The sequence below is a fragment of the Pongo abelii genome, chromosome 7 (genome assembly GCF_028885655.2).
Source record: "Pongo abelii isolate AG06213 chromosome 7, NHGRI_mPonAbe1-v2.0_pri, whole genome shotgun sequence".
Lineage (NCBI taxonomy): Eukaryota > Metazoa > Chordata > Mammalia > Primates > Hominidae > Pongo > Pongo abelii.
Genome location: NC_071992.2, coordinates 137,266,756 through 137,410,934, shown reverse-complemented (window position 1 = coordinate 137,410,934; position 144,179 = coordinate 137,266,756). Strand labels below are relative to the sequence as shown.

General features: G+C 37.7%; 2 long non-coding RNA genes across 4 annotated transcripts; both read left to right on the top strand.

Annotated features, from left to right (window-relative positions):
* The first annotated feature begins 36,680 nt into the window (after positions 1–36,680).
* On the top strand, positions 36,681–64,537 carry LOC129047523 (uncharacterized). Of its 2 annotated transcripts, none has more exons than XR_008509261.2 (3): positions 36,681–36,817; positions 48,650–48,821; positions 64,373–64,537. It is a non-coding gene; the product is annotated as an uncharacterized LOC129047523 (long non-coding RNA). The 2 variants fall into 2 exon arrangements; XR_008509260.2 differs by having other exon boundaries at positions 36,687–36,813.
* Positions 64,538–79,827: 15,290 nt separating this feature from the next.
* Positions 79,828–136,152, top strand: LOC129047524 (uncharacterized). Of its 2 annotated transcripts, none has more exons than XR_008509263.2 (3): positions 79,828–79,956; positions 86,471–86,554; positions 114,090–114,245. It is a non-coding gene; the product is annotated as an uncharacterized LOC129047524 (long non-coding RNA). The 2 variants fall into 2 exon arrangements; XR_008509262.2 differs by lacking the exon at positions 114,090–114,245 and adding an exon at positions 135,250–136,152 and having other exon boundaries at positions 79,830–79,956.
* The last annotated feature ends 8,027 nt before the right edge of the window (positions 136,153–144,179 follow it).

Here is a 144,179-nt window from a genome sequence, read left to right as displayed (position 1 = left end):
TGAAAACTGCCATAGGACAAGGATGCCCTCTCTCACCACTCCTATTCAACATAATATTGGAAGTTCTGACCAGGGCAATCAGGCAAGAGAAAGAAATAAAGTGTATTCAAATAGGAAGAGAGGAAGTCAAATTGTCTCTGTTTGCAGATTACATGATTGTATATTTAGAAAACCCCATAGTCTCAGCCCCAAAACTCCTTAAGCTGATAAGCAACGTTAGCAGTCTCAGGATACAAAATCAATGTGCAAAAATCACAAGCGTTCCTTTACATCAACAACACGCAAGCAGAAAGCCAAATTATGAGTGAACTCCCATTCAGAATTGCTGCAAAGAGGATAAAATACATAAGAATATAACTTGAAGGACCTTTTCAAGGAGAGCTACAAACCACTGCTCAAGGAAATAAAAGAGGACACAAACAAATGGAAAAAAAAATTCCATGCTCATGGACAGTGAGAATCAATATTGTGAAAATGGCCATACTGCCCAAAGTAATTTAGATTCAATGCTACTCCTATTAAGCTACCATTGACTCTCTGGGCAGAATTTGAAAAAACTACTTTAAATTTCATATGGAACCAAAAAGGAGCCCATATAGCCAAGACAATCCTAAGCAAAAAGAACAAAGCTGGAGGCATCATGCTACCTGTCTTCAAACTATACTACAAGGCTACAGTAATCAAAACAGAATGGAACTGGTACCAAAACAGATACATAGACCAATGGAACACAATAGAGATCTCAGAAATAACACCACACATCTACAACCATCTGATCTTTGACAGATCAGATGAAAACAAGCAATGGGGAAAGGATTCCCTATTTAATAAATGGTGCAGGGGAAACTGTCTAGCCATATGCAGAAAACAGAAAATGGACCCCCTTCCTTACACCTTATACAAAAATTAACTCAAGATGGATTAAACACTTAAATGTAAAACCCAAAACCATAAAAACTCTAGAAGAAAACCTAGGCAATACCATTCAGGACACAGGCATTGGCAAAGACTTCATGATCTGCCTTATACTTTAAAAGAATCCCTCTAGCTACTGTTTCAAGAACATATTTTAAGCAAGGAACTTCAAAACAAGATCAGTTAGGGTGTGATCAGAAGAAGTCCAGGCTAAATACTGTTTCTTACTCCTTTCTCACTCTTTCTTCGGACTTGTGGTAACAGGCAGGTTGAGTGGAAATATTCATTAGAAGTTACTGGAGTCTGTTTATATTTTGCAGAGAAAGCCAATTGGAAATTTTTATAAATCATTATGGTTTCTGAGAGAAACAGAAATTAAGGAACCCTCCAAGTGTTTTACTGAGATAGGAAAACTGGAGGAGTAGAGGAAGGAGATAGTTTAAATGTGAGGAATCCAACAAGCTGTGGATATGAATTGATGAACTAACTTCCTTTCCCTTGCCATTATGACTTGGCTATCAGCTGGTAGAATACAACCTCATCCGGCAATGTTATAGGAATTTAACTCTTTTATAAAACCTTTTATAAAGACTCTTTTATAAAACCTTTTATAAAGACTCTTTTATAAAACCAGGCCCAGCTCTGCCTTTCTAAAGCACACTGTCTTAAATATGTATTTTAATTTTTAAACATTATATTATCATGTAGGCCCTTAGAACATCAAGTACACAATGTTCCCCTAAAACAAAAACAGAAAAGGAATCATAGCACCCTTTTTTTTTTCATTGCTGTCTAATTCCCACCTGCGTGTAGGAGCTATAACAAGTAAAGTTGGGAGACCATTTTAAACGGGAATGGACCTCCCCACATCCAAGCCAAATCCAGATCTGTAAAGACAGAGCTTAGGGAAGTGATAGGGCCAAGTACTGAAGACAGATCTGAGCATCTTGCACTACCACTGATTTTATTTGTCTGCTACTTTGAAACAAGGAAGCTACCAAAGCTCTCTCTTGCCCAAAGTCACCAACCCATTTGCTTTGCCAGGTACCTGAAAAAGCATGTAAAAAGGGTTGCTGACTTTGGGCAAGAGTGAGCTTTGTAGCTTGCTACAAAGAAGAGCACAAGCAGTTAAAAAGTAAAATATTGCCAATGGTTTTGTGGGTGAGCTGGGGAGGGAGGGGGAGAGAAGGGGATTATACAGCATGATTTTTCACACCAACCCTGTCTTTAGTAGACAATTCCTTAAACCATGAGAAATTCTTCAGGGAAGCAGGGCTACTAGTACGAGGTCCTAGGTGGTAATCTTTTGCAACTCCCCCTGCAAAAAAATGGATAGAGAACAGGGAACTGCTTAGAAACATATGTTCTTCAGGGAGTCTTGCAAGTCCTGCTGTGAACTCTGAGCCAACCCAGCTGTAAGGGAGCAGAGGTCAAGACTTCACAGAAAGCCAGATGCTGAAGCTAGCACATATTGTTTCACCGACATATATATGTATGGATATGTGTGCTGAATAAATATATACATCAATGTGTGTATATACACTGGCAAATGCCCTTCCCACCTTCCCATCCTTTTAGGTAAACTGAAGGAGGAAAGGAAGATTTCCTGTAAAAACAATGTGTAACTCTGCTCATCTGGTTAATGTGTGTGTCTGGATTCAGTATAACCAAATGAAAAGAAGGAAGAGGGAGAAAGCTTTTGTGATAAAAAAGAAAAAAAAAACACCTTTACACAGAGTATTCAATCTAACTGAATTCAATTTCTGACTACTATTTCTTGGCACTATTGGATACTATGTGCAATGTAGAAATAATTAAAAGACCAGTTACTTTTATCCATTTATAAACAGCATGACCTTGAGAATGGTATTTAATCTCCTGGAGAAATAACTGAGTGGGAGCATTTTGCTATTCCATCCTTATTACAGTAGATACTTAACAGGGATGCTCACAATATGACATAATAGAAAGAGCAATGGGCTTGGATTGCAGGCTCAGCTCTGCCCCTAGTTGGCTGTGTTACTGTAACCAATTCATCTCACCTTTGTCTCTGCCCCCAAAACTATTGCTAGAAAAGAGATGGTTTCCTCTTCTAGGAAATAAAGTGGTTGGATTAGAAAAAGGGTCAGAAAATAAAAAGAACTGATTGGGTTCCAAGCATTCCACCAGGGCATGAGACACCTGTCTACAGGAGGCGAGGACTCCCATCTGTGGCCTACTGCTGCCATATGACAACAAAATCTGTTCTAATTTTTCAAGAAAGGGTGGCCATCTGTATTCTTATACGATACTAATTATTTTTCTTTGTTGAGACAGGTATATTAGTCTGTTCTCATGCTGCTAATAAAGACATACCAAAGATTGGGTAATTTATAAAGGAAAGAGGCTTAATGAACTCACAATTCCACATTGCTGGGGAGGCCTCACAATCATGGTGGAAGACAAAGAGCAAAGGGACTTCTTACATGGTAGCAGGCGAGAAGAGCTTGTGCAGGGGAAGTCCCATTTATAAAACCATTGGATCTGTTGAGACTTATTCACTAACATGAGAGCATCATGGAAAAGACCCACCCCACCCCAATTCAATTACCTCCTACCAGGTCCTTCCCACAACATGTGGGAATTATGGGAACTACAATTCAAGATGAGATTTGGGTGGGGACTCCGTCAAACCATATCAACAGGGTCTCATTCTATTACCCAGGCTGGAGTTTAGTGGCATGATCATGGCTCATTCCAGCCTCAATCTCCCAGGATCAAATGATCCTCCCACCTTGGTGTCCTGAGTGGTGTGCCTGCCACCACATCAAGCTATTTTTTCTATTTTTTGTGGAAATGAGGTCTCACCATCTTGCCCAGGCTAGTCTCAAACTCCTGGGCTCAAGTGATCCTCCTGCTTTGACCTCCCAAAGTGCTAAGATTACAGGCATGAGCTACCACACCCGGCCCTGAGCAATTCTTAAAATACCGTAAAGGACAAACAAAACCCTTCAGGGTGTCCAATCCTTGCCCACAGCCTGCCAGTTTGCAATCTCAGGACTGAATGACTCATAAAGTTTCTTTTATTTCAAACAATGTGTAAGATTTTCGCATAGATGTCTCAAGAGTACCCACATACCTCCTGCTGCTGAAATAAATTATGTTAGCAAATTGTGTCAGGGGGCCTTCCAAGGGTTACTCACTGCCTTGCCTAAAGCTCTTTTGAAGCTATGCTGCCTAGTTCCATGTCCAGAGGACTCTCTAAGCTGCCTTGTGGCATTCACAGCTCTACAGAAGTCAGCAACACTGCCTATAATTTACAAAAGAACATCTCCTGACCTGGTCATTGAATCTTCTCTCAAAGTCTGTGACTCCATATCCAGCTACAACTCTGGAGGCTACTTTTGCCTCCCTGGGAAAAACTCAGGAATCTTGAAATAACTCAGCAGCACTCAGATCCCAGAAGATCTAAACATTCTGTGTATCAGAATTTTTAAAATAACTCATTGGGAGGTCATTAGATTGCAGGTACTACAGCATCCTGAGTTTCTACATAAGTAAACCAAAACCCAACTCAGTAAGAATTGTGATAGCCTAGGAAAACAAAACTTAAGTTTAATCAATCAGAAACTGTCAATTAACCTCTTTGATGGTAATTACTGAGTGTCAAACTTGATTGGATTGAAGGATGCAAAGTTTGTTCCTGGGTGTGTCTGTGAGGGTGTTGCCAAAGGAGGTTAACACTTGAGTTAGTGGACTGCAGAAGGCAGACCCACCCTTAATCTGGGTGGGCACAATCTAATCAGCTTCCAGCATGGCCAGAATAAAAGCAGGCAGAAGAATGTGAAAACACTTGACTGGTTTAGCCTCCCAGCCTACATCTTTCTCCCATGCTGGATGCTTCCTGCCCTTGAACATTGGACTCCAAGTTCTTCAGCTTTTGGACTCAGACTGGCTTCCTTGCTCCTCAGCTTGCAGACAGCCCATTATGGGACCTTGTGATCAGGTGAGTCAACACTCCTTAATAAACTCCCCTTTGTATTTACATCTATCCTATTAGTTCTGCCCCACTGGAGAACCCTGACTAATATAACTTCTAACCAGAGATTTAAAACTACTGTTCTACCTTAACCAATCACATATTTTCTTTGTCTTGTTTCTGGGAATACCTTATAACAATGTTCCCCTCACACCTCTTCAGTGGAGCCCTGAACCACCTGAGGTCAAATTGGAACTGCCCAATTCGTGAATTGCTGTCTAGTCAAATAAACTCTTGAAAATTTTAATGTGGTTAAATTTATCTTTTACCATTATTTAAAAATAAAGAAACAGAATCTATCATTATAGAGCACCCCCCCATGTGCCAGGCCTGATGCTGCAAGCTTGCACATAACACAACAAAAGAAAACCACAAATAACATGTGTAAAACTAGGCAGGATATTGTCACAGAAGAGGATAGCTAGATGAGAAATAATTAGGTATACGTGAATGATAGATATTGCCAAGAGATTGTGCTCAAAGTTTTCCTTTGTTTTTAATCAATGCGTATGTAATGACCTGATAGTTTCATTTTGCCTGCTGCCCAGATAGAGCCAGTTTATCAAGACAGGGGATTGCAATACAGAAAGATGTTAAGTCACACAGAGCCAGCTGAACCAAAGACTGGAATTTTATTATTACTCAAATCAGCCTCCCTGAAAATTCAGAGGCTAGGGTTTTTCAAGTATAGTGTGGAAGGCTAGGGAATGGGTGCCGCTGATTAGTTGGGGATATAATCAAAGGGGTATGAAAATTGGCCTTTGGATGCTCTGAGTCTGCTTCTGGATAGGGTGATAGGACCAACTAGTGGGTCTGGGTGGAGCCATTGGTAGTCAGAAATGCAAAAACCTGAAAAGACATCTCAAAAGGCCTATCTTAAGTTCTACAATAGTGATGTTATCTGCAGGAGTAATTGGGGAAGTTGCAAATCTTGTGACCTCTGGCATAATGGCTGGTAATTGCGTCTACACCTTAGCAGAATTCAGGCTCCCTTCATTCTCCTAACCTGGTGTTCTTTCATTAGCTTTACAAAGGTGTTTTAGTTTGAGGGGAGGGCTATTATTTAAACTATAAGCTAAATTTCTCCCAAAGTTAGCTTGGAACAAGCCTAGGAATGATTAAGGTCAGTTTGGAGGTTAAAGGCAAGATGGGGTGGACTAGATGAGATCTCTTCCACTTCTATAATTCTCTCACTGTTATAATTTTTGCAAAGACAGTTTTACGTATTTTATTTAGTTTCCACCCATTACATACCATGCCCTGGACATACCACCTTTACACAGGTAAAGGCTAGAGAGACAGACATTGAAAAATAAATTATAAAAGATATTTAATTGACTACTAGATTGAAGGGGAAAAATAGTTTCATGGAACCATGTAATCTAGCTTGGGAGTGGGGTTTGGTTTAGGACATTCTTTATGGAGTGTAACAGAAACCTGATGTTGCAATAATCACATCAAGTCAGTTTAGCCACAAACCACTTGCACTTGATGTTTCACTTTAGAAATTTTCTTACCATTGACCTCCACCCTGAAACTTGGTTATCAATCTCCACTTGTTCTTCTTGGAGTCAGAAATGAGCCCAATCTATCTCTCCCATTGCAAGACACTTTTCTAGAAGTTCCTACATCTATGGCCATTACACCCTTTGAATAAAATCTGCCTTACCACCTTTAACAAGTGTCATAAATAATTTTTTTAACAAGTGAAAACCTTTCTGGAAATTTTATAATTGTGTTTAATCTTTAGCAGTTTATAGATTTCTCTAGTATACACTTAATTTTTGTAATGTTTTAAATTTAGGTTTGGGAGTACATGTGAAGGTTTGTTACATAGGTAAATTCATGTCATGGGGGTTTGTTATAGAGATAATTTTGTCATCCAGGTATTAAGACCAGTACCCAATAGTTATCTTTTCTGTTCCTCTCCTTTCTCCCAACCTCTACCTTCCATTAGACCCCGGTATTTGTTGTTTCCTTCTTTGCATTCATAAGTTCTCATTATTTAGCTTGCACTTATAAGAATATGCGGTATTTGGTTTTCTGTTCCTGCATAAGTTTGCTGAGGATAATAGCCTCCATCTCCATCCATGTTCCCGTAAAAGACATAATCTTCCTTTTTATGGCTGCATAGTATTCCATGGTGTATGTGTACCACATTTTCTTTATCCATTCTGTCATTCATGGACATTAGGTTGATTCCATGTCTTTGCTATTGTGAATAGTGTTGCAATGAACATACACATGCATGTGTCTTTATTGTAGAATGATTTATATTCCTTCAGATATATATCCAATAATGAGGTTGCTGGGTCAAATGGTAGTTCTGCTTTGAGTTCTTTAAGAAACTGCCAAACTGTTTCCCTAGTGGCTGAACTAATTTACATTCCCAACAGCAGTGTATAAATGTTCCCTTTTCTACACAACTTCGCCAGCATCTGTCATTTTTTGACTTTTTAATAATAGCCATTCTGACTGATGTGAGATGGTATCTCATTTTGGTTTTGATTTGCATTTCTCTAATGATCAGTGATATTGAGCTTTTTTTCATATGCTTGTTGGCTGCATGTATGTCTTCTTCTGAAAAGTGTTCACGTTCTTTGCCCACTTTTTAATGGTGTTCTTTGTTTTTCTCTTGTAAATTTGTTTAAGTTCTTAATAGATGCTGAATATTAGACCTTTGTCAGATGCAGAGTTTGCAAATATTTTCTCCCATTTGGCAGGTTGTCTGTTTACTCTGTTGATTGTTTCTTTTGCTGTGTAGAAGCTCTTAAATTTATTTTGCTTTAGTTGCAATTGCTTTTGGTGCCTTGTCATGAAGTCTTTGCCCATTCCCATGTCCAGGATGGTATTGCCTAGGTTGTCTTCCAGGGTTTTTATAGTTTGGGGTTTTACATTTAAGTCTTTAATTCATCTTGAGTTAATTTTTGTATATGGTATACACTGAATTTTCATGTGTGATGAGTAGGGTATAGCTTACCATTCCCAGGTTTTTTTTTTTTTTTTGCTTTTTTTTTTTTTTTGAGACAGAGTCTGGCTCTGTTGCCCAGGCTGGAGTGCGGTGGTGTGATCTCTGCTCACTGCAAGTTCCGCCTCCCGGGTTCATGCCATTCTCCTGACTCAGCCTCCGGAGTAGCTGGGACTACAGGCACCCGCCACCACGCTTAGCTAATTTTTTGTATTTTTAGTAGAGATGGGGTTTCACCGTGTTAGCCAGGATGGTCTCAATCTCCTGAGCTCATGATCTGCCTGCCTCGGCCTCCTGAAGTTCTGGTATCACAGGTGTGAACCACCGTGCCCAGTCCACTCCCAGTTTTTAAAATGTGAAAACCGAGGTTCAGATAATATAAAACATTTGCCCCAAAATCATGTAAGTAGCAAATGACAGAAATAAGAAAAAATTTTAACTTTCTATTTTTAAACCAATGTTTCTTTCCCCGTATTCCATTTTGTAGGTGGTAGAATTCTCAGTACAAGAGAATCTAGAGTTCTCATTTTCCCCAGGGGAAAGTGAATAAAATGAAGGAGTTCAAAAACCTTGAGCTAATGAAAAAGAAGGGTCTTCTATAATCTCAGCTCTCTAGAAGGGCATTAAGTCTCTAGAAGGGCATGCACAAACCAGAATTTTGTCTCTAGAAGGGCATTCACAAACCTGAATTTTATGACTATCTGTGTCTCAGAATTTATTAATGATGTTGCATTATGAAAGCATTCTGTGGTTACATGACTTGAGGAAGCTCTGGGTTTCAAGTTGATTTCTTTTAACTACAGGGAATTGAAATACATTATTAATCGCTCAGGGGGAGTATACTACAATTTCCAAAACTTATTTTCACAGATTGTGTGTTCTGAAAAAGGCAATTTAGTAAAATCAGCCTTACAACAAAAGGAAGACTCAAGGACAGGTTTGACTTTTAGGTCCTGGCCATGTGTGAGCCGGGTCTCCAGTGCGAAAGAGGATCTGAAGGAAGAAGTGGCAACTTGTTCCCCAGCTGAGATGCATTTGCTAGCTTTGGCAACTGTCCAGGACAAAGATGGATGCTCAAAAGTGATTTTTAAACTACAGAAAATTAGAATCAGTTCAATAAATCATTTGTTTAGCATCATAATAAGATTTAAATACAGAGCTAGCAATTTGTTATTTCAAACCGCAAGAACACAGTTGAGTGCCTGGAAGCATTCCCTGACATTCTAGTGACTTTTTAAATGAAATTCTAGCAAAATGGAAAAAAAGACATTTAATGATCAAGAGTTCAGGGAGAGGTTTTGATACATGAAACTGTTACATTTGCCAGTGTTAACAATTATCAAGTGGAGATAAGAAATATCAATTTTTTTTTCCAAAGCAAATTTTCATCAATTAAGTGACAAGAAAAAAATGCCAAAAATACATATTAATTTGCTTTTATATTTCCTCCAGACTAACCAGAACCAGATACAGAGACCAGAAGTATCAGTAGGAAGAATAGAACAAGAATCTGTTCATTCAACATTTTGTCCTGGCTTTTTCTGGATGCTGAGGATTCAGTGATAACAAAGAAAAATCTGTCTCCACTGGAACTTATATTATTGTGGAATACAAGAAATGAAAATTTTATGTTTTCAAGTAATTTGTTCATTCATCAAACATTAAGAAAATAAATGAATACATCCTTTGTGTCAAATAGTGTGCTAGATTTTGTGGATAAAATAGTATTTCCTTTCACCCAAACTCACTCCAGCCACATTCGTTGTCCACCTAGTAATAGAGCACTCCACTCAATCATATAATCAGACTAAATATCTTAGGATCCTTGACCATCTTCTGCTTCTCATAAACCATATTTAAACAATCAGCAAATCTTATTTTCATCAAAAAATATACATATTAAAAAATTCAACCATTTCTCACCCATATCCACTACTATCTGCATGGTCCAAGCCACCATCATTGTTCGTAACAGTTTCCTACTCAGCTTCTGTATTAGTCCATTTTCATGCAGCTGATAAAGACATGCCTGAGACTGGGCAACTCACAAAAGAAAAGAGGTTTATTGGACTTACATTTCCACATGGTTGGGGAGGCGTCACAATCATGGCAGAAGGTAAAAGGCATGTCTCACATGACGGCAGCAAGAGAGAGAATGAGAGCCAAGCAAAACGGGTGTCCCCTTATCAAACCATCAGATCTCGTGCGGCTTATTCACTATCATGAGAATAGTGTGGGGGAGATGACTTCCATAATTCAATTATCTCCCAATGAGTCCCTCCCACAACATGTGACAATTATGGGAGTACAATTTAAGGTGAGATTTGGGTCCAGACACAGAGCCAGACCATAACATTCCACTCCTGACCCCTTCCAAATCTCATGTCCTCACATTTCAAAACCAATCATGGCTTCCCAACAGTCCCCCAAAGTCTTAACTCATTTCAGCATTAACCCAAAAATCCACAGTCCAAAGTTTCATCTGACACAAGGCAAGTCCCTTCCACCTATGAGCCTATAAAACCAAAAGAAAGTTAATTACTTTGTGGATACAATGGGGGTACAGGCATTGGGCAAATATAGCCAATCCAGATGGGAGGAATTGGCTGAAACAAAGGGGCTACAGGCCCCAGGCAAGTCTGAAATCCAGCAGGGCAGTTAAATCTTAAAGTTCCAAAATGATTTCCTTTGACTCCATGTCTCATATCCAGGTCACGCTGATGTAAGATGTAGGTTCCCATGGTCTTGGGCAGCTCCACCCCTGTAGCTTTGCAAGGTGTAGCCTCCCTCCCAGCTGCTTTCACAGGCCGATGTTGAGTGTCTGCAACTTTTCCAGGTGAAAGGTGTAAGCCGTCAGTGGATCTACCATTCTGGGGTCTGGAGGATGGTGGCCTTCTGCGTTTCCATACATCTTCTGAAATATAGGAATAGGTTCCCAAATTCCAGTTCTTGACTTCTGTGCACTTGCAGGCTCAACACCACATGGAAGCTGTCAAGGCTTGAGGCTTGCACCCTCTGAGGCCACGGCCTGGGCTCCATGGCCCCTTTCAGCCACAATTGGAGTGGCTGGGACACAGGGCACCAAGTCTCTAGGCTGCATATAGCCCGGGGACCCTGGGCCCAGCCCAGGAAACCATTTCTCCTAGGCCTCTGGGCCTGTGATGGGAAGGGCTGCAGTGAAGACCTCTGACATGCCCTGGGGACATTTTCCCCATTGTCTTGGGGTTTAACATTCAGCTCCTTGTTACTTATGCAAATTTCTGCCACCAGCTTGAATTTTTCCTCAGACAATGGAATTTTCTTTTCCATTGCATTGTCAGGTTGCAAATTTTCCAAACTTTTATGCTCTGCTTCCTTTACAAAACTGAATGCCTTTAACAGCAACCAAGTCACCTCTTGAATGCTTTGCTGCTTAGAAATTTCTTCTGCCAGATACCCTAAATCATCTCTCTCAAATTCAAAGTTCCACAAAAAGAGACTGGCAAACTGCCACCAGTCTCTGCTAAAACATAACAAGAATCACCTTTGCTCCAGTTCCCAACAGGTTCCACATCTCCATCTGAGACCACCTCCGCCTGGACCTTATTGTCCATATCACTATCAGGCTTTGGGTCAAAGTCATTCAACCAGTCTCTAGGAAGTTCCAAACTTTTCTACATTTCCCTGTCTTCTTCTGAGCCTTCCAAACTGTTCCAACCTCTACCCAGTTCCAAAGTCACTTCCACATTTTCAGGTATCTTTTCAGCAACACACCACTCTACTGGTACCAATTTACTGGATTAGTCTGTTTTCATGTTTCTGGTAAAGACATACCTGAGACTGGGCAATTTACAAAAGAAAGAGGTTTATTGGACTTAGAGTTCCACATGGCTGGGGAGGCCTCACAATCATGGCAGAAGATGAAAGTCATGTCTCAGATGACAACAGCAAGAGAGAGAATGACAGCCAAGCAAAAACAGTTTCCCCTTATCAAACCACAGTATGGGGGAAACCACCCCCATGATTCAGTTATCTCCCACCAGGTCCCTCCCACAACGTGTGGGAATTATGGAAGTACAATTCAAGATGCGATTTGGGTGGGGACACAGAGCCAAACCATATCAGCTTCCAATCATTTTTTCCTGACACCTGTATTCAACAGGTTATCCAGAGCAAGTCAGAATATTATTTTTCTGTTTGAAATCTTCCTTTATTCTGCCTCTCTTAGTCTGTTTGAGATGCTATCACAGAATACCATACACTGGGTTACTTACAAAGAACAAAAATTGATTTCCCACAGTTCCAGAGGCTGGGAAATCAAGGGGTTGGCAAATTCAGTGTCTGATGGGGGCCTGCATCCTGGTTCACAGATGACTATCTTTTCACTGTCTCCTCATGTAATGGAAGGGACAAGGAAACTCTCTGGATTCCCTTTTATAGGAACACTAATCTCATATGAAATTTCTACCCTTATGAACTAATAACCTCCCAAAGGCCCCACTTCCTAATACCATCACACTGGAGGTAAGATTTTCAACATATGAATTTCAAGAGTATACATTCAGTCTACAGCACTGCCTTAATGCATTTGTAACAACCTGCCATGTTGTCTATGCTCATCTGTTTGTGTATTATTCATCTCCCTCCTCTTAAACATAAATTTTTTTAAAAGGAGTATGTTTATTTCTAATATCTAAATCATCATTTAGTCTACTATAGTACATTTTACAACATGATAAATATTCATAAGGTGTAAGCAACAGTGGTGTCATAGATGATAGATGAGGATTTGATCAATGTTCTTTGGGCTTAGAGTGTAGAAAGATCAGGGAAAGTTTTATGAAGGAATTGAAGCTTGCACGAAGGAATTGAAGCTTTCTCAAAGGAATTGAAGCTTGTTCAAAATCTACTGTGTTCTGAAGGGAGTACTTCTGCCCCCTCTGTACAATATCAACAATAGCCTCCTGACTGATAAGACATGTCTTTAGTACTTACCCCAAACAGTCTCTTCCTTAAGACATTTTTCGTGACTTTTTGTGTATTTAATAAAAATTGATTGAGTGTCTTTTGTTTGCAGGCCATAAGGAATGCAATCATGGATGAGATAAATGTGAAGACCACTGGAATGCAGTGAGGTAAGGGCAATCAGAGGCAAGTAAACAGGGCTATGAGCCTTTGAGTCTTCCAATTTATTTCTCCCTTTCTTCTTCTCAATTCTCTGTTTTGCTTAAAGTTGTATGTTTCTCCAATATGCTTATAGCTCCCATTTCCAGCAAAGTTAATTATTCTAACATGGGTGGGTTTTGAGTTTGAAATGTAGTTACTCTCATATACCCTAGCTCTGCTCAGTCCATTTCAGCTGCCTGTACTGAAGGCCACAAACAGACTCTATTCTCTACCTCTTGGATCCATTAGCAACAAGAAGTTGAAGCTGGAACCATTTTGCTTCACTAACCTGCTGTGTGGTGTGATGACCACCTTGACAATACCTGGCAATAATAACGGTGCAAGCAAATACTAGAGAGGCAAGGCAGATCATGTAAGTGAGAGAAGCGTGCTGACTAAAATGTAATAATGAGTAGTGGGGACTGGATGTGGTGAAGAGAACTTGCACTCAATGACTGTGGAGCCAGGAGTGACTGTCACAGAGGGAATGTAGATCAAGGGTAGGGAGGAAACCTCTTTTCCTTTTTCTTTAAATAGAGGGACACACTAGTCTCTCTCCATGCTCTCATCCACTCCTACCCAGAGATAAGTGAAGGATCGGGCCTCTCAAGTTAAGAGGAGGACCTGGACTTCATATGCCAGCCTTTTTCTTGCTTTTTCTCTCTGGCATTTACCTGTCTGCTCCTCTATGCGGTATGTGTTACAGAGTCAGGCCACATAGGAAGGCCTGCAGTTGTTTGATGTTGCCTGTGACTGGCTGAAGAAGCCTATTTCTGGGATTTGGTATTAAGAATCCCATTGTTTCTGCTCATTTAAGCCATGTCTTTTGTCTTAGACTTTGTCCATAGTAAATGAGATATTTTGATCTTCACCGGCCTTAATCTTTTTTTTCTCTAATTTTTTAGTCTATTTGTAAACTCAAGTGAGGAAAAGAGGGGTGCGATTTATTGGGCCCCACAAATCATATGACTGGTGTTGCTTGATTTTCTAATTTCTAAATAAAATACAAGTTCAGATTTTTATATTTAAAAATCTTCTGATTCCAAAATGTTGGCAAAATAACTCATGCATTTATTTTCTCTTTAAAAAATTTAATGAAGAACTTGCTTGGGAACATTGCTTGGGAACAATTAGGAACATTCCTTCAATAAACAGAACTTTTTCTAAACATTTTAAATTTATTTATTTTAATTGACAAGTAAAAATTGTGTGTATTAATTGGGTACAACATGTTGTTTTGAAATCTGGTACACTGTGGAATGATCAAATCGAGCTAATTAACATATGCATCACCTCACACACTTATATTTTTGTGTGAGAACAGTCAAAATCCACTCAGAATCCATAATTCATGTATTTTTAAAATCCTAGGTTCCAAATGAAATATATCTGTAAGCCAATTTTCACCAGAGGTCACCAGTTTGCAATTATGCTCTAAACCCTGTAGTTTAGGGCAAGTGTCAGTATCTAGGTTGCTGTCCCAGTCCCTTCTGATAAATCCAGTTCTCACTTGAAGTTGGAACCCCGCTTTTTTAATTTTAGTTTTTTAATTGATAAGTACAAATTGTATCTCTTTACCTGAGTTGACTAATCTGGATTCCTGATATCTTAACTATCCAACCATCCCTGTTCAGCACCTTGTCCTAGAGGTTAGCTCTCATTCTCTTCACCCTCCTTCTCCTCCCAACTGCAAATTATTTAATATCAATATTCCTCTCCATTCACAGATTATTTCTCTCTCCCAGGCTGCCTTCCACTGAGACCTTTACAATGCATGGTATTAACGTGAACACTATAAGATCTGAGCAAATTCGATTTCTTCTTTTCTCTCTTTCACACTTGGTGTGTGGCCATTAATACAAATTTTTCTCCTCTTTCTCTTATCAAAGAGGAATACCTGATATACTTATAATACCTGATATAAGGTATTATATGTTTCTTCTTTCCATTTTCATTGCCCTGTTATTTATTCTCCTTGCTTTCTTTCTAGTAACTAGCTCCACTGACAATCTCTTTCCCTAGGTCCTTATTCAGCCAGTCTGATAACAGCCTCCTGGGAAGAGCAAACTGAATCAATTTTTTTAAATAGCTGATTATTTGCCAAAGCTTGCACTAGTCAATAAGACAATGTCTCAATCTCTCCTGGGACCACACATTCAGTCTTCAACACAGCTTATTTGACTTCTTTCCAGCCATCTGTTTTACTTGGGCAAAGAGAGTCAGTTTTAATGTCTACATGTTTTCCCTTTTATATATATTTTTGGCACCTTTAGTTAATTCAGAGTTAGCTCCAGAAAGGAAACATTTACCATGTCTCAGCAGCTGTTTAGTCCTAGAGGAAAAAAATGAAGTCTTGTTCTTCTTTCCCATTGGCTTGTTCTTCCTTTTTCTGGCCATAACTTTTCCATCATCCTTGCACTCCAATTTGCCTGACACCTGGATGCACTGATTTTTGCTTTGGAATGAAAATAATAGCTTCTGAGTTCAATTCTTGTCAACTCATTTTTCAATGTGTATGAGTTCTGAATTCCATTATATCATCCAAGGCTCAGAGTTCAGAGGTGGACTCCACCAGTCATCAAACTACATCATCAAGATATACCCTCACTTTCCTCCTCTGTGAAATGAGAGTGCTGATCTATAATAGAGATCCTAAATTCAAATGTCGTTAGATACCCATAGATAAAGGAAAGGAGAAACTACTAGAGGCACTGTCTGATACAAGACAACTGGATATGACAGGGATTTAAAACTGAGAAGGCATGTCCTACTCAAAGTCATTTATTAGCTCAGCAAAATCTATCTGCAAGCTCCTTAACCAAAGACTGGCTTTAGCTGACAGTTTGTAAGCTGAGCAATAACTTAAGCCCTGCCATTCTAAAAACCTTAGTTTTCCCCAGCTACAGTTTTATCCTCTGAAAAATTTCCCCTTAACTGATCAATATTTAGAATAGAATATTACATATAATATGATGAAAAGTGAGATATAATTTTATAAATCACACCAGTCAGCCTTTTGCTCACAGATGGAGATATCACATTAGCAAAGAGCTGATTTATTAGTATGGGGCATTTACTTGAGTAGTAGGAAATATATGAATGCATTGCAGGAAAGTTGTAACAAAACTTTTGTGGCCTGAATAAATACAAATTCTTAGAATACTGTTTGCTTTTATAATGCTGGAATTCAGAGAAAGCTGGAGAAACATGCAGAGATGACAATGACTTCAAGGAAGATGACTATCAACATGTCTTTTCCTTGACCTTCACCATTATTAGATTATGTCTGATGGTTTGAAATGGACTTGGCTGGCAGAAAAGGCCAAAAGGAGCATAAGGAGTCTTAGCTGTTGGCCTGCTCTCAAACATGGGCCCAGGGGTTTTGAGAGCAGACCAATTACAACACAGTGTGTTGAGGTTGTAGCCACACTGACATGGTGGTATGCTTGAGAGACGGTGGCTAAGGAGGTAAGTATGAATAATTATAGAATAATCTATACTGTTAAAACCTAAACCTCAAGAATCCTATGGCCAGTGCAGGAATCTACATCAACAATGCTATCATAGATATTTTTAGAACTGTGCTACACAGTCTTCAACAGCAACACCTAGTGGCAACTACAGCAGTAGTAGACTGATCTCACCCTCCAATCTCTCATTACTTTGCATTTGAAGGACAACTAATCAAATACCATTTAAACTATATAAGTCCAGGTGTTCTTGGGAAATTGAAAGTAGAGAATGCCTCTAGAAGAGGAAAAGATGATTCTTGTGATAATGTGGGAATGTTGGCTCTTGAGCAAAAATTTTAAAACTGAAATAGGTTGGATCAGTTAGCTATTGTTAACAATAAGGCTGTGCAATGCATGGCATTTCAATAGCATTCAGCAATAAGCATTCTCACAGGTTAATGTGCTCACTGGAGTTCAGCTGATCTAGGCTGAGCACAGCTAGGCCACTTTGCTTCTCATTGCAGATCTGCAGGTGAGCTGAAACAGCTTTATTCTACATGCCTCACATCCTTCTTGGACTATCAGGCTAGCCATGGCATGTTCCTCGAACAGTGGTAGTAGAGGAGCCAGAGGGGAAATTCAAATGTACAAGTATATTTTAAGACCCTACTTGTGTTATGTTTTCTAACCTCCTATTAGCCATGAAGCCCTGTGGCTGAGCTCAAAGGGGTGAGGCAGGAAAGTGTATTCCTTCCATAGAGGAACAGAAAAACTTGTATGGCAAAAGCATAAAAACTCAAAGCCAATAACTGAATCTACAACAGATGTGAGCATATTTTATATCCTGAATTGAGGAAAAGGGCTTAACAGATAATTACAGATTTGGATGAGCTTCAAGGTTTTATACAATGCTTGTAAAATAAAACACATTGCTTTTTGCTATATTGATATGAGGTTTAAAAAAGTATAAAAGATCTGATGTGTGATGCGTATTTATGTTTATATACACATACATACTTAGAACAAATGTAAGTTGAATTCTATGGCTGAGGCTATAAAGGATCAGCAAAGATCCATGCTTCCCCTTTAATATACAGAGTTGTTACTAGGAAGTGGCTCCATATCCAGGAACTGGATTTTCCAGTCCTCCTTGCAGCTAGGTGGTGTCATGTGACTAGCTTCTGCCAGTGGAATAGAAATAGAAGACATGCGGTAGCTCAGGTCAGCGTAGGTGAGAAGTAGATACCATTTCTCTATCTCTTCTTCCCCATTTGCCAAGTAAATGCAGAAGACCCAATCTGACAACTTAGTCACAAGATGGAACAAGTGTAGGTCTCTCAATCTTGTGGAAGCCCATCAGAAACTCTGTTATATGAATAAGGAATGAACCTTTGTAACCAAATACACCATTTTCCTAAAAATTATTTTTACCCCTTCTCTTTTCCCCTGTGTGCTCACCTACCTCTTACTTAGCTCCTTAGAAATGCAATTGTAGCATGCACACGTATGTTTATTGCAGCATTATTCACAATAGCAAAGACTTGGAACCAACCCAAATGTCCAACAATGATAGACTGGATTAAGAAAATGTGGCACATATACACCATGGAATACTATGCAGCCATAAAAAATGATGAGTTCATGTCCTTTGTAGGGACATGGATGAAATTGGAAATCATCATTCTCAGTAAACTATCGCAAGAACAAAAAACCAAACACCGCATATTCTCACTCATAGGTGGGAACTGAACAATGAGAACACATGGACACAGGAAGGGGAACATCACACTTCGGGGACTGTTGTGGAGTGGGGGGAGGGGGGAGGGATAACATTGGGAGATATACCTAATGCTAGATGACGAGTTGGTGGGTGCAGCGCACCAGCATGGCACATGTATACATATGTAACTTACCTGCACATTGCGCACATGTACCATAGAGCCTAAAGTATAATACTAATACTACTAATAATAATAATAATAAAAGAAAAAAAAAAAAAAGAAATGCAATTGTAACCTTTACCTTCTCTCCACCAGGCACTCTCTGCACTGCTAGATCAACTAATTATCTGTTTGCTTAGAAGTTCCAGGGACCTAATCTTAAAACAAACCAGTCACCCTCCAGATTTCTCCCCCACCAAGAGATTGCCTCACTACAATAATAATTTTACAACCCAATTCTGCCAGCAGTGGTGCTGGCCAGGCCATCAGATGGCCCATTACTAAGATAAGCCATTAGAGCCAGTCACATAGACCCCACACCTCCTCACCCCTCCTGCATACCCTGTGTACCAAAATTTCTCTTCTTAAGCCCCTGCTTTCTGCCCAGAAATCTGAAGTGGTTCCTTTAGATGCAAAACTGGCCACTTCCCCAGTACTAAGCTCTGGAATAAAGTTGCTTTGTTCTTACCACTTCTCATCCTTGTCATTCAGCTTTACAAGCATCGAGCAGCTGAGCCTGTGCTCAGCAACACCTCCACTGTGTTTATTTTATGCCACTCAACTGGGGTAACAATTCCTTACAGCAACTTTAAAGTTATATGGAGAAGAGGCTGAAGCTCCTCTTCCCACTGTCAAGAATTTATAAAGAAGATAAAATAATCAAAGAGAACACTTACTGCATATTTATCATGTGCAAGGCTTTTAACTAAATATATCACACAGTTAAATGTTTCAGACCTGTGATATGGTTTAACGGGGTATAGCAATAGAGTAGAAAGAAGCTGATTGCTCCAACATCTGCTATGTTGAACTGTGCAAATAGTGGGTGAATAAAAAATAGTAAAAACTCTTTATTTTGATATGGTGAGATATCCACGGAGACTGTAGAACCATGTGAAAGAAGTCAGAAACAGCAAATTCAGGACACTTTACAATAGGATCTGTGAATAAACTTAAACAAAGAAGGTGTCTGGTGCTCCTAGGAGAGTGCAAGTGTAAACATATAAAAGTTCAGTAATTATTAGGATTGGGCTACTGGAATCTTAAGAAACTATCTTAGGGAACCCACTCTTACTCATTGTACCTAAACCCTAGACCACCCCAATGGGTAGAGTTGACCACATTATGGATAGAAGTTTGTAGATCATATGGTTGTTGAGGAAAACGTGAGGACTGGAGACCATATTTTCTAGAAAGCATGAGAGAATTAGAAGTTTCTATTAGTGGTGGTGATGGTGGTGGTGTTAATTGCCAGAGATGCTAGAAACTGCTAAAACTTTATGTATAGAAAGAAAAAAATCTTGAAGTATTATTTTTGTGCTTTTCTTTATTTCTCACATTTCTGGATGTGTCTGCAAGTCGACTTCAAGAATTAGCATTTCTATAGGAATGCAAAAAGGAAAAAGTAGCCTTTTATTTTTACTAGCCAAAATGGACACTTGCAATCAAAAGGCAAAGCACTGAGTCAAGAGAATGGAACTTTGAAATATAGGAAAGATATGTGTACTGTATATGTATAAGAAGTGGACACACAGGAGGACCAAGGAGGATCTCGTATAAATATTTTCCCAAGAAAACAATGTAAGAGAAATTCCTCATTTATTCTGTTGGTGGCAATTCTAAACTGAGACTGTCAGAGGGAGGGCTAAGGATAATTCACGATTTTTAACCAAATCACCAGCTATTTCTGGCATTCTAGTGTTAACAATTGCCTTTATGCTCATTCTCTCCAGAAGAAAACCACAGGAAATTTGTAAATTAATGGACTGTTCCTTTCTTAAACCAGGACCCAGAGGTTTGGTTGTCTTTAGTTCCCAGGACACAGATCCTTTCAGCATTCTCCTTTACAAATAGGCAGAAATCAGCCAGCCTCATAAAGAGGGATGACGCCATTCCAAAAACAATTTAATAGTGGGCATTCTCATTTCTCCTCTGTCATGCCTTTGGCTTGGAGAATTGTTTTGAAACTTCAACAAAATGAGGTCGACCATGTCAGGGGAGGATTCCTTCCTTAGTAGCAGTTCGAATTTTAAAGCAAACAGACCAATCCATTTTGTAAGAATTACGGAGAGGCTTGCTTAGAAGATAAATCAAGTTTGCCAAATGGTAAAATATAATAGATGATATCCCTTGCCAGAATTTTTTCTCTCACCCAATTGGCACAGGCCATATGGTCCTTTAACACATATGTAGCTTAGATATAGTAAGGAGTGGCAGCAACCAATTTTGTTATTTCTCTTCATTTCCTGAATTAGTTTCCTAAGGCTATTTTAGCATACTGGTACAAATTTAGTGGGTCAAAACACACACATTTATTATCTTAAATTCTGAAACTCAGGAGTTCTAAGTAGGCCTTTCTGTACCAGCAGGGCTGCATATTCTCTTTTTCTGGAGGAACTATAGAAGAATCCATTTTCTTGCTCTTCACAACTTTTAGAAGGTGCTTACATTCCTTGGCCCATGTCTTCCTTCCATCTTCAAAGCCAGAATTGGTCAGTTGAGTCTTACACCAAATCACCCTGACACTGACTCTTCTGCCTCTCTCACAAACATTTGAGGATGTTTGTGAGCACACTGGGCCCACCTAGATGATCCAGGATGGTCTCCCTATTTTAAGGTCATTTGATTAGTAACCTTAATTCCATCTGCAACCTGAATCCCTTTTTTCCATGTAATACACCATATTTATGAATTCCAGGGAATAGGTCATGAATATCTTTGGGAGGCCATTATTCTGTCTACCACATTCTTCTTGTCAAATGATGTGGTACAACTTGTTCTTCTCTTCCCTGGTTGAAATCTTAGTCAGGCCACATAGGTTTTTCCAGTTTCTTAATAATTTAAGTAATTTTAAAGTATATGCCCTATGAGTTTATTTTCAACATTCCTAACTGATATTCAATTTTAACCTTTCCTATCTCCCTAATTATGCCTGCCACAGGCCTAGAAACTTGGAGTGGGAAGGGAGATGGGTATATGACTGACTTCAATTTGCTTCTTTATTACCTTCTCCCCACGTCTATAGCTGCTACTTTATACCTAGCCAGGCTTATGGAGGAAAAGCACTGTATTACAGACTTGCAGAGTTGTCTTCAGGCGTTGATGCCCATTAATGTCAGATGCACAATTACTAGCTCTTTGTTTCATTGGTTGCTTGTGTAGTCTCCTTGAAGATCCTCTACTGGGAACCTCTTCCTGCAGTTCCCATGATACGATCAATGTGCCTCCTTAGGTAGCTTTTTATAACTCCTTTTACAAAACTGGGGTTCTAGAATTCTTCCCCTCCTGTTGGGGTCATATGGAACCTCCAGACATCAAATTGGACAGTTGACCTAGGCCAGCTCCCTTTCATGGTAGAAATACAGGTTGGTCCCAATGCTGCCCTTAAGAAAATCCAGTCATATCTTATGACATTGCGACTTGATACGTAATACAGAAGTTTACCAAACTCCAAGAGGGTTTTGTGAACCACTCTAAGTGGTCCCCTTGAAATTCTTTCATTGGCTTAAGGTAAGATAAAAGAACACTTCCTCCTTGATGAACATGGAACAAAAAGAAAGAAAACAGATGCAATGCTTTTCAGAATTGTCCCTTTTGCTTACTTCTATCAGTTTCTCAACATGCAGCCGAGAATGAGTGGGATAAGGGTGGGCAGAATGTTTTGCAATTCTTTTAGCATGCCATGAACAAGCAGTTGAGCATACGTACCCAACTTATGGGATTGCTCCTGGCACCCATTGAATTGGGATTTGGTACCTCAGTGGAAAGTGATAAATATCTATATCTGTATCATCATTATCTATATCTATTTTATAGCAAAATTATATTTATGTAAGTATAACAGGGCATATTAAAGAAATTGTTAGGACATTGGCATTGCTATAGTAGAGAGCCACACCCCAAGAATAACATTAATTATCATTAGAGATGGGGTCTTGCTATGTTGCCCAGGCTAGAGCACAGTGGCTATTCACAAGCATGATCATAATGCACAGCAGCCTCAAACTCCTGGGCTCAAGTGACTCTCCCACCTTAGCCTTCCAAGTAGCTATAGGTGTGTACCACCAAGCCTGGTCCCAAGAATATTTTTTGAGAACAGTGGGTTACATAAATCTTTTGTTCATAACCAGAGAAAGAGGAAGAATTTTGATACAGGGCCAGGAGAAGAGTGGAAGTGAGACAGAAAGATACTAAAAAGCAAAAGTATGAAATGGTTTCTGTCCCCTTTCTAGCCCCTGTACTACTATCCTGCCTCCCTAGTATTTAGGAGGGTGTGGGTAGAGAAGATATTATGTTGAGACACATTTTTTGGAGACTTTCAGCAAAAAACAATGTTCGTCTAGAGCCAAGTTGACAAATCTTGGCACAGAGTGGAAAAAAAGTCATCTTTGTCACCTCTACTTTGAACCTACCACCACTTTGGCATTTTATGGTCTAGTCACTCTGTAATTGGGAGATAGAACTCCAAGCATGGTCACTGTTATTCCCACATGGGCACAAAAGCAGTGGCAATGAGATAAGCAGCCCACAATAAATCTGAAAAAAAAAAGAGGATTTAGTAGATCCTGTATGCTGAATACATGCCAAGGAATAGATTCTACATGCTAAGGTAGGAAGCTTAGTGGTATAGACTAAGTTAAAATACTTTGGATTATTGATGTGAACATGACTTTATTTGTACCATAAAACTAGAAAGGGTAGGGACATTTTAGATACACAGTATCTTACAGTTTACAAAAGCTTATCACATTATTTCAAGTAACTAAAGAACAGGCAGATTGTTAAGCAAGTTGGATGAAAGACAAATTAAGAAGCTATTACACTTAGACATAAGATTGTACCACACATTTAATACACTGAATTAACCATGCAAGACTTTTACTTTTGTGCATTCAGCAGTTCTTCCTGAGGATTATGTTCATAGGACCCGCAACTTTGAAACAGAGAAAAAATTCACTGAGTGATTCAAGTATTTAAGAAATAAGAATCACTTATAACACGCACACACAAATCTCTAGTCACTGGACTGAATTTTCAGTTTGTGCCCAGATACGCAGCACTACACAGCAGAGATCTGTTCTGAATTATCGTGGGCAGGAGTCACGAGACTCAGATACACCTACGTCACCCACATATTGTTTTAGAGCCTTCCCTTTGATAATTGCATCGTCTAGAAACTGAATGGCTTGGTAGAGAACTGAGGAAGCAAAGTGAGTTTTTAAAGTCTATGAGGTGTTCTGAAGAATAAGGAGAAAGAACACAGGAAAAAGAAAGTGGAAAGATCAGATTATTTTCAGTACTAAATACACGTTTTCAATAGAATACCTGTCTATTAATGACTATTAAATATTCCTAAAACTATAACAGTTGGCCTGCTCTTTCTTTTGAATTTCCACTCTGCTACTGGATTTCCAGTCTGCTTGTCTCTTCCGCCTCTCTGACTGTATTCTCAGTGCTGTTCCATGACCCCTTTTATTTTCTGACCTCCTGGTTAAATGTAAAAAGTCCTCAAAGTTCTGTGCTCTGTCTTTTCCTCTTCCTTCCTAAGCAATAGTTCTAGTCAATGTCTCACACCAGTGATTTTGACCATTGGATGATCCATAAAGATCTCATGTCCAGGGCCAGGTGTGGTGGCTCACACCTGTAATCCTAGCACTTTGGGAGTCGGAAGCGGGTGGATCACGAGGTCAGGAGATCGAGACCGTCCTGGCTAACACAGTGAAACTCTGTCTGTACTAAAAATACAAAAAAAAAAAAAATTGGTCTCTTCAGAGATTCAACTTCTTCCTGATTTAGTCTTGGGAGGGTGTATGTGTCAAGGAATTTATCCATTTCTTCTAGATTTTCTAGTTTATTTGTGTAGAGGTGTTTATAGTATTCTCTGATGGTAGTTTGTATTTCTGTGGGATCAGTGGTTATATCCCCTTCATCATTTTTTATTGCGTCTATTTGATTCTTCTCCCTTTTCTTCTTTATTAGTCTTGCTAGGGGTCTATCAATTTTGTTGATCTTTTCAAAAAACCAGCTCCTGGATTCACTGATTTTTTGAAGGGTTTTTTTTGTGTCTCTATTTCCTTCAGTTCTGCTCTGATCTTAGTTATTTCTTGCCTTCTGCTAGCTTTTTAATGTGTCTGCTCTTGCTTTTCTAGTTCTTTTCATTGTGATGTTAGGGTGTCAATTTTAGGTCTTTCGTGCTTTCTCTTGTGGGCATTTAATGCTATAAATTCGCCTCTACACACTGCTTTAAATGTGTCCCAGAGACCCTGGTGTGTTGTGTCTTTGTTCTCATTGGTTTCAAAGAACATCTTTATTTCTGCCTTCATTTCGTTATGTACCCAGTAGTCATTCAGGAGCAGGTTGTTCAGTTTCCATGTAGTTGAGCGGTTTTGAGTGAGTTTCTAAATCCTGAGTTCTAGTTTGATTGCACTGTGGTCTGAGAGACAGTTTGTTATAATTTCTGTTCTTTTACATTTGCTGAGGAGTGCTTTACTTCAACTATGTGGTAAATTTTGGAATAGGTGTGGTGTGGTGCTGAGAAGAATGTATATTCTGTTGATTTGGGGTGGAGAGTTCTGTAGATGTCTATTAGGTCCGCTTGGTGCAGAGCTGAGTTCAATTCCTGGATATCCTTGTTAACTTTCTGTCTTGTTGATCTGTCTAATGTCAACAGTGGGGTGTTAAAGTCTCCCATTATTATTGTATGAGAGTCTAAGTCTCTTTTAGGTCTCTAAGGCCTTGCTTTATGAATCTGGGTGCTCCTGTATTGGGTGCATATATATTTAGGATAGTTAGCTCTTCTTATTGAATTGATCCCTTTACCATTATGTAATGGCCTTCTTTGTCTCTTTTGATCTTTGTTGGTTTAAAGTCTGTTTTATCAGAGACTAGGATTGCAACCCCTGCCTTTTTTTGTTTTCCATTTGCTTGGTAGATCTTCCTCCATCCCTTTACATTGAGCCTATGTGTGTCTCTGCATGTGAGATGGTTTTCCTGAATACAGCACACTGATGGGTCTCAGGAAGAAGTTGAATCTCTGAATAGACCAATAACAGGATCTGAAATTGAGGCAGCAATTAATAAGTTATCAACCAAAAAAAGTCCAGGACCAGACTGATTCATAGCCGAATTCTACCAGAGGTACAAGGAGGAGCTGGTACCATTCCTTCTGAAACTATTCCAATCAATAGAGAAAGAGGGAATCCTCCTTAACACATTTTATGAGGCTAGCATCATCCTGATACCAAAGCCTGGCAGAGAAAGAACAAAAAAAGAGAATTTTAGACCAATATCCTTGATGAACATCAATGCAAAAATCCTCAATAAAATACTGGCAAACCAAATCCAGCAGCACATCAAAAAGCTTATCCACCATGATCAAGTGGGCTTCATCCCTGGGATGCAAGGCTGGTTCAACATATGCAAATCAATAAATGTAATCCAGCATATAAACAGAACCAATGACAAAAACCACATGATTATCTCAATAGATGCAGAAAAGGCCTTTGACAAAATTCAATAACCTTCATGCTAAAAACTCTCAATAAATTGGGTATTGATGGGAAATATTTCAAAATAATAAGAGCTTCCCACAGCCAATATCATACTGAATGGGCAAACCCACAGCCAATATCTATGAAGTTATTGCAGAAGCAATAACTATGACAAACCCACAGCCAATATCATACTGAATGGGCAAAAACTGGAAGCATTCCCTTTGAAAACTGGCACAAGACAGGGATGCCCTCTCTCACCACTCCTATTCAACAGAGTGTTGGAAGTTCTGGCCAGGGCAATCAGGCAGGAGAAGGAAATAAAGGGTATTCAATTAGGAAAAGAGGACGTCAAATTGTCCCTGTTTGAAGATGACACGATTGTATATCTAGAAAACCCCACTGTCTCAGCCCAAAATCTCCTTAAGCTGATAAGCAACTTCAGCAAAGTCTCAGGATACAAAATCAATGTGCAAAAATCACAAGCATTCTTCTACACCAATAACAGACAAACAGAGAGCCAAATCATGAGTGAACTCCCATTCACAATTGCTTCAAAAAGAATAAAATACCCAGGAATCCAACTTACAAGGGATGCGAAGGACCTCTTCAAGGAGAACTACACACCACTGCTCAATGAAATAAAAGAGGATACAAACAAATGGAAGAACATTCCATGCTCATGGGTAGGAAGAATCAATATTGTGAAAATGGCCATACTACCCAAGGTAATTTATAGATTCAATGCCATCCCCATCAAGCTACCAATGACTTTCTTCACAGAATTGGAAAAAACTACTTTAAAGTTCATATGGAACCAAAAAAGAGCCCGCATTGCCAAGTCAATCCTAAGCCAAAAGAACAAAGCTGGAGGCATCACACTACCTGACTTCAAACTATACTACAAGGCTATAGTAACCAAAACAGCATGGTACTGGTACCAAAACAGAGATATAGACCAATGGAACAGAACAGAGCCCTCAGAAATAAAGCCACATATCTACAACTACCTGAACTTTGACAAACCTGACAAAAACAAGAAATGGAGAAAGGATTCCTTATTTATTAAATGGTGCTGGGAAAACTGGCTAGCCATATGTAGAAAGCTGAAACTGGATCCCTTCCTTACACCTTATACAAAAATTAATTCAAGATGGATTAAAGACTTAAATCTTAGACCTAAAACCATAAAAACCCTAGAGGAAAACCTAGGCAATACCATTCAAGACATAGGCATGGGGAAGGACTTCATGTCTAAAATACCAAAAGCAATGGCAACAAAAGCCAAAACTGACAAATGGGATCTAATTAAACTAAAGAGCTTCTGCACAGCAAAAGAAACTACTGTCAGAGTGAACAGGCAACCTACAGAATGGGAGAAAATTTTTGCAATCTACTCATCTGACAAAGGGCTAATATCCAGAATCTACAAAGAACTCAAACAAATTTACAAGAAAAAAACAAACAACCCTATCAACAAGTGGGCAAAGGATATGAACAGACACTTCTCAAAAGAAGACATTTATGCAGCCAAAAGACACATGAAAACAATGCTCATCATCACTAGCCATCAGAGAAATACAAATCAAAACCACAGTGAGATACCATCTCACACCAGTTAGAATGGCTATCATTAAAAAGTCAGGAAACAACAGGTGCTGGAGAGAATGTGGAGAAACAGGAACACTTTTACACTGTTGGTGGGACTGTAAACTAGTTCAACCCTTGTGGAAGTCAGTGTGGTGATTCCTCAGGGATCTAGAACTAGAAATACCATTTGACCCAGCAATCCCATTACTGGGTATATACCCAAAGGATTATAAATCATGCTGCTATAAAGACACATGCACACGTATGTTTATTGTGGCACTATTCACAATAGCAAAGACTTGGAACCAATCCAAATGTCCAACACTGATAGACTGGATTAAGAAAATGTGGCACATATACACCATGGAATACTATGCAGCCCTAAAAAAGGATGAGTTCATGTCCTTTGTAGTGACATGGATGAAGCTAGAAACCATCATTCTCAGCAAACTATCACAAGGACAAAAAACCAAACACCTTATGTTCTCACTTATAGGTGGAAATTGAACAATGAGAACACATGGACACAGGAAGGGGAACATCACACACTGGGGTTTGTTGTGGGGTGGGAAGAGCGGGGAGGGATAGCATTAGGAGGTATACCTAATGTTAAATGATGAGTTAATGGGTGCAGCACACCAACATGGCACATGTATGCATATGAAACAAACCTGCACGTTGTGCACATGTACCCTAAAACTTAAAGTATAATTTAAAAAAAAAATTAGCCAGGCATGGTGGTGGGCGCCTGTAGTCCCAGCTGCTTGGGAGGCTGAGGCAGGAGAATGGCGTGAACCCTGGAGGTGGAGCTTGCAGTGAGTCGAGATCGCGCCACTACACTCCAGCCTGGGCGACAGAGTAAGACTCTGTCTCAAAAAAAAAAAAAAAAAATCTCTTATCCTATCATGTGTTCGCAGTCTCCATCCTGATTCTATCATTTAGCCATTTTCACAAATCAGAAACCTCCAAACAGCTTTAGGTATTTCCTTTAACCCCTACATCCAGTTAATCAACTGATTGATCTCATCCCTGCATCATTTCCTGTAGCTGTTTTTATTTTTCTATCCTGCTGTCTTCCTCTGTTGTAACTTACCTTCTCCTCTTCTCACCACCTTCCTTTAGTAATTATCCACATCCCCTCTAGTCATCTTTCAAAAATACAGTTACGGTCAATATGAACTGCTAAGTTAAGACCTTACTGGTTTTCCATCTCTTCTAATAAAAAAGCCTAATTTATTCGATATAATCTTCAAGATCCACCACAGTTGAAATCTAAACTGCTTTATTAGTATTCTCATCAGTCCTTTTATTCGTTCTCCTTATTACTATTGGAGTATTGTGCACCTCCCACCCCAGCTTTATTCTCCTACTTATCCACCATCCCATGAACAAAAGAGATGCATAATACCTTACATCCTCTGAGCTCATGTTATTATCTTCATGTGGAATATCTTATTAGCACACAGACAATGAATAATAATGACAGCAATGGCTACATTTGTTGAGCAATTTACTATTCAGCTATTCTAAGAGCTTGTCATTTATTACATCATTCAATCTTCACTCTACTCTCTGAGCTAAGTAGTATGATATCCATTTTATAGATGAAAAAACTGAGGCACAGAGTAGCTAAAAGCAATTCACCCAAAGTCACAGGGTGATATACTATGAATGTGTGTCCCCACCCAAATCTCATATTGAAATGTAATCCCCAATGTTGGAGGTGGGCCTAGTAGGAGATGATTGGATCATAAGGGTGGATTTCTCATGAATGGTTTAGCATTATCTGCTTGGTACTGTCCTCCTGATAATGAGTGAGTTCTCATGAGATATGGTCATTTAAAAGTGTGTAGCACCTCCCCCATTCACTCTCTCTTGCTCCTGCTTTTGCTGTGTGACGTGTCTGCTCCCCCTTTGCCTTCCACCATGATTGTAAGCTTCCTGAAGCCCCCCCAGAAGCCATGCAGATGCCAGCATCATGCTTCCTGTATAGCCTGCAGAGCCATGAGCCAATTAAACCTCTTTTCTTTATAAATTACCGAGTTTCAGGTATTTCTTTATAGCAATGCAAAAACGGACTAAGGCACAGGGCTTACAAACTTTATTGAAATTCTAGTATAAGCAAGGCTTTCCATTTCATTTTGTCTGATTATTAAAGCAATATTATAAAGTATTATTATATAAATTTCACAGGAAATTGTGATTTACAGTGGTCTGACTCCAAAATCTTTGCTATTTCCAGAATAAAATGTTTCCTCTCATCTAAGGTGAAGACACAAGTTTTGTTGTCAGACTGAAATTTGGGGATCTCCCATTTGGCATAGCATTACTTTCTCCATGAAGCTTTTAGTAGGCCAGCCAAGTGATGATGCTGTGCTGGCTTGGGTTACACATTTTATGACCTGCCAGCTGGAACACAGTCAGCCAAGGGCAGGAAATTTGTGAGAGCAACTAAATTATGAATCTGCTTGTGACATCCAACTAGCATAGCTCTGATAACATCATTGGCTGAAATAAATGTTACATAATATCCAGTCTATGGACTACACACAGACTATTTCTAATCTTTACATAGTGTTTCCAGATATCCTTTGAAAATCCATACCTGAGACATTATTTGGAGCAACTGATTTTTGATTTTTAGGTTTTCCTATTTTCAAATATTTTTCTGAATAAAACGGTGTGCTTGATTACGAATAAGAACGTTATGGCCTTCATGCTGATGAGAAGCATTTTCTGCCCTAGTCATGTGGGATGCTGCTCTTGCCTCTCCTAATGCATCTGCAGAGGATATCACGCCATTCAAACATTGCACAACCATACTTTTTTTTTTTTCCAGGATGCTTGCTTTTGCTAGGTAACTAAAGAGGACATTTTGCAGCTCTGTGTCAAAGATCAAAACAAAAACAGCAAAATCACTGCTCAGATTCTTTTTTGGGTATAATTGAACAGCTTAAATTCACCAGCAATGTCCTGCCTTTTGGTTAGTGGCCAAAATTGAAATAACATATCTAGAAAAAAAAAAAAAATCCATTGTAAAAGTAGTCTGGGAGATTGTAGATCACTTGAAAGTTTTAGAAAAGTACCTCTTTCCAATGTTATTATTTGAAAATGATGTTATTGAGGGGCAGTGAGCAGTGTGCACTTCAGTTACACCCACAATAATCGCTGGCAGATGTATATAATTTCTAGTCAAAATTTCAAACCAGAGACATTTAGTTTGGTCCTATGGATAATGAGGAAGTTATGCAGCAACTGTACCTCTGGATACTGGTTTGAATGGTGAAAAGTGAAAAGTTCCATCAAATCACAACATAGACTGTAGCCACCACTATATCAGCCTTTGCCTTGAAGAAGTCCTATTTCTGGGTAATGGCACATCTATTTTTCAATCACCCAGGCTCACATCTTCTGCCACCTTTGAAGCCTTCTTCTGCCTGTGATAGACATTTAACATCTGTCTTAGTTCATCCAGGCTGATATAACAAACTACCATAGACTAGGTGGCTTATAAACAACAAACATTCAGATTTCAAAGTTCTGGAGATTAGGAAGTCCAAGATCAAGGTGCCAGCAAATCTGGTGTCTGGTGAAGACTCACTTCCTGATTTATAGCCAGTTGTCTTCTTGCTATGACCTCACATAGAAGAAGGGGTAAAGGATCTCTTTGGCACCTTTTTATAAGGGCACTAACCCCATTCATGAGGGTTTCACCCTCAAGACCTAATTATTTCCCAGAGGTTGCACCTCCAAATACCATCAAATTGAGAATTAAGTTTCAACACTTGAATTTTGGGAGGACATCTTCAGTGTATGGCATTATTCCCCTTTCCCCCCAACCCCCACCAAATTTATGTCGTTCTCACATGACGTCAACTCAAAAATCTAAATACAAAGTCTCATCTGAATATCACCTAGATTAGATGTGTGTGAGACTCCAGGTATGATTCATTTTGAGGCAATTGTTTTAACTTGTATTTTAAGCTCAATGGTATAAGTGCAGGTTTGTCATATAGGTAAACTTGTGTCATGGGGGTTTGTTGTACAGATTATTTCATCACCCAGGTATTAAGCCCAGTACCCATTAGTTATTCTTCCCGATCCTCTCCCTCCTCCCACCCTCCACCCTCTGATGTGCCCCAGTGTGTGTTGTTCCCCATTATGTGTCCATGTGTTCTCATCATTTAGCTCCCACTTATAAATGAGAACAGGCAGTATTTGGTTTTCTGTTCCCGTGTTAGTTTGGTACTGATAATGGCCTCCAGTTCCATCCATGTCCCTGCAAAGGACATTGTCTCATTCTTTTTTATGGATGCATAGTATTCCATGATGTATATGTACCACATTCTCTTTATCCAGTCTACCATTGATGGGGTTTCAGGTTGGTTCCATGTCTTTACTATTGTGAATAGTGCTGCAATGAACATACGTGTACATGTGTATTTATAATATTAATAGAATTGATTTATATTCCTTTGGGTATATACTCAGTAATGGGATTGCTATCCCAAACAAGTTATGTGCCTCCAAAATACAATGATGGGACAGTCACAGGACAGACATTCTCATTCTAACAGAGAGGAGGAAAGGAAGAAAGGAGTGACTCATCCCAAGTAAGTCCAAAATCTAACAAGGCAACAACATTAAACCTTAAACAACATTAAAAATTGAGAATAATCTTTTTTGACTCAATGCTCTGCCCTCCAATCCTACTGTGCCAGAAGTCCCTCTTTATAGACACACTGAGATGGTAATCCTGCCCCCACAGCTTTTCCAGATAGGAGTTAGGCCCTCAAGGGTCTGGCAACCCTGCCCCCATGGCTTTGTCCAGCCCACTCCCCACAGCTTGGGCAGATGACCCTGTAGCAGCTCTTTACCTGGAGCTTTGCCCGTGCAGCAGCTCTGGGCCTAGCTCCAGAGTCTATCCAGGGCAGGAGTCCCTGAGGCCAGAGCTTAGTTAGGAGGCAATGTCCTTTTATATCTAGGTGGAGTTAGCCATGCAGTTAAGCATCAGTATCAATCCCTGGGAGAAGAACACCAAGCACTAATGATCAATCCCAGGAGAGGACTCTTAACTCTTGACCAATGTTTGCTAAAGTTCTTAGATCTGGCAGAAGGTTTTATACAAATGCAGCTGCCAGAGATTTTGCACAGACCCAACTGGCAGAGTATAAATCCAGTGAGACAGAACATTTACACAGCCCATCAGGCAAAGCAACTTTATTACTCACAGATAGGCAATAAGAATCAATGGAATGCCTAGGATCCATGGTAAACTGGTTCCCCCAAGGCTCAGGAAAGCTTTCTAAGACAGATGAGATCTTGTCTGCAAGGGCCATGCTTTGCACTACAGATGAAAGACCCTGAAACCATTCTGTTCTGGGTTTTTATACCCTAGGGGCTACTTGGATTGCTGGGCTGAAGTGCTGCAGGAGGTCCTCTTCCAGAAGGGATGCAAAGATAGTCCAGGCTGTACTGAACTCTTTCTCCTTATCTCAGGATGTTGCATTCTCAGTATATTCTGCCCAAGAGTTGCAAGCAAGAAGGGGATTGGTTGGGCCAGCCAAGATCACCCAGGAACCTGTCTTCCTGCATATGACCCCCAGGCTCATGCACTTTACACACTTGCAGAGACTACACCCATCAGAGCCACAACCACTGTGGCCTGTGCCACATCCAGACTCACCAGAGCCACAACTGGGGTGGCTGAGGAGTACAGTGCTGGAGTGAAGGGAGCAAAACCTGCAATGTGATTGTCACTGGGAAGTGTGTCCCCCAAGTCCCAGAGGCACAGGGGTCCCTCCTTTACATTCTTCCCTTGTCTTGAACAATAACTTCTGGCCGCTGTTGAGATGACTAACTAATCTCTATCAGATGGTCATTTGTCCACACCCTGAGAGTTCTCTTCTGATCATGCTTTCTTGATTTTTCTATTATGCATAGGCTACAAATTTTCTAATCTTAAATTTCTGTTTCCATTTTGATTAACAATCCCATCTTTAAGCCATTTCCCCTCTTCTCACAGTTTTCTATAAGCAGTCAAGAGAATCCAGTAAAGACCTTCAACACTTTGCTCAGACATGTCCTCAGCAAAATACCCAATTTCTTCACTCACAAGTTCTACTTTCCATGAAACACTAGGACACAAACACAATTCAGCCAAGTTCTTTAGTACTTTATAACAAAGATGGCCTTTCCTTCATGATTCAAAAACATGTTCCTCATTTTTGTCTGAGATCTCTTAAGAGTGACCTTTATCAGCCATATTTCTACTAACATTCTGTTCAGGGTCACTTAGGGTTTTTTTTGTTTTGTTTTGTTTTGTTTGAGATAGAGTCTTGCTCTGTTGACAGGCTGGAGTGCAGTGGCATGATCTCGGCTCACTGCAACATCTGCCTCCTATGCTCAAGCGATTTTCCTGCTTCAGCTTCCTGACTAGCTGGGATTACAGGTGCCTGCCACCATGCCCAGTAAATTTTTGTATTTTTAGTAGAGACAGGGCTTCATCATGTTGGCCAGTCTGGTCTTGAACTCCTGACCTCAGGTGATCTGACCGCCTCAGCCTCCCAAAGTGCTGGGTTTACAGGCATGAGCCACCGCGCCTGGCCACTTAGTTGTTTTCTAAGAAGATTTAGGCTTTCTCCAAACCCCTCCTCCTCTCCTGAGTCCTCATCAGAATTGCCCTAAGAATCTATTCATGGCAATATAAGCTTTTTCTTTATGCACCTCAAACTCTCCAGCTTCCATCTTTACCCAGTGCCAAAGCAGTCCTGCATTTTTAGATACTTGTTATAGCAGCACTCCACTTTTCAGCACCAGTTTTTGCTTTAGCCTATCCAGGCTGCTACAACAAATTGCCATAGACTGGTTGCCTTAGGAACAATAAACATTTCTCAACAGTTCTTGAGGCAGGAAGTTCAGGATCAAGATGGAGGCGGATTTGCTATCTTATAAGGGCTTATTTCACATTTCACAGACAGACAGCTGTCTTCTCACTGTGTATTCACATTGCAGAAAGGGAAAAGGGCTTTAAACCCATTAATGAGGGCTTGGCCCTCATGACTTAATCACCTCTCAAAGTGATTGGTTCTCATGACAAATCACCTCTCGAATCCACCTCCTAACTACCACCACCTTGGAGGTTAAGATTTCAACATATGAATTGAAGAGTGGGCACAAATATTTAATCTAAGCACCTAATAAACCATAGTCAATCTCTTTTTCATTGTCAGCTTTGTCTCCTCCGTTGCTCTAGGATTAGGACTTCCTTATGTTTCTCAACAAGCTTTTCTTTTTCATTTGTGTTTTGCAGTTATTTAAAAGAAATTTGGATGATAAATCCTAATGTTCACCATTGAACAAATATCTTTAGTTATTTTCTATTTTTCCAGCTTTCTAACAGCCTTATAACAAATATAAAGGAAATATTTTAATGAGAAAAGTCTATCTCCACCTTACTATAAAAACGTCTCAACTTTTTGTTTTTTGAAGTCCCCTAACCAATTCTATTCTATACACATAACTAGCTGTACTCCTATATAAATCAGTTAACATTGGGAGGCCGAGGCGGGCGGATCACGAGGTCAGGAGATCTAGACCATCCTGGCTAACACAGTGAAACCCTGTCTCTACTAAAAAACAAATAACAACAACAACAACAAATTAGCCGGGTGTGGTGGCATGCACCTGTAGTCCCAGCTACTCTGGAGGCTGAGGCAGGGGAATGGCGTGAACCCGGGAGGCAGAGCTTGCAGTGAGCTGAGATTGCGCCACTGCACTCCAGCCTGGGCGACAGAGCGAGACTCCATCTCAAAAAATAAATAAATAAATAAAAATAAAAATAAATAAACAAATAAATATAAATCAGTTAACAAGATGAGATGAGATTTGGGTAGGGACAGAGAGCCAAACCATATCATTTAACTCTTTGGTTCATTTGGAAATTTCTTAGAGTATGTTCTGTGTTCATGTTCCATAAATACAGAGAATCACATGGAAGTTTTCAGTTTTCCTTAAACAAAAATTAGTAGAACCAACCCCTAGAGATATATGTTTAGTATGTCTAGGGTTAAATATATATGTACCTATAAAATTAATACAATTATGTAAGTATAATTAGCATAAACATTTTATGACTATAATACATATATTATCTAACTTTTAAAAGTTTCAAGTTGAGGAAGAGTAAATAAATAATAAAGCAGAGTATGTTTTGCTCATAACAAAACAATGTTTGACTCATTATTTTCTCCAAAATTGGCGGTCTGTAATTTCTTTCTTAATTCATGTATTATACAACACTCATCCCCCATTGTTTCAGTTATTGCTTTAAATACTAATATTTCCCATGTAAAAGTGAGTCATAGAGTCCAATGCGCCTGGCTAGGAGCATCGACTACAGGGCCTCTATGGGCAGGATTCGCTGAATAGGGGAGACAGAGCTACCTGTCTAGTATGATGATCGGGCTCTATGGAGGATAGTAATCTAGAGCTTAAGATGGGAAAACAACACTTTGGGAGGCCGAGGCGGGCGGATCACGAGGTCAGGAGATCGAGATCATCTTGGCTAACACGGAGAAACCCCGTCTCTACTAAAAACACAAAAAATTAGCTGGGCGCGGTGGTGGGCACCTGTAGTCCCTGCTATTCGGGAGGCTGAGGCAGGAGAACGGCGTGAACCCGGGAGGTGGAGCTTGCAGTGAGCCGAGATAGCACCACAGCAGTCGGACCTGGGCGAAAGAGCGAGACTCCGTCTCAAACAAACAAACAAAAAAAGATGGGAAAACAAGACCTTACTGCAAAAATGAAACCTGATGAAACCCCTATATTTGACCAGAGTACTCAAAGAAGTAGCCTGGAGTCAGAATACAGCTAGATTTTCTCCAGCCATTTCCCCAACGCGTCCTGGAGGAGACCTGTTTTGAGACCTGTTTGTACTGCTGACTTAAATAGAGGTGTGCGTGTGTGTGTGTTTTCAGATACGGGGTCAGCTGACAAGAGACTGGAGTTGTGAACCCTGAACAATTTATGAAATCTTTTGAGCATATAAAGAAATCTGGGGACTATCATGTTGCAGTTGTGGAAGATGCAACTCTAGGACAGATTGTTGCTATAGCAACTCCTAATAGAACACAAATTCATCCATTCATGTTCCAAGAGAGGAAGAATAGAAGATGTTATCATTAGTGATGAATGCAGAGAAAAGCAGCTTGGCAAGTTGTTATTACCAACCCTTACTTTGCTAAGCTAGAAACTGAACTGTTAGAAGATTTCCCTTGAATTTCTACCACAAAATGTTGGTTTGTATAAAAAGTTTGGATATATTGTATCTGAGGAAAAACGCGTGGGCTGGAGGTTTCTAAACTAAAAATCTTTTTTAGAAAATTGTTAAAGGAGCTAATGCTATAAGTCTATACTCTTCTTAGAGTTAAAATAATGTGTTGCTGCAGCCCAGTAACCTCCATAAGTACTGGACTGAAAAAAAAAAACATGGCAATACTATAAGTACAATGACATTTAGAAGATTATTTTGGGCTGGTGGGATGTATGTGAATTTAGATTACAAATGAATATTATAAAGGGAATGATTTTCAACCAAAGGAATATATTTTTAGCTTGAATCTTTTATTGAATGTATTTTTCTGAAGTTTGGCTTCATTTCTTGGTAGTCAAGATTATGGGTAACAAGGAGTCATATGTCTGCTGTCTGTGTTGCTCATTTTTGAAAAGTGTATGTTGAATAAGGCTGTTTCTTATCACATGCAAAAAATTAAATATTTTTGTTTCGAAGAAACATATCTCAATACACTTAGGGCTGTATCATTTACCACATATTAAGTGAGGATGGATAAATTAGTTATTACAACTAAACATAGCACAGTCCAACATGTGTTGATACTAATGCAGGCAAACTTGTTCAGGCTTTTAAAGAAGTGTAGAAGAAATGAAAATGCTTCATTTGACAAGATTCAAAGTAAAATAATTCAAAAGTTTTGCTAGAAGTTTGTATAGTTCTATGTAGATAAAAAGCACCATTTTTCTTATTTGTGAAATATAATTATTCATTTGTTAAAAATACTGAAGAGCAATTATATTGGGACATCTAAGGAACTTTTTAATGGTGAATCAGCAAATCTCAGCACATGTATTTCAACTCCAGTGTTTCTTTCATGGGCATCTGAAGTCTCTGTTCTGAGTAACAGTTTTGTCAAAAATGTAGTATTAATGAGTGGAATACAATATTTAAAAATGTATTGATATTGTTTGTAGGCTACACCCAAATCTCATGTTGAATTGTAATCCCCTGTATTGGAGGTGGGGTCTGTAGGGAGGTGATTGGATCTTGGGGCCAGATCCCTTGTGAATTACTAATCCCTCATGAATTATTAATTACACTCTCCATTCACCTTCAAGTATCCTGAGATACCTTTTGTCACTTTCTCTCTATACTCGGAATATCTGGCTGTAATCCAAACTTCTGCAATGTCCGAACATCTTTTGGGATATAGTTCAAGTGTTCTGGTCTTTTGCATGATGCTTTCTTCGAGGTCCTCAACCAGAAGTAATCCATACCCTTTTTCCAAAGAATTTTAATTTCACACATTTGATTCATACTTTTTTTTCCTTCTCAAGTTTGTGAGCAAATATCACTAGAAAGAAGACTCTTGAATAGGAACTCTTTTCTTTCTAGTGATATTTTTTTCATCTCTGTATTCTCCATCAGGCTTACAACAATGCTTTTATAAAAGCAGAGAGATGAAAATTATGCAATATAAAAATGGTGCTTTTTCTTTGTGTAACTAATAACTATAATTCTGTAGGAAATTGTAATTCATAGTAATTTTTGCAATTATTGTCCTAATACAATCTTACAACAAACCTGGAGGAAGGAATTAATAGCATGGACATTTGGTAGATGAAGAAATTGGAGGTCAGAGAGGCTGGTTGGTAGGCGACTTGGGTTTTAAACCAAAGCCAGACCCATAGGGTGAAGATGTTAGATTACTTCCTTCCACATTTCCTCTCACCCTACTCATTCCCCAACACAAAAACACTCATTCTATTCCACTCTCTGTCAGCTGCATTTATACTTGGTGGACACTTATTCTTCATCTTACAACTACAATCAAGCTTTCAACTTTATCCATGAAATTACTCTAAGTATTAAAACATCATAAAAACATTTATATTAATAAGTGTGAGATTACTATTAATAGCTAAGAGGCATCATATGCTAGGATTTTATTTCCTTTCTTATATACAATGTTATGATTCCTGGAGCACTCAAAAGAAATTTGTTTTACCATTAATGTCCAAAGGACTGTTTTCTTTATGCCCAACACTTACTTAAAAATTATGTTTGCTTTATATTTGAATCATGACGCTTTTTGAATCGCTCTTTGTTCATTCTGTTGATTTCTATTGTCTTTTAAGAACATTATTTGCATTTACCAAATCTTCAGCTTTCCATGTTTTAAAAGACTTCCTACTTTATTCAATCCCACATTTTTTTCTTAAAATATTTCACCCCTTTTCCCATAACATCATCTTTCTACATCAATCTGAGTTATTGTGTCTGACAGGAATTATCCTGAAACCTACATCTCTTTAATGCTAAATTAGACCTGCTGTAACACAGATCTGATATCTTCGAATTTTTGTTTATATTCCTGATTTTTTTTTCAGTCTATATTTAAGTAACTTCCTAAGACAAGAGTGAATGAAAAGTAAACTTCATGAATCATGAATGTCTTTATGCCACACTCACACTTGATTCATAATTCATGGATACAGAATTTCAAGATTGAAAATATTTTTTCTCATAAATCTGAAGAAATTTTTTCATCTACTTCCACATCTAGTATTGTTGATGAGGATCATAATATTAGCCTGATTAATGCTTCTTTGGTAGTGAATTTTTTATTTTAGTCTGCAAAATTTTAGAAGCTTTTCTTAATTTTTGTTGTTTAGATAAATAATCAGAATGTACACAGGGATGTGTGTCTTTTTTTAATTTGTGGTCTCTTAAGAGACTCATTGATTGCACTTTTTCCTATGCAGATTCTCAGTCAACAGTTTTTTTTTTTGAAGTCTAGTTACAGGCCACAGTATTATGGCATCTTTAGAGAATGCACTTTAATATCAGAGTCCAATGGCTTCTTAACATTTAGACAAAATTAGGAGGATATAATGCTGCTGCACTGGGACAACCTATTCTACCTCTCACAGTGACAGAGCATCTCCCTAGAGGAGCCAAGGGGGATACCAGCCAACTTCACATGGAGAATTTTCTCCTGAGTAGAAGCAAGACAGAGCTGAGCAATTGTCAGTTTTATCATCACAAAGTTATCAATAATATAATTACTCCATGTCCCCTGGGGCAGAGGAACAGGTAAAAGGAAGCTTTGAGTAACAGTAAATTTTTTTTTTCTTAGAAAAAAATATCACAAATAGGAAAGAAGTGTTCCTTACTAACAGACCTGAGGTGGGTTCTTGAATCTGAAGTGTGTTCTGTATTAACTATGGGAAACTTTTCTATAAATCTTTCATTTTTGTTTTCTTCATTTTTTTCTTTCTGTGCCTTTTATTTACAGTGTATTGACTAATAGGACTATTTCTATTTATTCTAATATTTTTATGTATCTTCCATGTCTATTTTTTGCTTCATACTTTGGAAATTTCATTGACTTTTTGCAATCCTCCTATTGAATGTTTTCAAACTGTCATAGTTTAAATCATTAAGATCTTTTTCTTATTCTGGTGGTTTGTTTTTTATGATGCACTATATTTTTAAACACATCTGAGCGTTAATTTCTACCAGCACTAGTATAGAACAGAACATACCTCACATGTCTAAAACATACCAAAATTATGACCATTCCACACAATTTAGTCTTCCTCTAGTGTTTGCTATCTTAATGAGAGGCTGTCAGATTGGCTTTCAATGCAGTTATCTCCATCTCATCTCTTCGACTGTCTCATTTTTAAGGGACACCTTTCCTAACTTCTGTAGCAAAGCTTACTACATCTTTGCACTTTTCACAACATCAATTTTTTATTTGTCTTCTTGATGATTTTATTGGTTGTCTCTGCCACTAGATGTAAAGGCAGAAACTGCACCTATTTTTGTTCACCATGTATAGTGCCTGTGACTTGACAGACAACACACAGTCATTAAATATCTGTGAATGAATAAAAGAATCTATGCATGCATACATAATTATGATATCTCATTGCTATGAAATCTTAGAGGCTAGGTTATGTCAAGGAAAGGTGCATTGCAATGAAACCTACTTATGATCTTGTTAATATTTTAGTTTAAATTATCCCTTCTAAGAATTTGTATGTGAGTTTTAAATGACTTAGAAGTGGTTACTTGTAAATATTTTTTATCTGTAATGAGATTGTGTTGGAAATTAGCTGTGTTAATTTTTTAAAAATATACTTTATTTTTAGAGCATTTTTAAGTTTACAAAATAAACTGAAAGGAAGGTACAGAGATTTTTCATATGCTCCTACCCCCATAATAGTCACAGCTTCCCCCATTACCAGCATCCCCTATTGCAGTAGTACATTTGTTGTAACTGATTAACTTACATTGACATATTACCAGTCAAAATCCATAGTTTACATTTAGGGTTCATTCTTGGTGCTGTACATTCTGTCGGTTTAGGAAATTCATAATTACATGAATTCACCATTTGAATGTCATACAGATCAATTTCACTGCTCTAAAATTCCTCTTTGCTATGCCTTTTGATTCCTCTCTCTCCACTAAGCCCTGGCAACCATTGATCTTTTTACCGTCTCCATAGTATTACCTTTTCCAGAATGTCATATAGTTGGAATTACACAGTATATTAGTCTTTTGGATTGGTTTCTTTCATTTAGTATAATATTCATTTAAGTTTTCACCATGTGTTTTCATGACTTGATAGCTATTTTTTTTTAATGCCGAGCAATATTCCATGATCAGGATGTACCACAGTTTATTCATTCACTTACCAAAGGACATGTTGGTTGCTTCCAAGTTTTGGTGATTATGAATAAAGCTGCTAGAAATATCTGTATGCAGGCTTTTGTGCGGACTTAGTCCTTATCTCCTTTGGGTAAATACCAATTATCACAATTTCTGAATCATATGGTATGAGTATGTTTAGCTTTGGAAGAAACCAAACTGTCTCCCAAAGTGGCTGTAGCATTTTGCATTTCCACCAGCCACGAATGTGTGTTGCTCTTGATTCACATCCTTGTCAGTATTTGGTGATGTCAGTGTTCTGGATTTTGGCCATTCTAATAGGTGTGTATTGGTATCTAATTATTGTTTTAATTTGAATTTCCATGATGACATATGAGGCAGAGCATCTTTCGTTTGCTCATTTTCATTCATATATCTTTTTTGGTGAGGTGTCTGTTAAAATCTTTGGGCATTTTTAAATCAGGTCATTTGTTTCTTATTTTTGTATTTTTAATTTTTATTGCTATGCCAACCTCTCTGTCTATATATTATCTCCTACCACTATTTAAGAAGCAGACTATATGCTGTTAAGAGGAAGAAACAATAACAGCTACTAAGTAAATATATATCTGAGGTGATGTTGAAAAGTGTTATGGAGTAAAACAAAATAGCACAAAGGACAGGTTTTGTTGTTGTGTTTAGTTAGTTTTTATATTGAGTGGTCAGGGAAGGCGTCTCTGTAAAGATATCATTTGTACAGAGATCAGAAGGAAGGGGGCAAGCCATGTAGCCATCTAGTTTTAAAGTATTTTGGACAGCTTTTAAAAAATAACTGCAAAGACCATAAAATAGAAACAAATTTGACATGGTAAGGGAACACTAATATCTTGCCTATGTGGCTGAAGCAAAATGATTAAGGAAAAAAATAATAGACGAGTTTAGGGCAGTGGCCAGGATTCATATCATGTGTGCCTTTGGTAAGGGTTTTGAGTTTTATTCCGAATGAAATGGGAAATCATTAAATATCATTTTATACACCAAGCATTATTAAGCCTCGAAGATGTAAAATTATATTTCTAAGGAGCTGACAATTCAATATTGGAGACAGGCATGTAGTTAAAACAGTATTATACATGATGAAATACTATGCAGAGGAAATTTTCAGGGAGCAACAATGAAGTCCATCTATCCCATCAGAGGATGTCATAACTTAGAAAGAAGTAGAGATGTGGAAACAATCTCATGCATCTATCTTTGTTCCTCAGAGTTCTGATTTTTAATGGGCTCCAATAATAGGTCTCAGAGTCTTCGGATTCTTGGGTCAATCTTGGGAGGATAGCCAGAGCTTATTTACAGAGACCTAGAAAGACTTAGAATAAATTGCTGCTACAGTGCTGGTAACCTGAGTCTTCATGTGTTCTCCTACTTACATCATCCCTATTCCCTGACCTTCTGCCATCTTGGAAAAATCTATTTGATTGAGCTTTTTCTACAGTTTTTCTGATTAGCATTTCACAATCCCTACTAACTCTAGTTGCTCCCTTTATTCAGAAGCAATTTTTCAATGGGGCCCTCTATCAATGTCCAATCAGAGAAATAGAAATCACTGAAGGTATTTCAGGCAGAAGGGGATTTAATACAGGGTATCATTTACAAAATATTAGAATGGCTGAAGAAACAAAAGAGGAAAGCTGATGTTACACAGAAGTCTGTAGCCACAGGAAGCCTCTATTTTCACTATAGATTCCAGGAGCTGGCATTCTCCATGACACTCTTAGAAATGCTGCTGCTGCTGCTGCTGTTGATTAGGAAACCATAAGGCCACATACCTGTCAATGCTGCTGCCAGTAATTGAAATGTCATCTACCTTCCTCAGGCCTTCTAATCCCATGTAAGTGCTTCCCACTCATCTAACATAAATGTAACTGGCAAGTAAGGTGATCAATTCATCCTCATTTGCCAAGGAATTTTCAAGTTTTAGCAGTGAAAATCTTACATTCCTGGAAACCCAGGCAAACTAGTCCTGTTGATATCTAATTGGCAAAGGAAATCGGGAAATGTAGTTTTCCAGTTTCCAGTCTCAGCAGTACAAAGGAGAGTAAAGAAAAGTTGCTCTGGGGCTGAGTACCAGCAACAGTTCTCCAACATACTTGCTTTAAAGAAAATACAGATGACTTACAACTGATATGCCACCCCTACTTAAATGTGAGCATACCCATTATTCAGAACTCCTGTAGTTACTATGATGATTGACCACTGACCATGAATAGGCCAGACTTTGAGTCTAGGATTTTTGTAAGATTACGATGATTATATAGCACATATTCAATAAAAGGTCAAAGTTACTATTTATAAATACACAGTAGTAATATGTTACTATTACTACTGCTACTACTAACAGTAACAATAGTAACTAATGAGCAAAAAGAGGTTGTAAAGAGAATAATGAAATTGAGGACAGGCATGGAAAAAGAATAACAAAAACAAATTCACTAGTTGACTTCTTTAGTTTCAAAGGGCAGAGCATATATTTTGTGACTATTCTCATTCCTCCCAAAACGTAGTTCCAGACATTTCTAATGCCTCCCAAAGGAGAAAGTAAACCCATTTTCCTGGTATAATTGTGGCTATGGGGCTTGGCTTATTTAAAGAGCCAAGAACTACCTCACTCCTATCCCTGCCCAATTGCTCTTGCTATAATAAAAAGTCAAGGAACACTCCACTGTCAAAACACACAATAAAGCAAAGACTAAATATCATTTTAAACATTAAAGAATGTCATGCAAGTTTTTGGCACCAAGAGGAATTCACTACACGTTCACGGGGAGCAGAATCTTTGCTTGGCTATGATTTTGCTTGCATGGCTTTCAGAAATTTCCATAAAATGCATTTAGATTTTATGCCATTATTTTGGATTATCAAGTAAATATTTAATAATAAGACTGGTAATAAAGCACCCTTCAGGCAGGATGGTGAAATCTAGAAATGGCTTCGCTAACACTGAAGAGCAGATAGCAACTCCAGACCTCTGTGTTTCTCACAAAATTGTGTAGAGAGGGCTTTCAGAGATCTGAGACTACAGCCCAAAGTTCATCCCCTAACAGAGCTTTCATCATGTGTTCTTGTTTACAGTCCTGTATTCTGGCTGCCAGACAGGGCACTCACAGCTTTCTAACCTGAATGTACAGACACTGCATGTTTATCCATCCTGGGGCTCTGACATCTGATGCCCAGCTGTGCTTAAGCCAGAAGAATGGACTCCAGAGGCATGGCTCCAGTGACTGCTCCCAGGGAAAAACTCCCAGGGAGGGACACAAATCCCTCACAGATGACAGAGGAGGGAGGCTCCAGAGAAAGGCAGCTGAGGCTGCAAGGAATTTCAGTAAGGAAAATTTTTACTGGGTGTGCATGTATGATTTGGGGGTTGTAGAAAGAGCTAAAGTGTTGCTAATGGACCATTTATTTCTCAGAGCAGAAAATGACAGAGTTGTGTATTTTTTTAATGACATGTTACATTTGCTCTCCCATGCCCTTATGTGGAATGTACATCTACATGTGCCCTCTTTGACTCTTTCACAGTAATGCTCTTTTTAACTCTCCTCATTCATGCATTCATTCATTTCATTCATTCATCTAGTTATTCATCCCCTTTTTGATATTAAATACTTGGACTGTGTCAGGCACTGTGCTAGGAACTAGGAACACAAGAAATAAAAGAAAGCATTTATTCAAGGAGATTTCTTCTCTCTTCCATGGTCAACAGCAAGCATGTAATTCAAATGCATTTTGAAAAGCACATATAGTGGTTCAATATATTAAAAGCCACTATGAGAAAACCTACATTTTTCCTGATATCCTGTCCAAGGGTAAGCATGTTCATTCTTAGACCCTCTGAGACTAATAGACGTGGCTTTTGATACGGTGGTGGAGTTGAGGGTGAAGAAAGGCACAAATGAGAGACAGTGGTCAGAAAAGAGAAACAGTTACTTCCCGTGGGCCAGATGTTTTACCAAAGACTCTGCTGATGAGTGAAACTTTGGCCCAGGCTTAACTTGTGGTCAACTAAATTATGATTACATCTACCATCACAACATTTGGGGACTTTTTTACAAGCCATGTCAAAAATGTTTACCTCTCTCTTGCACTTTCTCAACTGATTTAAACACACACACAAACACAAATGCTGAATTTTATGTATATATTTTTCCTCTTGAATTTTGTCCTATTGGTTAAATTCAATATCTAAATCTGGTGAAATCATTAGGAATGTTGCTTTTGTCATCTATTATTGTAACTACTCCACCCAGCTTTATGTCTTTTGAACATTTCACAATCATCCCTTCTTTCTCTTTTTCTCTGTGCAATCCATCTACCATATGGCAACCAGAGTGATCTTCCTAAAGTAAAACAACAACAACAACAAACCAATCTTCTTTTTTCCCCACCCACATACAGTTTTAACGTGGAAAATGCCCTAGTGTGGAATCAAGGCTTTCAAAATTTCCCCCTTATTTGCTTCTTCTTCAATTCTTGACACTAATTCTCCCTTACTTCCAAGTGGATTGAACTACTTAGAAGCTCTCAGAACTGAGCATACACCCGCTGTCTACCTACTTGCCCCAATCTTCCTTTTAGGATGCACTTTTCTTTTTAATCATCCTTAGAAATCACTATTCTTCTTTTAAGCATCTGCCATATTGCACCTTCACTGGGAAGCCTTTTTTGGAAACACCCACATCTGCATCCTTTCCTTCAGGCTAGTGTTTCATTCTCTGTGTTTTCATGGTAATTTACAGATACTCTAATATGCCACTTGTGACATCTGTTAAAACTCAGCTTGTCAACTCTATAATGCTCATACAGTCACCTAGGAATTCTGGTAAGATGCAGATTCTGATTCAGTTGTTCTGAGATGGTGAGATCTGAAAGTCTGGATTTCTAGTAAGTTCCTAGGTTATGCATGCTGATGCTACTATCACAGGCCACTTTGAGTAGGAAGAATATAATATGTTTCCTTTCTCAACTGTGAACTGCTTGAAATTAGAGCCTGTGACTTATTTATCTTTGAATCTTTAGGTCCCAACACACATATGCAGATGAAAAACATTTTAGATGAATTGATTTTGTGTTATTATCCAATAGTTATTTGTTGTTTTGTTTTGTTTTTGACATCAAACAGTTTTGAGATTCAGAAAATTTCTGCTTTGGAGTATCTTCTTTGTCTTTTTTTTCTTTTAACTTTTAAGTTTGGGGGTATATGTGAGGGGTTGTTACATAGATAAACACATGTCACAGGGATGTGTTGTATATGTTATTTCATCACCCAGGTATAGTTTTTTTAAAATGTTGACCAGAGCTATAAGAAACTAATCTTCATGTTGACATTTATATTGAACTACTTAGAAGCTCTCAGAACTCAGCATACACCTGCTGTCTACCTACTTGCCCCAATCTTCCTTTTAGGATGCACTTTTCTTTTTAATCATCCTTAGAAATCACTATTCTTCTTTTAAGCATCTGCCATATTGCACCTTCACTGGGAAGCCTTTTTTGGAAACACCCACATCTGCATCCTTTCCTTCAGGCTAGTGTTTCATTCTCTGTGTTTCCATGGTAATTTACAGATACTCTAATATGCCACTTGTGACATCTGTTAAAACTCAGCTTGTCAACTCTATAATGCTCATACAGTCACCTAGGAATTCTGGTCATTCGAAATGACTCAGCTTTTACATTTTTGACTCAGAAAGGCTGAAAACTAATTGCTGAAAGGGGAGCTCTATTTTATTTGTTTTATTTTGTTTTATTTTATTTTATTTTATTTTATTTTTGAGACGGAGTCTCACTCTGTCTCCCAGGAAAGGGGAGCTCTAGACAGCACCTTTTCTGATGTTTGCTGAGGTCTAGCAAAGGTTGCAAAAATAACTTGGCTACAAATACTAATATTTATGTTAGGATACTTGCATAACCCTTACGGAAACCACTTTCACATACATATTTCTTTCAATGTTCATTTACAATCACTGTGTAAGATAAAGAGTGTATATGTTAAGGACGCATAGATTTACCGGTTTTGATGCCTGACTCTGCAATTTACCAGCTGTGTGATCTTGGGAAATTTACATAAAATCTTTTAGCTTCTATTTACCATTTGTAAAATCGAGATAGTAATAGTTTTTCTGCCTCATAGGGTTTATTGAGAATAAATGTGTTAATATGCATGAGGTTCTTAGACCAGTGCTTGCATGTATTCAGTGTTACGTAAGTATGGGCCATTATTATTTACTTATTTACTCAAAATATTTGAGCCCCTGCTCTATGTCATACACTGTAGTCTATGCTGGAAATACAGTGATGCATAAGATAATACATCTCATCTCAAGGAGCACATTGCCTTGGAAAATCAGACAATAACAAAGTAAGCAAACAAATAAATAGTTAAAAATTGAAATATGTGCTGTATTGTAGCCAAACAGGGCCATATCACAGAGCAGAAAGGAGAGTGGAAAGCTAGTTAAATGAGGAAGTCAGGATCAGAAAATCCATCTCTACCAATGAGACTTTGAATTTAAGACCTGAAGGGGATTAAGCCAGTCAGGGATGAGCAGAAGTGAGAACATTCCAGGCAACAGAAACAGCCTTTGCAAAGATCTGAGGTAGGAAATATATGACCACAACCCTCTTCCATGGGATGAAATTGGAGCAAAGTGAGGTTAAGTGTTTTGCCCATTGTTAAATTCTAACCTCCATCAAAGTGGAGATCACAACCCAAATTCCTGATTAATATGGCTCTTATCATTATACCATGTTGTGGACCCACAACATGGAAGGAAAAACAAAGCAAGTGGCCAGCTATTTGTTCATGAGATCGGTTCAGCCACTTCCCAGTCTGAAAGGATTATACATTTAAACCAGCCTTGTCAATTATATGTAGAGATGGATAGAGGATGACAGGAAAGCCCGGGTCTTCTTCAAAAAGCTATCCAGAAAAAACCTGAAATATTCTTAATTCTCATGTAAACATGTTTCCATAGTGTATTAGCTGGTTTTCACTAGGTTATGCAAAAATAAATTACTCCAACATTAAAATTATAATGTTAAAAAATTTTTATTTCTTGCTTGCCTTGCATTTTGATGATGATTTTGTTGTTGCTCTGTTCATCCCACGGTGCAGCTGAAGGAATTAGACCCTATGGGACATTCTGGCCTATTAGCTAATGGAAAAAGAATGAAGGCATAACCATGCAATGGCTTCCTGCAAAGAAGAATTTCATAACACTTTCACTCATGCAAGGAAAAGTAGTTTGGCCAAAATCAATCTGATGGCCAAATGCAACACCAACAAGGTAGAAATTGGAGGGGATATATAATATTCTCCCAACAAGATGCAATAAATATATAGAACAATACTATGATCTACCACATGTACTAAACAGAGACATTCAAAATGTGTCTCATTTGAATTTAGAATACTTCAACTATTGAAATATTGAGATATGCGAAGTGCTTATTATCAGGGTTTTGAGAGGAATTTTATTCGACTTGATCTACGTATTTATTCACCAATTATTGACTGCTGCTATAGACAAGAATCTATATATTTCCTCTTTACTCTTAAATCTATACTTCTCTATATGAAAAATAAAAAACACTATTTGGAAGGGGGAACTAATGGGACTGAGGCAAAGGTTTGTTTGCAAACCATATGTAGAGAAAAGGAAAGAAATCATATTCTTAAAAAAAACATTTAATTATAATAAAATATAGAGATGGAGTCTTGCTTTGTTGCCCAGGTTGGTCTCCAACTAAGCTCAAGCAATCCTCCTACCTCAGCGTCCCAAAGTCCCTGAGCATGAACCACCACACCCAGGCAGGAATCCTATCCTTTGCCTTAGTTATAACATGTAAAAACATATGGTTAAATTTTAACTATTGTTTACACCAACATGGAGAGCCTTCTCTTTTTCTCTCTTTCTACTTTCTTCCAGAATCTCTGCTCAGTACCTGCACTGGTAACAGTATCCTAGTTTGAACATAAGAAAAACATAGGTGCTCATTAGCTATCTCACATAAGCCAAGTACTAAACATTATAAAGTATGCTACAAAATTGGAAATGGTGAAAGCAGCAGCTTTCCAAATGCACATGATTCAGAAGAGCTGAAAGGTTTTTAATAACCCTCCACAAATATATTTTTCAGTAAGATGTAAATTGAGGACACAAGGAAACTTACTTTTAAGTTGGTGTCTTAGAGACCCAAAGGATGATAGTATTGGGTGTGAATCTTATGCTATGGGACAAATCTGATGAAAAGAAAAAAGAATCTTTTAGTTTTGTCTTATTTTCTACTTTTCAATAATACACTGCAAAGAAAGGTAACTTTCCTGAGAATAACCCCTTTGCTAGACAGAGCTAGAGACTTTAACTTAATGCAATTAATCTATAATTCCTGAAGTCATATTCCCTGGTATATGCAGGACTGATATATTTAGCTGGCCACACTGATACGTTAACTATACTATACACCAGTAGTTGAAATTGTGAAATACTTCTATGTCTGTTAGTGAAAAGCTGTTCCCTGAACCTCCTCCCTGTTGATAAATGTTTTTGAAATTCACCCCTGTTGAAGCACTGGTGGTTATGATCAAGTTGGAACATTGGGGTAAGGAAAAGATCTGGGGTTCAAAGAGTAAAGTTTGAGCCTCAGCTCTGCCACTGATTTCGAGATTCAGTACTTAGCCTCTTACCTTCTCACTATTTTTCTTTATTAAAAAAATTGAAAATGGCAATAACAACTTTTTTGTCTACCTCATAGGACTGATTGACAATCAAATGAGTGCCAACCATAACAATAGATAACCTGTAGGAGGCTTATTATGCATCAGAAATTCTAAGTGCTTTACATCCTTACTTCCCGTCACCCCGTACTCAACACTATATGGGAGAAGTTATTACCACTCCTATTTTTCAGGTGAAGAAACTAAGATTGTGAAAGTGCACCTTACCAAGGTTATACAGATGGGATTTGGTAGAGCTAGGGCTCAATGCAAGATCACTCTGACTCCAGGGTTTATCTAATTAGTAAAACATTAGAAAGGGTATTAAAAATGCAAGATTTTCTCACACTTTTACTTTCAAGAACCAACATTTGGATGAAAGTAACTATGGTCATAGTCTTGATTGCCAGGTAATATTATCCCTTTAAAAAATCTGATCCTGGCCTCCCCCCAAAAATTCCAAAGTAAAAAATCCAATTTCTAGCTCCATAGACCACATGTCTTACGTCAGCCTTCCAAAACACATGTGATAGCTCTGTTAACAAGATCAGGACACACAAATGTTTTTGATCAGGTTTCCCAATATCTGTGCTCCTCTGATGACAAAACATGCTATAGTCATTTTCCAAGGCTTGGTAAGATTCTCTCTGGTCAAGTGTGCTGGAAGGAGGAGGGCTCATCTGGCAACATCTGTGCACTTAATGGAAAGAAAGCGGCCTTAAGCATTGAGCCCATATGTTTACTCAGCAGTTGGTTTGTCTCCCCATCTGGAAAAAGATTGAGGGCAAGCAGAGTCTCTGACCTTAAAATAGGGTAGTAGGCAATAAACCCATGCTGACCACAGACTCCCAATAACCATTTTGAAATAAACCAGGAAAAATGGCAGAGAATTCTGGGAAAAGCTTAGCTTAGACTAAAGCCTATCTTTGAGAAAAAAATTTCCCTATTATGGCTACTTTATGTAATAGTAATCTGTTCTTGAGTTTTGTACTTTTCTTCACATTCCATGGTGCATGCTACTCTAGAGTCTTCTTCCCCTATGAATGGGTACCTATGTTCTCATATTCTTTCCCTAACCTTGTATATAAACATATTCTTAAGAAAGGACTTTATTTATGTTATATGACCTCATTCAACCTATTTTACACTCTGTTACCTCATGCAGTTTCTAAAGGTAAGCATCGAATGTAAAGAATAAAGAAAAAACGGAGTACCTGAATATATAAAGCACCTTAAAATAACTGTGTTGTATTCAGTGCTTGAAATTCCCTTATTGTCCCTTCTGCTTCTCTCAAGGATGAACTACAACTATTGAATCATACATGATGCCTTCCCTGACCCCCACTGAAGCCTGCTCTTTTGTGCTCCCATAGTGCTAGGCATATTTTTCACATTGTTACTATTTGCTTAAATAGTAACATGGCCACAAATGAGGCCCATTCATCTGTGAGGTCCTGAAGGACAGGAATCAAGACTTTTGTTAAAATCTCTGAATGGCTGGTTATTATTAGTTCATGCCTCATACATAAAAAACACTTCATGAATATTTGGAGAGTGATTATGGGGTATGCACTGGAAGTAAGCACAAATGCTTATATGTCCTCCTTAGTTTAAAAAGTAGATTTGCCATTATTTAACAATTGTGATACTTCACATGAAAATCTATAGTTCTGATTTTTTGAGGAGGAAAATGAATGACCTGAAGACTTTGAAACTTTGGGTTTGATATGGTTTGACTGTGTCCCCACCCAAATCTCATCTTGAATTGTAACTCCCACAATTCCCACATGTCATGGGAGGAACCTGGTGGGAGGTGACTGAATTATAGGGATGCTGTTCTTGTGACAGTGAATGAACCTCAGTACATCTGATGGTTTTAAAATTGGGAGTTTCCCTGCACAACCTGTCTCTTTGCCTGCTGCCATCCACATAAGACGTGACTTGCTCCTTCTTGCCTTCCACCATGATTGTGAGGCCTCCCCAGCCACATGGCAATGTAAGTCCATTAAACCTCTTTTTCTTCCCAGTCTCAGGTATGTCCTTATCAGCAGCGTGAAAAAGGACTAATACAGTAAATTGGTACCAGTAGAGTGGGGTGCTGCTGAAAAGATAACCAAATATGTGGAAGCATCTTCAGAACTGGGTAACAGGCAGAGGTTGGAACAATTTGGAGGGCTCAGAAGAAGAAAGGAAAATGTGGGAAAGTTTGGGACTTTCTAGAGACTTGTTGAATGGCTTTGATCAAAATGATGAGAGTGATATGGAGCAATAAAATCCAGGCTGTGGTGGTCTCAGATGGAGATGAGGAAATTGTTGGGAACTGGAGCAAAGGTGATTCTTGTTATATTTTACCAAAGAGACTGGTGGCATTTTGCCCTTACCCTAGACATCTGTGGAACTTTGAACTTGAGAGAGATGATTTAGGGTGTCTGGCAGAAGACATTTCTAAGCAGCAAAGCATTCAAGAGGTGATTTGGGTGCTGTTAAAGGCATTCAGTTTTATAAAGGAAGCAGAGCATAAAAGTATAGAAAATGTGCAGCCTGACAATGCAATAGAAAAGAAAATTTCATTTTCTGAGGAGAAATTCAAGCTGACTGCAGAAATTTGCATAAGTAATGAGGAGCCAGCCAGATGTTAATCCCCAAGACAATGGGGAAAATGTCTCCAGGGCATGACAGAGGTCTTAATAGCAGCCCCTCCTATCACAAGCCCTGAGGCCGAGGAGGGAAAAATGGTTTAATGGGCCAGGCCCAGGGTCCCCATGCTGTGTGCAGCCTAGAGACTTGGTGCCCTGTGTCTCAGCTGCTCCAGCCATTGCTAAAAGGGGCCAAGGTGCAGCTCAGGCTGTGGCTTCAGAGGGTGGAAGCCCCAAGCCTTGGCAGCTTCCGTATGGTGTTGAGCCTGGCAGTGCACAGAATTCAAGAACTGGAGTTTGGGAACCTCCACCTAGATTTCAGAGGATGTAAGGAAAAGCCTGGATGCCCAGGCAGAAGTTTGCTGCAGGGGCAGGGCCCTCATGGAGAACCTCTGCTAGGGAAGTGCAGAAGGGAAATGTGGGGTCGGAGCTTCCACACAGAGTCCCTACTGGGGCACTGCCTAGTGGACCTGTGAGAAGAGGACTACAGTCTTCCAGACCCCAGAATGGTAGATCCACCAATAGCTTGTATTGTGTGCCTGGAAAAGCCACAGACACTTAACACCAGCCTGTGAAAACCTCCCTCCGGGAGGGAGGCTGTACCCTGCAGTACCACAGGGGTGCAGCTGCCCAAGACCATGGGCACCCCTCTTACATCAGCGTGACCCAAATACAAGACATAGAGTCAAAGGAAGTCATTTTGGAGCTTTAAGATTTGACTGCCCTGCTGGATTTTGAACTTACGTGGGGCCTGTTGCCCCTTTGTTTTGGCCAATTTCTCCCATTCGGAATGGCTGTATAATGCTTTTACCCCCATTGCATCTAGAAAGTAACTAACTTGCTTTTGATTTTACAGGCTAATAGGTGGAAGGGACTTGCCTTGTCTCAGATGGGATGTTGGACTGTGGACTTTTGAATTAACACTGAGATGAGTTAAGACTTTAGGGGACTGTTGGGAAGGCACGATTATATTTGAAATTTGAAGAGATGAGATTTGGGAGGGGCCGGGGTGGAATGATATGGTTTGGCTGTGTCCTCACCCAAGTCTCATCTTGATTTGTAACTCCCACAATTCCCACGTGTCGTGGGGCGAACCCAATGGGAGGTGATCAAATTATGGGGGCAGATTTTCCCTGTGCTGCTTTCATGATGGTGAATGAGTCTCACGAGATCTGATAGTTCTAAAAATGAGAGTTTCCCTGAACAAGCTCTCTCTTTGCCTGCCATCATCCATGTAAGATGTGACTTGCTCCTCCTTGCCTTCTGCCATGATTGTGAGGCCTCCCCAGCCATGTGGAACTGTAAGTCCATTAAACCTCTTTTCCTCCCCAGTCTCGGGTATGTCTTTATTGGCAACATGAAAAGGGACTAATACAGGGTTCAATAAGCTTCAGTAAACCCAACAAGCCTAATATCAACTGAAGCTTATATTATCTTCCCATCCTTTGAAGAAAATAATTTAGAATTTTTTTCTGATCTTGGAATACATATGTTGGTATGGTTTGGCTCTGTGTCTCCACCCAAATCTCATGTCAAATTGTAATCCCTATGTGTCAGAGGAGGGTTTTGGTGGGAGGATATTGGATCATGGGGGCAGATTCCCCCGTTGCTATTCTCATAGGGAGTGAGTTCTCACAAGATCTGATTGCTTAAAAGTGTGTTGCACCTTCCCCTTCTTTCTTTCTCTCTCTCCTGCTGGCCATGGTCAGATGTGCTTGCTTTCCTTGTGCCTTCTGCCATGATTGTAAGTTTCCTGAGGCCTTGTAGCCATGCTTTCTGTACAACGTGTGGAACTGTGAGTCAATTAAATCTCTTTTTTTCATAATTTCCCAGTCTCTGGTAGTTCTTTATAGCAGTGTAAAAATGGACTATATACAGAAAATTGGTACTGTGAGTGGAATACTGTTATAAAGATACCCAAAAATGTGGGAGTGCCTTTGGAACTGGGTAATGAGCAGAGTTTGGAACAGTTTGGAAGGCTCAGAAGAAGACAGGAAGTTGTGGCAAAGTTTGGAATTTCCTAGAAACTTGTTGAATAGTTGTGACCAAACACTGATGTTTGGTATGGACAATGAAGTCCAGGCTGAGGTGGTCTCAGATGGAGATGAGGAACTAATTGAGAAATGGAGTGAAGGTTAATCTTGCTATGCTTTGACAAAGAGACCAGTAGTATTTTGCCTCTGCCCTAGAACTGTGGAACTTCAAACTTGAGAGAGATGATTCAGGGTACCTGGCAGAAGATGGCAGCAAAGAATTCAAGATTTGGCCTGGCTATTTCTAAAAGTGTATGCTCATATACATGAAGAAAGAGATGGTCTGAAATTAGTATTTATATTTAAAAGGGAAGCAGAGCATGAAAGTTTAGAAAAGTTGCAGCCTGACCATGTGGTATAAAAGAAAAACCCATTTTCTGGGGAGGACTTCAAGCCAGCTACAGAAATTTGCATAAGTAATGAGGAACCAAGTGTTAATAGCCAAGACAATGGGAAAAAATGTCTCAGGGAATTACAGAGATCTTGGTGGCAACCCCTCCCATCACTGTATCAGAGGCCTAGAGGGAAAAATGGTTTAATGGGCTGGGCCCAGGGCCTCCCTGCTCTGTGCAGTTTAAGGACATGGCACCCTGCATCCCAGCTGCTCCAGCTCCAGCCATGGTTAAAAAGGGCCCAAGATACAGCTCAGGCCGTGGCTTTAGAGGGTGCAAGCCCCAAGCCTTGGCAGCTTCCACATGATGTTGGGCCTGCAGTACACAGAAGGCAAGAATTTAGGTTTGGGAACCTCTGCCTAGATTTCAGAGGATGAATGGAAAGGCCTGGATGTCCAAACTGAAGTCAGCTATGGGGGCAGAGCCCTCATGGTGAATCTCTACCAAGGAAGTGAGGAGGGGAAATGTGGGGTTGGAGCCCCTACACATGGTTCCTACTGGGGCACAGCCTAGTGTAGCTGCGAGAAGAGGGCCACCATCCTCCAGACCCCAGAATGGTAGATCCACCGACAGCCTACATGGTTACTGGAAAACTTCAGGCACTCAATGCCAGCCCATGAAGGCAACCACTGGGGCTGTACCCTGCAGAGCCACGGTGACAGGGCTTCCCAAGGCCTTAGGAGCCCACCCCATGCATCAGCATGCCCTGGGTGTGAGACATGGAGTCAAAGGAGATTATTTTGGAGCTTTAAGATTTAATGAGATCCCTGCCAGGTTTTGGACTTGCATGGGGCCTGTGGTCACTTTGTTTTGGCCAATTTCTCCCATCAGGAATGGGAACATTTACTCAATGCCTATACCCCCATTGTATATTGAAAGTAACTTACTCATTTTTTATTTTACAGGCTCATAGGCGGAAAGGACTTGCCTTGTCTCAAATGAGACTTCAGACTTGCTCTTTTGAGTTAATGCTGATATGAGTTAAGACTTTGGGGGACTGGTGGGAAGGCATGATTGGTTTCGAAATGTGAGAAGGACATGAGATTTGGGAGGGGCCTGGGGCAGAATGGCATGGTTTGGCTCTGTGTCCCCACCCAAATCTCATGTAAATTGTAATCCCCATGTGTCAGGGGAGGGGCCTGGTAGGAGGTGATTGGACCATGGGGGCGGATTTACCCCTTCTGTTGTCACGATAGTGAGTTAGCTCTCAGAAGATCTGATCGTTTAAAAGTGTGTGGCACCTCCCGCTTCTCTCTCTCTCTCTCTCCTGCTCCACCATGGTAAAGTATGCTTGCTTCCCCTTTGCCTTCTGCCATAATTGTAAGTTTCCTGAAGCCTCCTAGGCATGCTTCCTGTTAATCCTGCAAAGCTGTGAGTCAGTGGAACTTCTTTTCTTTATAAATTACCCAGTCTCAGGTAGTTGTTTATAGCAGTGTGAAAACAGACTAATACAGATGATATTCTAAGTACAACACAAAAACAAACCATATGAGCCAAAACCTCAAAACTCTTATATATAGAAACTGGCAAAATTTATAAAAAATAGCAAAAATTCTGATAGAAAAAAATATGTATACCTTTGCAAGATGCTAATTTCCCCCCAAACATGTAGGGTTTTCACAAGTAACAAGAATAACACCAATCACCTTCCCCCAGGTTAAAAAAATAAAAAGTTCTGCCCTATTAGGTGTGCCATGTACTCTATTAAACCCGGCCTACTTCATTTATTACTTTTAATGACTGACCTTTCAGGCATTTGATTTTTTCCACTTTTGAAGGAGCTTTATACTATACCAACTAAGCATGACTATATTACTCACAAATTCCTTTCCTGTATGTTTCAGAATTAGGGTTTGCCCATAGAGAAATTCATGTGAAACCAGGAAGGCTGAAATATGGCAGTTCTTGTGTGTACATTGGACAGGTGGACGTTGGGTCATGCACCGCTGCAGCTCACTGACAGGTCTGCTGACTCATCTTGTTGGCATGGGAAAGCAGCCGGAAGCACAGTGCTCCTGGCTGGACTAGTTGTAGAGCAGTTCCTCAGTGAAATATAGCAGCTCTTGAACTTAGTGGCTGGTTGTTGGTGAAAGACCAATATAGGTTCCAATCAGTCCTTATGGATTCCAGCTTAGGTTCTCAGGTCTCTTGTTAGCTCTCCCATACCTTGTATCCTTCTTCCTTCCCTGACTACTAGCCCTGATGACTTCAGGATGCAGCTCTTGAAGCAGAGGCAAAAGACATACTAATTCATAAAGTACTTAGCTAGCTCCCATGATTGCATAAAGCAAAATTCCTATAATAAGTCACAGTGGTTCTGCTTCTCTAATAGAGCCCTGAGAGTAAAACTGCCTTTGCAAAATTATGACAGAGAAATCTGACATAGTTGACTTCATCTTGCTTCTGACTTCCAAGTTGTCCTTGGTCATTCTTGGGCATAGGTCACGGGAACTTTGGGAGAAATTTAGTTTATGGTTTCACTTGAAAGCCAGGCTGATAATAGTAACTCCCTAAAACTAAACCCCTCCCTGCTCAGGGTTCAAAAACCACCTTTATAAGACTGATAAAAGGGTGTAAGAATAGGATTATGGGAGGAGCCTGAACTCTGCTAAAAGATAGGTATAGTTTCTATAATCTCTTACTGCTCAGGAGTCATGTGGCCAGAGGTCACAAGATTTCTGACTTTCCCAATTGCTTCAATGGATAACATCACATTATAGAACCTAAGATGGTTTTTTTGAGATATCTTTCAGACATATCCCATCCGGATGGTGACTCATAACTCAGGTGATCCTTTGGCCCTATTCAGATGTGAACTGTGCACATGAGGACCGTGTTCCACACCCCTATGATTTCATCTCCAACTAATCAGCAGAACCCATTCCCTTGCCCACCACATTGTCCAGAAAAACCCCAGCCTCCAAGCTTTTGGGAGATTGACTTGAATGATAATTCCGTTCTCCCACATGGACTGGCCTTGGGACAATTAAACTCTTTTTTTACTGCAATGCTGTGTCTCAGTGACTTGATTTAGTCTGTACAGCAGGGAGGAAGAATCCATTGGGTGAGTACAACACATCTACCACAATCCTAAATCAGCATTAATAATCATGATAGTTGGATCCCCACTTCATAATTCAAATATAGGATAATAATGATAATAGCAGGAAAAACTAACATTTATATATCATATTATAATTTACAAAGTAATTTTACATATATTATCTCATTAATGCTCAAAAGAAATCCTCCATGGTATTTTAAATAACTTCTTCTGACAGTTGATGAAATTGAGACTTCCAAAGTCAAAGTGATTTGCCAAAGATTAATAGCTAGACTGAACTAGCGCCAAGGTCAAACACTGAAGACAGTTGGCAAAACTGTACAATCCTGCATCCAGCTGAGAATTTTAGATCTCCTCTCTACCAGATGTTACCCTTGGAGATATATTTCTTATGGAATTGTTGTAAAAATTAAATGAAATAACACATGTAAGACACTTGGAAAGGTATCTTGATTATAGTAATGACTCAAAAAATTAACTATTATTATTATCTGTTGTAGTAATATTAATGGCAAAAGAAGAAGCTGATTCAAAATGTAAATTAGCAAATAAATATTTTAAATAGCTAAGACAAAAAGTAACAAAGAAGCGTCTACTTGCCATATCACTATGGACAAGTTGTTTAATTTCTATAATCCTTGTTTTTGTGATCCGTAAATGGGAATGACGCTATTACCCTATCACTTTTATCATCCTGGTTCTCAATTACTCCATTTCACACTTTCTTTTCCTTCTTTCTAATCCTGTTTAATAACCTTTCACATATAGTAATTACTGACATCCTTTTCATTCCTTCTGGAGCCCCAAATCATTGCTGTCTGAATCATCAACTAGTATTTCCCCGACAGATCTCAATTTTTCTATTTTCCTCTCACAAGATTGCCAGGGAAACTTTTTCTCTCCTTTTAAAAATATAGATTTAACATATTCACCTCCAACCCTTCAGAGTAACCAAAAATTTTTAGGTACCTCCATCCTATGCTGTATTCACCAAGGTGGCAATAACTTTTACTGATGCATCACACAGGACCACAAAGACAGAGCTTGCCTTGGAGAAGTAGGATGAGCATTCAGTAGCTGACTTTGACTAGTGCCTGTGGCTCTGCCCTTTATGCCATTTGCCCTTAATTTCTACAATGAGATTTTAGTACTTTTCCCTAGCAGTGTTACCTCCAGTACAATTGCTGTTGCTTTTAATTCTCATTACAATGCTGCTAACAAGTCACATGACAGAAAGAATACCTCATCTACCCCATGGTAGTTTAGCCTAGCCAGCTTCTTCCCAACTCAGCTCATGCCCCAGAACACACGCATGCTTCCAACCCTCCCAAAGATCAGGAGCTCCCAGAATCCCATTAGAGCTCCTTCCAGCCTTAGATTCCCCTGCTTTCCTTTGGCATTGGGCCATCTTTTATTTTGACATTTAGAATTTCTTTTCCTTTTTAAATGAGTTCCATTTTTGCTTTGTGCAGCGTAAAGCCTTCTGTTTCCAATAGATTTTCTTTTGTCAATCATCCACTTCAAAATATTCTTTTCAGCTTTCACTTTATTTCCTTTCATCTTCTCATTCATAAATCACAAAGGGTGTTTTATATTAGTTATTTTTAAAGTATAATCCAGTCCACTCTCTTTGTCAATGTAGAGCCGTATCTCCTCTGATCGCACTTTGCTTTATGATACTTCACACATCCTGCGTTTTCGGAGGTTCATGGCAACTTTGTGTCAAGCAAGACTATGAGTGCCATTATTTCAACAGCATGTGCTCACTTCATGTCTCTATGTCACCTTTGGATAATTCTTGAAATATTTCAAACTTTTTCAATATTATTTTATCTGTTAAGGTGATCTGTGATTAGTGATCTTTGTTGTTACTGTTATAATTGTTTTGGGATTTCACAAACTGCATCCACATAAAATGGCAAACTTAGTAAATGTTGTGTGTGTTCTAATGAGTCCATTAGCTGGCCATTTTCCTGCCTCTCTCCCACTCCTTGAGCCTTCCTATGCCCTGAGGCATAGCAATATTGAAATTAGGCCAATGATTAACCTTGCAATGACCTCTAAGTGTTCAAGTAAAAAAGAGTCACAAGTCTTTCACTTTAAATCAAAAGCTAGAAATGATTAAGCTTAGTAAGAAAAGCATGACAAAGGCCAAGAGAGGATGAAAACTAGGCCTCTTTTGCTAAACATGTAGCCAAGTTATAAATGCAAAGGCAAAGATTTTGAAGGGAATTAAAAGTGCTACACCAGTGAACACACGAACAAGAAAGAAAAACAGTCTTATTATTAATATGGAGAAAGTTTTCATGGTCAGAATAGAAGGTCAAACAGCCACAGCATTTCCTTAAGCCAAAGTCTAATCTAGAGCAAGGCTCTAACTCTTCAATTCTATGAAGGCTGAGAGAAGTGAAGAAGCTTTAGAAAAAAATGTTTGCAGCTAAGAGAGGCTGTTTCATGAGGTTTAAGGAAAGAAGTTGTCCCTATAACATAAAAGTGCAAGGTGAAGCAGCAAGTGCTGATGTAAAAACTGCAACAAACTGTCCAGAAAATTTAGCTAAGATCACTGATGAAGGTAGCTACCTTAAACAAGAGATTTTTCAATGTAGTTGAGACAGCCTTATATTGGAAGAAGATGCCTTGTAGAAATTTTATAGCTAGAGAGAAATCAATGCTTAGATCCAAAGCTTCAAAGGACAGGTGGACTCATACATTAGGAGCTAATGCAGCTGGCAACTTTAAGCTGAAGCCAGTGTTTATTTACCATTCCAAAAATCCCAGGGCCCTTAAGAAATTATGCTAAATCTACTCGGCTTGTGCTCTAAAAATGGAAAAAGAAAGCCTGTATGACAGCACGTCTGTTTACAGCATAGTTTACTGAATATTTTAAGCCTACTGTTGAGACCTACTGCTCAAAAAAGTATATTCCTTTCAAATATTAATGCTCATTAATCATGCATCTGTCACCCAATAGCTCTGATGGAGAAGTATAAGGAGATTAATGTTGTTTTTATGCCTGCTAATACATTATTTATTCTACAGCCCATGAATCATGGAGTAATTTTGACTTTCAAGTCTTATTATGTAAGACATATATTTCAAAAAGCTATATAACTGCCACAGACAGTAATTCCTCTGATGGATCTAGGCAAAATAAACTGAAAACCTTCTGGAAAGAATTCACTAGTCCAGATGTTATTAAGAACATTTGTAATTCATGAGAGAAGGTCAAAATAGAAACATTAACAGGAGTTTAGAAGTTGATTCCAACCCTCGTTGACTTTAAGTGGAGGAAATAACTGTAAATGTGGTAGAAAATAGCAAGAGAAACTAGAATTAGAAGTGGAGCCTGAAGAAATGACTGAATTGCTGTAATCCTATAATAAAACTTGAATTAATGAGGAGTTGCTTCTTACGCACGTGCAAAGAAAATGATTTCTTGAGATGGCATCTCCACCTTCTCCTGGTGAAGATGCTATGAACATTGTTGAAATGACAAGAAAGGATTTAGAACATTATATAAACATAATTTTTAATGTAGCAGCAGAGTTTGGGAGGATTGCCTCCAATTTTGAAAAACTTTCAACTATAGGTAAAATGCTACCAAACAGCATCACGTTACAGAAAAATCTTTCATAAAAGAGTCAATTGATGAAGCAGACTTCTTTTTTTTGTAAGAAATTGTCACAACCACTCCAGCCTTTAGCAGCCACCACCCAGAGCCATCAGCAGCCATCAACATTGAGGCAAGACCCTCCACCAGCAAAAAGATTATGACTTACTGAAGGCTCAGACGATTGTATTTTTTAGCAATAAATCTTTTTTAATTAAGGTATCTTTTTTTATACATAATGCTATTGCTCATTTGATACACCATAGTATAAACATAACTTTTATATGCACTGGAATACCATAAACATTGTGTGATTTGCTTTATTGCAATATTTGTTTTACTGTGGTGGTCTGTAACTGAAAAGATATGCCTGTATTTGCAGAATAGTCAGCAGCTAGCTTCACCCTTTCTTATGAGAAAGGCTTTTTTCGTAATGTAAATACATACAAGCACTTAAAGAGATATCTGAACTCTATTTAACACATTTGGGAAAATTTCAGATAGTGAGTTGATTTAAAAGTAGCAGAAACAGTTTACATGCTCAGATTAGATTAAATTATAATTATTTTTAGTTCCTTATCTCCTAGTAGATTCATTCCATCAATATGCATTTATTGAAAATTTAAGGCTGAAAGCAACAAAGACTTATCACTCCCATTAAAGGTCTTTAGCAGGTTGGCTGGAGATTTGCTCTTTATCATTCTCTTTGGAATTCAGGCCAACAGAGTAGTCAATACCATGGGTGTTTCTTTTCTCTATAGCAAAGAGAAGGAAAAAATGATGACTCATACTCTGGCTCTAAATTTCTCCTGAAAGAGATGACTCACACCTCTTCTGCTCACATTTCTTTGGTCAAGGCAAATCATGTGGCCATCCCACAAAAAAGGGGATGGATGTAATAAAGGAAATGCAATTTTATCACGTGCCAGCAGGAGAAGAAATGAAAAGCTTTCAAAGAACTGTAATGGATACCACAAAAAAAGTCTGAATGTTAAACTATTAGAATGCTTTGATTGTAAGTAGAAAAATACTAAACTCAAGCTGTCTGAAATAATAAGAAAATTCATTTTCACAGCGTAGGAAGTCTAATAGTAGGGTGGACTCCAGTGTGTATTTAGTGACTCAACATGTCATCCAGAACCCAGATTATTTTTATTTCTCTTATCTACCATCTTTAGAAGGTTGTCATTGCCCTCAGGCTAACTCTTCTCTTAGTCTCGAAATAGATTTAGCTCTTTCCAGATAATACATTAAGCAAGAAAATATGTAAATGAAGAATTCAAAAGGTTGATCTCTTTCTATGTCTCCTTAGGTATGAGAAAATCTTTTGTTAGACTCCAGATTTTCCCTCAAGTCTCACTGGCCATGGTTGGATCTTATGCCTGTTGCTGATCCAATACTTGCCAAGGATAGTAGAGTTGCTCTGACTGTCTTAGACCGATCATTTGATGAATGAATTTTGAGGAATGTGTCATCCTTTGAATTCTCTATGCTGGCCATACCATTTGGGACATACCAGGCATTTATAAATGCTTGTTACAGTCACACATAAATAAATTAGTGGGTGACAATGACATTTCATTCTGGACTGCCTTTCATGATCCTCTCTACAATTTTTATTTTTGATGTTATTCCCTTAGTTTATAAATAAGGGATTCAGAATTAGTTTTCCAGGAGTGTCATGACCAAGTGCTACAAAATGGGTGGGTGGCTTAAACAACAAAAAATTATTGTATCACAGTTCTGGAGGCCAGAAGTTCAAAATCAAGGTGTCATAAGGCTAGGTTTTTTTCTGAGGAATATGAGTAAATTATCTGTTCCAGATGTCTCTCCTTGGTTTGTAAATGGCCACCTTTACATTCAAGTTGTGTTCTCCCTGTGTGCATGCCTACATCCAAATTTCACCTTTTATGAAGACATCAGTCATATTGGTATAGAGCCTATCCTTATGGCCTTATCTTAATTAACTACATCTGTAATGATGCATTTCCAAATGAGGTCATATTCTATGGTACCAGAGATTAGGAATTCAACATATGAATTTAGAGTGGGGGAATTACAGTTCAATCCATAACAGGTGCTATAGCAAGTAGCCATAGGAAGCTGCCATTTATTTCTTTGGTATATGTTTCAAACATTTTCTCTTATGTTGTCTTGCAAAGAAATTTTATTTCTTAGTACCTATGTAAGCTCATATGCTACCCAAGAAACTGATATCTATATTTTTATCTTATTAACATTGTGGATCTTTTAACTGATTCCATGTATTTTTCTGCTGCAAAATATTTTTATATATTTCTCTAAAGAACATTATCCTTGATTCATTTTACTTCCACTTTTAAATGTTGATCTTGATATTTTTATTTTTACCTATTATCATTTTTAGAGAAATCATTTCAATATGAGTAGAATAAGAAGAAAGGAAGGAAGGGAGGAAAGAAAAAAGGAAGGAAGAAGAGAAAAAATACAGAGAAGGGAGGGAAAAAGGAAAAAAGAAGGAATAAAGATTAATAAACAAAATTTAGAACTTCTGGAATTATAAAAGTAACAGCATCTGGTAAGAAATCAGCATTAATTTTTCAAGTTTTTAGCAATATCCTAAAAATATCTACAATTTTTTTCATTTATCTGCAACAGAGAGATTGGGTTAAGATATAAATATTTAAGAAAGATTCAGTAAAAATACAATAAATTCTTGTTTCAGATTAATGGATATAAGTGAAATGAAATGGTGAGATTCTAATTAGGATGCATTCATGAAAGGAGATAGCTTTTTAAAATCTAATTTCCTGTAAGGCCTTTAAATAAGACCAAGTTTTAGCAAATAGAGACTGCTTGAAGACTTGCTTTAATGAGTGCAGAGGAATAATATTTAATTAAAACATCAAGCTAATTTGTAAGTGAAAGTTTCAAGAAATAGAACCATTTGTACTAACAAATAAGAACCACTAGCAGTTGTTCAACACATTCTGCATGCCAGCCAATGTATACTACACACTCTACTATACTTCATTAATCCTCAAAATGAGCATACGAAATGTGCTGCTAGTATTACCATTTTACAGATAAGGCTATGAGGCTCAAGTAGTTAAGTTTTGTCCCAAAGTCACTGAGCTAGTAAGGAATAGAGTAGGAATAGAACTACAATATACCTCACCCAAAGCCCATGCTCTTAAAATCACACTAAATAAAAGGTCACAATATTTTAAGTTTCTTTCCTAAATTACCACACATTTTGATTAAGTGCATCTTTTATAGTATCCTGTGGAGCTCACAACTGGGTAAACTACAGATGATTTAGAAACAGTAATCTTAGTGGAAAAAAATCATGCTATTTACTTTGTATTTTATAAGAAAAATATATAAAATATTACATATAATATTAAATGTACAAAATATTAAATATTAAATTCATGCAAAATTTTCAAATAAAATATTTTTAAATCATTAAATAAGAAATGAGTTTAACATAGTTTGATAGTAAGTTTATGCTTGATATCTTACTCTGTATTTGTTGACCTACTGCTGTGTAACAAATTACCCCAAAACTTAACTTCTTAAAGTAACACACATTTAATATCTCACAATTTCTGTAAGTCAGAAATCCAGCCTTGGCAAAGTGGCATATTTCTGGCTCAAGGTCTCTCACAAAGTTGCAGTCAAGCTGTCAAACAGGATTGCAGTCTCATCTGAAGTATCAGCTAGGGAAAGATCCATTTATAAGCTCTCACATATGTTTGTCGGCAGGATTTAAATCTTTGCAGATTGTTGAATGGAGGATCTCAGTCACTCCTGTTGGAATGGAGTTCCCTTCAGTTATTTGCAAGGTGGGCCTCTTCATAGAACAGCCCACGAAAAAGTAGTTGAATTTTCTTAGAGTGAATGAGCAGGAGAGTAGGAGAGGGTATGCAGGATGGAAACCACTCTTTTTAGAACCTAATCTCAAAAATGTCATCCCTACCTGTCTGCTGCATTCCATTCTTTAACAGTGAATCAATAAATCCAGCCCACACTTTAGGAGAGGAGAGTATATAAAGGTGTCAAAACTGAAAGACAAGGATCACTGAAGGCCATCTTAAAGGCTGCCTATTACAATGGTTCTATACAATTACTATTCATGATCAGAGAACCACTAGTATTAATCTTCTCAAATTCTGGATCATCTCCATTGAAAAAAACTTTCTTCACCAAAGTGGATAATGAAAAATTTAAAATCATGTTTACAGCTATTTAAAAATTTATAGTAGTTGTACTTAAAGATTCTAATTATTTTCTTTTATTGACAAATACAATGTTGAAATTTTTTGTGCTGCTACAAATGAACTTTAGCTTCAAATTTTTTCTCACATTAAACAATATGACAAATCTTTAATTTGCAAAATATGCATGGGTTGGGAAAGCAAGAAGAGAGATGGCTAAATGGGCACAGCAGCCATAAACAGACAGGAGGAGCCAATGTTTAAGAAGGTAAAGATTTGCGGCTGCCACCTGGAGCCGCATTCACAAGGAACTCCTCTCTGACTTCTCCACATCACACGTCAACCAGCCACATTGTGGCCTCTGCACTATAGTGTTTGGGTACCTAGGAAATACGCTGGAAATTCTCCAGTGGATCTGGGACCTCTTTTTCATAGTCATCAGTAGCCATTCTGCAACCTGCTGCTGGAATGCATCCAGGAGGTAAAGCTCATACTTGAGTATGTTCTGTACTACCACTGCTCACACTTTAATGGGCATGCAACTCACCCAGGCATCTTGCTGAAATGCAGATTCTGACTAAGTAAACTCAACACGGTGACAGAGATCCTGCATTTCTAACAAGCTCCCAAGTGATGCTGACACTCATGAGCAGCAAGCCTCTATATAACCTAGTTAAAGACTGAGAACCACACATTGCTCATCATGTTTGCTGCCACTGAGGATGATGCGGGAGTAATGCTAGACCCACTCCTGCAGACTACAATATGAAGGTAGAGTAGACAATGTAGTTGTCCTACCCTGAAACCTTTAGATCTCTTTTACTGATACTATATTCCCATTCCCCCCAGTTCTATGGGCTTTGCATTTAGGATAGGCATTCTGCAACTTTATTCAGAGGATTGCCGTTGGGCTACTGCCCTCACATACCCAGAACCAGTAGTGCTTGATCATCCCTGTCCCATGGGGGCAGCCTGTAGCCAAGACTGACTATTGTGGGAATAGGAGAGTTCAGCTTCCTCACTTCAAGGTGGGAGGAAATCTTCTGTGCCTTTATATTTATCTATTGCTCATCCTCATTTATGTTCCAGAGCTCCCTGCAGAACACAGCTTCAGATTGAGGCTGGGACTTCACTAGAAATTTCTGCCTACTTAGCATTGACCTCTTCTCTGTCCAGCTCCTTCCACTCTCTCACAGGAGTTTTTTCGAGTGCTTTTTTGTTAAATCACTTACACATGTATCCTTGTCTCAAGTTATACACTAGAGGAGGATACTTGCTGCTTGAGGCAACTGACTAGGCCAACCTAGGCCCTGCTTTCCTCCTGGAGGGCCAAGAAAATCAATATACCTGGCAAGCCTACGACTGGCATACTCGTTGGGAAGCTCTATGCTGGAGAACCAATTTTGTGTAAATATACTGCACAGCGAGAATTGTGGAACCCAAATAGTTTGCAGCCGTCCTATTTTCTTATCAACAAGGCAAGATATCCACCTGTTTGTGCATTTGTAAGCCTCATGTTATTGACAGAGATGTCACTGAACCATGTCCTCTTTTATAATTTTCAAGAAGAAAAACTGTATCAAAGATGTAAAATTATTATACTCTTCCAAGTCACTTTTGCCAGTGATTCCTAATTTTTTCAGCAATCAATTTTAGCTGGCCTGTGTCCGTCAGCCTTTGCAGTTTGGGCTACAGTGTGCAAACAAGAATGGTGAATTAAATTGAAGACATTAACAACTTATTTAAAGTAGTTGCATTTTACTTCAAGGACAAAAGATGAAGTCCTTAAGTTTGTTCATAGGCTTTTGGTATTTGAATTCTCTTTAAAGTGAAATATGAAAAAAATCTGTGCTGGAAAGGAAGCTACAAACAGTTTCATGAGGTTATGTAATGGAATAACGTCTCATTATTCTAATATGGGTTTGTCCCAACTAGTGGATAATTCAAAACAACTGCTACTTCTCTAATGCCTTGTTATTCTTTAATAAAACAGCTGATAATTCAAAGTTAGTTTGTTGAAACTCACATATTTTTGTCTTTTATTTCCTGCTCTTTGCTTCTCTGATTCATTGGGTTTCACCATAAAGTAAAAAATAGAGCTAAGAATTGTGATAAGTGAAAATCAGTAATACACTGACAATTGTAGCTTAAAGGGAACTACATTTAAATGTGCATTTATATTTCTTTATCTATTGCTCATCTTCATTTATGTTCTAGACTCCTTCAAGCAAACAGCTTTGGATCCACTCTGTTTCTGCTGCAGGTTTTAATAATAGTAAAGTTGGGTGTTTCTTTCTGCAGTTAATCAAAACTACTTCCCAACGAGACTGAGCATGGCTTTTCCACATTTAAACTGCAGCTGTTTTTCATATGACAGTGTTCCAGAAAGGATCTTCAGTCGGCTAGCCCCCTGAGAAGGTGGGCAGAGTAAGAGACATTTCTGTTGTCCATTATTGCCTACCATTTCTGTTCCTGGAACACTCAAAATAAAACGATAAGTAGTTTTGTCCTTACAAAAATTCTTTTCCTCCATCTTTTTTCTCTAAGTAGTTTAAACACTCAGAAACCAATTTTTTGGCTACCCATCTTTTTTGGCTATTCATTTCTCCCGAGGGAAAGGAATGCTAAGGAAGATTTTCTGTTATAGTTTGTCTTTTACCATAACAATGACAATGACAGAATCAAGCACCTCTTCCACTCAATAGGTGTTTGTCGGATGCCTATTGTAATTGCCTGACAGGTCCCTCCTGCCTACTGCACAAACAAAACAAATTCACAGAGAGTGTAGTATTATAGTAAAGAAAGAGTTTAATTAATGTGAGGGTGGCCATGTGGAAGATGGAGTTAGTACTCAAATCAGTCTTCCCAAAGGCTCAAAGGTTAGAGTTTTTTAGGGATAGTTTGGTGGGCAGGGGACTAGGGAATGGGTGCCACTGAATGGTTGGAGATGCAATCATGGGGATGTGGAAAATGGTCCTCATGTGCTGAGTTCACCTCTGGGTGGGGCCACAGGACTGATAGAGTCATGAGTCGCGACTCCAGGTGGGCTAGTCTGAAAAACATCTCAAAGGGCCAATCTTAGGTTCTACAATAATGATGTTATCTATAGGAACAACTGGTGAAGTTATAAATCTTATGACCTCCAGAACAATGGTTAGTTATCATTTAACTGTGCCTACATCTTAGCAGAATTCAGGCTCTTCTCATAATCCTAACATTTTGGCCTTTTATTAGCTTTAAAAAGGTGGTTACATTTTGGAAAGGGCTATTATCATCATTGCTTTAAGGTTATACCTTAAACTTAGTTACTCCCCCAAAGTTAGCATGACCTAAACCCAGAAATGACTGGAGACAGCTTGGAGATTATAAGATGGAGTCAACTATGTGAGATTTCTCTTACCGACATAATTTTGCAAAGGCAGCTTCACCATCATAGGTCTGTGGGCTAAAACAGAGGAAATAAGTTCAACACGGCTAAGTTCCTCCATTTAACAAGTTCATAATTTTGGGGTGGGGGATAATAGAAAAATCAGCCAGTGTTTTCAAAACAATGAGGTTAATTACTTCAAAGAAATACATGTGACGTGGGCACAGAGTTTAAGTAACTTGCCCAAGTGACATATTTTTTAAAGTGATAAATCAAGAACTTGAATCCAATAATATTACACACCCATTTCTATGGTTTTTCCAACATTATTTCACACTGCTTTTGTATTAAGCAATTAATCTCATGGTTTTGGAAATAATGGCTTATTTGACAAGTGGAAAAATTTGGGCTTATTCAACTCTGCCTTCTCTGTGTCCCAGTTTTCAAATCTGAGAAATAAGAATCAGGCCACAGTGCCTTGATTTTAAAGCAGCATTGATTTTAAAATACCATACTTAATAATAGGTTGTAAGGGGAAGAAAAAACACTACATTAAATGTACCCACAGCTGCAAAACACCATAATTTCTGAAATACTGAAGTATGAAAAAATGTGAACATAATTATATATAGTTATTAGAGGCTGTGAAGGGTAGAGGGGAAAGGAGAATAGAGAGAGGTTGGTTAACACATAAAAAATTAAAGCTAGATGAGATAAATAAGTTCTAGTGTTCTAAAGCACTATAGGGGTAAATATGGTTAACAAGAATTTGTTGTATATTTCAAAGCTAGAAGAGAGAATTCCAAATGTTCACAACACAAAAAAATGGTAAACATTTGAGGTGATGAATATGCTAATGATCATTACACACTGTATACATGTACTGAAATATTCTGTATTCCATAAATATGTACAATTGTAGCAATCAACTAATAATAGAAGGAAAAAATGGTGACTTATACAGTATGTGAATTTTATTTTAATAAAGCTATTTTACAATAAAAATATAAAATAAAAATGTGAATAAATATATAAAATATTAATATTAAAAATATCCTACACAATGCCTCAGGAGAGTCTTATTAGGATAACTGAGAATATTTAAAAAGTACCCTACTCATTACTTAGTATACAATAGATGTCTTATAAATGGTACCTCTTATTGCCATTACTATTACTTAATTAAGAATAAGATACTACTTAGATGGAAGGAAAAAGCTTCACTCTCTGACTCCTTAGAGAAAGTTTCTCAGTGGAGGCAATACTTAAGCTGGCTCTTCAAGAATGATTGTCCCAGTGGATAAGGAATGAAATTGCCTTTGAATCAAAGGGAATGAAATATGCAAAGACAGACTGGTGTGTTGGTTTCTAAGAGTCTAAAGTAGTTTGCCACAGCTAGAGTACAAGGCATGCATGCCACAGTGATGGCAGACACAGCTGGGACTATATGCACGGCCATGTCAGGAAGGGCTTTGAATGGACTTTGGATGGCACGACTTAAATTTGGATTCCCAAATGGACAATGACAGTTTGAGTTCTAAAACAACAATTTGGGTTTGCAAATGAAAAATTACAAAAATGAGAAATGGGCAAATGATACTTGATATTAAGCTTCCATACAATTTCCATTTTGTCGCCATTGAGAAAGAATAATAATTTCTTTGTTTCATTTTGCTAACAGAGACATATTAGAGCTATATGTTTCCAACACTTTTAACAATATGGCATTTCCAGAGTAAACTGATTTCTTGCCTTTCTAGTAGGCTTAATAAGTCATAGTGACCTCTCTCAGTCAGAACTCATCCATTGCTGTACAATGTGTAGAACAGGATATAACTTATTTCTGAGGACACTGTTGCTGAGCTAAAGATTGAATGACTTGCCCAAGATCTCATAGCTAGCAAGTGACAGACGTGAGACTCACATCCATGTCTTCGGACTTCAGATCAGAAGCCTATAAGACTTCTTTGGAAGGAACTCCTCTGGGTCTGTTGTAATAATAGAATTGGACTGGTCTATCTCATCTTTCCAAACATAGCTTTCCTCTGGACCTTTTCTCACACAGACTCTCATGCTTAGAATGCCCCTTACTCTCCTCCTTATGACTTTTTTCCCATTTATCCAAAGTCTGATCACCAGAAGAAATGCTTCAAGCCCTTACTCATCCGAGAAGCCTTCTTGGCTTCTTCCAGTCCATGCAGGACTTTCTCTGTGGCCCCTTCCTGTACTCTTTTGTAAAAAAAAAAAAAAAAACAAAACCCAAATACTTACAGTGTTAATCTTTGACTTTTCTTTTCCTTCACTTTCTTCCCAGTAATTTTCCTATGATTATTCAGAACCATCAATATTACCTTGAGTGAAAGTAGGATTTTAGAGCAAGAATGAAAAATGTAACACAGACCTTTCTTTGGTCATTTCCATGCCAAAAGACATTTGTATTTTTGTACTTCAAAATGGGCTTTTGAGACTCTTAATAAAAGACTGAAGAAAGTACCACATAAAATATAGACTATAAAAATAAAATCAGGAATGGAATGAAAAAGAAACCAGATAATCCATTCACCCAATGCCCACATCTGTACTCAGGGGATACTATTGGTAGACTACATGGAGCTGTCAGTGGGGGCAGACTCTTGGGATTGCCAAACATTATCAGTGGCCAGCACCAAGGTGGCACATGGAAGTTTTTGTTTATTCAAGCAAGTACCCCCATGTCATCCAAAAGGAGAAGTCAAATTAGAGTGGCTCCATTGTGGCAGGGTGTGGACTCTCTGTCAACTGCTGTCTTAGTTGCCAGTAAGTCATCAGAAGAAGGAAATCCACCAGGCCAGGGACATTCCTGTATGCCATCAGAACTGACCACGGTTCTCTGTTAATTGTCCAGGACAATGTGAATGTTGTCCCTTGGAGTTGCATGATGTTATGGAGTTGGTCCAGGAGAAAAGATTTCCCAATTTATCCAGCTAAATAAAAAGATTTTGCAACCTTCACTCCCAGATGATGATGTGAAGGGGATGTGAAATATGAAGTTTAGTTTTGGAAACTGGGGGCACAGGACAGTGGTGAAACCCAATTCCATTACCATGTATAATTCCACATATTATTAAAGTTTTCATGTATTGGTGTCTTCACCCTACAACTAAATTATAAAATATTTTTTGGCCGAGACTAGTCTTCTAAGACTAATTGTGTATCTCGAAGACCACTTATGGAAACTAGATGTTCAAAAACTTGATTAATTGATAAGAGGAAATCTTTTCCAAGTCATTTACAGTGTGAAATCTTAGATTTGGAACCCTTAACATTTAAAAATAGTTTTCTCCAAAACCTATATTTATTCATGAAGTGATTTAGGTCTTGGTAGATATTGCACACACAATTTTACATTACTGGAATTATTATAACAGATGCATTTTTGTCTTCAGCATTTGTCTCAAAGTTAGGGTGGTAGTAAATGGGAAAACCATGGGGCCAGGAGTCTTCAGGATAATACCTTTATGAAGTCTTTCTTGACCAACTAAACTCACAGGGGGGAAATGTCTTTCTTAATGTCTTCATTCTTCATTTTACTGTGCTGGTGTTTCTAACAGAACTGCAATTACATCAAAATATTTTCCTATTTATACATTTAACTCTCCCTCTAGATCAGTGGTTCTCAGTGAAGAGACATTTGGCAATGATGACACATTTTAGTTGCCACAACTAAGGTGGGGAGTGACATTGAATGTAGTGGGTGGAGGCCAGAGATGTTGCTAAACATCTTACTATAGAAAGGAGAGCCCCCAGCAACAAAGAATTATCTGCCTCAAAATGTCATAATTCCAAGTTTTATGCCCAGCTATAGAAGGTACATTTTCTTTTTTTTAGACACAGTCTCACTCTGTCACCCAGGCTGGAGAGCAGTGGCAAGGTCACGGCTCACTGTATCCCTGACATCCCAGGATCAAGCATTCCTCCTGACCAAGCCTCTTGAGTATAGATGGGACCACAGGCATGTGCCACCATGCCCCATTTATGTACCACCATGCCTGGCTTATTATTATTATTATTATTATTTTTTGGTAGAGACAGGGTCCCACTCTGTTGTTGCCCAAGCTAGCCTAAAACTCCTGGGCTGAAGTCATCCCCCATCTCAGCTTTCCGAAGTGCTGGGATTACAGACGTGAGCAACCATGCCAGGCCTAGAATGTACCTTCCTTGAAGGCAGAGATCATGGCTTACTTATCTTTAATCTTAAATGCCTGGCATACAGTAATTTATTAGTATTGTATTAATTAACTAATGCAATAAAGAAGCCATTAAGAGGACCTCCTTCAGGTTATCGCAAGGGCTGTTTCTTCATCTTGGGCCAGGTCCCTATCTCTTTTGTTTCTCTTTTGTAGACCCCAGAGTTTTATTTTTCTTCCACAGAAATGCAACAATAAATATGTATCAAGTGCCTATTTATGTGTACGACAGGAATAAAGCATGAAAACAAATATACTTGTTTTCATGGCTTTCTCAGTCCCTGCAGCATAAGTCATGCTTTCTCAATTCCTCTGTCCTATTAGCTCCAAATAAAACTACAACACTATTCATTATTTCTAGTTTTTCTAAAGTTATTAATTTAAAACATTTTATCTTTCTGCAAATTATGACAAAGAAGCAGGGGTTACAGACTAAAAAGTATACCTTTTTAGAAAAATTTAAGATGAAAGAACTCAAACACCCGTGGGGTCAGACGTGTTTTCAGAGAAGAGCCATTTCTCAGCTGTATGGAAGAAGGTTACTTTTAGCTTCTCATGTTACCCACTTTTGCATATGGGGAAAGTAGGTCATCATTTCCTTAAGGGTGAGAGAGCTTCCACAAGACAATGTACTAGAGTGACCATATTGGGGCACAAGATGATGGAGCAGAACTTGAGGATAAAAACCTAGTTGAGTCCACTCTATAAGGAACACACAAAGGGATATGATGCCACTTTATGGACAGTAGAAGGTTGTTCAAAAGCTATAGTTCACCCTGGAGCTGGCAGTCTGGCCCTGGTGCATATACTGGTGTAACTCTGACATGTATTGTCCCAGGCAGAGATGTTTCATTGACTTGAGTAGCACTCTGCAATAGAATGTTCTGCAATAATGGAAATGTTCTATAATACACCTTTTGTGGGAGAAAAATATGTTACCTGGCAAAACTTCATGAAGAGTTTAAGAATTAGAGCAAATAATCCAATCTACCCCAGGGTCCTAGATTGTGTGCCCAATACAGTAGCCACTAGCCATGAGTGGCTGTTGAGTACTTGGTATGGATAATGCAGAGGAACAGGATGCTTTTATTTTATTTTTATTAATTTAAATTTAAACAGACATTTATAACTAGTGACTCTGGTACTAGACAATGTGAGTCTAGAAAAATTTATATTCCAGATTAGACAGTTTTATAGAAATACAACGAGTGCCATATATGAAATTACGAGTTTCCTAGGTGCCACGGTAATAAGGTAAAAAGAACAAAGTAAAATTATTTTAAATAAAATATATGATTTAACCCAATATATGCAAAATAGAACAATTTAAAATTTAATTATATATAGTTATTAATGAGATAATTTCCATTATTTTATTAAACTAGGTCTTCAAAATTTGATGTATATTTACACTTAACAGCACATCTGAATTCAAATGCTAAATTTCCAATGGTTAATATGAAACAGTCTTACAAAAACAATAAAGTTTTGGGTTGAATAGAAAAGTATTTCACAGTGCTCCCATTTTTAAATTTAAATATGCATGAATTAAAATGAAATAACATTGAAATTTCATTTCTGGGGCACACTAATCCCATTGCGAGCACTCAATAGTTACATGTGGCTCCTGGTTATCCTATTGGACAGTGCAACTCTAGATAAATAGAAAACTAATAAAATTTAAATGAAATATAAAATGAGTTAATGATCCTGTAGTGAAACCAAGACAGTAAGTGTGATGAAAAGTTAATGCTACTCAGATTTAGATTCTGGGATTTCCTACCAGAACAAAAGTGGAAAATGAAACAACTTGCAGCAATGGAACTTTCCCATTTTTGATCACTTTTTCATTATCTAGCTTGTACTTATGAGGCTTCAATATATCCATCATGTTAATCTGGCCGGCACTTCTGCCACATTTTCTCTGCCCTGGCTAAGGAAAATCTCCCCATATAAATGCAGAGCTGCAGGGATTCAGCTTAGCTTGTGTTAGATCCTCACACTTCATTCTGCTTTACCACAGTATCCTCAGGACAACACTTTTCTGCTTCCAAAGAGCCATAATTATTCTGGCTCATATTACTAGCATCTCCTTCCTTCTGGGTTCAACTGTTGTATAAGCAGCTGCTAGGAGTACAAAAAGAGTACTATACACTCCAGACCTGTCTTCCGCCTTTCTCCAGGTCCTGGCTCAGAACAGTTATATGTGAGAAACTCTGCTTATTCAAAGAGAAACAGGACTGAAAATGATTTCCAGGCCCCTATATCCAATGTTCTTCTCATCCTACTCTCCTGAGTATTAATGAAGAACTGTTTGAAATGTTGTCAAAGGGGAAGACAGGATATTACCTCTAAAAGGGCATCTTATCCCTCAGAGTTTGAAAAAAAAAAAAAATCAAAGAGTTTCTTAGAACATGGAATCCACATTGTGCAGAGGACATCCATATCCAGATGTAAAGACGGTCCCAAAAGGACGTGGGAAGTTCTACTAGGGAACAATTTCCAATTGTTCTTTGGAATCTCGCTCTTTGAAAACGAGAGACTGGCCCCTAGACAATTCCTGTCAGTCAGCCAACTGGCACATTTTAAATTTCCTGTTCTATTTATGGACAGTCTAATATTGTCATATGTTACAAGGGCTTTCTGTAGGGTATTCTTTTTCTTAATGGACTTCAGGTGCAGAAAGTCGAATTCACCATTTTCTCCAGTTCATAATATGTTATCATCATTGGTTCAGGCAATTCCCAAGCTTAATTTTAAAAAAATTGTTTGTTCATTTATCCATCTGTTTATTTATGTATGTGTGTCTTCTTGAGGTGTTTTTCTTTTTTTTCTTTTTCTTTTTTTTTTTTTTTAAGAGATAAGGTGTCCCTCTGTCGCCCAGGCTGGAGTGCAGTAGCCGATCACAGCTCACTGCAGTCTTCAACTCTTGGGCTCAAACGATTCTCCCAGCCCAACCTCCTGAGTAGCTGGGACTACAAGCATGCACCATCACGCCTGGCTAATTTTTTTTTAATGTTTTGTAGACAGGGTCTCACTATGATGCCTAGACTGGTCTCAAACTCCTGCACTCAAGTGATCCTTCCATCTTGGCCTCCCAAACTTCTGGAATAAGATGCGTGAGCCTCTATGCCTGGTCTATGTATGTGTGTCCTTTATCCTTTTTTTTTAAACCTTGATTTCCCTCTTCTACACAGATAACTATTGTATGCTATTTAATATCTTTTTTTATGAATTACTACAAGATGTGTTCCTTTTGTGTGCATGTATTTTTAAACTATGTAATTTATGTAGCTCATTTTATTATATATTACTCTTTCCATTTCTTAGTGTTTCATTAAAGACTACATGTTGAAGACCCCTCCATGTCAATATGTATACAACAATCCACCATCCAGTTAAGGGACAGCCTTAACTGTCCTTAACTGTTAAGGACTGTTAGAGTCCTTAATCCCCATCACTACATAAAATTCTGCAATGGACTTCCTCATGCATGCTCTTTTATGTAACTGTGTGAGATTTTCTTTGGGATATTGACAGGGGCAGTCTTGGATATTTGACTCAGCCTTTTCACCATGTTTCTTACTCCAGAGATCAGAAAACCAGTCTTATAGCCTGCAAGCTGCTATGTATGTACATCCCAATTATATACTCAAGCACTAGGGAAAAAAGCAAAAGGCTGAGCTCATAGATGGACTGAACCTACTGTGAGATACAATACACCCGGTCCCAAATTCCATTTGGCTTCCCTCTACCCCCACTCAAATAGGAAGGAGATGAGAGCATTCTGGGTGGCCTGGTGGCAGTGTCACCTCATACCTTGTATTCATTAGCCCTCAAAAGTTGTCAGTATTGCCTTTCCCCCAGTGCAGAGTTACTCTGGTAAGTGATTCAGTTACTTTTGAGGAAGGATTAGTGGAATATTTATCTCAGACACTTGCAGTGACATTCCAGGCAGCTTCCTGGAAGAAATGGGCTCTAAGTTTGAGAACTGGTTGGACTGAGAAACTAGGTGAGAGATGCAATTTTTCATTTTAGTGGCTAACATCAGCCTTCTGCTTGTTTGCTTTTGATGTTTCCAGTTATAAAAGTCAGTCATTCATCCTTCCTCTTGTCTCTATGAATATCATTTCTTTAAATGAGTGCCATCATCTTTCTCATGGGAAGTGCTGATACCTGGCCTGTATACTCTCTCTGCCAAAGTCTCACCGTCTCTGTTTGCATGAGGGAGACCAGTCCCAAGGCAGTGTTTCCACGGCTAAATCTGATTGTGAGAGTGTATATTCTCGGCCCTCCCAGGAAATACACTCAGGTTTGGGGTTGTTACTCTCATTTTTTCAAAATTCCTAACCTCTGAGCCTCTTGATCCTACAGAGTACTGTCAAAGCAGCTTCACCATCTCCAACTAATTCTGTAGGTCTCCAACTAATTAATTGTAGGTCTAATTAACTCCAACTAATTAACTGTTTTTCCATGTTCAAGTTTTAAGAAGACAATCTAGAAAGTCTTAGGCCAAGGTCTAGGCATCCTTGCCAAGATGCTAGAGCAAAAGCAATGTGAGAGTGTCTCGAGGCCGACAAACTCCTACCTGGCTGGCCTTATATTCCACCCACTCTGTATTAGTTTCCTAGGGAGACTAACAAAGCACCACAAACTGGATGGCTTAAAACAATAGACATTTACTCTTTGGAGGTTCTGGAGGCTAGATGTCTGAATTCAAGACGTCAGCTGGGCCATGCTGTCTCTGAAGGCTCTAGGGTATGGTCCTTGCCTCTTCTTATCTTCTGGTGGTTGTCTGAGGACCCTGAGTCCTGTAGACCCATCACTCTAATCTACGTCTCCATAGTCACATCGCATTTCCCTTGTATGTCTCTGTGTCCCTGAGTCTTCACATAACTTTCTGATAAGGACAATAATCATCACATTTGGGGCCTACCCTAATCCACTACGACATCATCATAACTTAATTAATATCTGCAAAGTTCCTATTTCCAAATAAGGTCACATATAAAAGTACCAGGGTTTCAACTTGAAGCATTTTCCAACATGAACAAATTCGTCAACTCTCTGGATGTCAGCTGCATATCTTACAGTTTAACTCAATTATAACACTAGTAATATCCAGAATTAGCTCAGCCCCCACAAGTTAAGGGCTTAGTACTAAAAAGACTGCCCTATCTCAGATGCCAATTATACGTATGGGCCTTCCATACTTCTGACCAACCAGCTATAGGTCGAGGGTTCCCACAACTCCTTCTTCAGGTTTGAAAATTTGCTTGAATTGCTCACAGAATTCCAAGAAACACTTTACTTATGCTTACTGGCTTATTAAAAAGGATATAATTCAGAAACAGCCAGATGGAAGAGATGTACAGGTCAAGGTACTGGGCTGGGGGATGGGTGGCACAGAGCTTCCATACCCTCACTGGGTATACCAACCCTCCCAACACCACTATTGTTCACCAATCTAGAGATGCTCTGAATCCTGTCCTCTTCAGTTTTTATAGAGGTTTCATTATATAGGCATTATTGATTAAATCATTGTTTGTTGGTGATCGACTCAACCTTCTGTTTTCAGTCTTTCTCCTCTTCCTTAAAAGGTCAGGGGTGGAGCTAAAATTTCTAACCTTATCATATGATTAGTTCCCCCTGGCAACCAGCTCTCTATCTTTAGGGACTTTCCAAAAATCAGCTTATTAACATAAACTCAGGTGTGATTGAAAGGGGCTTGTTATGAATGGCACAAGATTCTCCTTTCACCTTTATCGCTTTTATCACTTAAGAAATTCCAAGAGTTTTAGGAGCTTTGCCAAGGAATGAGATGAACCAATATATGTTTATTATGAATAACAATATCCCATGATTTCAACATATATTTTGGGGGGACACAATTTAACCCACAACACACTGTACCCAACCCTGGTTTAAAAGCTATGTACTCCTTCATTTATTATATATTATATATCAAGGAATATTTATATATTCCTTTGTTTTATGCTGGTACCTAATTGCCATATCCAACTCTTTTAGTAATTATGCTATTTCCTTCCAGTGTAAGAACTATACTTTCCTGCTCAGGCTAGAGTGAAATCTAACTTTAGTTTGTGTCTGGAGACAAGAAGTTGAGACAGACGTGGAAATTGAGGACGAACATCATCTTGTGAGGCATTCGTGCAAGGTGAGATTTTGTTTTTGTTTTTATGAACAAGAGACTGTCTTAATAAGGAAGAACAGGTCACTTATTTTGTCCTAAAATATTCAGGAAAATCTGGAGTAAAAGATTCTTAAGTACATCTAACCAAATGTCATTGAGGAAAGAAACAAACAAAAACCAAACAAACAAAAATTTTTATCTGAGGAATACAAGTCCTTTTAAATTATAAGGTCAAGAGAGGTTTTAAATGAGACAGCAATCACATCCTACTCCTCCATTTTATCTCTTGAAATTGCTTGCTATTGCCATAAGTAGAAATAAATTAACTTAATAATGCCTCATTAACACAATAACATACCACACACTACAGCTTAGCAATGTATAGCCAATCAATAACTTATTTTAATGTGAATTCTTAATAAACGATACAAGAATTCCTCTTCTTTCCCTTTAAAAACCCACTTGTGGCTGGGTGCAGTGGCTCATGCATGTAATCCTAGCACTTTCAGAGGCCGAGGTGGGTGGATCACCTGAGGTCAGGAGTTCAAGACCAGCCTAGCCAACATGGTAAAACGCTATCTCTACTAAAAATACAAAAATTAGCTAGGTGTGGTGGCACAGGCCTGTAATCCCAGTTTCTTGGGAGGCTGAGGCAGGAGAATTGCTTGAACCTGGGAGGCAGAGGTTGCAGTGGGCCAAGATTGTGCCACTACACTCCAGCCTAGGCGACAGAGCAAGACTGTGTCTCAAAAAAACAAAACAAAAAAACACTTGTAACTGCTGCTACTCAGTGTTTATTTAGGAAAATTTATATTTATGTACACAGGTTGTAATCCTCAATTTTGATCCAAATAAACTCTCCACTTATATTAATTTTTCCTCAGCTTCTTTTCTTTAGGTTGACATACCCAGTCATTATTTCAGTGTCTCATACCTTCCCTAGTAGGGCCCTGAATTTTAGCACAGGAGACCTGTAAAGACTGTGTGAGAAATCTTTTGGTAATTCAGCTACCTTAACAGTTATAATTTTACCTATTGTTAATAAAATCTCTCAGCTGCAGGAGATGAGAGTCTTTTAAATGCTGTTGTGGAGGCCTTTGGGTTTTCACGTTCTAAAATAAGCAACTGAAAGAATGTCTGCGAAGTATAGTTTGTGTTTATTATTAAGTCTTCTGTTTGTTTATCTTCTATTTAGTTGTTCCATTTCTTATTAAGTATGGCTGGGCCTGTTAACTCATGCATGTAATCCCAGGACTTTGGGAGACCAAAGTGGGCAGATCCATTGAGCTCACAAGTTTGAGATCATCCTTGGCAACATGGTGAAACCCCATCTCTACAAAAAATACAAAAATTAGCCAGGCCTGTTGTGCATGCCTGTAGTCCCAGCTACTTGGGAGGCTAAGGTGGGAGGATGGCTTGAGTCCAGGAGGTGGAGGTTGCAGTGAGCAGAGATTGCATCACTGTACTCCATCCTGGGCAATAGAGCCAGACCTTGTCTCAAAAAAAAAATATATATATATATATACACACATATATATAAAAAATATATTTATATATATTATAAAGTATGATGGCAATGATTATTACTATTAAATTTTCTATTTTCTCCCTCAATTTTGTCAGTTTTTGCTTCAAATATTTTAGGATTCTGTTACTATATATATATTTATAATTAACTTTTTTGTTTTAAAGTCTATTTTTTCTGATATAACTACTCGAGCTTTCTTATAATTGGTGTTTGTGTAGTAGATTTGTGATCATCTAACAGGTTGTTCCTCCCTGCTTCACAAAGTCAATCCACTGAGACCATGGCATTGCAGTAGAGAAAGAGTTTAACTGATACAAGCCCGGCCCACATGGAAGAACTGAAATTATAACTCAAATCAGTGTCCCTAATGGCTCAGAGGGTAGGGTTTTTACGGGCAATTTGGTGAGCAGGGAACTAGGGAATGAGTATTGCTGATTGGTTGGGGATGCAATCACAGGAGGGTAGAAAATGGTCCTAATGCACTGAGTCTCCTTCTGGGTGGGCCACAGGATCCATTGAGTCATGAGTCACAAGTCCAGATGGGATAAGTCTGAAAAACATCTAAAAATAACGAGTATTAGGTTCCACAATAGTGATGTTATTTACAAGAGCAATTGAGAAGGTCACAAGTCTTGTGACCTCTGGCCACATAACCCCTGAACAGTAAGGAGTTATAGAAAACTATTCCTATACCTTAGCACAGTTCAGGTACCTTTCATAATCCCATTTTTGAGATCTTTCATTAGTTTATTTTAGTTTATTTTATTGAGACAGAGTTTCTCTCTTGTTGCCCAGGCTGGAGTGCAATGGCACAATCTCAGCTCACTGCAACCTCCGCCTCCTGCCTCAGCTTCTTGAGTAGCTGGTATTACAGGCATGCACCACCATGCCCAGCTAATTTTGTATTTTTAGTAGGTTGGGGTTTCACCATGTTGGTTGGCCTCCCAAAGTGCTGGGATTACAGGCGTGAGCCACCACACCCAGCCTCATTAGTCTTACAAAGGTAGTTTTCAATGCCTGAGCAGGGAGGGGGTTAGTTTTTGGGAGGGACTATTATCATCCTTGCTTCCAAGTCAAACTGTAAATTAAATTCCTCCCAAAGTTAGCTTGGGCTGTACCCAGGAAAAATCAAAGACAGCTTGGAGGTCAGAAGCAAGATGGAGTCAACTAAGTCAAACTTCTCTTACTATCGTAGTTTTGCAAAGGTGGTTTCAGATCCTTTCTATTCTTTTCTTTTCAACCATTTGTATCATCAAAACTTAAGCGTGGTCTCTGGTAGACAGCATATAGTTGGATCTTGTTTCTTCCATTCTGACAATTTCTGCCCTTTAATTGGATTGTTTAATCCATTTACATTTTTTAATTTTTTAAAAATTATTTTAGATTCAGGGAGTACATGTGCTTATTACTTAAGTATTATGTGTGTAACGGTGAGGGCTGGGCCTCTCATGTACCTATTACCCAAATATTGAATATTGTATCTACCCATTTACATTTACTGGTTTTAATATTGTTGATTTACATCTGCCAGTTTACTTTTTGTTTTCTAAATGGCTCCATGTCTTTTTGTTCCTCTAGTCTTCTTTTGCTGCTTTCTTTTTCATTTGTGAATATTTGCTAATGCTTTATTTTAACTCCTTTAGTGACTGTTTTTCACTATCCTTTTTGTTATTTTCTTAGTGGCTTCTCTAGAGGTTACCTTATACATTTTAACTAATAAGAATCTAGTTCATATTTATACTAATTCAATTCTCACAAGACACAAAAAATTTTCTTTTATATAACTTTATGCCTTCTTCTTCCTTTATTATACATATTTTATCTATATATGTTACCAATTCAGCAATAGATTATTATAATTACTAGCTTATATAATTTTATGTCTATCAAAGAAGCTAAGAAAGGACTTCAAATACATATTTATGAAGTTAGTAATATTTTTCTTCTTATTTATCATTTCTGGCTCTTTTTATTTGTTCTTTTGAGTTCAACTTACCATCTTAAGTCATTTTCTTTTTCAATACAGTTTTGATTCTACTTATCTCCTTTATGCTTTGTCAAATACATTACATTTCTATGCTATAGACCCAACAATACGCTTGTATACATTTGTTTCATACAATTGGTTTCAAAATTAGTCAAGAAAGAAGCAAAATATGCATTTATACTCTTTTATAATTACATAATTATTACCAGTACAGTTTGCTTGTCTATGTGGATTTTAATTTTCACCTGTGTTTATGTGCTTTTAGCCTGAAAAACTTCCCTTTGCATTTCTTGGAAAGCAAGCCCATTAGGAATGAATTTTCTCAATTTTTTTGCTTACCTGGGAATGTTTTATTTCACTTTCATTTTTGAAAGATAGTTTTGCTGGATACGAGATTTTTATTGACTATTTGTGTTCCTAGGATTTTGAATATGTAATCTCATGCTTTGTGGCCCCCATTGTTTCTGACTAGAAGTCAGCTGTTAATCTCATTTGGATTCCCTTATCCTTAAAGAGTAGTCTTTCCCTTAGTGCTTTCAGAATTTTCTCCTTTGATGTTCAACATTTTTACTACGATTCAGCTGGGCATTGATTTCTTTGGATTTATCCTACTTGGAGTTCACTGACCTTCTCGAATGCATAGATTTGTGTCTTTTATCAAATTTGGAAAGTTTTCAACTGTTAATCTCAAATAATTATCTCTGCCCCTTTCTCTCCTTTCCGTCTGGTACTACTATTATGAATATTTTGGTAGATGTAACATTGTCCCACAGTGTCTTCTAGTTTCTGATTTTTGGATTGGGTATTCTCTATCAGTCTGTCTCCAAGTTTGTTGACACCTTCTTCTGCTAGATCCCTCTAATGAATTTTCATTATTACAATTTTCAGCTTCATACTTTGCATTTGTTATGTTTTTATAACATATTTCTTTATTGATAACTTCCATTTGCTGAGACATTGTCTTCATACTTTACTTCCTTAATAAGTTTCCTTTATTTCCTTGAATATATTTATAATGACTACTTTGAAGTAATTTTATTATCAGTTAAATCTGATACCTGATCCCTCTCACAGCTAGTTTCTTTTGCTTGATATTTTTTCCTGTATGTGTGTCATGTGTTCTATTTCTTTGCCTATCTCATAACTTTGGTTGAAAATTGGATATTTTAGGTAGTATAGCTATTTTGGGTACTTGTTTTGATTGTTGTTTGCTTGCTTATTTTTTGAAATGGTTAGTCTTCATTAGTAACTTACATGTCATCCATGATGTGAAGTCTTTGGTGTATTCCTTGAGGTATCACCTTCATCATGTGTACCATCATCCTGGGATGGGGATGTTTAAGCAGGGCTCTCTTTACCTATTTATTTCCTTAATATCCCTTAATATTGTTACCAAGCTATCTGCTTCATTTGGTAATACACCCCACTCACTGAACTCCATTAATTACAGGCTAATTGCTCTATTGTTTTTTTGTTTGTTTGTTTGTTTTACAGTGCCCTAAGGCATAAATTGCTGGAGTCTGATCTAATTAAACTTGTTGCTTTTGAAGCCAGTCTTTTGACCCCAGGGAGGGCTTTTCTTGGCTATCTCTTTCTCTGGTTCTCTCTGAAGAAATAACTTGCTTATTGTTTAACTTATTGCTCTTAATTGAGAGGAGCTATTGTTTTAGAAAGAGCCCTTAGGCTTGAACTTCTTCACATTTGGATTCAAATAATGTCAGTTCATTTGGGTAGAGCTACAGACTTCTCTTTTCCTATTCACTGTCTTTCCCCTTAGGCAAACTCTCTAGTCACTAATTTAGGCAGTAAGCCTCTGGTTGTCTCTGCATGCCTCTTTCATTGTAGAATCTCTGCCCAATGTATGACCCGAAGCAAGGACAGCTGGAGGTCCCTGTAATCTTGGCCTGCCTGTCTGGGTTGGAGCCTCTGTACTATGAAGATGAGCTTGGTGGGGGAAAGGGATCCCCAGCCTTTCCCCGTACTCAACAGGAATATTATTTTTTTAATTTGGAGTTGAAAGAGATGAAAAGTGCTAGAACCTTGTCCTCCTATTGAGATACTGTAAGCATTGATTGGAAGATAAAGGGAGAGGGACTTCTCCCTTAGCTTCATCCATCCATAATGGAGCTCCTCTAAACTGAGCTGGGGATGGTCTCAAGAGGGAGGATTGTGGATCAAATGCTACTGACTGGCTGTTCTTAAGGGGTTTTAGTAGATTTTCTCTAGTAAATATTTATTTGCTTTATTCGTTTAGGACACTTTACAGAGACTTTAATTGATTGGATTTTTTTTTCATTGTTTTTACCAACTTTGTTTTTCTGGGGAGTGGGTCCATGGAACTTCTTATGCTGCCATCCAGAAGTGGAATTCATTGATGTGTTACTTTTAACATCATTCTAAGATATTGTAAGGAAAACTCCTTGATCTTTTGGAATGCTTGTGTACTAGCCTTGCACTAAAAAATATTCAGTTGACTTTGTAGAATGGAATATTACTTTCATGACTTCATCTATGTTCACTACCCCACAGCTAATTAAGATTAAAGCCTTACTATGCCACTATTGCTGGTTCTTTTTGTAAAAACACTGTATTTGTGTCAAGGCCATTGCTTATTGCCCCCATAATTGTATTTTCTGCATCCTCATTGTTCCTGGCCACCTAATACTGATGAAAAAGTGGAAAGAATATTTCTTATTCCCCACTCTAGGCCATACTTTGACACAGAAGTGGGCACTCAAGAAAAAATACTTGTACTCTCCATGTACCACAAAAGCCTGTGACAGTATGCCTCTATAATCTGTGCCTGATGTCCCACTTTTCACATACACAAACCTCTGACTTCATGTAGCTAGGCCTGGAAACCAATATGTGAGACAGGTATCACTGGGTCCACAAAATATAAACTCCTCTTTTTTTGCCTTTGCACACACAAGACGTCAGTAAAGATCTTTATTGGAATCTCCTCACGATGGCCCCCTGTATCAGTTTATAAAATATGCATATTTTTGCCTGTCTTCCAACAGAGATTCAAGCTTTTCCTACAGCAAGAGTTGGCAAAATATGGTCTTTGGGATAAATCCGGCTTACCACCTGTTTTGGCACAGCCTGTAAGTTAACATAGTTTCTATAGATGAATATTTGATTATAGGGAATGATAATTTTGAACCTGAAGTAAGTGAAATGCTATTTTCCCCCAAATAATATTACTATTTTCATTAGATTTATATCACAAAGTAATTTGTACTTAATTATTATATTTTGAATTTTATCAATAAAAATTTTGTGGAAATTTATTTTCACTCATTATATACCTTAAATATTATCCTGAATTTGTCCTATTGGTCCAAAAACCTAACATATTTATTATCTGTTGCTTTAAATAAAAATTTTTCCAACTCTTATCCTAAAGGATGCCCAAGAGAATATGAGTTTGAAGAATGCTAGAGAAGAGTACAAAAGTTGTGAAAATTGGCATACTCCTGTACAGGATATAGTATCCCAGATCTTGGGGATAAGACAGAGTTAGTGGCAAAGCTGAAAGGCCCAATAGCACAGCTACAGATTTGCAGCAGATGTGGTCAATTTACTCCTTTCCTGACCAGATGGAGGCTATAAAGTAGCAAGCAAGACAACCTTCTTTGTACCCCCCAGTTTTTTTTTTTTAACACTGTCAACACATAAACTCCAAGAAATGGCAGGCACCTTGCTTTCTTCAGGGCAAAACACTTTCAGTGAATTTTTATTAGCCTAATTCTCACCCATATGCATGGCTAATACAGAGTGCAATGTTTTTATGCTTCAACTACCTGCACAGTAGCATGATGTGTTTAGATCAGAGGCAGTAGGTGTGGTAGAAACTTTTCAAGATACAAAAAAGGAACTTAAAATCTTGTCACTTTAAAGTTGAGTGGCTTAATCTGTATCAAATTACTTAATCTAACAAGTCCTCAGCTTCTTTGCTATAAAATGGAAATTCTAATATGCAGCTACTTCCAAGGCTGCTATTCAAAACATTTAGTAACCAACATAGCACAGGCACTGATGAATCAGAAAGTATATTGGCCATGAAGAATGGGTAGAGCCATACAAGCCAGACTTATAAATTATGTAGAGACTTAATGAGAAACTGTCATGTGTGCCTCAGAGTCTAAAATATAATAAGTGCATTTTAATTTTTTGCTGTCATTACAATGACACAATTTCCTCCCTGCATCCTTAAAAATGATGTCCTACCTTACCTGTTTAAATGTACTGCATTTTTTATATAGCAATGTATTTATAGTGTCAGATAAGATTTGACACATGATGAGAATATGGGCTTCCTTGTAAACAATATCTAGAAATGATCCTCAAGGCTGACATGACTGGAAAATATTATGTTTATCCAATAACCAAAATTGGTAGTGAGATTATTGCTAAAAGTAAATTACATTAATAATCCTTAGTTCTCGAAAAATAGCTAGTTTGCATGAAAGGGTTGTGGTGAATTTAACAGGCTTTACCCAAGCTCAGACCATGAGCAGAAAACACTCAGGCAGAAACACATCTAGTATTTCTCTGTAGTTTTTATCTGTATACTCTAAGTATTTTATTTGTTGAAATGAATATATGTTGTGGGTAGAATGTTTGTGCGCCCTCAAAATTTACATATTGAAATCTAACCCTAATGTGATAGTATTAGGAGACGAGATCTGTGGGAGGTATTTAGGTCATGAGGATGGAGCCCTCATGAATGGGATTAGTGCCCATATGAAATGGATCTCAGAAAGCCAGCTCACTTTCTTTCTACCATGTGAGAGTATAGTGAGAAGCTGGCAGTCTGCAAACCCAGAACCTGACCATGCTGGCACCTTGATCTCTGACTTTCAGCCTCCAGAACTGTAATAAATTTTTATTTTTTATAAGCCACCCTGTCTATAGTACTTTGTCATAGCATCTTGAAGTAAGACAATATACAACATTTCTTAGTGTTTGTGACTAGAAAGGAGAAGAGAGGTCAGTGAAATCCTCTATCCTGATTAGGTCCATGATGACACATAATAGAAATGATTTATTGACCATGTATACAAATACTAGGCATTGTTTGAACTGCTTTACACATATTCATGTAATTGTTATGACAGCTCTATCAGATAGTATATTGAACACCTTTTAATCACCAGTTTACACTCTTTTGGACTCTGTTATTCAATATTCCACAACTATATCAACCAGCTCTGCATATGTTCCTATCAGCTTCACACTGTACAAATGATAGTGCTTAGTCCCTGGCCACCCATGCCATTTGTTTTTAATCCCAAACTCCAAAACTTACATTTTGATGCCCTAGAGTAGGACACCAAAGCAACCTGCTCAATGCTTACATATGCAACCCAGAAATTATGAGGAGTTAATACCAAGGCAAATATTCATTAATGAAAATTAGAACTGATAGATAAATGTTTTCCTCCTATTCTTCCAAGCTCACAGTCTTAAACTATTTTTCATATGGCTTCTTAGACAGCACTGCAGAATTAAGTAATCAGTAGCATGTAGCAATATCCAACTCAATGATATACTTTTGTAATAACCCCATCTTCTTTCCTGCTTTACCCCTAAGGTCACTTAATCCCCCTCCCTGGGTCATACTCTCCAATAAACCTCTCACACATATCACAAAGGAGCCTTTGTTCCAGGAACAGCTTTCTGGGAACTTGGTACTAACCCAGTTATTATCAAACGTGGCCCGAGACAGTAGACCCTCAAGATAGAATTTTGGAGCATGAACACTCCCCAGTCAGAGGGCAATAAGATGATCCCTATTCATGCTGCCAATTGAGATGAGGATTACCATTGGAATTGAGTAAAAATAAGAATTACTAAGATTCTTGCCTATGGTTGTTTAGGATAAGGTAAGTAGAAGGTAAGGCCTTGGGTTACGTGATGGCTGTGGCCCATTAATGCTTCGTGGAGCTGACGATAATTACATTTGTAGAACAAGCTGATTTTATTTGTTGGAAGTCTTAAGAAAAAAAAAAAGAATCATAGTAGCCAACTTAAACTCAAAGCATGCTGTGAAAGCCGTAGATCCTCTATGGCAGCTTGAAAAAGACATTAAACTGCAGCTGCAGGGGTGATTGTGCTGAAAATCAGGCTCCTCCCTAATCTAATTATAAAGATGGCAGAGCATTAAAGGGTAGTAAATGCAAGCTTCAGCAGATGTCTTATGTCACAGTCAGGAACCCAGCAGGAAAGAAGTACAATTCTGTAGCCTTGGATGAGGATATTCAATGGATAAGCCTGAGATTCGTGGGGTTTTTTTTAGTGAGATTTATTAAAGTGTAGCTTATATACAATAAAATTCACCCTTTGTAAGTGTACAGGTCAATGAGTTTTGACAAATTCACATGCTTATGCAACCAGCAACACAATCAAGATCCAAAATACTTTTTAACACCCTAAAAAGTTCCCTCATGACCCTTTGAAGTCAATTGCTTACCCTCACCTTTAGCCTCTGGCAACTATTGACCTATTTTTTTTAATCTCTATAGTTTTGCATTTTCCAGAATGTCACATAAATGGAATTATACAGTACAGCTTTTTTTTTAACCTCTATGCTTTCATGTAACATAATACTTTTCAGATTCATTGTTTTTCTTATAATATGAATAGTTTGTTCCTTTTAATTGCTAAATAACATTCCATGCATATACCACAATTTGTTTATGCATTAATCTGAGGCTGAGAATCTGGAAGCCCTGATTTCCCTGGACAAAATCATGCTAGCAAGAGAATTCTCTTACCAGAGAATCGTTTCCTTACCTGGAGATCCTGTGTGATTAAGCGGACACGAAGGCAAAGCATGAAATTACAGTGTCTGCTTTAGGAAGAAATAGCATATACATCAAAGGAATAATAGAATCTAAGCGTGTCAGAGAAACCCCTCCCCTACTAAATATGTTTGTTCCCTAATCCCTGATACCTATGAATATTACATGCCTAAAGGACTTTGCAGATGTGATTAAGGACCTTAAAATGGGGGTATTAGCCTGGATTGGTCCAATCTAATCGCATGAGTCATTAAAGGTAGAAGGGGAAGGCAGAAGAGTGGGTCTGAAGAGATGTGACCAGAGAAGGACTCAACTCATTTTTTGCTGCCTGTAAAAAGGGAGAAATTGAGCCATGAGCCAAGGAATCCAACAACCTCTAGAAGCTGGAAACAGCCCTCATTTTATAACCAGTAAGAAGATAGGGTCCTTGGTTCTATAATTGCAGGGAACTAAATCCCCCCAACACCTCAAATAGCAGGAAGCAGATTCTCCCCTGAAGCCTCCAGAAACACTCCACCTGCTGACAACTTGATTTTGTCCAGTGAGACTTGTGATTTGTACTGACTTCTGACCTACAAAAATGTAAGATAATAAAGCTGTGTTGTTTCAAGTCACTAAATTTGTGGTTATTTGTTACAGCACAAGTAGAAAACTAATATCTCCAGTCACGTATATTAGTAAGGATTGGGAGAACAAAGTGTAAGAGTGTGTCTGGAGGGTGTTAATATGGGGCAGGAGGTGGAGCAAAAAATAAGGCCAGATAGTGGGAATGTATTAACATTTGATGGAGCCTTCATGTATGACTCGGAGTCACTATTCTGCCAGAGATGTCTGAAATGTAGCCTAATACAACCCTAGAACCGTGCCTTGCAATTTGGCATAATGATGGCCAACAGAAACTGAGATATAGATGCCGAGATTTCCTTGAGAAAGGGTTAGAAAGCTAAGAGGTAGGGATATCAGAAAGAATTTATTATGTCAGAAGAAGAGATCTGGGGACAGATATGTGTTGATATGTGTATAAACCTGTACAACACCATAATCAAGAAATTGAACACATCTATAAAACCCCAAAGTTTCCCCACGCTCCTTCATAATGCCTTCCCTTCCCTATTCCCAGGCAGTCATTGACCTGCTTTTTGTGTCTATAGATTAGTATGCACTTTTTAGAATTTTACATAAATGAAAACGTATATAGTATATTCTTTGTATGTGTGGCTTCTCACTTCACATAATTACTTTGAGATTCTTCCATGATGTTGTGTGCATCAGTAGTTTATTCCTTTCATTGCTGAATATCATTGGATGTATACACAGAGTTTATTTATTTACTTAGTGCTTGGACATCAAGCTGTTACTAAGTTTTAGATACTTTCAAACAGAGTTGCTATAAACATTTGTATCCAAGTCTCCATGTGGACATATGCTTTCATTTCCCTTTGGTAAATATCTAAAGTAGAATGGCTGGATCATATTGTAGATGTATGCTTAATGTTTTAAGACACTGTCAAACTGTTTTCTAATGTGGTGTACAATTTCACACCTCCACCAGCAGTGTATAAGAGTTCCAGTTCCTCCACATACTCACCAATGTTAGATGTGGTGTTTTTAGTTTTAACCATTTTGATAGGTGTACAGTGCTATCTCTTTGTATTTAAAATTGATCATTTGTCTTGCAGGCTTGCTAAATTTACTTAGTAGTTTTAGTATCTTTTTTTGCAAATTCAACTGATTTTCTACATAAATGACTATGTTGTCTGTTAATAATGACAATTCTTCTTTGATAACGTAAATGGATTTTTAATTCTGTAGTTGGCAAATTTTGAAACTTCAAATGGAGGTCACAGTGAATTTCATGTATTCGTCTTGACCACTTAGTCATAACTGCTCTAATAATGCACACAATAGGTACACAATAAGTAAATACCTTATGATTTTCTCAAAAGGATGTGTTGTCATATAAACTAAGTTGATGGCTGAAAAACACTTATGAAAGAGGAGGAAGAGAAAAAGTAATTTTAAAGGCTCTTCAATTTATATAAAACAGGAACTTTGTCTTTTTTTTTTTTTTAATGAAAAAGTGAGACAGAACATCAAAGAGTTGTCACCAGACATTAGCAGGGTATACACTGGCTAAAGAATATTAACGCCTTTACATTCAATGTAACTTTAATTGTCATTGGCATTCCAGAAATGTATTTGGTTTCTGTGTGGACTCTTCCATTTGCAGAGGATATTAATTTTTGACCCTTCTTTCTATAGTAGTGATGTACACTGTATATATGAGTGTATAAACTAGAAAATCATTTTTGGTTTTCCTGTTGTTATTCCAGTTGCATCTTGGCCAGCTTCCTAGATGATTAATTCTGGAAGTCTCTGTTGAGTAGATGAAGTGCTAAGTTTGTGAATTAGACAACTAAACTTTCCAATCTACTGAGATACTTTGGTCCAAATGAACCAAAATAGTGGTTTCTAGGAATTCTATATTGTCTCACACGTTGAATACATTTAATCCTCTCCTTTAACTTTTACAGGATATACTATGTATAAAATATTGATTATTTTAATACACTTTCAGAGAAATTTTAGGTTCACAGCAAAACTGAGCAAACCATACAGAGTTCCTATATACCCCAAGCCCCTACACATACACAACCTCCCCAACTATCAATACCCCACACCACAGCAGTATATTTGTTACAACTGATAAACTTATACTGACACATCATTACCATCTAAAGCCCACAGTTTAATTAGGGTTGACTCTTGATGTTATACATTCTATGGGTTTTGTTAAATATAAAACCACAGATATCTGTCATTATAGTATCATACAGAATAGTTTCACTGCTCTAAAAATGCACTGTGCTCTGCCTGTTCATCCCTCCCTGCCTCCTAACTCCCGGAAACCACTGATCTTTTTGCTGTTTCCATAGTTTTGCCTTTTGCAGAATGTCATATAATTGGAATCATAGAATATGTAGCTATTTCATATTGGCTTCTTTCACTTAGTAATATGAATTGAAGGTTCCTCTACATCTTTGCCTGGCTTGATAGTTCATCTTTTTTTGTAGTGCTGAATAATATTCCATTGTCTAGATGTATCACAGTTTATCCAGTAGTTCATTTTCTATTGTTGAATAGTATTTCATAAAAGTTTATGCTGATAAACATAACTTCATCTAGAGGGGTAGGCAGTCTTCTCCACAAGGTCATCCCACAAGTCAAGCCCCTTCTTTTGTTCTCTGATTCCCTAGGGTGTTGTTTTTTTGTGTGTGTATTCAGATAGTTCACCGCCACTGTGCCCACATTCTAGCCTATGGGAAAGAAGAAAGGAAAGCAAAACACAAATACTTTCCTTTTAAACTGATGTGAAAAATAAATGAAGGGATAGGTAGATAGATACATAGATAGATAGCTACATAGATCTACTACTGAACTAAGAAGAGGTTAGATTTTAGATAACAGTTAGCAGACAACACCATGACAGGTAGAAATAAGCAATTTTCACAAATTACAGAGCACACAAAATTATGGGCCCTATAAATTCAAGTCAGTTTTAGTAAGGTATGGAAATATTGAACCTCACTAGCAGAGGCAGTGTAGAATAATACAATGTTTCTTATATTTTCTAAACTCAGAGTTTCTCAAAGTGTGGTTCATTCCAAGTACAAGTAAGCAGGTAACAATTGTATGAGGTCTTTGGATACATTTATGTTTCTTTTCAGTAGTTAGCTCTATTTATTGACTACCTTATTTTTATGGCAAGCTATCCCAGTTTTCCATTTATGGCAATGATATAGTTTCATTTAAAATATATTTAACCGAAAGCAATAATCATATTTAAATAAAAATGCCAAGCAAAAATAATACCAACATGAGATTTACATGATAAAAATTACTAAGGTGGACTCAAATGACTTAATATATATTCCTTAGATTAACATAAAAACTTCATTCTCTCTTTGTTAAAATTTTCAAATAAATTAAATATGGCTAAAACAAACGAATTTTCTTTTAGTCTGAGTGTTTACCTATTTAAAACTGTTCATATACTGCCATACAGTGAGATTCTTAACGCACACCCATAACAAGATGTAGCACCTCATTGAGAACCACTAGGCAGTTGAATAGACACTGAAACGTTTTGGTGTTGAGCTCCTGTCCTGAAATGACCATTTACTGGTTATGACACTGAGGCTCAGTTTCTTCATCTACAAATGAGATACTAAAAAGAGAAATAGAAAAAAAGAGAGAGAGAGAGAGAGAAACAAATGGTATAGTAATACCTAAGCTTCCAGATTTAAGAAGGAAACAGTTCAGCTAAAATTAAGTGTAACTGGATCTGCAAATATAAGAAATCCATTCAGCAATAGTAAAAACAATCTGGCTCTCAGTAACACTATTTTAGTCAAAGTGTTCCCGCTGGGAGCTAGACCACTGTCATGTGGTGAAAAGCCAAACAATGGTGGACATGGAAAGGAACAGCCATGGGAACCCACGGTCGAGGCAGTCAGAATCTGGTTCAGAAGACCACCATGGCACCCATGGAAAATTTAACTGACTTCAAGGGGAAAATTGATCCGAAAAATGCAAAGGCTTATTACTGAATATTATCCTAATAAATGTCTCTTTAGGGAAATAGTCTGAGGGAAATGTGACATCCAGCATTCTCTCCACTTTTTCCTCTCTAAGTTAACAAGGTATTCCTAATTATTTTAAAATAGTTATGCTAATAGTGCATATTATGCTATATAGCATTTATAAATTGCTAAACATTTTCTAAATTTATTGCTATTTGAACATACATACACATGCATACTATCTTCTAGGTATTTTTTCTATTGTAAGAATTATGTCATCCTTCTCTCTTACAGTATAAAAAAGAAGAGATTGCTGGGCGCAGTGGCTCACGCCTGTAATCCCGCACTTTGGGAGGCCAAGGCGGGCGAATCACGAGGTCCGGAGATAGAGACCACCCTGGCTAACACAGTGAAACCCTGTCTCTACTAAAAATACAAATTAGCCAGGTGTGGTGGCACGCACCTGTAGTCCCAGCTACTCGGGAGGCTGAGGCAGAACGGCATGAACACGGGAGGCAGAGTTTGCAGTGAGCCGAGATCACGCCACTGCACTCCAGCCTGGGCAACAGAGCAAGACTCTGTCTCAAAAAAAAAAAAAAAAAGAGAGAGAGAGAGATTAACTCTCAGAATTCAAATGCCTTGTTGCCTTGTTCAGAGTCATACAAGAAGGCAACATTTGGAATGTCTACTATATTAATAGGCACTCAACATATGTTTATTTGATAAATTAATGAATCAATAAATAAGTTAAATATTAAGAAAATAGAGATTTTGGCTCTTAAAATGAGTCTTTTATGCCACCATTTTATTTTTCTATTTTCATTGAGTCACAATTCCGTAAGTAGTTAAAAGGAGCAAACATGGTAGCTTATATAAGAGTATTTGCTGATGGCTTATGTTCCTGCCATATTAAATGCATAGTTTCCAAATTATTTTACAATTCTTGCTTTCTGCCTCAGAATGACCACTTAGACCACTACAAGTTGTCCTCCAATAGAACTCCGCCTACTTCAACTGCCAATATTCATATCACATTTAACCCACAGGCCCCTCATAGGATCCAAAACAGGATGTTCAAATTAAGCAAAATGTATGATGTGAAAGCTTTTATATGAATTACTTAAAAAGCATTCATGACTATAAATGTTTCTACTCTTTGATCTGTGACTTTTTATTCATAGATCTCCACTTTTAAGATCTCCAAGATTTCTTCCAACAAGGAGGCACAAGTCTATGGTCATGAATAATGTGGGGAGCTCTGTTTTTGATTCAAACTCCTCCCTGCCACAGAGCTTTCAGATCATGTACACAGAGCCTAGCAGCCGAGGAGATTTACTTCTTTAAGAAAAGAGATAATGGGTGGATATAGTTCAGGACCAGTTCCATATTCTCTATCTCAGCTCACCTTGTTGTGCAGTTCCAGAGGTGGTTGCTATGTCCACTTGACAGGACTGAAATCATAAGAATGACGTGGCGGATTAGATAAGAATAGCAGTGAATTCATTTGAAATTTGAATGACTTTTGGTGCTCTTTACATTTTATTTCTGGATCTTATTATGTGTGTGAACCTTATTAGATTTCTACAGTGCACTACTCAGTTGATTCTCAAAGTAATCATAAGTTTCAATTCAAATGTTCCTATTACTTGCTCTATAATCCCTAGAGTTTGGTTTCTCTTCATTTCTAGGTGCCATGAGAGTATACGTGGAGTTCAACAATCCCCTTGAAGTATCTGAATTTGGAGCTGATTGAATGGTTAAATTGATTTTCATATTAGGCAGTCATACTAACCCACTCCACTACCACCTTTCCAATAAATATGCATTTGACAAAGAATTCAACCTTCTTTCTGAATGTCAAGTAACTAGATAAAACTCAATTTTGATAGAAAAATCTATCATTAAAATAATGTCAAAAATATAGCACCAAGAGAAAGAGGTAAAATTAAGTCACATTACAATAAAGCTGCTGTCTCATTTACCGTTTCCTATAGCAGAAATCCTGTTCAATCCATTACCAATCAAAAAACGCAGCTGTTAGTGTGATGGATTTTTGTTTTGTTTTGTTTTTGAGATGGAGTCTTGCTCTCTCGCCCAGGCTGGAGTGCAGTGGCACGATCTTGGCTCACAGCCACCTCCACACCCTGGGTTCAAGAGATTCTCCTGTCTCAGCCTCCTGAGTAGCTGGGATTACAGGTGCACGCCACCATGCCCAGCTAATTTTTATATTTTTAGTCGAGGTGGGATTTCACCATATTGGTCAGGCTGGTCTTGAACTCCTGACCTCAGGTGATTCACCCACCTCAGCCTCCCAAAGTGCTAGGATTACAGACATGAACCACCGCACCCGACCATGTGATGGATCTTTGGAACGGAATTGGTTTAATGGGCAATGGCACAGTATGTGCACTAAGACAGAGTGTGAGCACTGTGCTATTTTTTTTAAATTACAGACACAAAATTAGTCACAAAGCCAATAGTCACCCCATCCTATTTGAATCACAGAGAAAGAAAGGTGGTCAGCAATTTTATCCTAGGAAGTCTAAGTGGCAAGTTAACAACAGATTGTTTGCCAATTGGCATATGCTCTCCTGGGAGACAGTACAACGTAGTGCTCAAAAATTCTAAGCTCTTGCCTTAAACTGTCAGGATTTCATTCCTGCTTTTACCTAATTATGTCGGACTCTAAGTCAGTTGACTCCTGTTGGAAATGGGGATGGTAAAATTTCCCATCTCAGATAGTGGTTGTGAGGATTAAATGAAATAAGGAACATAAAGTGCATGATATATAGAGGACACTCTTATTTGCAATTCTTGGAAATACTAAAGGCCTTCTTTACAAACTTGAGTTTTTCTTCCACATTATAAAACAATGCCGTAGTTCATCTACAGGTGCTAAAATTATGTTTGCTGGTCAAGCCTTCCATATTTGACTCATCGTTAAAAATGTACAAGTCTTTCTTATGTTTCTGTCCCACTGAACGCATTTATTTCCAACTTACTCATCAACCTTATAATAAAAATGTATTTAAATACAATCAATCTCTTATGTTCCAGCCCTTTCATGTGTTCTATACATAAATGCAGGAAAGTCTTGAGTCATTGTGGACAACTTTCTAACCTCTTCTACACAGTTTGTGCTTATCTAAAACCCTGGCAGGTGCCATTACCTCATCCTCAGACGTTGCTTTTAACTTATTAACTACCCTGCTTGCAGATTCAACCTCACACAAGGATTTTATATTTGCATTTTTTTCTAGGAGCTTATCTTTGTTTTTATGCTGACATGAAGCAACATATGTTGCTTCATCCCAGAGACTAGCCCAAGCCTGACAGGCTAGCCTTGAAAGCACAACTCCTGTAAGCTAAACAGAGTTCATAGACCCTGCTTGATCAGTACCAGTTTTCTTGCCCCACACAGAGACAAAATTCTGCTCATTTTTCATGGTCCTTCCACACATATGAATATCGTCACACAGTCTTAATCTCATTAATCAGATGTTAATTTTCTTGTAAGTTATGTCTAATTCAATGAAAAAAATTTCTGCTCCCCAGATGACCAGATCTACTCATTTTCTTTTTACTCTAGAATGCTTTAATATTTGAAGTTAATGCCAGCCATGTACAAAGGTGATCAATTTATATCAGGGTTCATTTTATGCAAGATGGTTTGAAACGAGGCTGTTTCCAGTAGATGATTTTATATTCCCAGCCATATGTCCAGATGATTATGAGAATACGATATGTGTGTGAGGAGAGGTGGCAATGTGTTTTTCTTGTGAGGCTAAACTTCCAGAGCATCATGGTGGTCTAGTGGTCTACTCTCTGAAAGTAAGAGAATGTGTGTGTGTGTGTGTGTGTGTATTGTGTGTTTGTGTGTGTGTGTGTATGATGCATGTATGAAAGAAATCAAATCTGGAGTACATTTTTAATTTTTTAAAATATAAAACAGAATTTGTCAAATATTAATAACAGGCAAATCACAACACTAAACAGGGAATAACTAAGTATTGACATCAGACTCACTATTCCTAATGTCCACTGAGTATTTCCCTCTTTGGCACCTCTCATAGCTCATGTTCCTCACTTTTGCCTGAGTTTTCTGCCATGTGCATATCCATCTCCAGAAACCTCTTCCTTCCTGAGTCCTAGGACTTCCAAATTTTGGTAGTCCAGGCATCCAGGAAGAAATGTTAATATTAGTATTCATGTTTCCTTATTATGTGATGCAATTTAGCTCAGCATTTTCTCAAATTCCACCTTTCAAGCTATGCCTGAGCTTTTCTGAGAATATTCCTGCGATAATTTATTACATATATGATCAATCATACTTTTTCTTATTTGAATTAGGAATAAAAAGTAAGTCACTAGTTTAAAACATAAGGTCAACAGCAAGAGTCAAAAAATTCTCCATATCATGCGCTTAGCATAGTGGTTTAACTTTTGATTGCTATATAACTCATCAACATAAACAGCAGCTAAAAACAACATCCATTTATCGTCTCGCTCTTTCTATAGGCCAGAAGTCTGGTTCAGTGTAGCTGGGATGCGTGCTCAGTGTCTCAAGGCTGAAATCCAGCTAGGCTGTGTTTTCATCTGTAGTTCGAAATCCTCTTTCAAGCTTACTCAGGTTGTTGGCAGAATTTAGTTCCTTGTGGATGTAGGTCTGAGATCCTAATTTTCTTGTTGTTCATCAGCCAGGAGTCACTCTCTGCTCCTAGAGGCCACCTTCAGTTGCCAGCCATGTGACCCTATCTCAACAGGGCAGCTTACTTTTTCAAAGCTGACAGGAAAAATTCCTCTCACTTGCAATCTTTCTGACATATTTTAAAGGCTCGCCTGGTTGGATCAGACCCATCAAGGATAGTCTCCCTTTTCATGAACTCAAAGTCAATTGATCAGGAACCTCAAGTATATCTGCAAATCCCTTTACCTTTGCCATGTAGCATGAGCTACTCACAGGAGTGATACCCTATTATATTCACAGGTACCGCTGACACTCAAGGGAAAGGGATTATGCAGGTGACATCAGCGGGCAGGAGTCATTAGGACCATCTTAGAAATTCATCCTAGCACACAGGACACTCATGCCAAGGATTCTGCAGAAAGATATAGTTAAGAGTTCACTTTTGCTACACACATAAAAGCCAACTGTTTGCCTGCATTATCCTGGAGAAACTGAGATTTAATGCATAGGCATTAGAGGAAAAAAGGTACAAAAGGAAATTATACACCAATATCCCCCAGCTCCACCCCAGGGAGTTGAGTTCAGTTAGAAGGATATGAGGGTAATAATCTGTGGGATAATTGAACCAGAGAGACCCTGAGCTTGGAAACACAATGCAGAGAGGAGAGCAAGGGTAAGGCCTCACATTAAAAATGAGGGGGTAAATAACATACTTCCTCCTGAACAGTAAGACAGCCAACCCTCACCCAAGCACAGGACACAGGTAGTCAAACTTGATATCACTCGACACCCCTAGCTACTGGCAGAAAATTGGAAGAAGCATCTAGAAACATCGACCTACTCTCAAGGGAACGTCTAGAGATATTGATGTTTTCTGGAGGTGGTAGGGGCAATTCTACAAGTAAATAGCCAAATTTCTAACTGATACCCCTACAAGTCAACTAAGGGGGGTGGCATGGTGGGGAAGGAAGGAAGGAAGGAAGGAAGGAAAGGGAGGGCGGGCGGGCAGACGGACAAACAGAAGCAATCCCCCCAAAAATGTAAATATATTCATAGCACAATACCCTATTTAATTGTATATCATATTTACATAATCATGATAATGAAAACTAAATATGCATTTTTTTAAATTGTGAAATAAGTATAATGATAGAATAGAAAAAACGCAATGAGTTGTAAGAGCTAAAATCATTATCTAGCATTATTGGAATTCCATAGGTTATGTCTAAATTAATGAATCAAGTCTGAAGAAAATGGTTATTATTTAGAGATACAGAGAAGAACAGGATTTGTCAGTCTTTCAGCTTGTTTTTAAAACCAGTTAAACCTATTACTTTGTTATAAAATAATTTGTAAAAGTTAATGTTACATTATGAAAAACTCTATAGGGAACATCAAAGAAAAGGAATATTTATTTATTTATTGAGATGGAATCTTACTCTGTTGCCCAGGCTGGAGTGTTGGAGTGTAGTGGCGCTATCTCGGCTCACTGCAACCTCTATCGCCTGGGTTCAAGCAATTCTCCTGCTTCAGCCTCCCGAGTAGCTGGGATTATAGGCTTGGGCCACCATGTCTGGCTAGGTTTTTGTATTTTTAGGTGCACACCACTACACCGAGCCAATTTTGTATTTTAAGTAAAGACAGGGTTTCAACATGTTGACCAGGCTGGTCTCGAACACCTGACCTCAAGTGATCCACCCGCCTCAGCCTCCCAAAGTGCTGGGATTGCAGGCGTGAGCCACTGCCCCCAGCCGAAAAGGGATATTTAAATCACACTTCATGGGGAGGTGGTCAGGGATGACTATTTCAAGGGCGCAAAAATGTGTCCTGAATTTTGAAGGACGAGTCAAACTCCCAAAAGATAATAAAAGCAAACTTTCATTTAGTATTATATTTTAGGAACTATGCAAAAATTGTGGGTTTTTTTTTCTTCCTTAATCTTTCCAATGACCCCAACAGGTTAAGCACTGTTACTATTATATTCAGATGAGAAAACTAAAGCTCAGAGCAGTTAATGCACTTGCCCAAATTTTCTCGAATGGTATGTAACAGCTGAGAAGTGAAACAGTCTACTGTAAGGACGAAAAATGACAAAAACACATGCTCTTAGCTATGCTGTCTCCTTTAATAAAAACAAGTCATATAAGAGATTCTGGGTAGAAGAAACACAATGAGACAAGCACCAAGGCATGATACAGCACATGAGTTCACTTGGAGAAGCTGCAGAGGCGGGTGGATCATGAGGTCAGGAGATCGAGACCATCCTGGCTAACATGGTGAAACCCTGTCTCTACTAAAAATACCCTCCCAAAAAATTAGCCAGGTGTGGTGGCAGGCGCCTGTAGTCCCAACTACTCGGGAGGCTGAGGTGGGATAATCGCTTGAACCCGGGAAGCGGAGGTTGCTGTGAGCCGAGATCGTGCCACTGCACTCCAGCCTGGGCCACAGAGCGAGACTCTGTCTCAAAAAAACAAACAAACAAACAAACAAACAAAAAACAAAACACACACACAAACGAAAAAAACCCCCCCAAAAAACAACAAAAAACAAAAAAAAAAACGAAAGAAAAGAAAGAAAAAAAGAGGCCGGGCGTGGTGGCTCGTGCCTGTAATCCCAGCACTTTGGGAGGCCGAGGCGGGAGGATCACGAGGTCAGGAGATCGAGACCATCCTGGCCAACACAGTGAAACCTCGTCTCTACTAAAAATACAAAAAAAAATTAGCTGGGTGTGTTGGTGGGCGCCTGCAGTCCCAGCTACTTGGGAGGCTGAGGCAGAAGAATGGCGTGAACCCAGGAGGCGGAGCTTGCTGTGAGCCGAGATCGCGCCACTGCGCTCCAGCCTGGGAGACAGAGAAAGACTCCGCCAAAAAAAAAAAAAAAAAAAAAAAAGGAAAGAAAAGAAAGCAAGCTGGAAAGCCTGAACAGAATCCCAGTGAGAAGAAATGGGGCTGAAGTCCTAACTTAAAGTGCTTGAGTATAGGGAGAGCCTTTACATGTATATGAATGCAAACTGTAGGTGCTATTGGAGGATTAATGAAAAAAAGAAATTACTTGGTAAGTTTGTTTTTAGGAAGAATCATTCTGACCACCATGTGGAAAATGGGCTGGAAAGTGAACAGACTGGAGCACAGAGATCATTTAAGAAGCAACTGCAAGAGTAGTGCAGAGAAAGCCTGATTTAAAGCAGGGGCTTCCAAGTGAAGAGGGGACACATTTTTGAGAGTTTGAGATATGAATGAGGTTGAATAGGCAAGACTTGTTGTTCAAGTGAATACGGTTAATGAGTCAGAATATTTAACAACTTACTGTCTGGGGAAAAAAAGATTACTACTCTGGTTTGTAGGCTTTGCTAATTTCCATGGTATAAATGTTGAATATAGAAAATTTCTCTCATACAGATACCAGAGAAATAAATAACCTTAAGAGCATAGATAATAGCAAAATGTGGTGAAATAATTAGGAAGTGAAGAGTTTTGAGTATTTATTACTTTTGTTTTTAATAAAATTCATTCAGTTTTAAGTTTCAAAAGGATTGATTTAAAAAAAAATACTGGCTGTGTTTAAAGATTGTTTCACAAAATTCCTGAAAAATTAACCGCTGAGTCTCCTAAGCAAGTATGAACCACCCCAGCACACCATTGGAAGGCATGTAAGATTTCAGGTGAGGCATCATATCCTCCAGCCAGCCTCTTTTAACCCTACCGGAGTAAGTAGAGAAGGCCTTCTCTGTGCTCTCACGGCACCTTGTGAAGGGTTGTACCATATCACTGATTGTACCAATCAACATTTGATGTGTTGATTTTCACATCAAATTTAACAACGTATTAGTTTCTCATCCTCTCAGAGGTGGCATTCCAGTGTTTAGGAAATCATAGCCAACTTTTTCCAAACTATTTCTGTGCTAGACAGTTTGGTCCTGAGGTGCAAAGATAATCATCTTTATATTAAAGAATCTCACAGTCAGGAAAAGAGATAGACAATAAATCTCACTGTAACCTCTTGCGTTAAGAACTATGATAGAGGTGAGCTGGAGGTGGAAACGAGGCATAAACAGTGCCGCCTGACCCAAACCAAGACAATTATCAGAGAAAGGATCCTGGGGATGTTGACATCCAATGTTCACGATTCTTCCTACATATTGTTTTGAACTTTAACCAAGAAAGCGAACAAACAAAAACTTCGACATTAATAGCAGACCAAAAAAAATCATTAGAGTCAAAGTATTAAAGCCAATTTTAGAACTGATAGAGGGCCTTCCCAATAATTTTTCCCTTTTCCCTTAAGATTCTACTTAAAACACTCTAGATTTCCAAGAATAGTTTCTCAGTCCCTTCAGTTTTCCAAAATTTCTTTTTGCTTGAATCAGGAAAAGATTTCTCAACTCCCTAAATGTAGGAGTAGAGCGAGAAGTCAATCCTCTTCCCAGCTTCAGTAGACAACATCAGGCCCTAACTGAAAACAAATTTGTGGGAAATGCTCTTTCACAGCAAATACGTTTTCCTGCCCTCCTCCCACATTCTGGGACATGAAGCAGCTGGACTTCCATCCTTTGCAGGGACACTTTGGGGTAACTGAGTCATCCCTACCACTGCTCCAGATAGTCTGATTCAATTGTTAATGGCCTTAGCAGGATTCTCGTTCCAGTAACTGGTCTGCAGAAACAGCTCCAAGGTGAAACCTGGCTGGTCCCTGAGATGCAAAGCTCTTTGGGAAAGTAAGCAATGATCCACTGCCACAACAAAATTGCTAAGTATAAGTCATAATTTTTAAGACGCACAAAAAATTGTTTACTGTCACTGATGTTTTGCAGGTGTGTATTTTATCAGAACGAACAGGAACTTGAATGGCTATGAAGTCCAAAGCACAGGGAAGGCAGGACATCAGTGTTACCAATAAGTCATTTTTCCTGGCTTTTGTAACCACAGAGTGTGCTTTAAATTTCTCAACTAGATTTAAGGTCCAGAACTACCATTTAACTAACTATCTAAGCTTAAATATTTTAAATGTATTTCCTTACCTGTTAAATGGCAATCATATTTTCTGCCTTCACAAGGCTTTTGTGAAGATTAAATGATATTTTGAAAAGATTAAATGATATAATATTGAATGAATAAATAAGTTTTTCTAAGAGTCTGAGATTAGCACTTGCTAAACTATAAAACACGATGTAAATTATTATAATATTGTTAATAAGTGATATTATTTACATAACATTAAGATGCTGATTTAAAGGCCAGAAAGTATAAAGAAAAAGATTATCTCATACCTGTGATCCCGGCACTTTGGGAGGCTAAGATGGGATGATAGTTTGAGGCCAAGAGTTTGAGACTAGCCTAGGCAACACAGTGAGAACCCATCTCTATAAAATAAAAAAATAAAAAAGAAGAAAAAGATTACCTTGACTTCATAAAAATTTAAAGTAAAAATGTTTAATTATATATAAATATAATTATATATAAAGCTAAGATACAAATAACACAGTAAGCAGTATATATCAAAATTTATATTTCTGTATATATAATAGCAAATATGGTTCACTATATAGTAACATATAGAAATAAAATTATTAACAAAAATATTCCAGTTTTTTATAGTCATAGAAATGAGGAGATAGTAAAATACAGAGTTTTTAATCACTATGGCAAAAGTTTAAAAATTGATAACACACTCAGCAGCAAGTGGATGCAAGAAACATATTCTCAAATCCTACTCATAGGAACAAATTAGTACAGCTTTTCACAAAGGCAATTTGGTAAAATATATATCAGAATTTAAATGTGCATACCTTAGGACATATCAAGTCAATTTCTAGAAATTATCTTAAAACAATTAGACAAGTTAAACAAAATGTACACAAGATGTTTATTACAGCATTACTTAAAATATAGAAAAATGAGAAGCAATCAATACTAGTGAGTATATCAAAGCACTAGTTACATAAATTTTCATATAATCACGTAATGAAACATGCAGCTATTATATCTATGTGCTTCCGTATTTGTTGACATTTATGATATATTAAGATACTTCTTGTATTACATGGTGTATTTATGGCATATTAACAAAAGTAGTTTAAAATTGTATGTGAAGTTCAATTGATTAAGTTAATGAAAGTATTTTAATATAGCATGATAGACAGCAAGATGTTAAAAATAATAAGGATAATTATTGATATCATTAAATTAGGTTTCAATAAGTCTATATTACTTTTATTATAATAATAACAACTTTTTTATTTTGAAGGGATAATTTTTTTTTCCTATCTCTGCTGTTTACCCAACTGAAATAGACATTTTATCTTTATGGTAAATTACCTTTTCCTCCCCTGATCCTATCCTTTCTCTGGCTGCTTGTTGCATTTGTTGCTCAGTGATACTATGATTCAATATCATCAAAACTACTCTTCATCATAGTGCTTGTGACTGATGGAACAGAATAGAGCCCTCAAAAATAATACCATATATCTACAACCATCTGATCTTTGACAAACCTGACAAAAACAAGCAATGGGGAAAGGAATCCCTATTTAATAAATGGTGCTGGGAAAACTGGCTAGCCGTATGTAGAAACATGAAACTGGATCCCTTCCTTACACCTTATACAAAAATTAATTCAAGATGGATTAAAGACTTAAATCTTAGACCTAAAACCATAAAAACCCTAGAAGAAAACCTAGGCAATACCATTCAGGACAGGCATGGGCAAGGACTTCATGTCTAAAACACCAAAAGCAATGGCAACAAAAGCCAAAACTGACAAATGGGATCTAATTAAACTAAAGAGCTTCTGCACAGCAAAAGAAACTACCATCAGAGTGAACAGGCAACCTACAGAATGGGAGAAAATGTTTGCAATGTACTCATCTGACAAAGGGCTAATATCCAGAATCTACAAAGAACTTAAACAAATTTACAAGAAAAAAACAACCCCATCAAAAAGTGGGTGAACGATATGAACAGACACTTCTCAAAAGAAGACATTTATGCAGCCAACAGACACATGAAAAAATGCTCATCATCACTGGCCATCAGAGAAATGCAAATCAAAACCACAATGAGATAATATCTCACACCAGTTAGAATGGCAATCATTAAAAAGTCAGGAAACAACAGGTGCTGGAGAGAATGTGGAGAAATAGGAACACTTTTACACTGTTGGTGGGACTGTAAACTAGTTCAACCATTGTGGAAGACAGTATGGCGATTCCTCAAGGATCTAGAACTAGAAATACCATTTGACCCAGTCATCCCATTACTGGGTATATACCCAAAGGATTATAAATCATGCTGCTATAAAGACACATGCACACGTATGTTCATTGCGGCACTATTCACAATAGCAAAGACTTGGAACAAACCCAAATGTCCATCCATGATAGACTGGATTAAGAAAATGTGGCACATATACACCATGGAATACTATGCAGCCATAAAAAAGGATGAGTTTATGTCCTTTGTAGTGACATAGATGAAGCTGGAAACCATCATTCTCAGCAAACCATCGCAAGGACAAAAAACCAACACTGCATGTTCTTACTCATAGGTGGGAATTGAACAATGAGAACGCTTGGACACAGGAAGGGGAACATCACACACCGGGGCCTGTTGTGGGGTGGGGGGAAGGATAGCATGAGAAGATATAACTAATGTAAATGACGAGTTAATGGGTGCAGCACACCAACATGGCACATGTATACATATGTAACAAACCTGCATATTGTGTACACGTACCCTAGAACTTAAAGTATAATTTAAAAAAAAGAAAAAAGAAAAAAGAAAAGTCAGTTGTGGCTGGGTGCAAGGGCTCACGCCTGTAATCCCAGCACTTTGGGAGGCCGAGACGGGCAAATCAGGAGGTCAGGAGTTCATGACCGGCCTGGCCAAAATGGTGAAACCCCGTCTCTACTAAAAATACAAAAAATTAGCTGGGCGTAGTGGCTGGCGCCTGTAATCCCAGCTACTTGGGAGGCTGAGGCAGGAGAATCGCTTGAACACGGGAGGCAGACATTGCAGTGAGCCGAGATTGCGCCACTGCACTCCAGCCAGGGTGACAGTGAGACTCAATCCAGAAAAAAAAAAAGTCAGTTGTATTTCTATACTATAAAATGAACTATCTCAAAAGGATTTTTTTAATGTCATTTACAATAACAACAAAAAGAAGAAAATATTTGGGAATAAATTTAGCCATGGAAATGAAACATCTGCATACTGAAAACTATAAAACTTTGATGAAAGAAATGGAAAAGTTCATGACAAATAGAAAGATATCTCATGTTCATAAATTAGAAGAATGACTATTATTAAAATGTCCATACTACCCAAAGTGACCTACAAATTCAATGCAAACTCTGTGAAAATTCCACTGACATTTTTCACAGAAATAGAAAAAAAATCCTAAAATTCGTGTGGAACCACAAAAGACTCCTTAATCAGTTTGCAGAAGAAAAACTTGGAGGAAAAGAAGAAAGATAATTAAAAGGAGAAAACATATAAAGATGTTTATATGAGAACTGATGACATATTACTTTATTTTATTAATAAAAATGCCAGTAGCGTGGGTGGATGTGGGTGACCCCATGTAGCATGTATTTGCATCTGAAAGAAAAGCACATTTGGAAAATAAGACTTAATTTTCCAGAAGTGGGACTGTCTTACTGAGTCATCAGTTTGGGCCTCACCTGTAGAAACACTTTGCTTTAAGAACACAGGCAAGATTATATATAACAATTAGCTCAAGTAAGTTTCTTGAGATATAGAAAAGAAAGGTGAATATTTGTTTATACAGTAAACAGAAAAAAAAATAGAGTGAAAGGGAAGGAGGTGTGCTGATTATACAGGTTTTTATTGATGTATTCTAGAAATCCATTTTCAGCTTTCTTCTTCTCTTATCTACACACTCTCAAGTATCTCACTTACTCTTGTTGCTTCAATACTTAGCTAAGGAACACGTTTGCATACAATAACAATAACAAAATGAACCTACTTCAATACATGCAGTAGAAAAAAAGGAATTCATAGAAGAAGAAAGGGATTGTGGCTCCCATTAAGGGGCACTGTTGCTGAGCACTTATAAATGAGAAGTATTTCCTAGTCCTGGTCAGAAATGTGGAAGGTATTACAAATACATAGAGAGGTACAAATATATAGAAAGATAAGAGAAAAGAAAAAGTTTAGAGAAACCCAATACATTCCTTTAACTAAAATAAGAAATATATGTTGTATTTCTATATAGGAGATGACACCAGAAAGATAAACTAGGGCTAGATTTATAGGATTCTTGAATGACAAATTAAGAATCTGAGACAAGAAAAATATAAACCATTATAATCATAATATTATATTGAGATTTTTTTGCCTCTTCTCTAGTTGTATTTCTCCTTGATTTTATCATACTATTGTTTCTGCAAAACACAGTAGTGATTATATTTTTTGAAAAGTGAAAATGTAAAAACCCATCATTAATTCAACAAGAAAAATGCTGTCACATTTAATCTCCTTAATTACACTGAATGAGAGGCATTACTGGAAGATTTGGCAACATATAGAAAAATGTCCATTCAGTTAGAGAAATAAATCCAAATAATATACAATTTACAGGGAAATGTTCCAAATCTTTCCAGTAAGAATGGGCATGACCCATTCTTTGCCCAGGCATGTTGACCATTACCGTCAAAATCCATTTGCAATGGGAGTAGACTTTCAGGGACAGAACAAATTGCCAGTGAAGGCTTAGTGGCCAGAGGTCTCAGAAAACTTGGCAACAAAATGCTGAATACTCTGAGTCTGGAGAAGAAAAGCTGTAATTAGTGGTCATCAAAGCTCTAAGCAAAGGTCAGCTTACCTACTCAGCCAGTGTTTCTTTGAAGTAGAACTATTATTGGGCTGCTGATTCCCCCAAAAGCCCCGCAAGCAGGTGGCTATGCTTCTCATGCTAATTTGCACTGCTTTTCCCCTTTGTGTGATGAATAGTCCACCACATAGAAGGAAACCTGCCATGATGCTGAGCTTGTGCATGGACCTATATTCCTTAAAACTCACGTGGTTAAAGTATCCACTAAAACAGTCTCCTAATCCTAAACCAATTGGACTCCATGCCGAAATGGGCCAAAATGGTTCCTATGTTTTGCTTTTAAATTGCTCCCGTTGTTTTCTGGCTCAAATAATTTTATTTCACTTGTGGCTAGAGGAGATTTGGCTACTTTTCCTACAGATAAGCAATTCCTTGTCAGATAGACAAGCCTGTAGTATCAATGGAATGAGTATAGGAACAAAAGTATTTTTAGGAGGACTGGATTGGCTACACACTATGCTAGGAAGGTTTGCATAATTCTCTTTGTTCCAAATCTTTCTTCATCAGCTTGACATTCCATCCTTAGAAATTAATTTACATAAGTCAAAGTTTTCCTTTTTTTTTTCTTTTTTTTTTTTTTGAGACAGCATCTCACTCTGTTGCCCAGGCTGGAGTACATTGACATGATCACGGCTCACTGCAACCTCTGCCTCCCGAGTTCAAGCAATTCTTGTGCCTCAGCCTCCATAGTAGCTGGGATTACAGGTACCCACCACCACGCCTGGCTGTTTTTTGTGTTTTTAGTAGAAATGGGGTTTTACCATGTTGGCCAGGCTGGTCTTGACCTCCTGAGCTCAAGTGATCTGACCTCAGCCTCCCAAAGTCCTGGAATTACAGCCATGAGCCACCGTGCCTGGCCAAAAGTTTTCCATTCTTTAGGATACCCCTACTAAAATGGAAATACCTCTGAAAACACCTCTTAAGGGGAATGGGATACAGGTTGGATGACTGGTTTGGAGCAGGGAGATAATAGCAGAAAAACAGTAAAAAAGATATTTAAAAGAGTATTAGAACAATGAAAGCACATTTGTTTTCTTCTCAAAATTTTGTTAGAGAGTGGGATGAATATTCTGTTGCTAATTTAATATTCTCCCCATCAATAATTTAGGCTCCTAACATCCCTTTAATTTTTATAATCCAGCCTCACCTAAAGAGAACCCTATCAAAAGTAATAAGAGCATCATAATGATGTGAAGAAAATCAGGACGTGATATTTGAAGCCCATGTAGGTTAGGGTCAAATAATTGGAAACTTTAATGTGACTTTCTTGAAGTCAAGTTAGGGCTGGGAAAACAGGAATGCAAGAGATGCCACATGTGATCATTAGGTGTATTATCTCTTTCTGCAAATTTCAAGTATACAATACAGTATTATTAATTATAGTCACCATGCTGTACATTAGATCTCCAGAACTTATTTATCCTCCAAAACTGAACTTTGTACCTATTAACCAACACCTCCCTGTTTTCCCCACCACACAGCCCCTGGGAATTCTACTCAGCTTCTATGAGTTCAACTTTTTTAGATTTCACATTTTATATTATTGATGTCACACTTCATGTCTTTTTATATTGTGTATCCATTAACAAATTATAGTGGTTGTAGTTATTTTTAATACTTTTGTCTTTTATCTTTTATGCTAGGTTTAAAAGATACACACCACCATTGCTGTATTAGAATATTCTTAATTTGACTTATACCTACCTTTACCGACATGTTTTATACTTTTATATGTGTTTTCATGTTACTATTTAGTATCCTTTCATTTCAACTTAAAGAACTTCCTGTGGCATTTCTTGTAAGGCAGGTATAGTGGTGATAAACTCACATAAATGTTGTTTGTCTGGAAATGTCTTGACCTTTCTTTCATTTCTAATGGGCAGCTTTTCTGGGTATAGTATTTTTATTCAATTTTTTCTTTCAGCACTTTGAATATATTATCCCACTCTCTCCTGGCCTGCAAAGTTTCATCTAATAAAGCGGCTGATAGTCTTATAAAAGTTTCTTTGTATGTGATGAGTGACTTTTCCCTTGTTGCTATCTAAATTCTCCTTGACTTGATAATTTGATTTTAATGGGTCTCAGTGTAATCTTCTTTAGGTTTATCCTCTTTGGGAATTTTTAAGATTCATAAACCAGAATATCCATACTCCTCCCAAGATTTGGGGAGTTTTCAGTCATTACTTCTTTAAATAGCTTCCTTTTCTTTTCTCTCTTTTTCTTCTTTGACTTCCATAATTGGTTCATTTGATGGTGTCCCATAAATCTTGTAGGCTTTCTTTACTTTTTAAATTATTTTTACTTTTTTTCTGCACCAACAGGGTAATTTTGAGATCACATATTCTTTCTTTTGTTTCATTGAGGTTACTGTTGAAACTCTCTATTACATTTTCAAAACTTTATTCATTGTATTTTCAGCTCCAAAATTCCTGTTAGGTTTTTTTTCATAATTTTTTTGTTGTTGTTGGACTTCTAGTCTTGTTTTCCTGGTTTCATTGAGTTATCTATGTTCTCTTGTAGCTTGCTGAGTTTCCTCAAAACAATTATTTTGGCTTGTCAGATAATTCATAGATCTCCACCTCTTTTGAATCAGCTACTGGAAATTATCTTGTTCTTTTGTAGTGCCATATTTTCGAGATTTTCCTTGCTCCTTGAAGTATTGCATTGCTATCTTCACATATGAAGGAGGAGTCACATTCTCCAGTTTTATGACTGGCTTCAGAAAAGAAAGATCTTCATCAGTCATCCTGGTTTGGGATTCTTAGAGTCTCTCATACCTTTTCTATGGATGCACCCATTCCACTCCTTTTCTTCCCTCTTTAGAGAAAAGTCTTGTCTTATCATGGTCCTATAAATCTAGGTTAAGTGCTGAGAGTGTTCTGTTTATTTTCCCAAGAGGAGTGCCCAGAAGTGTTCAAAGTGTTTTCTTCCAAAGCACAGAAGATCAGGATGTTTGTACCCTTCCCAAGATTTAGTGAGTTTTCAGCTATTATATGTTTAAATCAGCATTCTGCCCTTTTTCCTCTCTCTTCTCTTGCCTGACACTCCTATAATGGGTATTGTGTTTTACGTGATGGTGACTCTGGCAGAGTTGAACTGGCTGTGTGTGCTTGTACATGACCCGGAGTGGCATATGCACACCATCTGTGGGGGAATGCTGGGTGATGGCTATGGGGTTGGGCATACAGAATGCTAGGGTTTTGTATGGGCTACTTGGGGAGATCCACAGGTAATATGCCCCACAGTGTTTATGGGCAGGCTTTTTGGTGGAGTCTGTGAAGCAATTAGTATAAATCACTGCCCTTGAAATTCTCACTTGGGTTGCTGGGATTCACCCATGTCTTTTCACTGGTCCTAGCTGCCCCTAGCCATGCCAAGCCCCTCAGTATTATGAGTGGGATAGAAAGAAATGGACCTCTTGGGAAGCGTCCTGAACAAATGGAGGAGCTGGGTCCTTACTACACCCTCACTGTTCCCCATGGTAAAAATCATGGGCTGAGGGAGTCTCTCTTGGCAATGAGCTGTGCCACTTTGAAAGGGAGGTAAGATGGGTAAAGTGAAATTATTTTTGCACACCCTCATGCGTCTATTCTCTGAATTTTTTGCTCCAATGGGATGCTGGATCCTTTCTTCTGACTCCTGATCTCCTATAAAGGTACTGTTGTCCGTGGATAGTTGTTAAAATCAGTGTTTCTATGGAAGGCGTGAGGGCTAAAAAATTCCTATTTTACCATCTTGCTGACATCCTACCTATGAATCTTTTGAGTCTAAATACTCGTTGGAATTGAAGAAAAATGCATCATGCATACTGGACACTCCAATTTGAACTATCCATTTTCCCTCACAAGGATCAGATGTCTGATTCATGGTTAACCCTCAAGATTCCATCAAGCTTCCTTCCCTTCCCCGTTGGTTGATCTATACTGGAATGTCAAGCCTGCCAAGAGTAGAATTGGGTTTCAGTTCTGAGAATCAGATCTTGGATAATATCCATAGTGAAGATGTAAGAAGAGAGGACGAAGAAATAAATAAAAAGGGAACAAGAGAGACAAAGGTTAAGAATGAGGTCAGTATCTTCTCATGAAAAAATAAAGGAGAAGAGGATCAGTAGTGTAGAATGTGATGACAGAAGAAGCCATTTGGTTTGAAGATTATTGGATTCAATAACTACATTAACTGTTCTTGGAGAGAATAAGGGAATAATATTTTTCTAATATTGGAGAGAACAAATAATTGTTACTGACAGGCTCTCTAGGAGAAGAAAAATATAGGATAGGATTGAACTTCAATATCTACCACTCCAGAGAGTAAAGGGCTGACTAGTGGAATTAGCACACAGCATTCATTCCCCACTATCCTCACTTGCAGGAGAACAATAGGTGAAGTGAGTGGAGTGGGAGATTGCCTAGACCAGCTTATTCTTCCCCTCTATTTGCCAACTCAACTGACATATATTTTTTAATATTGATAGATAACAAAATAAATACGCTTGCTGCGTAATATGTGTTCAATATAATAATGGGCTCATTTTCTTCATCAGACACCACAATCATCTACAAACCCCTTCCTACACTTCCCAGTTAAAACCACTATCATTGGTCACCCATGACCTCCCAGAGAAATTCAGAATCTTTTCCTTAGATTTATTTTTAATTTATCTCAATATTTGACAGTTAACTATCTCATATTTACTTTACTTTCTTTTGCCTTCCAGAACAATGCATGATGCATCTACATATATACTTCTCCAGCTCCTTGTCTGTCCTCTTCCTTGCACTGCCTTCAGTTCCTGCCCTAACATGATCGACATCCCCATAAAGTTTCATCTCTAGTCCTCTGCACTGGAAGAAGAGTTCTATTCAGTTCCTAAATACCACTTATATATCAATGATTTTAAATTTGTATCTCTAAGTGTGCTCTGTGTCATGAATTTTTAAAAATCCACATTTTTTGTTTAGTTTACTGTCATGGCAAACAAATCCCAGCTTTTTAGTTAACCTATGAGTTAATTTCTTATTCTGCTTATTCAATGCAGGTGTCCCTGCCTGGTGGGCAGATTTTCTCCAAGTAGTAATTGTGAGACCCAGGGTTCTTCCATCTTGTGGCTTTTCTATTCGCATGGGTAGCCCTTTTGGAGTCCTCCACATCTGGATGAATGGGAAAAAGAAAGAATGGAGAAGATACCTCAACTTCTTAACCCCGGCCCTAAGAAGTGATACGGCCTCTGCCATGCATTCTATGTCTGAGAAATGATTATATTAACTCACATGCAAGAAGACAGGCTGAAAAATATAAAAACTGGCTGGGAAGCTGTCTCCCTGTAACAACTCTGTACAACGAAAGAGGAGGCAAGCATTTTTAGTGAACCATTAGCCATCTGTACTTTGACATTTTCTTTTTCAAGAAAAATTTCTTGTATTTCATCATCCAAAAATTGCCTTTATCTGATCAAGGACAAAATTAATATTGAAGAATTTCACAGTCAATTAAGCTTTGACAATGCTGCATAACATAACTTCCCTTTGAAGAATAGATGAGATCACCCAGGAAATACATCACAATAAATAGAGGAGAAAGTTAATGATAGGACTTAAGAAACACCAAAAGGAAGCTGAGAAAGAGGGGTAGAAAAGTAAACAGAAAATTAGAAAAGTTCATGAATTTATAATACAGTGAGACCAAGTCAAAGATTCTAAGTGGTTAATAGGATAAAGTGTTGTAGAGCAGTGGTGTTTGTGTAACCACCACCACAATCAAATTACAAAACAACTTCATCATCACAAAAATCTCTCTTGCCACCCCTTTTTAGCCACACCCAGCCCCCTTTCCCTCACCAGTCCCAGTCCCTGGTAATCACTAATCTATTTTTAACTTTAATAGTGTGTCATTAGAAAATATTATATAAATTGAATCATCCAGTATGTGACCTTTTAGGGTTGGCTTTTTATTTTTCATTTAGCATAAAGCCCTTGACAACCATACAAGTTGTTACATGTATCAATAGTTTGTTCCTTTTGTTGTTGAATCCTGTTTTATCAGCATTTCTGGATTGCTGGCTTCTCTAGTATCCAGTCTGGGATCTACAAGGCAAAAAGAAAACCAAGGAACTCTCATGTTTTTCCTTGGGTCTTGAGATCACTAGCTTGTCAACCTTCTTCTCTTCAACTTTTAGTCTCCTTATGTATGTTTTCAATAATGTTATATATAATGGCCAGAGGTTTTAGTTGTACTTAGTGGGAAGAACAAGAAAGTGTACATCTACTCCATCTTTACAGAAGTATAAATGTAATTGCCATTTTTAAATTTATGAATAACATTTTTCTTGGGTTTTTTTCCAACTTTTATTTTACGTTCATTGAGTACATGTACAAGTTTGTTATATGGGTAAATTGTATGTCACAGGGGTTGGGCGTGCAGATTCTTTCATCACTCAGGTAATAAGCATTGTACCCAATAGGTAGTTTTCCAATCCTTACCCTCCTACCACTGTCCACTCTCAAGTAGGCCCTGGTATCTATCGTTCCCTTGGGTCCATGTGTACTCAATGTTTAGCTCAAATTTATAAGTGAGGACATACAGTAGTCGGTTTTCTCTTTCTGCATTAATTTGCTTAGGATAATGGCCTCCAGCTTCATTCATGTTGCTGCAAAGAACATGATTTCATTCTTTTTTATGGCTATGTAGTATTCCATGATGTATATATACCACATTTTCTTTATGTAGTCCACTATTGATAGGCATTTAGGTTGATTCCATGTCTTTGCTATTGTGAATAGTGCTGCAATGAACATATCTGTGCATGTGTTTTTATGGTAGAATGATTTTTATTCCTTTGGACATATGCCTGGTAATGGCATTGTTTGGTCAAATGGTAGTTCTGCCTCCTGGGTTCAAGCAATTCCCCTGCCTCAGTCACCCGAGTAGCTGGGATTATAGGCATGCACCACCGCGTCTGGCTAAATTTTGTATTTTTAGTAGAAACGGGGTTTCACCATGTTGGCCAGGCTGGTCTTGAACTCCTGACCTCAAGCATCCCAAAGTGCTGGGATTACAAGTGTGAGCCACCTTGTCAGAAGTTTGTCTTCTGACAAACTTCAAAACCTACCACCTCCACAAAGCCTCTGCAAGCTGAAAGAAATCCGATATCTTGGATTTATTATAAATGAAGCCCACATTTGCAGAGTTTTCCTTTCAATATTATACTCAAATAGGAACATCTTTATCAGCCAAATGGAGATGACAACATGTGATCTGGTGGGTGAGACATAAATGTATGAAAAATATGAATATATCATACATGTTATTAAAAAGAGAAGGAGTGTTCTGTACGAGCACAATGAAATCCTCAAATCATCTCACTGCTTCCCTATAAAATTCCAGGTAGTTGAAATGATAAACTGTTGAAGTAACACACAAATTAATAAAGATGACAACTTTAAAAAATGGAAAAAAAGAGATACTACCTATCTTATAGAGTAAAACTTAAAATATGTATCTTGAGAAAACATGCAGAGCCCATAATAGAGATATCTCTAAAATTTTACTGAGGCCATGAAAGAACAAAAGAAATTGAGACACATTCCATGTTTCTTGATAAGAAAATGGATATAAAAATGTCACCTCTTCTAAAACTAGTTGGTAGTCTTAACACAATTCTGAACAAATTTTAAAAGGAGGGAAATAATTTGGTGAAATACTTCTAAAGGTAGCTGGAAGAATAAATTGATGTCACTAAGAAAAATTTCAAAAAGAATAATTAACACAATATTTAACATTAAAGGTATAGTAGTTCTATTTCTAAAGCACTGAGATAATAATCATTATAACAATAATAATAATAATAAATGATTATGAAGCAACTACTGTTTCCACAGGCTTTGGAATAAGCACTTTACAACATTGTTTAATTCCATGCAATCCTATGGTGAAGGGAATATTATGCCTGTTTTATAAATGAGGAGGTTAGGTCATTGGCCAGAATTCACATGTGGAGATAGAGCAGCCTATTGAGTAAGTACATAGGCTCTGGAGTCAAGGAGGTCTGTAGTCAAATCTCTAATACATCCCTTGCTAGCTGTGGAATTTTGAGCTTGTAATTTAACTTAATTGAAGCTTCATTACCTAATCTGCAATTTGAGGTTAATAGCTCTTATAAAATCAACATATGAATGAAACAATATAAATATACATAACAGAGTCCCATCACATAGTTGGTGCCCAATAAATGCAAGCTTAAAAACACTAAAAACTATACAGTAAAGCAGGTATTGAAACCCAATAATAATGGCTAATGTATAGCGAACCCTTCATTCTGGGCATCATTTCAAATACTTTCTATGTGTAAACTTATCTTGATTATCCTGACCTTAGAGATAGTTAATATTATTACTACCCCCCATTTTGCAGTTAAAGAAACAGAGGCACAAACAAATTAAATACTTTGCCAAGGATATACGGCTGAGGCAGAGCTGTGATTAAACACAAGTGATGCTCTTAGCCACCTCATCTACAGCATTTCTTCACACACAATCATTGACATGAGACAGACAAGGAGACAGATGGAGTAGGAAGGCCTGAATGTGGGCTGTGGCTAGGACACTATGAAACAGCCCAGGCTTGAGTGGATGAGGATTTAGACAAAAATAGAAACTAAGGAGTTAAAAGAGAGGAAACTAGTATGGCAACTATATTTAGAAAAAAATAAGACGATGACTAAGAAAGTATCAGATGTAGCTGAGAGAAAAGTCCAATCTCCAAGTTCGGAAAACAGGATCAAAATGATGTTCTTCGTCAAGATATGGCAAGAAAAAAAAAGCAGCTTTAAAAGAGCATTGGCCCAAATTAACCAAACTGTATGCTTTACAAAAAGTCAATATTTTATTTAACACTGACTATATGTCATGGATAACTTAACAGCAATTAAAATCCCCTAATTAACACTAGATACGTAAAGGAAAATTTTACTCTAAGATAACCAGATTAATATGGACAATGAAACAATGTATTATGAGGATTTCTTGGTTTAGCTATGCAAGCCAAAGTCTTGTTTTGTCGTAGCTTCCATGCAATCAAGTTTTGCAAGTCTTTGGGAAAATTAGGGGAAAACCAAATATAATTGCTTAAAACCCTCAAAGAACCAATTTGTAACAAATAACAGATTTTGTTAAAATTCAGTTAAGAGGCTCTCAAATTTTAAAAAGTCTAAGGTTCTTTTATTGATTAACATACCCCATAAAATATCTGGGGATATGGTGAGAGAGTCGTCTCAGGTATATTATCATATTAATTAGAAAGTTTCCTATACAGGTATCATTATCAAAACCATCCTGAAAAGACCAAATCACCTTTCTCAAGCCCTCTCACATTTTCTCCTATTCTTATGAGAAGACGTGAGCACACATGGACTTATTCTGCATAAAACAGAGAAAGAAGTTACCTAAAATGTGTTTTTGGCGTGAACTTATTTATTCTAACATTGAAAAAGATTTCTTCTTCTTTCTCCTCCTTTCTCACAAAGATTTCTCTTTGCCACCCCAAAATTAGAATGGTGTCACCAGCTTCTTTGCTTGAGAGTTTCAACTCTAACCTCTCCAAGGAAAAAAGACCATGATTTATAAACGTATTCCAATGTTCTAGGCTGGAGAGAAGAGGCAGTGTTGGATACCAACTGCACACTGGCACTTAAAAAAAATGAATCACATCACAACAGAGCACAAAATCCCCATCAATACCACCATCATCAACAAGCCCATGTCCCCACATAGCCCTCAGATCACCTTGAGAAGCCTTGGATTCTTTTCCTCTACAAACTTGTTTTTAAAAGATGACAGAGACATTGTGGAAAAATCTCAGTGTGGGAACAGATTATATATTGTGCTTCAGTTCTGGGCCCTGGTCTATCGGACAAAGTCACTTAAATTCTCTGAATTTCAATGACCTTATCTCTAAAATAGAGGACTAGGTGAAGAGGCTCTAAAAATTAAGAACAATGGTAATATTGCTATTTCACACAATGTGATTTAATACATTTTTGATCGGAGAAGTGGGACCCAGAAGGAAAGCACTGACTGTCCCTACTTTCTAAAGTTGACCGTGGACTTTGTATCCTTCTCTCTTAGAATGATTTTACCCACAGCCAAAGTTATAATGAAACACTACAGCTCACCACTACTGTTGTTGCTGCTGATATTTTTCTGGAATACTTTAACATTCTAAACTTTTTTCTTCTTTTAAAAAAAAATTATTGAGCACCCTCTATGAGCAAGCACAAATATTAGGCACTAGGAGCAGAGTGGTTCATGAAATAATTGTAGAACCAGCCCACATGGAACCTAGAGTCTAAAGCTAGTTGGTTTCTCCAAGTATAGCAAAAAGTCATCATATTGTAACAGATATAATGTTCAAGGATGCAAATTTGAAGTGAATTCTCACCAAAATTTATAGACTTGTAGAAGCATAAAGACCGGAAGGAATTTTTTATCCTTCAATTATTCTAACTTCATATAGATGTATTGGAATCCGTGACAAATGGTTACTCAGCCTCTCTGTGAATACTTCCTATGGCGAAGCACTTATAGAACAGTCCATTGCACATCTTTGGCACCACATGATATATGACACATGACATCCTTTTTTTCTAAGAGATGCTGGAATATCCCTTTGAAAGGGCCAGCACATGCCTGCTAGGACATTTTACAGTGCCTCCCCACAAGTGACTATTTGGAGAATAACCTGATAACACAAAGTTTAAAATGATTAATAACTTATATTGGCATAATAAATATTAAAGTGTAACAAGTATTTAAGGAGAGGATTTATTTTGTGATTATGTAGCAATTCAGATTTGAAGTTTGTTATTTGAAGAGAAAGCAAGTAGGCAGGATTTAAATGTTTTAACTGTATTACTTGAAAAAGAGTGCATTTAAAATATGTAAATGTAATGGGTATCTAGGAAAGGATGAAAAGCTGAATATACTTATCTAATTTTGCTCTCTTCTAAAATTCCATTAAAATGACAGTAAAGAATTTTTTCAGGCATAAATCCACAAAGATGAGGAGAAGTAGGAGAAGAGAAAATGATGATAAAATATAAGAAGGTGGGAGACAGATTAGTTGTAAATGACTTACTGAGTTCAAGAAAACTAAATCTTAATATGAAACTGGTGAAAGCCATGATACAACTTGATTTTCCCTGAATTTTCTAAAGGCTAAGAACTAGTAAAAGTTTCTGAAAATAGGAGCAAAGAGGGTAGCATAAGGAGGTTGATAAAAAGTCGATTCAAGGAGCAAATATCCAGAACCAGTCCCTAATTGTACACAGCTGGGGAGTATAGGGATCTTGGAGTTTAATTCTCAAGAAAGAATAGTATCCAGGGCAAGAAACAACAAGTACATTTGTGAGCAGAGGTACTATTCTCAAAAGAGGAGGATTTAGTGAATATGTCTTTACCTCATCAAACAAGTCTTAGAGAGATTCAGAGATCTACACAATAAACAAGTAGGCTTCTCTAATTTTGGAGCCCAAACTCAGAATCGATTCAACACAACCTTGCATTCAACTGCCCCTGGAAGAGCCCCTGTTTACCCAGATGGAACCAAACAACCAGCATCTGGGTCCAATCCATGTTTCACCTCCTTCCCTACTGGCTATGCCAAATATCTGGAGGGTGAAGCTGCATCGTGCTGTGGGTTCAACTTGACTGCCCATTTTATCCGCATCATGTGTAGACAGAAACCAGGTTTTAGTAAAAAGGAGAACTATGTCTCAATATTTTGCTTTGGAACACCCCAAAATACTACAGAGCCTGTAGTTATGTAAGAGTCAAGCTAAATGGAATTAAATTAATGCTACTCATGTCCAACCAAATTATCTAAGTAGCCCTAGAGATTAGCTGTCAATCTGACTGTATTTGAAACCTCATGGAATTCACCAAAATGAAAAGTGTCATTTGTTCAGAAAGCCCATTTTCAAATGGAAAGTTATGTCATGGCCAGGGGACAGGCTGTAGCTAACAACTCAAGCAAATAACAACAACAAAAAAAACCTCAACTGTGTCTCTTTTTGCACTACTGTGAAGGCTGTTTATTTGTTTCCATACTGTAGACATCAGACGTCATTCTAAGAGTACAACCTTAGAATAGTGTTCTAAGAGTTCAACCTGTATAAGTACAAAGCTATTCAACAATTCTTTAAAACAAGTTTACCAAAGGAATAGGACTCATTTTATTATAAAGATATATGTATACATATGTTCATTGCAGCACTATTCACAATAGCAAAGATAGGGAATCAACTCAAATACCCATCAATGATAGACTGGATGAAGAAAATGTGGTACATATATACACCATGGAATACTATGAAGCCATAAAAAGGAACATGGATGGAGCTAGAAGCCATTATCCTCAGCAAACTAACACAGGAACAGAAAACCAACACCACATGTTCTCACTCAAAAGTGGGAGCTGAATGATGAAAACACACAGACACATGGTGTGGGACAACACATGTTGGGGCCTGTTGTGGGGGCTGGGGAGGGAGAGCATCAAGAAGAATAGGTAGGTAATGGATGCTGGGCTTAATACCTAGATGATGAGTTGATCTGTACAACTCATCACACAGCACACATTTACCTATATAACAAACGTGCATATCCTGCACATATACTCAGGAACTTAATAGTTTAAAAAAAGGGGGTGCTTAAACAACAGTTTTTCTACATAAACTTTGTGGTGAAGTAAATGTGTAGAAGGTGATTTTCAGTTATCCAAGTAAGATTTTTCTGACCTACCCTAGCTCATTGCTGTTTCTGAAAACCTACTGAGAGGTTTAAGACCTAATGGTAGGCTCTTTTGATCACTCTAATTTCTGCCTCAATGGTTATTGCTTCCATGACATCCTCAAAAGATTTTGCAACAAATTTTCATGTCTTTGTTCAAGAAAATAGTTAAGTCAAATTTCAGACAATTTTTCTGTCACTTTCCAGCCCTTTAGCATAATGTAGCCCAATATGATTTGTGATCTATTTTTTTTATTTTTTTATTTTCTGATCTAGGTCACTGCTTAGCTTTGGACTGTGGACTTCTGAGTTAATGCTGAAATGAGTTGAGACTTTGGGGGACTGTTGGGAAGGCATGATTGGTTTTGAAATGTGAAGATATGAGATTTTGGAGGGGCCAGGGAGGAATGATATGGTTTGGCTCTGTGTCCCCATGCAAATCTCATCTTGTAGCTCCCATAATTCCCATGTGATGTGGGAGGGACCCAGTGGGAGATGACTGAATTATGGGGGTGGGTCTTTCTCATGCTCTCGTGATACGGAATGGGTTCTCATGATAGTGAATGGGTCATGTTCTCATGATAGTGAATAGGTCTCACAAGATCTGATGGTTTTAATAATGAGAGTTGCCATGCACAAGCTCTCTTTTTGCCTACGGCCATCCACATAAGATGTGACTTGCTCCTCCTTGCCTTCTACCATGATCACAAGGCCTCCCCAGCCATGTGAAACTGTAAACCTCTTTCTTTTGTAAATTGCCTGATCTCATTTGTCTTTATCAGAAGTGTGAAAATGGACAATACAGGAAGTGACCTTTGAAATGAACCACACTGTTAAGTGGTTTGCCCACAGCATGTCTGCACTTATTCTAGGTGTCTGCATTTTAAGTCTTGTGTTCTTCTCTCAACCCTCACTGCCTCTCTGTCAAAATGAACAAAGACGATTGTAAATTTTCTTCTCAAAAGTTATTTTAAAGCAAGGTGATTTTTAACTAGGTGGGAGATATTAAAATTCTAATTATAGTAGCTTTGAACCACATAGTATTTCAAATTCCCTTTTTACCCAGTTCTAGAATCTTTATCAACACATTATATCTTCCATTTCTGACAAAAAATGTAATTTTTTTCCTTTAGAGTTTTTCAGTTTCATCATGCTTCACTCCTGAATCTTACTGACAGGACAGAAAGCCACCTATTAGTTTCGATAGAAAGAAACAATGGAAGATTTCAAGTTTTTCAGGAAAGAATTTTCTAGATACTGTTTTGGATCCACCCTCATTATATCCATCCTTAAAGTATTTTACCCATATTCTGTGAATCTGTTTGCCAGTGCCCCTCTTCTCAAATAATTCCAAGTCTGCCCTACTGGCATTATATTAACACAAATTTTCCAGAAATAACTTCTTTAGTTTCTCCATTGAAAGTTGGTGGCAAATTCAAAATGATAAAAAAAATTATCTAAACAAGAATTATAAATTTCAAAGTGTGTGCTTTTATGAAGATTCTCAACAAGGAATGTTTCCACAATTACTTACTTTGAGGTTTTATGAATGTGTTCTCTTCATAAAATTAACCTCACCTATCAACTTTCTTCCAGTTTTCTCCTCCAACATCATATGCAGAGATGTTTAAGAAAACGAAGGTATCGAGACTTCACAAAGCAAAGCTTCACTTTCTTAAACATCTCTGAATATAATGTTGTCATTTCTTCTTTTAATTTTTGTGTTTTAATCTCAGGACTGATTTAGAAAGTGTAATGTTGCTTTAGTTCATTGTGCATATAAATTTGTGCATAATTACACCCCACCAAAGAAATTAAGATTAGCCTTAAGAATGTTTTGTAGAGAAAAAATTTTTTTCTCCATGCATTTATGTTCAGTAGCTGAGGGTCTGTAAATTAAACTGGCAAAAGTCAATCAGGAGAAAAAAAGTTTATTTGCATGCATACTATAGCTTACAAAATAAGTAGCTTGATAAGTGTTTAGAGGTTTATATATCTTTCTTAGTAAAGAAAGGAAGAAAGACAAAAGAGGTCCCCATGAGAAGAACAAATGGGTTTTTATAAGAACACATAGAAATAATAAAGTTTATGGTACTGCTTGTTCATGCAAGTCTGAAAATTCTTTCTGTCTTCTTCATGGAGATACATCTTTCCCAACAGGGGATTTATGGTTGGTTTAATCTTGGTCATCTTCCTGGGAATAAAATCGAACCAGAAAAAGAGAACTTATGGCAGCTATGTTCCCAGAAGCTTCTGTTTTTAGTCACATAAGGGAAATGCCAAGGAGGCTTCTTTCTGCATCTGTTGAATCACTGATGTCTTCAACTTAAAATAATCTATATACTAACTCTAGGATTTTGAGTGGTTACCCACAAACCTAAAGGTTATCAACCCCAAGAGGCACATGAGCTTTTTCTGAACCAGAAAAAAAAATCCCCTAATAGAATATCATACCTGTGCATTATGAAAATTTGGAGCATATTAAAAAAACTTTGTAATTTTAAAAGAAAGAAAACTGCTGTCTCAGATAAATGAGTGACTCCAAAATGTTCATGACCTAGGACCTTGAGGAAGATCAAATTATCTGCCCAAGTTATTGACCTATCCCTGTATCTATATCTTTTAATATAAAATATTGTTTCTTATACCTAAAGTAAATAAGTATTCTCCAATCCTTGACTTTGGGCTCATCTACATGACTTACTTTGGCCAATGGATGTTTACGTTCTCAGGCCATCAATATGAGAAGAATATAATGTGGCTATCTCACTGGCCCAAAAAGGATGACAGATACGTAAGAGCCACTGATTGACCCTTATATTCAGAGTGTGAAGCAATCATCCCAGCCACCCTGCAAATTCATGAGTAAATATCTGTATATACACACACACACACATACATACATATATATGATACACACACACATATACTACCCCCCCACACACAAACACATACATATATATATATATGAATAAAATTTTTGGATGATAATGAGATTCTGTGGTTGTTTTTAAGAAGCAAGAGATAACTCATCCAAACTCTGATTCATACATTAAACACCTTAGGTACTACATTTTTTTCAGTGCGTTGAAAGGTAATTTGTGGTGTAAATAATTGAAAACTTCTCCAAAACATTTATGTTACATAACTGAAGCAATTCTACCAATATACTACTATAATATACAAGCATTATATAGTAGTATACAAGCACTACTGATAAATTAGATGCAAGCACAACAATTACAAATTATCATCAGATTGCTTTTATGTAACTGCCATATCGCCAGAACTCCAAGCCAATCAGTCATTTTGATGAGCTTGGAAGAACATTTTGATAATATACAAGACACAGATTTTACACAGTTGTATCCACTGTACATGAAATATTCTACTTTTTTATATGTTATTATTTTCCAAGTTTCTAAAGAGTTACATACATATTGCTTAACAGTATAACAATATATTCTAATTTTCTTGCCTTTTCAGTTTTCAGATGTTATATGTTTAAATTTCTTTCTGTCATGATTATAAATTGCAGATTGGTATATACCTTTTTAGTACTAACTTCTTTTCTATTGTTTGGAATTATTTCAAATGCAGGTTTTATTCTTTTTTTAAAAAAATATCTGTATTTTACCAGTGATTTTCTCTGTTCTCGTGCTTAAATTTAAACAAGTTACCTTCATTTTATTGATTTTCAAAAAGTACAGTTCAAGTATAATTTCTTATTTTTATCCATGACGATGAAATATAAAGTAAAATTTACATTTTCCTCAATTTTATTTGCATAATCTGTTTCTCTCTCTTCACTTTCTCTCTCCCATTCTCTCCCTCCCCCTCTCTAAACAAACACACACACACACACACACACACACACACACACAGCTGAGATTGACTCCAGATTTCATTTTAATATAAATTAGTTGACTCTCGTCTCATCCCATTGACTCCACAATGACTACCCTAAAGGAATCTCCACCAATTCTCCCCTGCTCAGGCTTAGAAAGAGTTCCAGGTTGACATGCTTGGAATGCCAGGCAAATGATAAATCATAACTGGGTTTATAAGAAAATTTCAACTGACTTCAGCAAAGCAGCCAACTAAAGAGTAATAAAGAGGGCCAAAAAGCTTGTTCATAGGCCTTTTTAGAATTGTTTCTTCTATCCTGAATTCTGCTATTTTGAGTCTTAGGATCAGGTGAACATAGAGGAAGCTAAGCCTTTCCTGGAGGCTTTTCTACCTGGTTGAGAGCAGATGTTAAATAAAGTCTCCGGTATTCCATTTTTCTATTAAATCACCAGAAACCTGAGTGTTATAGATGTAAATGATTGTGCAATAGCATCTGTCTGCAAAGCGATTCACTTATCTTCTGCCAACACTGGCTCTCTAGGGTTCAGCTTGAACAAGGCAGGAGTCCCAGACCCCAGACCACTGCCAGATGCTCCATGTGTGCTTCTCCAGAGCAACATGAGATGCAACCATAAGAGTGTAGCAATGGCTGTGAGACCATCATATCTTTTTCCTTTTGTGCCTCCCAGGCCTGGGCAGAATTTTCATATACAATTCTTTGTACAGATGATAGTTTTAAGGTAAGGTCTAAAGACATTTTCATGTGTGCTTCTCTTTTAAGTTTCTTGCTCACCTAGAGGGGAGGAATTTCTGTTGTCAGCATGGATTCAAAACTCTCCCACCAGATGAATTACACCCTAACCAAGCACAACCCACTGTTGATCACTCCATTTTATACCGCTTCAACATATAGATCTAAAATTTACATAAAATAAGAACATAACTATACAACTTGTGTATTCAAAATTAATGACTAAGAACTGGTCTCAAGTCAGAGAGAACTGACTTGTATATCCCTGTTCTTGCCTCCTAGCTACAGGCCCTTGGTCAAACTTCAGTATCCTTATTTTAAAATAAAACTGAGTTAAAATTAAAGACAGTATCTGGAATTGGAAGTACTCAAGAGAAACTGGCTATTATAATTGCATTTTTATTATTAATAGTTCAAAATAGTTACTTTTGGATATAATACACTTTTTTCAAATAACACTGTTTCTGAAAAAAAATTACATCACTTGATCAATTCCTCCTGAATAATTTTATAAGACTTGTGAAAATCAGATTAATAGTTTTCTTACATATACATTGAGATAGGCCATTGACATTATGTTCAGATCTTGTTATGCATTTGCCCAAATAAACTAACCCTCATATGTCAACTAATATTTTACCAAGAACAAATTAACATGGCAAAACAAACAGAGAAATAAAAAGTGGGTATCAGAAATTCAATGTATGTGGCAAATTATATTATTTTTAATTATTTACTGCCTTCCCTATAAAAAGATTATATGCTTCTCCCTCATGGCTACCAGCCTTGGTCATCTTACTTACTTTGGCAATAGAAATATGTAAGTGACATAAGCCACATCTAAGCAGACACTTGAAGAACCATCAGGTAATTTCATCATTGCTTTTTTCTTCTCTCTTCAAAAATGTTATGAAATTTCCCTTTCAATTCTGGAATTCTGAATGCAGGCTTGTGAAGTATAACTCTAGTCAATTTATAATTGGCAATTGTAGAGATACAGGCAACTAAACAGATTTATGTACAGGAATTAAATATTTATTATATGAAGCCAGTGATACTTAAGAATTGTTTGTTATACAACATAATCTTAAAAAGCTGACTAGTACAGAAACAATTGTCCAGGGTAATGTACTTCATGACAGGAATGCTAAACAGGGGAAATTTGTTTAAAGCCCACTTAAACCTCTAAATGAGAAAGAAACTTACTGGAAACTGGGAAAATGATGGCTCCTATTATGCAATAATAACTTGCTACCTGTAAATAACTTGGGAACATTCTGTTTGACTTAACTGCTATTATTTGCATTTGAAAAATTACTATTAAACGTGTGTGTAGATAGATAGATAGATAGATAGATAGATAGATAGATAGATAGATAAAGAAATCAGATAAGATAGACAGATGGCCCAATCGAAGGTTAACAAAAGAATGCCCGTATCTGTAACCTCTCAATTAAGGTTATGCCTATTAAAATGTTTCAGGTAGATAAAATTGTTCATAAAAAAGACTTGAAAGCTGTGAGTCTCCCATATAAACATAATAAGTTCAAGATACTTGTAAGTATATCTAGAGCGGTATAGAGATGTGTTTCAAGAAGGATTTTATATATGGCTTCCTGGAATAATATTTTTTAAATAGTTGTAATTCTAAAAAAGCCAAAAATCTGGATTAAAAGAGACTGACCATTTGAGGCTTAAAATGATCTTTGCTACCTCCTGATATTGTCATCAAAAAGTAGGATGAGAAATCTGTTAAGCCACTAAGGAAGGCAGTTTCTCCAATGCCTTGCTTAGATGTGGCTAAGAAAGACAACAGAAAAGGAAGAAACTTCTAATAAATGGGGTGAAGAGCCAAGCAGAAAAAGGGGCTAAGAAACTAATTTTAAGGATCAAAATCTAGATTTTTAAAAATTGATTTTGCTTTTAAAAAATCACCTTCTTACAGGAGGTATTCTCATTGTCTACCCAGTAAGATTTCAAAATTGCTATGGATCAGTGAATTCTCTATACTTCCAATTTGCTACCTTCTTAAATCGATATTACCTTGTTTATTTTATATGTAGCCCACAATCCTACAATTGTAGGTTCACACAAAGATATTTTTGTTAATGGGTCTCAAAGTTTCATCAGAATATGAGATACAAATTATTACAATACTCTCTGTTTAGGCCAGTTGCTTTGATTGAAAACAACTTTTGATGGATATTTTTTGTAGACAGTGATTTTTAAGTAAGATTAGAAAACACATTTTTGAAATTATTAAGGAAGATTGGGATAGTTTGTTATTATTGCCATTTGTTCACTGCCCTGTCTGTAAGAATATATTTTTCTACTGAAATGATATAAAGCTTCACCATTTCACTTATTTTTCACCAGTGAAATCAGCAGTAATGCAAGCCACATCCAAGCAGAAGCCTTTAGAGTCATTATATGGTTCTGTTTTTTGTTGTTGTTTTTTTTTCTCTTTTTTCTCTTCCATGGGAACATCATGTTCAAGATACTGACAGCTCCTTACACTGAATCAAACAATGGAAAAACTTGTGAAACAGAATTTCAGCCATCCAGAAGCCAACAGTAAGAGAATTACAGATGACCACAAAGATGATGATGTAACTTAAGTAAAAAAGAAAACTTGGGTGTGTGAAGCCACGGATGTGCTAGGATCATTTTTATCACAACCTAGCCTAACAAAAATTGATTAGTAATATGTATAAGGGGTATTGCATTTAATAAAATATTCATAGAAGAGCCATTTCAATTTTTCCAAAAGTGAAAAAGAATATTGCCTAATAATGGTGAATTCTAGTGAGTGTAGTAGATATCTTTTACTTGTGAATTACTAATAGATAATAGTATTTCATTTATGTATTACTAATATATAATAGCATTATATATTTTGAACAGCCTCCTTATATTTTAATCATTTTCCATGTTAGAATCCTTCTTCTCTGGGATAGAATTCAGAATGTACCCTTTCAGTGCAGATGCAGACATGTGACCTATGTCCTGCAAATCAGACACAACCATATAAGACTTGAATTTGAAATGGAGCAATAACCTACAGAAGCTTCATTCAGGGTACCTGATCTGTATCAGACTTGGAAGAGAAACACTTGGTGCTTCAGAAATGGTAGTTAGTAGGATGCTCTGCATTCTTTCCTGAGTGTAAGGAGCTAGGCAGCCGTGTCCCTGAGGAGATCCTCCCATGCGGTCCTACACTGTGCCTGGTTTCAAAGCTTCAGAGTCCATCTCTCTTGTACCTTTCAAATGGACTTTAATGAATTAGTTTAAAAAAAATTAAACAAGCCAGAGAGAACTCTGTTGTTTAAAAGTAGGTATCCAAACAAACATATATGTGAACAGAAAAATACTGTATTTGGCTACAATTTGTACACAAGTGGAGAATGATTCATATTTCTAATGTAAATCAAAGCCTCCTGGAACATAACACTCTCCACCACCATCAAAGGTACAAATTCAAGGAGAGGAACTTCATCACGAAATTGGATAGCCTTAATTTCTTGACTATTTCTGGAAAGTGCTGCTACACATACTTATAGTTTCTTGGTTCCCACATCTATTTTCTTAACTTGCATTCAATCTCTCCAATCTTAAGCCCTCATCACCACTTCCAAGCACTAATGCAATGATTTTCCCTGCCTCTAATTTCTTAACAATTGGATCCAACATTCACATTGCTGCCAGGACAGATCCTTTTCCTACACAACTCAAGAACTACCCATGGACTATAGGAAAAACCTGCCACAGTATATTCCCAATGTACTTTTCTAGCCCCCTCAACAAAATCATCTCATGCTTCCTGAACTTCGGCCACAGGAGACTTGACCTCTGAAAAATGTCCTCAATGGCAACTTATATCAAAAATCTTTGTTCAGCCCACCCACAGAAATGTCTCCCACCTGCTCAATGCCTCTAACACCTGCACATATGAAAAATTGGAGAATTAAAAAGAAACTGTTATCCTTCAAAGGAAACTCAAATTCTACTCAGTAGGAAGGTTTCTCTGATCACTCTTAGGAAATTCATCACTCCTAAAGCACTGTGTACCTCTCTAAGAGTGTCTATTTCTCTTTGCTTGTACTGTTGTATGTGTTTGCAGGTCTCCACATCCACATTACATTGTAATTGTAAACTCCTGTCAAGCAGGAGTCATGACTGAACATCTGTAAATCCAGAGCAGCAGTAATATCTTTGTCTCTATTATACTCCAAGGGTGTGCACAATAAAATAAAATGGCTCTGAATAGAGTAGAACAGATTATACGAAACAGGACATGCATTTCCTTAAATGCTTTTCTCTGACTAAGCCACAATAGCAGTAACAAATTTTGTTTTCAGTGTGAGAGAGAAGTTTATAAAAAAAGAATTAAAAATGTGCTTGGGAAAGATTAGATTATTGTGATGCCTTCAAAGGGGAAAGGACTCTTTTTCTGTGCATGTTTAGACTTAGACCATTAAATGGCCTTGAATGTTTGGAAACAGGAAGGGAGCAGAGACCAGCTTTCTCCTTAAGTGTGGTCCCATCAATGTTTGATTATGGATTTAACTATTTGCATCATCCTAAAATTATAATAAACTCTCCTACACAATGTTACCTCATATAGGCTGTCCAGCAAAAATAGGCTCATACCAGCACTTGTTTCAATTGGGAGGAAATAATGACATAATGGATTCTAGTTACTCAGTGAATTTGAATCATGCAAGGACAGACATATGAGTCTGGGTGGAATAAAGTGGATAATAGTGTGATTACACACTTGACATCTTTGCTCCACGTAACAACTTCCCTTGACCTCTTCAAACAAAATTAATTTGTTTGAAACTAAAATTCAGCTGTACATTGTTTATTTGATGTAAACATTACTCAACTCTAGTGATTAGCAAAGGAATTAGAACACAATAGGTAAGCAATAAAAGCTATTCAATATGGGTATTCAGTAAAATATAGATATTCAATGTAAGTATTCAATAAAAGTTTGTTAAACTTTATTGAACTGAAAATTAATTAATGCCTCATCAATTTCCCACTACCCTGCAAGAGAAGAAAATAATAATTGGCTGCTTTGGCTATTCTATAAGTGTAATGATCTTCAACTGCCTCCTCACATTCCCAAGCCAAACTTTATGTTTTTCTGATGTCAAACATACCTAATTTGTCTTAGTCAGCCAATCATCTGGCTTCACTCAAGGTGTTAATTAATTGGCTAACCATTTGACTGATATATAGGCATGGTCATTGTTCCCTACTATTAACCCTTTTTTAAAAAAAAGTCTTCAACTTTGGGCTTCCCAGTCATGTGAGGATATATATATCCTCAATACATTTTGAACTCTATCCTTTCCAAATCAATCAGCTTACAAGTCCTTGATTTCTGTAGTGCTGAAATATTAAACCACCCTTAAATTAAACAGGGAAATTAAATGTCCAGAATGAAGAACAAGTTGGAGAAGTCTTCAGAGTCTTATAATGCAAGCCATTGTTCTTTATACTAAAATCAAATGCAATGGAGAAGAAACGGTAAGGTCTCAGGAACTTCTTTTTCCATAGCAGGAGAAAGAAGATATTAATGGTGTATCTCAGTCTGAAAGAAATTAATATCCCTTAGGGGCAATAGACTTTTTCATGAACTTCATTTGTAATTCATCTGCTTGGCCAAATCAAAATGTAACATAGGGGAACATTCAAATAAAAGGATTATAAGCATTTGGAGAATAAAAAGAGACATTGAAAGAATGAGGATTAATATAGGAAAGGATGAAGAAGATGGTAATTTAATAAAACAGCTGTTCCATCTTTTTTTTCCTATTCTTAAACATGAGAATGCATACTTCTGCAAAACAGAAAAATTAATGCTTTCCCTACAGTAAAACATAATCTTTCTATGCTTGCAGTTACCCAAAAATAACAAGTAGCAATTCATGTGCTTCATTAATTTTTAGATCCTAAAAGAGGTTAATTTTCATAAGTATATTCATCCTTTATTAGTTACTATAAAAATAGACCCACATATAATAGAAATGGGGAAAAACTTCCAACTATTCTTCATAATTATACATGAATATTAATTTTTCCGGTCTGCATAAAATAGGATTCTGCTATAACTGACCACCAAGGGATAATGTTGTGCCTATTCATATAACAAAACAGAACAGTGATTCAGTAGAAATCACAACCAACAGTTTATTGTGCTCAAATCTTCATGTCTTTGCTGGAGTTTTTGTTGCATTTTGCTGATAATTACTAAAGAACACTGCATTTCTAGTAATTTTTTTCAATTACAAAAAAGAAAAACAAAAAACGTAATCTCTGTACTTAAAGATGAGGTGAGTATCTAAGGCATCTTTGCTGTTTACAACTTCTCTGCCTCAGAATTTCTTACATTATATCATTCAAAAAGGGTCACATTTTGAAATCATTATATTATCTGAAAAGAAGAGCTAACTAGGTAGTAAATCCAGATATAATTATTATCAATTCATGAATGCAGAAACCTGACACTTAGAAAAGTTACATGAGATAAGTAGCCCTAATCTTGTCACCATATTCTCAGTTATCTACAAAGATATCAGGTAATTTCGGTATTTGGGATACAGGTAAAAGAAGTTCCTTGTTTCTTTACATTTACTATTGAAGAATAAAGTTAAAGAACCACAAAATGTATTGTTAAAAGGGATTTTAAAGATCATCTCATCCAACTTCTTCAGTGTACACATGAAGAAATCAAGGCCCAGAAAAGAGAACTGGTCTACACAACATTGCAGGGTTGTCCATCTACATATCAAGGATTCAAATCCAGTTATTTAAGTCTGCAACCACTGGACTAGACCGCCTCTCACTCACTCAAATCAGCAATCATGATGACAAGAACATTAAGGTCATGTTTCCATGTGTCAATTCCCTGTAATCACACTGGACTTTTTAATCAAAAGCCTTTTCTCCCAAATTCCTTTTTTGAACAATGTACAAAGCAAACAGTGAAATCAAAAGAGAAGACCAATTAAATCAGTTACCTCCAATCATCTATTCAGGATTCGCCAAGTGACAACCAAGAGCTATGCTGGCCTCATCTTTTGTCTCATCCTCAAACCCTCTGGGAAGTCTCTCTGGCCTACTAGTTGAGCCAGCAGCCTGTTAGCATTCTACAGTGGAGGATGTATTAGGTTGGTGCAAAAGTAGTTGTGGTTTTGGCTATTACTTTTAATGAACATTGGCTGGGAATATGGATTGTTTGTGCTCACCTGTTTAACCTCCTCACAGTTGTCCTCTGTCTAAATCTGAGGTTTTCACGGGCCCTTCATTTTATTCAGACCTGTTATATCACTAAGACAAAAAGCTTCAGAAACACATGAGCATAAACACTCCCATCCGCCATCCTGCTGTCTGTCCTACTAGACAGTTCTACCTGCTCCAAGAATGGGGTTTGCCTTGGTCATTTTGTTTCCCCATCACCTACAACTATGGCTGACACTATCACTACACAATATTTGTCTAAAAAATGAATCTGTTGGAAAGATGTCATGAATTATGAGTCAAACACCAATCTTAACTCTTTTCGTAAAATGACTCTGGCCCCAGATCTCTCTTCAGTGTAACAAAACACAATGCCTTTTTATTTAAGTGGGGGAGGGTAGAGGAATGGAAGAAAGGAAACTAACTTTTATGAAATTCCTCCTATGTGCTAGATGTTGTACATTGTGCTCCACATGTATTATGTATCTATTCCTCACAAGGCAACTGTTATTATCCCCAAATTATAGATGAGAAAACAGAAGAGATTGTTAACATATCTGTAGCATTTAACAGAATAAAATCAGTGAAGTTTCAATGGAGACAGCAAAATAAACAGATACAACATTCAAAGGGCCAGAGCAAAATGCAAACTTCCAACATAAGTGTTCTAGGCTGGCTTCTCAAACTGTGGCCCCTGAACCAGCGATGCCTGGCACAATTTGAGTATATAAAAGTTCAAGAGAGTGAAGAGAGAGAGTTTGAATAGAGTAGCTGCCAGCTCTGAATTATGTGGGTGCCACCGTTTCACCTTTGGCCAAACCTGAGAACCCTTGCTAGGTCTCCGTGTAGAGTTTCAGATAAGTCTATGAGTGTTTGGTAAGGATGGGAGGCTGAGATCTGACTGTTGCCTGGAAGCATGGAGGGAAGGATAGCGGGCGGGCAAGCTGCATTGCCAGCTGAACTTTGGTCAGGTGCATTTAGCATTACGAGATATACCTAATGTTAAATGATGAGTTAATGGGTGCAGCACACCAACATAGCACACGTATACATAGGTAACAAACCTGCACATTGTGCACATGTACCCTAAAACTTAAAGTATAATAAAACAAAAAAAGAAAGAAATTACACTTCCCTCTAAAGAGGTGCTATAAAGATGATGCATGCTTTCCAGAGACCAGTTTTGTGGGCCTTAAGAGAGAGAAAGCTGACCTGGAGCCTTTTTTTTTTTTTTTTTTTTAAAGTTCTGCACAGGAGAGTCTCCTAGGAGTATTGCGTTTGCAAAAGTGAAAGTAACTGTGGCAGGATCTCCTGAAGAATCAGGGAATGAAAGGAAGCAACCCTCCAAGGAACACAGCCTTCAGGATGGAGAAGCTGCAGCCAGAAGCCTTCAGAAGTGATATAGAAAAGTTTACAAAAGCACAAAGAGAGAGAGCAAGAAAGAGAGAGAGAGAGAGAGAGAGAGAGGGAGAGAGTGCCACCCACATGTTCACAAGGCCAGAGAAGACAAGGTCATGTTCTTGAAAACACCTTTGCAAAAATTGTAACAGGAAATTGTGACAGTGAAAGAGATCTGACCTGACTCCATCTTGCTTCTAACTTCTAAGCTGTCATTCCTGGGTGCAGGCTGAAATTTCTTCCTAACCTTGGGCAGAAATTTAGTTTGTAGTTTAACTTTGAAAAAAAAAAATGACAATAACCCTTTCCCAAAATAAACCCCTTTCTTCCCTGGGACCAGTCTGCCTTTGTAGGACTAAGAAATTAGCTACAAGTTTAGAAATTATGTTTAGGAGCCATACAGCCTCCGGCTGCAAGACTCTGAACAAATGGCTCCTGGGAATAACTGTGCTGTTGTAAAACCTAAGATCAGTGCTTGAGATATTTTGCAGACCCTGCATCCCAATGCACCAGCTGACCCCACCCAGACAAGTAATCTGGCTCGATTAGTTCTGCAATCCCACCCAGGAACAAAAGACACTAAGAAAAACTCACTTCGACCCTCTGTGATTTCATCCCCAACCCAACCAATCATCACTTCCCACTTCCCATGCCCCCACCTGCCAAATTATCATTAAAAACCCCAATCCCTCAGTTTTCTGGGAGATTGATTATTTGAGTAATAATAAAACTCCACCTGACTCTGCGTGAATTACTGTTTCTCTGTTGTAATTCCCCTGTCTTGATAAATCAGCCCTGTCTAGGCAGCGGGCAAGGTGAACCTGTTGGGCGGTTACATTCTGACAGCATCGATTCAAGATTTAATTCTCTTTCTTTTCTCCTCCTCCTTTCCCCATTGTTCTTATTTAGATGGACTTGTCAGTGGAGCGCAGGTAGAAAAGACAGAGCAGCTGCACACTGATGGCAAGTTGCCAGACACAAGTGGGCTCTAGTTTGAAGGAGGGATTTTTTAAATTATTTTCTGGGCTTAAAAATATATATCTTGAAATTGAACTCTGTTTACACTTTTTTCAAATTTTATTTTTCCGTAAGTTATTGGGGTACAGGTGGTATTTGATTACATAAGTTCTTTAGCGGTGATTTGTGAGATCCTGGTGCACCCATCACTGGAACAGTATATACCACACCATATATGTTGTCTTTTATCCCTCACCCCCCTCCCATAAGAATGATACAATGTTCATACTTTGAAGTGATATTAGAACATTCCAGATGACTTGCAAGTTGTGAATTTTGTCTTTTTCCCTTTTGGTTTCGGGAGCAAAGTCATAACATCCTTCTCTGTCATAATGCTGGTGCCATGTGGATTGTTAATGCCACAATTCAACCTTAAATACCAAGATGCTCCAGAGACCCCTGGGACCATCTAAACACACCTAAGCCCAGCCGGGCTCCTATCACCTGCCAATTATTTCCTATAATGTGGGAAGATTTAGAAGCCAGTATCTAAGGGAAGAGGGTAGATAACTCAAGATAAAGTGGTATGATAAGGAGGGAAACTGCTCCCTCCAAAATAAATAAGGGAAATAAAATTGCCTGGCATCAAGAGCCAAGGAAGTACCCCAACACAAAAATGCAGCACCCTGGAGTCAGGCTTCAGGTGCTTCTCAGCTGAGAGGAAAAAAGAAATAGCAAGATGTCTAAGTGTATGAAAAACATTTTGGTAGCTAAATTACTTAGGTACTGACATATTTGAAAAAGAAACACTATGACCTTATTCTAAGGTCATGACATTGGTAATTCTCCAAACCAACAGGCTAGAAGTATACCAAGGGTCACTTGAGACCCCACATGTGTGTTCTATGTGCCTGATACATGTTAGATAGTTGATATTTGTTGAGTAGATAGATGAATAGGTCTAAATCTGTCAATTACCATAGTAATATTACCTTCCACTGCAATATAAGTATAACGTCTAGTTGTTTTTTATTTTTTGTTTGTTTTTGAGACGGGGTTTCGCTCCTGTTGCCCAGGCTGGAGTGCAATGGCACGATCTCAGCTCACTGCAACCTCCATCTCCTGGGTTCAAGTGATTCTCCTGCCTCAGCCTCCCAAGTAGCTGGGATTATAGCCCATGTGCCACCACGCCCGGCTAATTTTGTATTTTTAGTAGAGAAGGGGTTTCTCCATGTTGGTCAGGCTGGTCTCGAACTCCCGACCTCAGATGATCCGCCCACCTCAGTTTCCCAAAGTGCTGGGATTACAGGCATGAGCCACCGCGCCTAGTTTTTTTTTTCTTTTTTGCTTTATTGTTCCTGTTCTTATTTTTCATAGCTTAAAAGACAAAAGACCATGCTTAAAGTGGCCTTAAAATCCTCGGCCTTGAAACAAAAGAAGAAAATGCCATACCAGCAATAGACTGAGAAATAAGAAAACAGTTGGGCATGAGAAAATTAAACTTCCAGAATGCTGATCAAACTTTCCTTGCAAATAATAAGTAGAGGAAAGACTGGAAGAAATGAAAGCATGGAGGCTATGAGAACTTCCCCTCAGATCCCCAATGGAAAGGAACTAGTGAGTTAGCCGCCCCAGCAGCAAGGCTCTGAAGCCCTTCAGAGACCTTGCACAGGCTGCTTCTAGCCTCAGCTGAGCAGCAGGAAAATGAAGGAAGGCCCATTCTTGGAGGCTGTGGAACTCTAGGGCAAACCACTCTCTCTAGGACTTCCCTTTAGCCTTGCTGAGCTTTCTTAGAATTGCATCACTGCCTTAGATTCCTCCTCATAGTTGCCCCCAGCTTCCCCTCTCCTTCCTTTAAGGGCATTTGTCCTAATAAGGCTCTTTCAAGTCTGATCCTGAGTTAGCAACTGTCTCTCTGAGGAGCCAGGGTATGTGAGGGTGTGTGTACCTAGTCTACCCATTCACTAAGCAACAGCCCATGGTTTCCCTGCAAGAAGGAGACCCGGGAACGGTGGCTCACGCCTGTAACCCCAGCACTTTGGGAGACCAAAGCGAGTAGATCACCTGAGGTCAGGAGTTCAAGACTAGCCTAACCAATATGGTGAAACCCCATCTCTACTAAAACTACAAAAATTAGACAGGTGTGGTGGCGTGCGCTTGTAGTCCCAGCTACTTGGGGGGCTGAGACAGGAGAATTGTTTGAACCCGGGAGGCGGATGTTAAAGTGAGATGAGATCATGCCATTGCACTCCAGCCCGGGCGACAGAGTGAGACTCCATCTCAAAAAAAAAAAAAAAAAAAAAAAAAGAGACCCAGCGTGACACAATATTTTAGAAAAACAAATCCATGTTTTTTCATGTTAAATTCAGGATTTTTAAATATTGGTTCAAATTTTTCTTAAATATGATATTCAAGCCAAGCAATACTCCTGCCATCTAGAGTCTCCCACAGACAGCCAGCTTGCAGCCTCCACTCCATAGTGTAATTATCCATGCAGAGTTTTTAACCAACTCTACTAGGATTTGCCTTATTCTCCTTTTCACTGTTCTCCTAGGCAGGAACTCTCACAAAACCTCGAACTGAGGATGGGTGAGGAGACTTCTCAGTATTTAGAGAACACCCGAGACACAGATATGGCCCAAAGATGGATGTAGCAAGTTCTCAGAATAGATGCTTGGAGAGCCCAGTTGCCTTTAAACCAAAAGAAACAGAGTGAATACCCATTTTTTTCTCCCCGAGTTCAAAGACACAGTTTAGACAGTCTTGCCTCTATCAGGTGCTATGTCTGACCTAGTGTTTAAATGTACTTTCAGTTGGCCTTTGAAATTTGAGAAGGTCGTATAGTACATTTGCCATAAAGTCTTTGCTTAACGTGAAAAACAAGTCTTTAATGGCAGCCCAATATCCTTGGGACAGCTGCTGTAAGCTTTTTCAGTAAATCACTGCTGCTTATGAGTTTAAATTTTATTATGGTCCAGTTAGTCCTCATCAGTATGAGAAAGTATGATTTATTTGGTTTTCAAATTTACAGTTTCTGTCTTACTAGAAGACAAAATCATTATTTTATTTGCCCTCCACACAAGGTCAGTAATTGGAACTCCCCAAATACACATTCGTTTTAGTTGTTCAGAGAAAGTTACAAAACATAATTAAAATGGATTCCTTAGACCACATTTGTGGTGAGACTGCAATGACGGACCTGAGTGAATGAAATTCCCTCTCACTCTCCAAGCTCTGAAACATCCTCTGGTTTCTGCAGTGTATTCTTCAGAGACAATTGAACCCTAAGGAATATAAGCACAGGCCATGTCGTTTTAATCCATAGTAAGAGTCTCACATTGTCTAATTCTTTCCTGCTTTACGTAACACTGTTGAACTTCATTTGGATTTTCATTTCTAAATTTCAGAGTGCGATGCCAAGATTGCTACATCATTTCAGCTGGTAAGGATTCTCAACAAAATCCACACACAACTGCTTAAATTTTTTTTCCATAATCTCCCTATCTATAGTAGGCTTTGAGACTTAAGAGTTCAGCATCACACTTCTATTTTTCAGCTAAAATTCTAGGTGTGGAATCACATACACAGAAAACTTAAATCATTCTATGCATAGATTAATGGAAAGAGGCTTGACTCACTGTCCAGGGACTTGGATTGCTGCTGCAATCCTGCCTTTAACATATGATTCCAAGAAGTAAGAAATTACCTCTCAGCCTTTTTCTCATCTACATAATAACAGGGTTGCACCATGGGTAAAGCTAGGTTTTATGAGACCTGAAGTATATACATTTTGGGAGCCCTTTATAATGGAAATGAATTCAAAATTGTGAGCCCAAATTGGTTATTTAAAAAAAATTTACAGTAAGAAAGTAATTATATCAAATTACTAATTTCAAAAGGCTGACAAATACCACAGACCTGAAAACAGGGAAAATTAAAACAGTATTTATGTTAATTAGCTGCCTGGCACATCTCTATATTTATTTGCATATATATATATATATATATATTTTTTTTTTTTTTTTGAGACGGAGTCTCGCTCTGTCACCCAGGCTGGAGGGCAATGGCGTAGTCTCAGCTCACTGCAACCTCCACCTCCTGGGTTCAAACGATTCTCCTGCCTCAGCCTCCCAAGTAACTAGGATTTCAGATGCCCACCAACACACCTGGCTAATTTTTGTATTTTTAGTAGAGACAGGGTTTTGTCATGTTGGCCAGGCTGGTCTCAAACTCCTGACCTCAGGTGATCCACCCACCTTGGCCTCCCGAAGTGCTGAGATTACAGCTGTGAGCCATGGGGCCCTGTCTGCCTGTATATTTTGGCTGCACACTCTTTATTGCTTCTTCACTTGACAATAATTTCATAACATTGTCTACAAAGAGGAAAAAAAAATTGGCCTTTCCTTTAGTATGGTTGGTCAAAATTTGTTTTGTATTGTTTATAGATTAGAAATGTTCCTTTCAGTTTCACAACCTATTACTGGTAATTTCATGTAAACATTTAATATCTTGCCAAATTTATGGAAAGCCTCTATCCTTTCTATACAAGCTGTAAGATTCCGTAGAATTCTCTATAGACAAACTCCTGGCTCCATATATTTGCAATTTTGTTTCTTTTCCACTAAAATTTGCAAAAATCTCATACTTCTAATGCCAAATGCCATAGACCCATTCATGATGCAGCAGGATTTCTGGCACCTCTGTGACATGACCTTGGTTTAGTCAGACAGATGGTTGGTAGAAATGTTCCTGAAAACCATTTTTAAAGATATGGCCAGCAATAATTTAACAGTACATGGAAGAAACTAGAAACCACATAAATATAGCTCATTAAATCCAAACTTTAAATATATCTTACTTTTTCAAGTTTTATAAACGCACATAACCATGTGAACATGACCCTCCCAGGATTTTGGAAAGACCCCCTGTAAGTGAGGAGTCCTAAAGCTTAAACTGCAGTATCATCATGGTAAATCCGTTTCCATCTCACACCTTCCTAATCCCAAAGATGGTTCTGAAAAATTAAAATCGCTAAAATTTAACCCAGTATGTTTGCTTTATCAAAAGAAAAGGAGGAGGCAGAAAAAGCAGTGAAGAGGAAGAGTAAAAGCACAGACATATGGTTTAAATTATATTGAGTTTATTCATTGATTTCAGTCACTTGTATACCATTTTTACATACCACAAACAAAAGTTGATTTTAAAGCCCTCTTATTAAATTAGGTTAAGGTAGAAGCTGCTGTCTTTTACTATTTAAGGATTGAATTGACCCAGTTCTGAATTTAATGTGGATATGGCTTACATTTGGTAATTTAATATTAGTCACTGACGTTCCTAACTGCAATTCTGATACAGATTGAGTTTAAGAATAGGTATCAGTCTGGCACAGAAAATTTTGGAGATTTTTGTTGCTTGAGATTTTTCTCATTGAAATTTATAATATTGTAGTAATCTCAAAATTGATCCTAGATCATAGTAATTCCACATAAGTTGAATTACTTTAAGGAAACTTTACTAATGAACGAGGAAAGCCATGTGATCTTTATTCATTCATTCAACTTTTATTAATACATATTATGTGGCTGGCACTGTGCCAGGCAGAAGCATGCGTACAATTTGTGACCTGACAGTCTTTCTCCAGTTCTCTGGGAATGTTGATTCTATCCTTGCCTGTCTTCAAGTTACGAATTGGTTGGTGAAGAAAAATAACTGAAACTAAGATGCATCCTGCTGCCATGTGATTTTCCCTCCAGGGAACCGTAATGGATACCAAGTGCTGAAACCTGGAATCAAAACACCTGGCTTCAAATGCCTCCTTTGCTTTCTACTGCCTGTGTGAATTAGGTTGGTGGTCTTCAAAATGTTTTACCTACATTATTCCTAAAACACATGTATTTAGGTTGATGTCTCCATTTTTTTAAATCGAAAGTTTAAATAGGTACATTGTATGTGATTTTTGGTGTATTATAAATTTTGATATTTTAAAACAATGTGATTAATCACTCTTTTAAATATGTCCAGTAAATCTAAATACCATAGGGATACATACTTGCCATCAATTATTTTTTAAATATATAAACAAGATCTTCCTTAACAGGAATTTTATCTCATGTCTTTTTCTCCTTGAACTTATTTTCTATCCCCCTCCACCAACATACACACACACACACACACACACACACAGTACGCTAGTATAACATATTTTTATATTTAAAAGATATTACCATATTTTTCTATAGCAAAAATATAAAAGTATAAAACGATAATTTCAGGTTTTAAGTATTAAGAAATTTCTTCTGGAATGTATCATAAAGGCACTAGTTCACAATTAAAAAACATTAAAATTTTTGAAACTCAAAAAATTTGTGGAAGTATGTCTGTTAATGAGATGAGTTTTTGTTTTTGCAATTAGCTCATAATGGCTGAGTATGACTTAATACTAGAATAAGAGTATTTTGAGTCTTATGTCTATTCCTGTTTTTCATTTTTATAGATGTAAATTCTGAGAAAACACAATAAATAGAATGAGATGGGAGAAGTTTTCTATAGCAATATCATCTCCTTTTTTTTGAATTTCCTCCAAGTTAAATGACAAAACTCATATAGTCATTTATCATTTACCACTTAAAATTATTTTCAATAGTTTCTCAACTGACAACTTAGTTATTTCTTCCGTTGATTTTGTTGAAAGCCAAAAACTGGAAAGGATCCGACCTGCAAGGTGATTTGTTATCCAGTCATGAAAGTTATTCATTTTCTGGGAAATACACCAGAAAGGTTTTACCAAGTCTTATTAAATGACTCTTGGTCTTTCACACAGCGGAACCCCCATTTAACCCAATGTCCTCAGAAAGGTTTAAGAAACTCAAAATATTGTTATTTTCAGTACACTTCTGGCAATATTAATTTTTAATAAAATGCCTTTATCTCATCATGTGGCTTAAATATACTTTCCTCAAAACCTGGGTGCTACCATTGAACTCACTCAGCTTATGAAAAATATCCACTAATAACATAACTGGCAAAGGCAGCCCTCGTTGTCTAACCAATTTATTGATTCCAGACTCACTTTCTACAAGGAAATGCCTCACTTTAGTTAACAACTCAAATAAATTGTATTAACTTGTGTCCCTATGACAATCAGCTAACATCTAAATTATATTTCTAAGACAAATAGACAAACTATGGCACTTTGCCATGCTTTTTCTTTTCAGTGGCTTTTTGCTTTATATTCATGAAACTCCCTCTCAAGAACAATGAATTTTTGACAATAGCCAGACACATAGTAGACTAACAAAATGAGAAAGCCAGTTAATGCCAACGGATTATAAGTGTCCTTGAGCCCTGACAATGTAAGTTGAAGACTAGTACAGTCATCCTGGATGAAATCTGGCATAATTTAGTCATATTACATAGACATTCAATCCGTGACTCAGAATTTCCACTCTTGGATCTATATCCCAAAGATATTGTCACCTGTAATGGAAACATTGGAGAATGTGTATCACAGTGTTGTATACGGGAGGGAGTTGGAGGCCACCAGATTACCTGGCACTAGGAAGGTGGATAGATATGTGGTAAAAGGTCACCACCCAATGAATAGATCTTAAAATCATTGTACTTGTGAAAAACAATAAGCAGAACACACATATTTTACAACATATTTATATAAACTAAAAATACCTTCACATTAGGCAATACATATTTTGCAGAATGCACACACAAGGTGATAGACATTAAACACATCAGAATTATTGTTGGATTGTAATGTACTAATGCTGTTAATGTATTAAATACTAACAAATATTTGAAATAATTC